The sequence below is a fragment of the Carcharodon carcharias genome, chromosome 28 (genome assembly GCF_017639515.1).
Source record: "Carcharodon carcharias isolate sCarCar2 chromosome 28, sCarCar2.pri, whole genome shotgun sequence".
Classification (NCBI taxonomy): domain Eukaryota; kingdom Metazoa; phylum Chordata; class Chondrichthyes; order Lamniformes; family Lamnidae; genus Carcharodon; species Carcharodon carcharias.
In genome coordinates, this window is record NC_054494.1 from 16,214,045 (window position 1) to 16,341,804 (window position 127,760).

Genomic DNA, 127,760 nt, shown 5'->3' on the forward strand with positions numbered 1-127,760 from the left:
AGAAAAGAGTTGACGTTTCGAGTCCTCATGACCCTTCAACAGAACTGGGTGAATCCAAGGAGAGGGGTGAAATATAAGTTAGTTTAAGGTGGGGGGATGGGGGGGTGGTGGTGTTGGGTTGGGGGAGAGAAGTGGAGGGGGGTGGTGTGGTTGTAGGGACAAGCAAGCAATGATAGGAGCAGATAATCCAAAGATGTCACAGACAAAAGAACACAGAGGTGTTGAAGTTGGTGATATTATCTAAACGAATGTGCTAATTAAGAATGGATGGTAGGGCACTCAAGGTACAGCTCTAGTGGGGGTGGGGTGGAAAGGCTAGCAGGGCATAAAAGATTTAAAAATAATGGAAATAGGTGGGAAAAGGAAAATCTATATAAATTATTAGAAAAAACAAAAGGAAAGGGGAAGAAACAGGGGATGGGGATGGAGAAGGGAGTTCAAGATCTAAAGTTGTTGAATTCAATATTCAGTCCAGAAGGCTGTAAAGTGCCTAGGTGGAAGTCACTGTTCCTCCAGTGACAGGGCCCTCAACCGTGTCCAGCCCATCTCCCACGCATCCGCCCTCACGCCTTCTCCTCCCTCCCAGAAACATGATAGGGTCCCCCTTGTCCTCACTTATCACCCCACCAGCCTCTGCATTCAAAGGATCATCCTCAGCCATTTCTGCCAACTCCAGCATGATGCCACCACCAAACACATCTTCCCTTCACCCCACTGGCGGCATTCCGTAGGGATTGTTCCCTCCGGGGCACCCTGGTCCACTCCTCCATTACCCCCTACTCCTCAACCCCCACCAATGGCACTTCCCCATGCCCACGCAAAAGATGCAACACCTGCCCCTTCACTTCCTCTCTCCTCACCGTCCAAGGGCCCAAACACTCCTTTCAAGTGAAGCAGCATTTCACTTGCATTTCCCCCAACTTAGTCTACTGCATTCGTTGCTCCCAATGAGGTCTCCTCTACATTGGAGAGACCAAACGTAAATTGGGCAATCACTTTGCAGAACACCTGCGGTCTGTCTGCAAGAATGACCCAAACCTCCCTGTCGTTTGCCATTTTAACACTCCACCCTGCTCCCTTGCCCACATGTCTGTCCTTGGCCGGCTGCATTGTTGCAGTGAAGCCCAACGCAAACTGGAGGAACAACACGTCATCTTCCAACTAGGCACTTTACAGCCTTCCGGACTGAATATTGAATTCAACAACTTTAGATCTTAAACTCCCTCCTCCATCCCCACCCCCTTTCTGTTTCTTCCTCCTTTTGTTTTTTACAATAATTTATATAGGTTTTTCTTTTCCCACCTATTTCCATCATTTTTGTCTTTTATGCCCTGCTAGCCTTTCCACCCCACCCCCACTAAAGCTGTACCTTGAGTGCCCTACCATCCATTCTTAATTAGCACATTCGTTCAGATAATGTCACCAACTTTAACACCTCTGTGTTCTTTTGTCTGTGACATCTTTTGATCATCTGCTCCTATCACTGCTTGCTTTCCCTACAACCACACCCCCCATCCACTTCTCTTCCCCCCCGCCCCCCCAACCACCTTAAATCAGCTTATATTTCACCCGTCTCCTTGGATTCACCCAGTTCTGTTGAAGGGTCATGAGGACTCGAAACGTCAACTCTTTTCTTCTCTGCCGATGCTGCCAGACCTGCTGAGTTTTTCCAGGTAATTCTGTTATTGTTTTGGATTTCCAGCATCCGCAGTTTTTTGTTTTTATCATCCCATTTGACATTGTATAACATTTTTTAAAGAGACACATACTCTGAATGCTCTAAGTTTGTATTTTTAAAATGCCTTCTGGCTTATCAGTGCTCGACATTCCCTAACCCAAGGAGCCAGACTTTCCTTAGTGGTCTCTGCTGCCTTAGCCCTGAACTCTCATCCCTCTTTTAGATTCTATCCCATCTCCTTCCTGCCTTGCTCTCTCTCTCAGCTCATCTTGTCCATGAGATACACTTTCTCTCCCTTCGATTCAATTCTATTGTAATCAAACGTTTGCCTATCCAGCTTCCCTTTCTGGGCCCCATGTTAACCGTTTCCTCTCCTCACTTAGTGTACCCCTCCCTTTCAAACCTGCCATTGCTACCCCTCTGAAAAACCCACCCTTGATCCATCTGTCTTTGCAAGCTACTGCTTTATTTCCCATCTTCCTTTCCACTTCAAACTTGAACATATTGTCACTTCCCAAATTTGTGTCCGTTTTTATTACAATTTAATGTTTAAATCCCTCAATCCAAGTTTCCAGCCCTGCTACAGCAATGAAACCACCCACATCAAAGCCACAAATTATATTCTTTGTGACTGTGAGCATGATAAACTATACCTCCTCATTCTTCTCGACCTATCTGCAGCTTTTGCCACAGTTGACCACACCATCTTCCTCTAGCATCTCTCCTCTGTTGGCCAGCTGAGTGGAACTATCTATTTGGTTCCATTCTTACTTATTGAATCACAGAGAAGCACCTGCAGTCTGGAATCCCTCTGGAGGATCTATCTTTGGCTCTCTTCTGTTTCTCATCTACATGCTGCCCATTGGCAATATCCAAAAATAGATTAGGTGCACTCAGCTTTATCTCACCACCATCTCTCGGGACCCATCCACTGTCTCTAATTTGTTGTACTGCTCCATAGGGATGAGAACAAATTTCCTCCAGCTGAAGATTGGGAAGATTGAGGTCATTGTCTTTGGTCCCTACCACAAGATCTGTTCACTGGTTACAGTTTCTATCCCTGTCAATTGCTTAAACTGAGCCAGACTCGTTTGCAACCTTGATGGTGTGTTTGACCTTGAGATGAATGTCTAATCGTATATCCATTCTATCACAAAGAATGCCCACTTCCACCTCACTAAGGTCGCCCAACTCTGCCTCAAATCATTTACTCCTGCAAGTCCTCATCTGTGCCATTATTACCCACAGACTCGACTGTTTCAATGCTGTACTGGCTGACTTCCTGTCTTCCACCCTTCATAAACTTGTGCTCATCCTAAACTCTGCTGCTCACACCTTGACTTGCAGAAAGTCTCTTTCACCCTTTGCCCCAAAGCTTGCTGACTTACTGGCTCCCAGTCCAATAAAACCTCAATTTTAAAATCGTTATTCTTACTTTCAAATCACTCCATGGTCTTGCGCCTCCCTATCTGTGTAACCTCCTTCAGCCCTACAATCCATTAAGATATCTGCACCTCCAATTCTGGCCTCTTGCACATTTATAATTTTAATCATTTGGTCATTTGCCCAAATATTTACTTGTGTGGCTGTTTTCTATTGATAGCATTCTGCTTAAGCACATTGGGAAGGGTACCTCAGGATTTTGATTGCTTCATACCTGAAATAAGATGTACAAACCCATCCATTTCACTGCAAAAACAGATAAAATGTGGTAACAGCATCTATTTTTAATGTTCTTTCAAATGTCTATTGTCCATGTTAATTTCAAAATGATTTAGAAACGATATTGTACATACATATTTATATTTACGTATATATAAAAACAAAAAAACTGCGGATGCTGGAAATCCAAAACAAAAACAAAAACAGAATTACCTGGAAAATCTCAGCAGGTCTGGCAGCATCGGCGGAGAAGAAAAGAGTTGACGTTTCGAGTCCTCATTACCCTTCGACAGAACTTGAGTTCGAGTCCAAGAAAGAGTTGAAATATAAGCTGGTTTAAGGTGTGTGTGTGGGGGGCGGAGAGAGAGAGAGAGAGAGAGGTGGAGTGGGGGTGTGGTTGTAGGGACAAACAAGCAGTGATAGAAGCAGATCATCAAAAGATGTCAACAACAATAGTACAAAAGAACACATAGGTGTTAAAGTTAAAGTTGGTGATATTATCTAAACAAATGTGCTAATTAAGAATGGATGGTAGGGCACTCAAGTTATAGCTCTAGTGGGGGTGGGGAGAGCATAAAAGATGTAAAAAAAAAATAAATATATTTTTTTCTTTTTCTCTATAGGTGGGAAAAGGAAAATCTCTATAATTTATTCCTTTTTCTTCCTTTTTTTCCCAATAAATTATATAGATTTTCCTTTTCCCACCTATTTCCATTATAAAAAGAGAAAAAGAAAAAAAATTATTTATTTATTTATTTTTTTACATCTTTTATGCTCTCCCCACCCCCACTAGAGCTATAACTTGAGTGCCCTACCATCCATTCTTAATTAGCACATTCGTTTAGATAATATCACCAACTTTAACTTTAACACCTATGTGTTCATTTGTACTATTGTTGTTGACATCTTTTGATGATCTGCTTCTATCACTGCTTGTTTGTCCCTACAACCACACCCCCACTCCACCTCTCTCTCTCTCTCTCCACCCCCCCACACACACACCTTAAACCAGCTTATATTTCAACTCTTTCTTGGACTCGAACTCAAGTTCTGTCGAAGGGTCATGAGGACTCGAAACGTCAACTCTTTTCTTCTCTGCCGATGCTGCCAGACCTGCTGAGTTTTTCCAGGTAATTCTGTTTTTGTTTTTGTGTTGTTTATATTTACGTAGTCAGAGTGCTACATCACTCACTACTGCACTCGTGTACCAAAGCAACAATGTATTGTTCTGCAGTGTCCTGGGGGTTACCTTTGACCAGAAACTGAACTGGACTAGCCATATAAATACTGTGGTTACAAGAGCAGGTCAGAGGCTAGGAATCCTGTGGTGAGTAACTCACTTGACTCCCTACCAAAGCCTATCCACCATCTATTAGACACAAGTCAGGAGTGTGATGGAATGCTCTCCACTTGCCTGGATGAGTGCAGCTCCAATAACAGTCAAGAAGCTTGACACCATCCAGGACAAAGCTCGCTTGATTGGCACCCCATCCACAAACATTCATTCCTTCCACCACCGACGCACAGTGGCAGCAGTGGGTACCATTTACAAGATGCACTGCAGGAACTCACCAAGGCTTCTTAGACAGCACCTACCAAACCCATGGCCACTACCATCTAGAAGGACAAGGGCAGCAGATACATGGGAACACCACCACCTGGAAGTTCCCCTCCAAACCACTCATCATTCTGATTTTGAAATATATCACCATTCCTTCATTGTCACTAGGTCAAAATTTTGGAACTCCCTCCCTAAAGCACTGTGCATGTACCTACCTACACCACTAGGACTGCAGCGGTTCAAGAAGGCAGCTCACCAGCACCTCCTCAAGGGCAATTAGGAGTGGGCAATAAATGGTGGCCTAGCCAGTGACACCCACACCACATGGTGAGATGTGAAAAATACATTCGATGAAAGTTCTGTGTAAAATAATGTGATGATTTCAAACTTCTGGGAAAGTCAACATTGTTAGTGCCGACAGATGCATTTGCCCACTAAATATTTGGTGACATTTTTTTCATATATTTTTTCAATCTCCTATTATTAAGCCAGTCCCCTTTAGGAGAGGGGACAATTGGAGGATTAGAAACCCATTAAGACTTTGACCATTCTCAAGGAGAATATGATGTAAGGTTGCCAACGGTGACTAAATGTTTCATCACATGACTTGTCCCCACACTCCAGCTTTTAGTTGGCTGACATCGATCCATGAGGATCCTACACCAACTGGAAAGCCAGAGGTCTCATTAACCCAACTGAATGACGCTTGACTGTCAGTGAACAGCCTTTTATTCCCCAATTTTCAACATGTTTATATCATGGAAAATGTGAGAAAACACAACATAATTTTTCTCAATACCCTGATGATTTTTTTCTCCAGGGCTGCACACAGCAGTGTCCTGGAGATTGATCTTCAACTCCTGGGGACTCCCAGGAGCAACTCTTCGAGGGTTGGCAACTCTAGGACAGCGGCAGAAAGCAAGCACACGGTTTGGTGAAAAGGACTTTTAAGACTTGAACGAGAGACAACAGACAGAGAGACAGAGAGGGAGAGAACACGCCATCGGTGTGCGCCTCAAATGGGTGGAGCAGCTGCTCTGACGTGGGCTCTTCCGCACGCAGAGAATGTTGTGACAGAAAGTTACAAGACGTCGCGCAGCAACAGCGGTGACAAAGGAGTGTGAACGTTCGAAAGGAAACAGAATGTGCGGTAAGGATCAGCTGGGGAAGGGGGAAAGCACCGCGGCTCCCTCTCAAAGGAGCCTCGGCTTCTGCTTGTAGGACAAGCTGCTGTCTGGGAGAGCGCAGACAAAGCCTGCCCTCTCCAAGGGCATGTTCCTTAATAAAACTGCCTCCTTCGGTTCAGTCTTTTCGTGGCTGCTTGCTTTCGCTGTCTGTTCGTGTTGGAGTTAGTGCAAATGGCTGTGAAGTTGTTTTTAATTCAAGCCCCGACTTATATATTAATATATATATATATATAATATATATAATATATATATTTTATATATATATATTATATATGTATATATATTATATATATATATATATGTTTTTGCCCTCTCCTCCCGGCCTGTTTTAAATTCCATAAGTGGTCGAGTCGGATTTTGCTTTTCCACTTTTTTATTGAGGCGGTACAGAATTTGTAACCCCCCCCCCCCCCCCCCACTAAGAGACGGAGGTGGGTGATGTAAAAACACAGCGTACCAGAAATGCAGGGTTTTTTTTTAAATTGAGAACTTTTGGTCACTGGATGCTCGGATGTTCCATATGGGCAACGACAGATCTGAATAGATTTTAGAGCGGATCGAGTGACTTCAATGGAAGTCAACATTGGCAAAGTTTGGACAAGGGAATTAAGCAGAAATGGGCGATGATAGAGGGGCCCTCAAACTGGCATCCAGAAATCAGGCGTAAGATTGTTCCAAAACAAAAACAGAATTACCTGGAAAAACTCAGCAGGTCTGGCAGCATCTGATGCTGCCAGACCTGCTGAGTTTTTCCAGGTAATTCTGTTTTTGTTTTGGATTTCCAGCATCCGCAGTTTTTTTTTCTTTTTATCTCTGTAAGATTGTTCCATTTGGAATAGAGAAGGCTGATGGGGAGATTTAATTGAGGTTTATAAAATGATGTGGGGCCTACTATAGGTACAATGGATAGGAAGGACCTATTTCTGCTGGCAGAGGGGAGGGGGGCTTATAAATTAATTAAAGATGAAAAGTAATTGGTAGGGGTTGGGAGTTAAGTTTTTTTTTGCTCAGGTTGGTGGGGTCTGGAGCTCACTGCCTGAAAAGGTGATAGAGACAGAAACCCTCATCATTTAAAAAAAAACTCTATGCATCTGAGGCCTAGAAGCTTACTAGGGCTACTGACCAAAGGCTAGAAGGTAGGATAGGCTGGATAGCTCTTTCAGGGCCCGCACAGACACAAGGACCGAGTGGGCCTCCTCCTGTGCCATAAATCTTTCGATGCAACCAGGGTGCAAATCAAATACGCAGGCTAAGATAACAGAATTTTGGACGAGTACAATATACCCAAAACTCAACCTTTTATGACTGTGTATCAATCCCTGTGCCTAAATGCGTAGCCATCCATAAAATGGCCCTGGCCCTGAGCTAGTGGCTAATATACGAGGTTCCTGCATTTGCTCTTGTTCAGAGGCTCACTGAATAATGCCCAGATTTTCTGGAAATGTTTCTGCTGTTTAATTGAATGTATTTTTAAAATTTGTCCTCATTGAGATGTGCTCTTTATTTTCTGTTTCTTTTGAATGCATTATGGCATTGATATAAGGAACTTTTGAAAATTGTAAAGTTTCCACCCTTGCTGATTTTTAAACACATTGTGCCTAATGTACTTGAATAATGGATCGCTTGAAACTTTAATTTTCATCCTTAGGGCTGGAATGAATGCTATGATTAATGAGATCATGGCAGATCTGTACCTCAACTCATTTATCCCCCTGAGCTCCATATCCATTGGTACTCTTGTCTAACAAAAGTATCACTCCATTCTATAATCAATGCTACAAATCGTCAGTGGCTGTCTGTAGTTAGATTTTGCTGTTAACATGTATAAGGCTGCAGCTATGTAGCAGCAACAACAACTTGCATTTATATAGCGTCTTTAATGTGGCAAAATATCCTACAGCACTTTGCTGGAGTGTTACATTGAGCCACATCAGGGAAGATGGCCAAAAGCTTGAGTAGTTTTAATGAGTACCTTAAAGGAGGAAAGAGAGGCTTAAGAAGAAAATTCCAGAGGTTAGGCCCTTGGCAGCTGAAGGCATGGCCACCAATGGTGGAGTGATTTAAAATCGGGCTAGAATTAGAGGAAGGCAGATATCTCGGAGGGTTGTGGGCTTGGAGGAGATTACGGAGAAGGGGAGGGGCCAGGCCATGAAGGAATTTGGAAACAGGGCTGAGAATTTATAAACCTATATTAGAGATAGTCTGGGAAAACTCTGGAGTACAAGTGATGATCAGTGGGGGAGAGATGAGGCCTTTAGAAATACCTTGGACTGTTGCTGGTATAGAGGGTCATCAATCCTAGAAATTAGAAACTTACAGCATGGAAGGAGGTCATTCAGCCCATTGCACAGTGGGCTGACAAGGAACCATCCAATCTACTCCCACTTTCTAGCTTCTGATGTGCAGCTATACGCCTTACAAAGTAGGGTTGATGTTGAGGGAAATGGAATAGATATTGCCTACCTGGACTTTAAGAAAACCTTTGATAAGGTACCTCACACTAGTTACTTCACACGCTAGAATCTTGTAGTAACAGAGGGAATTTGATGCCGTGGATTTGGAAATTAGTTTCAATCCCCTAGGCAGATGCTTGTTGTTAATAGGTGAGGATCGGCCTAGGGGCACGTTACTGATCCCCCAGGAATCGGCCCTAGGCCCACTACCGTTCACTCATTTTTAGTAATTACCTGGACAATGTTGCCAAGAGTATGTTTAATAAATTTTCAGATGATGCTGAAATCTGAGAGAGTTGAGAGGGTAGAAGAGTGGAATCAAATGCAAGGAGATTTAGATCTGCCAGGACAGTGGGCCGCACAATGGCAAGTGGCATTTACTTTAGATAAGTGTAGTGTTGCCCGTGTTGGCAGGACTAACACAAAGTACACATTGTTTCCTGGGAAGGATGTGGAAAGAGATTGAGAAAGCTGTTATTGTGCACCGGTCATGACACGCTCATAGCCAATGTCAAAAAAACCAGGTCAAAGCTAACAGGGTATTGGGTTGTATTAACAGGTGTTGGGGTGATGTCACTGGACCAGTCCCCAGAGCATTAACCTGAGCCTCTGAGTTACATGGGTTCAAATCCCACCACGGCAGCTTGTGGAATTTGAATTCAATTACTTTTTTAAAAATCAGCAATTAGGCTTACAGAAATGTCCCAGACATCACCATCCTTGTGTATGTCCTGTCCCACCGGCAGGACAGACCCAGCAGAGGCGTGGCACGGTGGTATATAGTCAGGAGGGAGTTGCTCTGGGAGTCCCCAACATTGGCCCTGAATCCTATGAAGTCTCATGACATCAGGTCAAACATGGACAAGGAAGCCTCTTGCTGACTATCACCACCCATTCCCCCCTTCCCATGTTAAACATCAGTTGGAAGAAGCACTGAGGGTAGCAAGGGCACAGAATGTACTCTGGGTGGGGGAATTCAAGCCACACTTGATGATGGACATTGGTAGTACCACTGCCAAACAGCTGGCTGAGTCCTAAAGGACATAGCTGCTACACTGGGTCTGCAGCAGGTGGTGAGGGAAAAACATATTTGACCTCATCCTCACCAACCTACCTGCTGCAGATGGATCTGTCCATGACACTATTGGTAGGAGTGTTCACTGCACAGTCCTTGTGGAGATGAAGTTCCCTCTTAACATTTGAGGATACCCTCCATCATGTTGTGAGGCATTACCGTGCTAAATGGGATAGATTTGGTACAGATCTAGCAACTCAAAATGGTACCATGAAGTGCTGTGGGCCAATAGCAAAGCAAAATTGTACTCAACCACAATCTGTAACCTCATGGCCCAGCATGTCCCCTTCTCTATATTACCACTAACTCAGGAGATCAGCCCTGGGGTCAATGAAGAGTGCAGGAGGGCATGCCAGGAGCAGCACCAGGAATACCTAAAAATAAGGTGTCAACTTAGTGAGGCTACAACACAGGACTACTTGTATGCTAAACAGCAAAAGCACCATGCAATAGACAGAGCTAAGCGACCCCACAACCAATAGATCAGATCTAAGCTCTGCAGTCCTGTCACATCCAGTCGTGAATGGTGGTGGACAATTAACCAACTCACTGGAGGAAGCTCCACAAATATCCCCATCCTCTATGATGGAGCCCAGCACGTCAGTGCAAAAGACAGGGATGAAGCATTTGCGACAACCTTCAGCCAGAAGTGCCGAGTGGGCGATTCATCTCGGCCTCCTCCAAAGGACCCCAGCATCACAGATGCCAGTTTTCAGCCAATTTGATTCACTCCACGTGATATCAAGAAATGGATGAAGGCACTGGATACTGCAAAGGCTAAGGGTCCTGACAACATTCCGGCAATTGTACTGAAGACATGTGCTCCAGAACTAGCTGTTCCAGTACAGCTACAACACTGGCACCTAACTGGCAATGTGGAAAATTGCCCGGGTATGTCCTGTCCACAAAAAGCAGGACAAATCCAACCCGACCAATTACCACCCCATCAGTCTACTGTCGACCATCAGTAAAGTGATGGAAGGAGTCATCAGCAGTGCTATCAAGTGGCCCTTATTCAGGAATAACCTGCTCACTGATGCCCAGTTTGGGTTCTGACAGGGCCACTCAACTCCTGATCTTATTACAGCCTTGGTTCAAACATGGACAAAAGAGCTGAACTCCTGAGGTAAGGTGAGAGTGACTGCCCTTGACATCAAGGCAGCATTTGACCGAGTGTGGCATCAAGGAGCCCTAGCAAAACAGGGGTCAATGGGAATCAGGGGGAAAACTCTCTGCCAGTTGGAATCATACCTAGCACAAAGGAAGATGGTTGTGGTTTTTGGAGATGTCATCTCAGCTCCAGGACATCACTGCAGGAGTTCCTCAGAGCAGCGTCCTTGGCCCAACCATCTTCAGCTTCTGCATACGTGACCTTCCTTCCATAATAAGGTCAGAAGTGGGGATGTTCGCTGATAATTGCACAATGTTCACCATTCAAAACTCCTCTAATACTAAAGCAGTCCGTGCCCAAATGCAGCAAGACCTGGACAATATTCATGCCTGGGCTTTTAAGTGGCTTTTAAGTGCCAGGCAAAGACCATCTGCAGCAAGTGAGAATCTAACCATCTCCCCTTGCTATTCACTGGCATTACCATCACTGATTCCCCAATGATCAACATCCTGGAGGATTAACCAGAATCTGAACTGGACTAGCCATATAAATACTGAAGATACGAGAGCAGGTCAGAGACCGGGTTTTCTGTGGCAAATAACTCTCCTCCTGACTCCCTAAAGCCTGTTCACCATCTACAAGGCAGATGCAGGAGTGTGATGGAATACTCTCCTTGCCTGAATGAGTGCAGCTCCAACAACAGTAAAGCAGCTTGACACCATCCAGGACAAAGCAGCCTGCTTGATCGGAACCCCATTCAACGCTGACGAACAGTGGCAGCAGTGTGTACCATTTACAAAGATGCACAACAGCAGCTCACTAAGCCTCCTTAGACAGCACCCTCCAAACCTGGAACAGCTACCAGCTAGAAGGGCAAAGGCAGCAGACACATGGTGAACACCACCGCCTGCGGGTCCCCTCCAAGCCACACACAATCCTGACTAGGAACTATATCGCTGTACTTTCACTGTCGCTGGGTCAAAATCCTGGGACTCCCTCCCTAACAGCACTGTGGTGACCCGTGGACTGTAGCAGTTCAAGAAGGCAGCTCACCACCACCTTGAGGGCAATAAATGCTGGGCTAGCCAGTGAAGCCCACACTTGGTGGAAGAATGGATTTTTAAAAAAATGTATTCAGTATGATCCAAAGGTTACCATTCTGTCAATATAAAGGATGCTGGTGCTGTGCCCAATTTTGGTCCCTCTCGCGTGGCGAGGATTTAGCATCCTTGGCATTAAGGTTTGAGGAGAACGTTGAGAGTGATTGTTAGCTTAAAGAAGCATTAGCCAGGTCAGCCTATGGAGCCAGATCTATTTCCTTTAGAACAGTATAGACCCGATAGGAATCTATAAAATAAGTGAACGTCTGGATAGCATCCCTATTGATAGATTGTGGAGGACCAGGGCACATGAATTTAAATGATATAAGAGTAGGGAGAGGATTGATTTGGACAGTTCTTTTCCCAGAGAGTAGAGAGCCTTCAGAATACTTTGTTAGCTTGTTTGTTGAGTGTTGGTTCTGTGTTTTCAAGAGGCTGCTGAATCAGTTATTGGCTGGGCAGAGATCACAACATGTTGAAGTAATTAGTTTTATAGAATATTTGATCCATGCGCTCATCTGGACTAGTTTTGATTGCCTGAGGGGGCACAAAACATAAGAGATTGGAGCTGAGGTAGACCATACTGCCCACTGAGCCGGCCCTGCCTCTCGATACCCATTATGCCTGACCTTGGGCTTCAACTCCACTTTCCCGCACACTCCCCATAACTTCATACCCTGAGAGACCAAACATCTGTCTATCACGGAAAGGAATTTCCTGGGGTATGTTTTCTCACCTATTGGCCCTGGATTGAACTCTGTTTTTGTTTCACCCAGAAGAATACATGGCTTTAGGGGGGATAAGCAGTTAGTCATGACTCTCCTAGTCATTGTGAATGTGGGGTAGGCTTGATAGACCAAGTAACCTTCTCCTGTCAGTATCATACGTCTGTAATGGGTGGAGTTACGTTGTTGGGTCGCATGTTCCACCCTCTCCGTCCTGTGCTCACCAGCTGATCATTGTTGGCCTCGGGAGAGAGCGCATTGGATGACTTTGCTGCTGCTTCTCTGACAGAAATCATTTTTAAAAAATGCATACTTTCATGGGATCGGGGAGTCGCTGGCAAGGCCAGCACTTGTTGCCCATCCCCATTTGCCCTTGAGTACCTTGTTAGGCCACTTCAGAGGGCAGTTAAGAGTCAACCACATTGCTGTGGGTCTGGAGTCACATGTAGGCCAGACCAGGTAAGAATGGTGGATTTCCTTTCGTAAAGGACATTAGTGAACCAGTTGGGTTTTTACAATGATCGATGATATCTTCATGGTCACCATTAGATCACTGACCTCTTATTGATTCATCTGTCCCCTGCAATGGCTGGGGGGAATGAACTAAGGAACACTCCGGAAAGTTCATAACTGAGATTAGCTTTACATTCTGTTTTTTAATTGAATTTAAATACCGCCAACTCTCATGTTGGGATTTGAACCCACATCCCCAGCGCATTACCCTGGGCCTCTGGTTTACTGGTCCAATGATATCACTATGCCACAACCTGCCTGAATCATTTAGCTCAGTACCATTCCAAGGGAGTGACCGTCAGATTTTTGTGATCCATACTCTTCAGCTACCTACTGCTTAAACCTACTAAGCTTCCAGGGATGACTGCAAATTGCATTAACATTACTCCAAAAAATATAATTAATAATAACCAGGAGAAGCTAAAAAAGCATATAAGGGGAAAAAGGGAATCGAGAGTTCTGATAGATTAACATCGGAGGGGCTGAATGGCCTACTGCTCCTAATTCGTATGTTCATAGGTGAGGAAAGATGCTGATGCACAAATTAAGTTATTTGTGGGAAAACTTGGTGGTGCGGTAACACTGAAAGGTTGTTATACTGGCTGGGGAACCTAGAATGTGGGTGCATAGTCTCATGATGAGAAATTTCTTCACAAAAAATTAAGTCTTTGGAATTTTCTACCCCAGAGGGTTATGGGTGCTCCGTTGTTGGCTGTATTTTAAGGCTGGGATAGGCAGATGTTTTGCTCTCTCAGAATCGCGGGATATGAGGAGTGGGTGGGTAAGTGGAGTTGAAGCTCGAGATCAGCCACGATTGTATTGAATGGCGGAGCAGGCTCAATAGGCCGCATGGTCTATTCCTGCCTCTATTTATTGTACTCTTGTGAAATAATGGGAAAAGGATAGTGTGGTAGGGTCGGAATGCTCCCTGTTTCCAGTAAATAGGGTTTGTGGGATTAACTGTGATGAGAGAGAAAAAGAGCTTGCAATCATATAGCTCCTTATCCAGTCTTTTTTTGCAGCAGTGCTTTGGAATGTCCGACATGGTTGTATGGGGCAGGTATTTTGCACAGCCAGACCCCACAAATAGCAATGAGATAATGACAGTTAGGCCCGTTTATTCTTCACACACCTACAAGACTTGCCCAGAGTAAGACACAAACGATCGATGGGCATTTGATGGATTGTAGACTCTATTGGGGTTGACCACTGTAGAAATGCATCACACTTCGGTGAGCAGAATAATTCTTGGTGTTTTATTAGTAATGCTGCTTGGTGTCATTTCTACAGCACAGAATTTTTGTTACATAACTGCACAATGTTATTTGAGTCCGCTTGGAAAATTTGCCTTCCATTTTGTGTGTGTGTGTGTAAAATATAACGTGTACTCAGCGGGTATCCTGCAGCATTGCTTGTGGTTGAGCCAATAGAAAGCCTATTAGTATGAAAAAATAAAGTGCATAAATACAGCGTTACAAGGTAAATTTGACTTGCAGGCAATGTCCACAATGTTGGACAATGCTATTATAACTTCGAGATGTATCTGTCAAGACCTTTGAACAAAATTATTCCTAAAATTTACATGTCGGTCACCCTTTTTCTATTTTCCAGGAATTTTTGCCTACCTCAACTACCATGTTCCCCAGACTAGAAGAGAAATTATTGAAACCTTGTTCAAGGGACTGCAAAGACTTGAATACAGAGGTTACGATTCTGCAGGTAAGTTGGTTTTGTCTAATATCCTTGCTTTTTAAAAATTCTTTCTTGGGATGTGGCTGTCACCGATGATGCCAACATTTTGTTGCCCATCCCTAATTGCCCTTGAACTGAGTGGCTTAGGCTTACAGAGGGCAGTTAAGAGTCAACCACATTGCTGTGGGTCTGGAGTCACATGTAGGCCAGAGTGGGTAAGGATGACAGATTTCCTACCCTAGAGGACATTAGGGAGCAGATGGGGGTTTTATCATAGTTTTCATGGTCGCTGTTACTGAAACTATGGATGGAATTTTATGGCCCCCATCGCAACAGGACCATGAAATGCGGTGAGCCCTTCAAAACTCCAGTGACTTCAGCAGGGAAGGATATTCCCACCTGCGGGAGGGGCCATAAAATTCCGCCCTAGCTCTCAATTCTAGATTTTTTTTTTTGACTAAGTGAATTCAAATTGCGCCAGCTGCCTTGGGATTTGAACCCGTGTGTCTCCATAGCATTTGCCTGGGCTCCTGGATTACTAGGCCAGAGACATTACCACTGTGCCACCATCGCCCCGTAACAGTTGAAAGGAAGAACATACTTGCGTTTATGTAGCACCTTTCACGCCTGCAGGTTACCCTAGAAAGCTTAACGGTGGAGTCAGTGTTGTAGTGTAGGGAATTGCAGCTGCCTATTTGAGCAATTCAAGCTGCAGTGAGGATAATGTGTTTTCGTGGTGATCGAGGAATAAGCGTTGACCAGGGCAATCTCCTCTTCAATAATAGAAAACAGAAAATGGTGGAAATACGCAGCAGGTTTGGCAGCACCTGTGGAACGAGAAACAGGTTAACGTTGCAAGTTGATGACCTTTCATCAAGAGGTTTTGGGTGAAGGATCATTGACATGAAACAGATGTGTCAGACCTGGGTATTTCCAGCATTTGTTTTTTAAAATTTTATTTCAGGTTTCTAGCATCGGTGGCATTTAGCTTCTGTGTCAGCCTCTTCTGCTAAGTAGTGCCCTGAGATCTTTTACCTCTACCTGACTCGGCCTTTTTGTTTAAAAGTTACATCTGAATGACAGCACCTCCATCAGTGCAGCAATCCCTCAGTGCTGCAGCTTGGATTTTTGTGTTCAAATCTCTGGTGTGGGACTTGAGCCCATAACCTGGGAGCAATAATGCTGCTTCAGAGGCACTACTGACCACAGGCACTGGACCCCTTATCAGGCGCCCCAAAATCCAGAGGGACCCGCAAACCAGCCATGGTTGAAGCTGGTGCCCGGGGTAGCAATTTGAATAAAACCCTTTTTATATTTTATTTTTCATACTTTATTTTATTTATTGTAAGTACATACTCAGCCTTGAACGTAAAACCCCCCAATCCGGCACTTGCCCAGTCCTGCGTTTCCCAAATATGGAGTCCGGTACTTGTGTTGCATGTCTTGGCCTTTGTAAAGCTGTTATCTGTTATGCAGTCTGCTGCAAGTATTCTCTCGAGGACGATTTCCGAGCTGGGGAGTTAGGACTGAGTATCTCGTAAAGGGGCACTTCATTTATGTGGAAGTGTTTGCCAAACTTCTTCAATTGGGGACGAAGAGGAGCTGTTGCCCAGCGTGTGGTCTGGTATAAATACTTGATTTGAAAAGAGGGCAGTGCCTTCAGTCCAGCACAGCGTAGAAAAGAAGTATTAACAAATATATTGCTGCATTGAAAACCACCTCCTTATGACCCGTGGGCCAGTTAAACCGGGTGGCTAGAGTGTGGTGCAGAATAACACCGACAGTGCAGGTTCAATCCTGGCAGTGGCTGAGATAGTTCTTGGGGCCTGCCCTCTCGTGCTACCCCATAGGGATATCATGGCATAAACCATGATTAGCAACCCTTGGACAATGATGATGCTACTTAGAGAGAGAGAGAGAGAGAGAACGACCAGTGCCTTTGACTTATTGAATGTCCAGTTAGATATCACCTTTCTATTTTTGTCACAGTCTTGAAGCACAGTGAGATTTCTCTGTCTGGATCTGAAACCTATCATTATGTTGATTACTATGTGTCCTAGAGCATTATAAATACTCTATACTGGCGATTAGATATTGTTACCAAATGGCAAGTCTTTTCTGCTTGCCAGTATAAACTCTGCATACCCTGCTCCAGATTTTTCCCTCTCATCAGTTATGTCCATCTCTTGGGAAAGTTTCCATTGTTGTGAACAAATATGGAGACAGCACAGTCCAAATATTTAACTTGTAACTTCCCTGACTCTTTGATTTCCATCTTATGCCAGCACTTACCTGAGATCCCTTTTTAACAATGTAAAGGGAAAGATTTGTATTTATATAGCGAGCCTCAAGATCTCAGAACGTCCCAAAGCGCTCTTACAGCCAAGGAAAGATTTTTGAAGTGTTGTAGGAAACACAACAGCAAATTTGCACACAGCAGGATCCCGTGGACAGCAACGTGACAATGACCAGCCAAGTGTACCAGCGGAATGTGGAACTTGAAACACAAACAGACCAACCATGATCTTATTGAATGGCAGAGCAGGCTCGAGGGGCTGAATGGCCTACTTCGCTCCTATTTTGTATGTCTGTGTGAACAGATTTATTCCAGGTGGAATTGCCTTTTAAGTCTGCAGGCAAGCTTCTGTTAACATGAAACATAAGCTCCTATGAAACTGCGTGTTCTGGGGGCTGGTGCCATAGCAGATTTATGGCTGTACTGTAATCTAATATGCTCGTAACATGGCTGGAACTTGATAGTCCTCCTCTGGACTGCTTGGAGTTGGCCTTGTAATTGTTTTTTTGATGCTTTAGCCAAAGCATAGCCTCGGCCCGCCCACTGTTTGCCCACTGATCCCAGTGACAACACTTCCAAATCCAAAGTAGTTCATTGGCTGTGATGCATTTTGGTAAGCTGTGATGTGGTGAAAGTCGGTGGTTTGGAAATTCCACTTGTAATGACGGTGAAATTTGTCAGCACCTGACGTGTGTAAAACTGACAGCAGCTTCTGGGTTTGCACATGTGCAGTTAAACCCGGAAATCCAGAGGTTGTTGTCATTGATTCCTTGCTCCTTCATAGAGTGCAATGTTGTAGTCTTTACAAATGGAATCATTAGAAATCACTGATTTGATGTGAAATTTAACTATTTACTAAGTGCACTCATTGTAAAAAAAAAAATTGAAAATATTAAGTCTTATTCAATCAGGAGTAGCCAAGTTTTTACTGGCATAGTAAAGCATAATTAATATTGAATAACCTCTGGCACTGAAAATCTACTTCTACAAGTGTGGAGTCCCATTCCTTCAGAAGAACATTTCAAACTTGCTAATTTTTAATACAATAGAATATTTTTTTTTTTAAAGTTCTGATATTTATGCTTCTCCTTTAGCCCCATCTGCATGTCCAAATCTGGGCAATGATTTAAAATGTGACTAATATTCTCTGCTTTGCTGTCTGTGAGAATTCTACAAATCCGATGCCTGCTGCCTGACCTGCGGCTGGAAGCCACAGAACCCCTGTAGATGGTCCAAATTGGAAAGGAGGAAATCTACGTGCGGGATCCCACTGAATCTTTCTGGACAGCATTCTATTTTTTAGGTCAGTGGTGAGCATCGCTCTATCACTGCTGACTACAAAATTCAGGCCAGTTCATCAATTCAAGCTCTAAGTTAACTGGCCTCTTATACCAGCAAACTTTCCCGAGTGATTGAGAAATGGTCCTTTTTTTGGTTTTTAATCAGCTTGTGTTTGAATGGACCCGGGGCTCCTTCACAATATAACTAGACTCTGCCCCGCTTGTCGTCTTATACGTTTCCGATGCTGTTATCACACTGAGAGTGAGACTCGTGGGGTTGATGTGTGTGCGTGTGCGTATGTGTGTGTGTGTGTGTGTATGTATGTGTGTGTGTGTGTGTCTTTCTTTACACACACTGGGCTATTGATTGAAATAACTGTCGAAAGGAGAGCAGACTTTTGAGCGACTTAGCCTGCAGGAAGTGTGTCGGCTGTGGGGTGAGCACAGAACAGTGCTGGCATTGACCGATATCGGAGAGCCAGCTTGCTCATGCTCTGGGAGTTGGAAGCAAGCTTGAAAATAAGTGACTTTGTAGAGTAAATGAAATTTGAGCACACAGAAGTGATGATATCTCTATGGGGGAGTGGGTGTACTGTATCATTCATACTGGCAGCAGACGGATCAAAGATTCAGGGTCGTCGTTATTTCATCCTTTTTTTTTTAAAGAATTTAACTTCTTATTCAGTCCAGGTTTCACAATAGAAGTCAATACTGCAAGTACCAGACCCATATCAGTTGTAGCTGAAAACACTGTTAGCTTATGGCATTCTCCTCTACCTCAAACACATCAAGTCACATGAGCTGGTTTGATGGTAATCTTAAACCTTAGTTTTTTTTTCATGAGGCTTTTTGTTTGACTAAATTTCCCTTTTCATCTGGTCTGGTGCACACAGTAGAAAGCTTAGTGTGGGTTAAGGACTCCGTCAACTAGGGTTGCCAACCCTCCCAGGATTGGGCTGGAGACTCCAGGAATTGAAGGTCAATCTCCAGGACAGTGCTGGTGAAAAAGCACTGGGACATTAGACATATTTTTCTGTCATTTTCTTTGAGCATTTCTCTTTACTAGATGTAAAAATATTGAAAACGGGGAGAAGAAAGGCTGTTTGGCTGACAGTCAACATATGAACATGCATCCGAACTAGGAGCAGGAGTAGGCCACTCGACCCTTCAAGCCTGCTCCGCCATTCAATAAGATCATGGCTGATATGATTGTAACCTCCCACCTACTCCCGATAACCTTTCACCCCCTTGCTCAGCCTTAAAAATATTCAAAGACTCTGCTTCCACCGCCTTTTGAGGAAGAGAGTTCCAAAGACTCACGACCCTCTGACAGAAACATTTCTCCACATCTCTGTCTTAAATGAACGACCCCTTATTTTTAAACAGTGACCCCTTGTTCTATATTCTCCCACAAGAGGAAACATCCCCTCCACATCCACTCTGTCAAGACCCCTCAGGATCTTAAAGGTTTTGATCAAGTCACCTCTTACTCTTAACTCCAGTGGACACAAGCCTAGCTTGTCCAATCTTTCCTCACAGGACAACCCACCCATTCCTGGTAGTAGCCTAGTAAACTTTCTCTGAACTGTCGCTAATGTATTTACATCTTTCCTTAAATAAGGAGACTAATGCTGTACATAGTACTCCAAGTGTGGACTCACCCTGTATAAATGGAACACAACCTCCCTACTCCCAAGCATCATCCAATTGTGTAATGAGTCTTTTTGCTTTCCAATTGGCGTAGGAAGGCAGTGCGTCCTAAGATCGACGGGTTGGCCCACTAGAACGTGGGGACAGGTCACGTGATGAAACCTCCAGATATATCTTTAAACACAGTTGGCAACCCTACTGTCAATAGCCTCTGTAACAGACTGCTGAGAGCGTGTATGGATTGTTGAGGCCTTGCTGCCTCCACTGACTTTGCCCTCTAGCTGTTGGTAAAAGGGCACTGCTTCTATACTGCACCTCCTTGTTCAATGCAACTCATATTAGAAGCGGAGCTGGATTCAAAACAGCTTCTACTCTGTGGTATTTCACCTGGTTTGCTCCTGAGCATTGGTGAAATTTGGCCAAGTATCTTATGAAAGAACATTTTTTTTAATAAAAATTGCTTCGATCCCTTCCAAAATCTGAAATGAAATGTGTTTTGAATTTTACAGTGCCAGCCTTGTCTCAGTGGCCACACTCTTAGCTTCTGAGTCAGAGGGTTGTGGGTTCAAGTTCCGCGCCAGAGACTTGAGCACCTAATCCAGGCCGACACTTTAATGCAGTCCTGAGGAAATGCTGCACTGTTGGTGGTGCCTTTCTTTTGGATGCAATGTTAAACCGAGACCCCGTTTGCCCTTTCAGGCCTTCACAAAGGATCCCTCGGCACTATTGGAAGAAGAGCACATGGGTTTCTCCAGTGACCAAGCCAATATTTATCTCTCGACTAACTTCACTAAAACAGATTTATTCATTTAAATGTATTTTGGGGGACTTTTTGTTGCATAAATTATCTGCGGCTTGACTACACTTCAACAAGTATTTCATTAACTATACACTTTGGGATGTCCCGGGGTCAGTAAAGCTGTTGCATTCATGCAAATCTTTCTTACTTTAAATGATACACCTGCTAGTTTTTGCATAACTCCCGTCATACCTCCTGTGGTAAGTGCACTGTGCCACATAAAGATAAATCTGGCCGTCTGCAGAGGCCCCAGTTTGATCTCTGACCTGTATCGAGTTAGCACCAGAAGTCCTATAGTGACTTTCAGGATCTTAAGCACGGAGGCCCATTCTTGATGACATTCTGCTGCTTCCTACTGGAGAGTGCATGTGTGTGTGGACATGAGGTAAATAGAGAGGGGTAGGGGGCATGAGTTAAAGAATCAGTTGCGGGGGGTGGGGATGGGGGTCACTACAATGTCACCCACGCTTCAACCGCTGATGACCTTCATTGTCTGAATTCATTCTTTCATGGTCTTGGTCCTGTTCTGTGTAACTTCTCCCATCTCCCCAACCCCTTTATTTTGGTACATGGCTCAATGCCTCTCAGGGCCTCCTCTAACTCTTTTTGGCTTTGTGACTTTTCCCAACTCCCCTAATATAGCTTGTCAATCCCGTGTCAAGCGTCTCAGAGTGGGAACGGTGGAGTTGGACCATTCGGCCCCTGGAGCCTCATCTGTCCAATCAATCAGCTCAAGGCCGATGGGATGTTTTGTAATATTAGGATGCTGTCTGAATGTAAATTGTTGTTGAATGTGAACACCTCTGAATTTCTTACCAGGCATTGGGATTGATGGAGGAAATAATAAAGAACGTGAAGACCAAGGGAAGCAAATCTGTATCATTAAAAGGAATGGGAAAATAAAGACATTGGAAGAAGAAGTGAACAGTAAGTCCAGTGTGAAGGTTAAACTGTGGGATCCCTGATATACTGGGGAATGTTTTCCCTCTATAATAATAGGTCTGTCTTGCCTGTTTTTCAAAAAGCCACATTAAAGATATTGAGATCATGTAATTTAAGAAATAAATACATTTCATGGAATTTCACAGCTATTTGGCCCAACTACTCCATTCTGGTGTTTATGCTCCACACTAATGTCCTCCCAATTTACTTCATCTCATCAACATATTGTTCCATTTGATGAATTTAATGATGTTGATGTGGTCTACATGGACTTCCAAAAGGCATTTGACACAGTGCCACGTGTGAACAAAGTTAGAACTTGTGGAGTAGAAGGAATAGCAGCAACATGGACACGAAATTGGCTGAGTGACAGGAAATGAATAGAGTTTGGTGAATAGTTGTCTTTCGGACTGGGGGAGGTGGAGTTCCCCAGGGGCTGGCGTTAGGGCCGTCACTTTTCCTGATACCTGCTGACGACCTGGACCTTGGAGCTCAGAGGGCGCAATTTCCAAATTTGCGGATGATACGAAACTTGCAAGTGTTGTGAACCATGAGGAGGACAGTATAGAAATTCAAAAAGACATAGGCAGGTTGGTGGAATGAGTGGGTGGACAATTGGCAGGTGGAATGTGAAGTGATTCATTTTGGTAGGAAGAATGCAGAGAGACAAAATATAAAATAAAGGGCACAATTCTGAAAGGAGTGCAGGAGTAGAAGGACATGTATATGTACGTAAATCGTTGAAGGTGGTAGGACAGGCTGAGCGAGTGGTTAATATGGCACCCTGGGCTTAATCAATACAGGCATAGAGTGCAAAAGCAAGGAAGTTACGTTAAACCTGTATAAAACACCGGTTCAGCCTCAACTGGAATATTGCATCTCATCCTGGACACCACACTTTAGGAAGGCTGTTAAGGCATTAGAGAGAGTGCAGAATAGATTCACAAGAATGATTCCAGGAGTGAGGAACTTAGGTTAGGTAGATAAATTGGAGAACTTGGGACTGTTTTCCTTGAGGAAGAAATAACTGAGAGGAAATTTGAAAGAGGGATTCAAAATCATGAGGGGGCTGGACAGAGCAGATAGGGAGAAACTGTTCCCATTGGTGGAAGGATTGAGAACCGGGGGCACACACTTCAAGCAATTGGCAAAAGAGACAATGGCGAAAGAAACTTGCTCACACAGCGAGTGGTTAGGATCTGGGATGCACTGCTTTAGTGTGTTGTGGAGGCAGGGTTAATTGAGGCTTTCAAAAGGGAATTACATCATTATCTAAAAAGGAAAAAAATTGCAGGGCTACAGGGAAAAGGCCGGGGTGTGGCTCCTTCAAAGGGCCAGCACAGAAATGATAGGCTGAATGGCCTGATTCTGTACTGTAACCATGCTATGGTTCTTTAATTCCATTCTCCATTTGGGAATTAAGTTTGTTGCTCCTTCCAGTAATTTCCAGAAGCTATTTTTGCATTTTATATTGAAAAGAAAACTTAACTTGGAGAACAAAGCAGCCCAAGGGAATACTTCGGCTGAACGGAAACCTGTGTTTAATTAAAGCGATGGTAATGGCACAGAGGAAACTTGGTCACTTTGCAGAACAAGGAAAAAATAACTGCAAGCAAAAATTCTTACTTTCTTTTGGGTTTCCAAGAAAAGGTTTCTCGCTAGCGGCCGACTTTTTCCAATTTCGCCGGTTAAATTGAGGACCTTCAGCGTTCAACAGATCCGTTGTAGTAAGCAGTGCAAAGCGTGGAAATTAGCTACTGCTGGGACCTTCAGCACGTACTTGGTCAGAAATTGGACTTGTACAACTGAGGGTTTTGCATGTCTGTGAAAACAAATCATGCACATGAGGAATTTTCTGCATTGCCAGGGTTAATAGCATCATTCACCCTTTAACAGCGTCTCTCACATCGGTACCTTGGGTGACATCGAAGCTTTATGTCAATGGCACGGAGTGTGCGGGCTTTAAACATTCCTGCAGTTGTCTGTATAAATAATTTGTCTTCCGTGCAGTGTGTTCTGGGGATAATTAGTGTCTGCACATGTGTTAAATATTGTTCCAATTTTCTTCTAGAACAAGAAGATGTGGACTTTGATATTGAATTTGAAACTCATTTTGGTATTGCACATACCCGTTGGGCCACACATGGTGTTCCAAATTTTGTCAATAGCCATCCTCAGCGATCAGATAAGGACAGTGGTAAGTCTAATCTGTGAGGTGATTATGTTGCAACAAATGAAACCATTCAGTTGTGCTTCAGAGATAAAAAGGTTTGGTTAATCTAAGGAGTCTATGACACGGTTTTCATGTTTAAAGGCATTACCAAAGTAACGTATTGTAACCCTTTGAGTGCTCAGTTCTGAAGGGTGTTGAAACCTTTTGGTCAATATTTTTGTGCTTTCTGTGCTGCCGTGTGATTCACTTTAATTACTGATTTTGATCTTCATTTCAGCACATGATCATACCAGATACTGATTATATGGAGTACACTTTGTTCAATTTCCATGATAAAGGGCAATGCCTCCCAAACTTGAGGATTGACTACTTCCATGACCCCAGGCTGTGGGGGTGAGAGCTGTAACAAGTGGCATGACGGAGAGCTGTGAGAGTTTAAACCGCAGGGTTTTTAAATAAAAAACACTCAGCTTTTCACTGGCTTATTTTTAAGCATAGGACATAGGAACATTGGAGCCATTCGGCCCCTTGAGCCTGCTGCACCATTCACCTAGATCGTGACTGATCGGCTGGCTACCTCAACGCCATCTTCCCACATTATCCCTGTATCCCTTGATGTCATTGGTATCTAGAAATTTATCGACCTCTGCTTTGAACATACCTAATGATGCTCCACAGCCCCTTGGGGTCGAGAATTCCAAAGGTTCACCACCCCCTGAGTGAACAAATTCCTCCCCAATTCAGTCCTGAATGGCCTACCTCTTAATCTGACACCCTCCCCTGGCGCTAGATCCTCCAATTAGTGGAAACATCCTCCCTGCATCTATCCTGTTGAGCCTTGTAAGAATTTTGTACGCTTCAATGAGATCGCCTCTCATTCTTCTAAATTCTAGAGAATACAGGCTCAATCTCATAGGAAAATCTCACCATCCCAGGGATTAGTCTAGTGAACCTTCATTGCACTCCCTGTATGGCCAGTATATCCTTCCTTGGGTAAGGAGACCAAAATTGCACACACTACTCCAGGTGTGGTCTCACCAAGGCTCTATACAACTGCAGCAAGACATCCTTACTCCTTTATTCAAATCCCCTTCCAATAAAGGCTAACACAGCATGTGCCTTCCTAATTGCTTGTTGCATCTGCATGTTAACTTTCAGTGACTTATGAACAAAGACACCCAGGGTTCCTTTGGATATCAACACTTCCCAATCTCTCCAGTTAAATATTTCTCTATTTTCGACCAAAGTGGATAACTTTCACATTATATTCCATCTGCCATGTTCTTGCCCACTCACTCAGCCTGTCTAAATCCCCTTGAAGCCTCTTTGTATCCTCCTCACAACTCACATTCCCACCAAGATTCGTCATCAGCAAACTTGGAAATATTACATTTGGTCCCCACATCCACATCATCGATATGGGGCTGGGACCTGAGCACTAATCCTTGCGTTAAGCCATGGCAATGCAAAAAAATGAGAATTTAAAGGGGCCTCGAGCTGTTAATACTCAGTTGGAGCTAGCAATCCCAAAATTGCATCTTGCTACCTCATTGGGGGTCACCATTCACAGTTTGGGGAGCCCTGATGTAGGCTGATGCATGTAAACCTCACGCGTCCTTTGAAGATGAGCCTGGGGGTCAGGCGATCAGAATTGGGTAATTGTGGAGGCCATTTTAAGATGGAACAACATGGGGAGCAGCAACAGGAATACTCCGATGTGAGTGGTCAGCAGGGTTGGGGGCATGCTTATACAGAGAATGGACCCCACTAGTCACAGCCTTCCAACCTGGGAATGATCCATTTATCTCTACACTCTGTTTTCTGTCCATTAACCAATCCTCAACCCATGCCAATATTTTACCCCTAATCCCATAGTGTTCTAACTTTCCTTACTAACCTCTTGTGTGGGACCTTATTGAAAGCCTTCTGAAAATCCAAATACACCACATCCACTGGTTCCCCCTTATCTGTCCTGCTAGGAATATCCTCAAAAAAAAAACTCCAGCAGGTTTGGCAAACATGATTTCCCTTTCATAAATCCATGTTGACTTTGCCCAGTCCTACCATCATTTACTAGGTGCCCAGTTATCACATCCTTTAGGATGTGGGGGTAGTGAGGTGCCAAGATAGTTTAAATGACAGCAGGTCCAGGAAAAATCAGAGCATTGCAGCTGTCTGTGGGTATTTTACCGTTTGATGGAGCTCGTTGCAGTAGTCAACTTGCAGGAGGGAAGCAGGGATGTTCCTGCTTCAAATACTGTCTCGATTCGGCAGTTTTACACTGACTGTCAGGGCTGCTTTACATTTCAGTTTTCGTAACTAAAGAATGTACAATTTTTTTTGCCCCCTTCCAGAACTTTACGTTAAAAAAAAAAGTCGCCTTCCAATTTTCTCTGCGCCCTGTCGACCATTTGTTGCAGACTCCTTGGGCTGGTTGGAGCTTCACACAAATTGCTCCTCCTCCATGTGTGAGCCGGCACCTGGCATGTTGGAAAATACATGGAGGGAAGCGGGGAGGTGTCATGACAGAAACTGATCTCCTCACCTAACTGATCTGTTTAAAATAATCTTTGCAGTGAGCGAATGGTCAGTCTCCCTGGGGAGACGGGGAAGCAGGTTGAATGGACTCATTCAGATGCCAACCCGATAGCTTTCTTTCTGAAAATAACGTTTTATCATCCATTGTGTGCTTAATTTGAGGTGTGATGTGTGTGGGAAGTGTAACAATACTTGGGAGGAACAGATGAGGTTTGAACTGTGATAAAAACAAAAAAACTGCAGATGCTGGAAATCCAAAACAAAAACAGAATTACCTGGAAAAACTCAGCAGGTCTGGCAGCATCGACGGAGAAGAAAAGAGTTGACGTTTCGAGTCCTTATGACCTTTCGACAGAAGTTCTGCCAGACCTGCTGAGTTTTTCCAGGTAATTCTGTTTTTGTTGAGGTTTGAACTGTGTTTCCCAAAGCTCCCTACCACAGGGCGTTCCCTCAACTCCTGCCTGTGTCTGTTGTAGATTATTTGACAGAGATTGATCACTGTAATCAGTCAACGACTCTATCCAGCTCTAATTGTCCCACCCTCCCCTTAAACCAGTTTATATTTCACCTCTCTTCTATTTTTACTTAGTTCTGTTGGAGAGTCATTCGGACTCGAAACATTAACTGTGTACCTCTCCGCAGATGCTGCCAGACCTGCTGAGTTTTTCCAGGTATTTTTGTTTATTGTTTTGGATTTCCAGCATCCGCAGTTTTTTGCTTTTTACTCTATTACAATTGTTCATCTGAAAACCAAAGTGGCAGAAGGAGAATTAGATGGTCCTTTTGTTTAATCCTGCAGTTCTTATCTTTGCACATTGAATTTTCAGTCCACATTTCAGGACAGGTACGAGGAGCCTTATTAATTTTTTTTTCATTCGGTCCTTTAAGAGCAATAAGGGCCGTCAGATCCAACCACCACCCCATCCCCATCCAACCACCACCCCTTCCCCATCCAACCACCACCCCATCCCCATCCAACCACCACCCCACCCCCATCCAACCACCACCCCCCACCCACCAATACACATCTCTCTGCCGCAACTGAGATGAATTGATTTCTCTCAGGCCAAAGACTGAGCATGGGATCTTCCTGCTCAGTTCCAGGCTTATGACCGACTGAATCACTTGTTTTTTTTTAAAAAAGTCCAATGAATAAAAATGCTCAAGGTTAAATAAAAACAAATTGAATGAGTTGGTGGCTGAAGAATAGTTGTAAATTGGTTTGAAGTAGAGAGTCTCTAATTTAGCTTGATTCTAATGAAAGGGGTTGTTCTAGCACAGTTCAGTCAGTCAGGCTCAGACTGAATCTATTGCCACTTTGTATAGATGGCTTGTTTACTCTCCAAGGGCCAAGAGCACTTCGTGTCATCACTTAGGAGTAGCACTTGCAGCTTACAGAAACAAGATAGTGTTAGAGAATCTTCAATCAATATAATCCATGCAACTCCTCCATTTTGCCAGAGTGCTCGACGTTGCAGGTTCTGGTAGGACTGATGCACAATTAGTAACTGGAGAGTGGGGATGGCAAAGTGGATAGGGGCCAAGTTTTTCAATCTCCGCGTTTGCCAATCTGAATTTTTTCTGTTCCTTTAGAGCTATTGGTTGTGTTTTTTTTTGGGGGGGGGGGGCGTTGGTGGGGGAGGGGGGGGCAGGGAGGGGGGGTGGGATGGGGGGGAGCAGGGAGGGGGGGGGTGTTGGTGGGTGAGGGGGGGGCAGGGAGGGGGGGGTGGGGGGGGTTGGTGGGGGAGAGGGGGGCAGGGAGGGGGGGTGGGGGGGGTGGAGGGGGTGGGGAGGAGGGGGTTGGTGGGGGAGGGGGGAGCAGGGAGGGGGGGTGGGGGGGTGGAGGGGGTGGGGAGGGGGGGGGTTGGGGGGTGGGGGGGTTTGGTGGGGGAGGGGGGGTGGAGGGAGTGGGGAGGGGGGGTGGGGTGGGGGGAGGGGGGCGGGGAGGTGGGGGTGGGTGGGGTGGGGGTGGGGGGGAGGGGGAGCGGGGGGTGGGGGGAGTGAGGGGGGTTGGTGGGGGAGTGGGGGGGTTGGTGGGGGCGTGGGAGTGGGGGTGGTGGGGGGGGAGTGGGGGTGGTGGGGGGGGTGGCGAGGGGCAGTGGGGGTGGTGGGGGGGGGGTGGCGAAGGGGGGTGGGGGGAAGTTCCATGCTAATGAGGGATTTTAGCTACAGGATTAGGTTGGAGAAGCTGGGATTGTTCTCCTTAAACAGCTGGCACGTACTCGATGGACAGAATGACTTCCTTCTGTGCCCTAATAATGACTCTATGGCTGCTGAACGCGAAAGCAAAAAAACTATTGGGCAGAATTTTACAGCCCCGTTTGGGTGGGGGTGGAGCTGTGAAGTGCGGCGAGACATTCTAAACCCCATTGACTCCAATGCCAGAACCTTCACTGAGGATTGTAATATAGGGTAGACGATGGCATAACGATATTGTCGCTGGACTGGTAATCTACAGTCCTAGGGTAATCCTCTGGAGACCTGGGTTTGAATCTCGCTGCATCAGATGGGGGAATTTGAATTCGATTTAAAAAAAAAACAGAATTAAAAGTCTAATGACCATGAAACCATTGTCGATTGTTGTAAAAACCCATCTGGTTCACTGATGTCCTTTAGGGAAGGAAATCTGCTGTCCTTACCTGGTTGACATGTGACTCCAGACCTACAACAATGTGGTTGACTCTTAAATGCCCTCTGAACAAGGGCAATTAGGGAGGGGCAAAAAATGCTGGCCTAGCCAGTGACGCCCACATCCCATGAATCAATTTTTAAAAAATGGTGTCAGGGCTGGAAGATGTAATGCTGCTGGATTATCCTGTGTACCACGTGACGTTTATATTGGTCGGGGGATGATTGAATCAAGGCCTTTAAGCTGATAAAGGGATTTGATAAAGATTTGGAGAAACTATTACCTTTGCCAGGGAAATCCAGGGAAATAGTGTTTAACCAATTTATTGGAGTTTTTTGAAAGAGTAACATGTGCTGTGGATAATGGGGAACCGGTGGATGTACTGTACTTGGATTTCCAGAAGGCATTTGATAAGGTGGCACATCAAAGGCTATTGTGGAAAATAAAAGCTCATGGTGTAGGGGGCATGGATAGAAGATTGGCTGGCTGGTTGGCAGCAAACAGTTTGCATAAATGGGTCCTTTTCAGATTGGCAGGATATGACGAGTGGAGTGCCACAGGGGACTGTGCTGGGGCCTCAGATGTTTGCAATGTACATCAATGACTTAGATGAGGGGAGCTAAATTTGTAGATGACGCAAAGATAGGTAGGAAAGGATATTGTGAAGAGGTCATAAGGTTGCAGATGGATATAGAAATGTTGAGTGAGTGGGCAAGGACCTGGACAATGGAGTTTAATGTGGGAAAATGTCACTTTGGCAGGAAGAATAAAAAGAACAGAGTATTACTTAAGCGGAGAACAACTGAAAAATTCTGAGGTGCAGAGGGATCTAGGTGTTCTAGTGCATGAGTCACAAAAAGTTAGTATGCACTACAAGTAATTAAGAAAGCTAATGGAATGCTATCCTTTATTACGAGAGGAATTGAATATAAAAGTTAGGATGTTTTGCTTCAGTTATACAGGGCTTTAGTGAGACCGCATCTTGAAAACTGTGCGCAGTTTTGGTCTCCCAGTTTAAGGAAGGATGTAAATGTGTTGGTGGCAGTTCAGAGGAGGTTTATTAGATGGATGCCTGGAATGTTGTCGAATGAGGAAAGGTCAGACAGACTGGGCTTGTTTCCACTGGAGTTTAGAAGAGTGAGGGGTGATTTGATTGAAGTATATAAGGTCCTGAGGGGTCTTGATAAGGTGCATGCGGAATGGATGTTTCCTCTTGTGGTTGAGTCCAGAACTAGTCGTGGCCGGGGGTGGGGGCACTGTTATAAACCAAGAGTTGTCCCTTTAGGACAGAGATGAGGAGACTTTTTTTTTGCGGGTTGTGTGATTTTAGAACTCTCCACCTCTGGAGGCGCAGTCATTAAATATTTTTAAGGCGTGGGTTATCGGGGGTAGATGGGAATATGGACTTCGAAACACAAGCAGATCAGCCATGATCTTATTGAATGGTGGAGCAGGCTTGAAGGGCTGAATGGCCTACTCCTGCTCCTATTTCTTCTGTTCTTGTGTTTACTCAGAACAAGGGGGCACAATATTAGAATTGGAGCCAGGCCATTTAGGTGTGAAATCAGGAAGCACTTTTCTTTTACACAGGGCAGTGGAAATCTGGAACTGGATCTACCAAATGGCTACGGATGTTGGATCAATTGGAATTTGTAAGGGTGAAATCAATGGAATTTTCTTGGGTGGGGGTATTGAGGATTTTGGAGGAAAGGTGAGTAAATGAGTTGAGGTACAGATTGGTCTGATCTAATTAAATGGCAGAATAGACTTGAGGGGCTGAATGTCCTCCTTTTGTTTCTTTGTCAAGGAAACTTAAGTGATTGAGAGTCATTCTGGCACAGAAGGAGGCCATTCAGCCCTTTAAGTCCATGCCAGCTGCCTGTAGAACACTCCAGTCAGACCCATTCCCCAGCTCTATTCCTGTCGCCTGCAAATTTTTTTCCCTCCAAGTGCCTATCCAATTTCCTTCTGAAATCATTGGTCTCTACTTCCACCATCCTTCCAGGTAGTGAGGCTCAAAGTGATCCAAATCTCTGTGAAGTATTATTTTGCCTTGTGATGCACTCTTCCTCTCAGATCGTCAGGCTGCTTGCCAGCATGTTGCACAAACATGAATAGATGGGCCTTACACAGGCCCAAAATACCTGATAGCGGGGTGTCTCAGCTATTGTGAAATGTCAGCATACCTCAGGCTGTGAAGCTACTGTTCAGAGGTAGGATTAACTGGACAGGAAGGCATCAGCCTGCTTTTCTTTGTCGCAAGGGCATGAATTGGATTCTCCTGAACTCCTCCTAAGGGACACCCCTTCTTAAAGCCCAATGAGAACTCCTGCTGTTGAACAAGGCTAGTTGGGATTTTTAGTTATCTGTCTTCATGTCATGACAAATTGGTATTAATCGGTGTCAGTTGTGCTTCTATGCCTACAGGCTGTACTGGATAGGCTATAGGGCCATTTCCCTCATTGGCTTCATCTTTCGATTCACTTATACGTCCTTTTCAAGTGCCTTGCCCTTGCCTGTGTTGGCTGTTTCGGATTAGCTTCCTTAGAGAAAGTCATATTTTAGTGGTTGTTATGAGCATCGGGGGAACTGATGTGGCCCATTTGCAAATGAATTGTACGTTCTCCTTCTTAGGCAATTCCTCAGGATCGAGGCTGACTTGTTTCCACTCCAGTTCGGTGGGTTCTGAGGTGGCCGATAAGTCCATTGTGCGATCTGCAGACTCCGCCACATGTGGGGCAGGTGGTGCTTGAAGGGTTGGGTAGACGGGTTGTTTGAAGGTTTGTGCGCCCTCTCCAACATCTTGACTTTGCCTCTGCACTTTTTCAGTGGAGTCTCTGGATGTATTTGGTGCCTTCCCGAATGAGCCTTCTCCATTTTGGTTGGTCATAAGCCAGGGTCTCCCATGAGTCAGTGGGGAGGTTTGATCTCTTCAGGGATGCTTTGAGGGCATCCCTAAAGCATTTCCGCTGTCCTTCTGGGAGTCTCCTGCCGTGACTGATTTCCAAGTAGAACGGTTGCTGTGGGAGTCTGGTGTTAGGCATCCAAACGACATGTCCTGCCCAGCAGAGTTGGTTTTGAGTGATTGGCGCCTCGATGCTGGGCATGTTGGCTTGGGAGAGGACAATGCTATTGAACCGCCTTTCTTACCACTGGATTTGGAAGATGATGTGAAGGCACTGCCAGTGGTAATTTTCCAGTGCTTTGAGGGGACTGCTGTAGGTGTCCAAGTCTGTGAAGCACATGGGGATCACTGCTGTCCAGTAATCTATGATCTTAGTCTTGGGTTTGAGAACCAGGCCCTGGTTCACCTAAAATGCCCTAGTTTTATTGCCATGTCGTTTTTCTCTTTGGAGATTGCCCGCAAGGGAGGAGCCTAAGGGCTTTCAGTGAAAAAATGCAATCTGGAGCAGCAAGAGGTCCATGGATTGACTTCCCTTCAGCCGTTTGGGAGAACAGGGGAGATTACAGATCTCTGGGCTGGTCTTTAAATTTAACTGGGGCATCAGATTTCAGCCTCTGTACCAGCTCACCCCAGTGGCCTTAAAGATGTAGGCTACATAAAACAAATCCAAAGGTAGCCTCAGCAAAGGATAGCACCTAGATGTCAGCGTTGGTTCAGCACTATCACTTCTGGGTCAGAGGTCATGGAAACATAGAAACAGGAGTAGGCCATACAGCTCCTCAAGCCTGTTCAGCCCTTCAGTCAGATCATAGTTGATCTGTATCGTAGTTCCATAACCCTAAATACCTTTGCCCAACAAAAATTTATCATTCTCAGTTTTAAAAGTTTTAACTGACCCAGACTTAGCAGCTTTGCGTTCAAGCCTCACTAAAGACATAATCTAGGCTGACACTTTAATGCAGTGCTGAGGGAGTGCAGCATTGTCGGACAGGTCATCTTCCAGATGATGCATTAAGTCATCACCCTGTGTCTGACCTCTCGGCTGGAATTAAAAGATCCTATGGCTCTCCTTAAAAAATAAATGGGGGGCTTTCCTCAGTATGCTGGCCAACATTTATCCCTCAACCAACATCACTAAAGTCTGGTTATCAGGCCACATATTGGGTTGGATTTTTGTGGGACTTTGCTATGTGCAATTTGGCTGCGACATTAGCAACGACACTAGAATAGTGATTACACTTCGAAACAGCTTAGTTGGTTGTGAAGCGCTTTGCGATGTACTAAGATTGTGAAAGGTGCTTTATTAATGCAAGTTCTCTCTTTGGGGTGACTGTGATTAAAACACAGCGAGTTGTCGTGACCTGGAATGCACTAGGGTGGAGGAAGCAGATTCCCTTGTCATTTTTGAAAAGGAATTGGAGAAATACTTGAAAAGAAAACAAGTGGAGGGGCCACGAGGAAAGGGCAGGAATGGGAATAATTGGATGGCTCAACGAGCCGGCCCGGGCACACTGTCCTCCATCTGTAGGGTATGATTCTGAGACAAGGCAACATATGTATTTGGACAGATGTTGCTGCTGTAATCCATTATATCAATAAACCAAGGGACCTCGTGCTCCTGCTCACTGCCCCCACACAGGGCAACTGGCACATCATTGTCTTACCCTGGCAGGAGTCTCAGTGCCATAGACGGACAACGGGGACACAAAATTTCTCAGTCACCTTGCAACCCATCTGCACAAATAGGTTCAGGATATTCAAGGTTGGCCAGAGAGGGGGCGGGGGACATACCCACATTTCCAGACAGCCATTGACTTCCTCCATCTGCTCCAGGACTGGGATGTTGGACGCCTTCTATCCCTGGGCACAGAAATCCCTGTAATCAATTTTGTTTTATTTGACCCAGGTTTGGATCTCCTTTAATAGATTGTGCGTTACTACTGGGTTGGTTTTTCACTTTTTTTTTTAATTGCAGAGTTTATCGTCATTCACAATGGCATCATTACAAACCACAAGAATCTGCGGAAGTTCCTGGTAAGCACTCAATAGCCCTCAGCGTTTAAAGCAGTCTTACTTTGTGAAATATAATTCTGTCTGTTTTAATTTCTCTCTTGGCTGTTCCTTGATATTTACAAAAATTGTAAAAGTTAATGGCCAAATATGTGAAGAAGTTACATTTCATGTGGTTTCTTTTTTTTTTTAAAAAATTCATTTATGGGATGTGGGCATCACTGGCTAGGCTGACATTTATTGTCCAACCCTAATTGCCCTTGAGAAGGCGGTGGTGAGCTGCCACCTTGAACTGCTGCAGTCCCTGTGGTGTAGGTACACCCACAGTGCTGTTAGGGAGGGAGTTCCAGGATTTTGACCCAGCGACAGCGAAGGAACGGCGATATATTTCCGAGTCAGGATGGTATGTTCCCAAAGATCAGCTGCCCTTGTCCTTCTAGGTGGTAGAGATCATGGGTTTGGAAGGTGCAGGTGAAGGAGCCTTGTTGCTGCAGTGTGTCCTGTAGATGGTACACACTGCTACTACTGTGGGTCACTGGTAAAGGTGGTGAATGGGGTGCCAGTCACACAGGCAGTTCTATCCCAGATGGTGTCCAGCTTCATGTGTGTTGTTGGAGCTGCACTCATCCAGGCAAATAGAAGTTCCAGCTGTTTCTGTTGTCATATTTAACTATTTCATGTGTTTTAACTTCTAGGAAAGCAAAGGGTATGAGTTTGAGTCTGAAACGGATACAGAGTCTATTGCAAAACTGGTCAAATACGTATACGATAACAGCGAGAATGAGAACATCAGCTTTGCCACCGTAGTAGAGAGAGTCATCCAGCAGCTGGTAAGTGGTGGTCTGTCAGTTGGATAGAGATTCTGGTTGTTTGAGGCTAAACGTGGATTCATTGTGGGGTAGGGTCACGTTCTCTGCTTCAAAAAAGGAAGCTACGTTGAGGAGCAGGCACTTAACACTGTGCCCTCAAGGACAAATTTTGCAGTGACCGGTACCACCAGGGAATGAGCCAACAAGGGCGAAGGAGCAAGGCAGAGATGTGCTTTGCCAGGTCCCCCGGGTGCTCTGGGGAGTATCTGATGGCCTGGCTGGCCTCAAATGCTGTTGAAGCAAAAAGGAGACAACAGTGCAACCAGTGGCAATGCATCATGTGCTCAGCTCACACTATTTAAGGTGGCGATTGAGGATCATGATTGTTCTGGGCACAAATGACTGCTGGATGGGGAGGACCAGCTACTTCTTTCATATCATTTCTGAAAGTGGTTTCCCGAGAACTGGATTTTGGATGTATTGACATGTCCTTTTTTGCAATTTTTTCTCTCTCCCTCTGGAATTTTTCCAGCTTTGACTTGTCCGTTCGAGGCCTGAAATTGGAATTCCTTTGGGTTCTCCCTCCCTCTCTCTCTCTCGCTCGCCCTCCCACCCGTCCACCTACCTGAGAATTTTGGTGAAGGAAGCTGCTGTTACACACCCTAATTCACCAGAGAAATGGCGTCGGGGGCTGACTGTGGAATCGGAACTGTGGACACCGCCTGCCAGAGGAACGCCGCTTCCTCTGGCAATCGAGACCACCATAGCCCTGAACCTGTATGACCCACATTCGATCCAAGCTACTGCAGGGAACATAGTCAGTCAGAGCTGCATTGATGCAGCAGCCTGAGCTGTTGGTCGATGGTGACATGGGAGTAGGATACTTCACCCTCTTGGATGAGCTGCCCTGCACATTAAAATCCAGTGGAAAAATAAGTTTTAGGAAGTAAAACTTTGAAAGAAAGCTCAATGACTTTCATCAGTGAATATTAATGAGAACTATTGTTTAATAAACCTGACATACTTACTTAGACTTTGCTTGCAAATACATTTTAATATATACTGCTAAATATGTTGGTTTAATTTCTTTTGTTAAAGGAAGGAGCATTTGCCTTAGTTTTCAAGAGTATTCACTTCCCCGGGCAAGCTGTCTGCACCAGGTAAATACTGTGACTCTACTTTAGAGACAAATTTCATATCTTTATACAACTTGTTGAATGGCAGCCGACCTGGTTTTATAAAATGAAACAAGAACAGAAGATGCTGGAAATACTCAGCAGGTTGGGTAGAATCTATCCAGGGAGGAAAATGAGAATGAATGTTTTTAAGGCGAATGATCTCTCGTCAGCTCTCATCATCCTGGGGTCAATATTGATGTTCCATGCTTCTAATCAATATGAGTAACAGTGTAATTTGGCCAAACTTCAATATGATGAACCAGGTGGAGGACGTAACGAAACAGCAGAGGACTGAGATAAAATGCAGTACAGAATATTGCAAAGAGTTAAATTTTAAACAATAACAATTTGTATTTGTATAGCGCCTTTAATGTAATGCCACACACTCCAAGGTCCTTCACAGGATTGTTATAAAGCAAAATATGACACCGAGCCACATAAGGCAATATTAGGTCAAATAGCCAAAAACTTGGTCAAAGAGGAGCATTTTAAGAAGCATCTTACGGGAGGAGAGAGAGAGAGAGAGAGAGGCGGAGAGGTTTTTTCGGCAGGAATTCCAGACCTTAGGTCCTCGGCAGCTGAAGGCACGGCTGCCGTTGGTAGGTTAAAATTGGGGGTGTGCAAGAGGCTGGAATTAGAGGAGTGCAAATATTTTGGAGATAGGGAGGGGTGAGGCCATGGAGAGATTTGAAAGCAGGGATGATAGTTTTAAAATGGAGGCATTGCTTAACTGGACGCCAAGTAGATCAACAAACACAGGTTACAGGATTTGTATGGTGGAATAGAAAGCATTAATCCAGAGTAATATTTCAAACTGAACCATGAGCGGCAGACAAGGGGATAAATTTTTTTAAAATTATTCATGGGATGTGGGTTTCGCTGGCTGGGCCAGCATTTATTGCCCATCCCTAGTTGCCCTTGAGAAGGTGGTGGTGAGCTGCCTTCTTGCCACAAACTAGTAAAAGCAAATTTGGGTGGGTCGCGTCTTCATACGATGAGTAACTATTAAACTGGATAAGTGGGGGCACAGATTCTGGAATCATTCAAGATGTGGCGGTAGTATTTCTGTAGATCTCGAGGGAAGGTGCAGCTACATCATCAGCGAATGGCCTCCCTCTGTTGTTTGTGCTCCCTCTGTGGCCCTTATTGAATGCAAGGGGCAAAGGCCGCAAGTAATTTATTTGCAAATGGCCCTGAAGAGTGTGCCTGGGATATCAGCCTGTTCATCGTGCACTTTCAGACTTCAGGACATGTTGACGACCAGCCCACCCTTGAAAATCTGTTTGGCAGCATTTTACTAAATGATGGCCATTCTTGCCAATATGTACGCATGCATGTATGTATGTATCTGTTGGCAAATCCACAGGAATTTTAGCAGAGTCTCCACCTTGTGTATCCCCACATAACCAGTCACTCTTTGTTTACCCTTGTGGCCGATGTGTATGTTTTTGCTGTGTAGGTATGAGTAAGATAAACTGATCTCCAGAAACCAACTGAAGCCTGCAAGGCTTGCTCAATGGAGCCTAAGAGTAACAGGAATATTCTCAGGAAGCAGTTGAATGTTTTAAAGTTATTTTTGTAATGTTCAACCTTCAATGCAAATCTTTTAGAAATCTGAGGTTCACTGTCCCTACAGTCTGGGATTTATTACATTTTAAAATAAAAAAAATCTTTGTGCAGCAAGAGTCGCTTCTCTTCTTAGCTTGGAGCTTCCTAAGATTTTGTTTATTCCCTTCCAATTTTTGTTACTTGTGAAATTATTTGCCTTTACACCAGTGTAAGGTATAATTTTATTGTTTCGGGCATTTTGGGGAAGTTCTAACTCATTCCTTGAGTGTGGGCATTGCTATGAGGTCAATACTAATTGCTTATCACTAATTGCCCTGGAGAAGGTGGTGGTGAGCTGCTGCTTTGACCCGCTGCAGTCCGTCTGGTGTAGGTACAGCCACAGTGCTGTTAGGAAGAGAGTTCGAGGATTTTGACCCAACAATGATGGAGGGGTTAGGGAGTGGGGCCTACTGATCAGGCATCCTGTGGCCCACAGAGGACTGTCCCCTCCCCGCAGCATCAAGGGCTGCCTCCTCGGAAAGCACCACCCCCACCCCACCACTTCTCTTGAAGAGTCCCCCCTTCCCTCACCTACCCACCCACCCTCTCCACAGCCTTCCTGGCAGGCCCTGACACACTAGCCTCCATTCTGGTGCCTCCTCCAATGTTGCTGGTCCTGACCAGTTGCAGCTCCAGCAACGGCCATTACTCCCAGTGGTCCTGCCAGATTGGAGGAGGATTCACTTCCCTTAATGGGACAAAAGCCCCAAGGGCAGGCAGTCAGTTGCCTGATGGACAGGCAATTGTGCCGGGGCTCCCAAAAACGGCTACCGTGGGGTTGCCACTGGCTTTCTGGCTGGCGGACATTGTCACCGCCATGGCTATTAAACTCAACCCAGTGTGTGCCAAGGTCCCTTCATCTCTCTGGCAGATATGATAGGTTCCTGAAACTTGCCTCCATGTCTCAGCTTACATCCTGCCTCCTCCAGTGTGCTTTATGCAGCAAATTTAATAACATCAGCTTTATACTCTTGCTTCATGGGTGTTCCCTATCTTTCTTCCCCCCTCCCTCCATTCCTCTCTTTCTTTCTCCCTCCATTCCCTCCCTTCCTTCCTGCCTCTCTTTGGCCTTTATCTTAGCTACAATGTCTTACCCAATGAAATGATGGTGTATTCGACTTAGCCTCTTTGTGTCTTCAGAAAGTGCCCCGCTAAAAGAGGAGAGATTTGTGTTTATGTAGCACCTTTAATGAACCCAGGATGTCCAAAAGTGCTTTATATTCAAGTTTTGAAGTTACTATTGTGCACAGCAAGCTCCCATAGTCAGTCAGCAATCTGGTTTAGTCTTATTAGTTGAGTGATGATACTGGTCAGGGCACAAGGGAGAACACCCCTCTTGTCTTTTATGCCCACTCAAGGGGGCAGACTTAGCTCAGTTTAGCATCCCATCCGAACGAGGGCACCTCCGACCGTGCGACACTCCCTCAGTATTGCACTGGAGTGTCAGTCTAGATTTTGTTCGCGAGCCACAGCAACGGGACTTGAAGAGGCTCAGAGGTGAGGATGCTACAGACTGAACCATGGCTGACGCTGTAACTGCCTGAGTTTCTCCTTCTTATTTGAAGGACGACCCACTGGGCCACGCTGCTGTACTGAAGTTGGTAGATCTGAGCGTTAGGAGCCTATCATTCCATGCGAGATAAATGCCATTAACGGCAACAGATTTTCATACGTTCCCAAGTGAACCCTTTTGTCCGTCTGCCTGGTAATGGGATCACTGGAGAACTGGCCGACTGGAATTGATGTGGCCTTTCCAAGTGTCTGGAATGACAGCCTTGACATTGGATTTGTAATCTTGACTCTCCAGTTCTCTTCTGAAAGGGACTATACCCCCACCACAAGGCATTGACTCACCAAACTCCAAATGTAGGGGCTATGATAGCAGATGTGTTTAGAATTTAAAATCACTTAATTTTCAGGTCAATCTGTAAAAAATTGGATCCAGAAAGCGTTCTACCTTCCGTCAAGCCTGAAATTTTTAGCATTTAGATTTTTAGCTTTGGTTTGTCCCAAGTGGACATGAGTAGTTTCCTTTGACTAGCTAGAATTTACAAATGACTTGTTGAATGTCCTGTTTGGGAGCCAAGTGCAACAACATGCTTGTCTCTGATTGAGAAGTTTGCAGCTTCAAGTCCAGATACTGTATACATAATTTAGGCCAATTCTCCATTGCAGCACTGAGGGACTGCTTGCACTGTTGAAGACACAGTCTTCTGTATAAGATGTTAAGCCAACGTCCTGTCTACCCACTTTGGTGGACATGGAAGATCTCATATTATTTTGAAGAATAATTGGGAGTTCCCCTGGTGTCTTGGTCCATATCTATCTCTCAACGAACACCATCAAAAGCAGTGGTATCTGGTCAGTTTCTCATTGCTTGGGATTTGACTGTGGCACTTGTTTCCTTACACTGCAACAGTTATTACATCTCAACATACTTCATTAGCTGTGAAGTACTTTGGGGTGTCCTGAGGTCAGGAGACATTGTACATTAAATGCAAGTTTTTCCTTGCAGCTTACAAAAATGTTGACATTTGTGTTTGTCTCATTTGTCGACACCACAAATGGAATGTTTAACACTGTTTACTTTTGTTTTATTTAGACGGGGAAGTCCTCTGATGATTGGCGTGAGAAGTAATCACAAACTCTCTACAGATCACATACCAATTCTGTATCGTACATGTAAGTAACGTCGGAGCTAAGTGTAAAAGTGTTCATTCCTTACATGTTCCATCTGAGGCTATTGGTCATTGAATATCTAAAGCATTTCTATTGCACTTTGTAATGTTGTGTTGACATACGCAGTTATGATCTGGTCAAAACCTGCTGGGCCAGAAAAGTCACTGGATTCAGGGCGCATCCTAACAAATTTCAATGGATTTAGAATTGCCGGGAGGAATGGAATGGCTTGTAATGGTGAAATCCTGAGACACCCTGCACTGAACCTATTTTCAATGCACATCAGAGATGCAATAAATGCACGTGAAGAAACTAATAAAATAATCGAAGCAAAGCTTAAGTGATTTTTGTTTTCAAATGCCTGTTTGAGATCCATCTTGGACTGCAAACCCAGTGGCACCAAAGTGGTGAAGCAGAGATGCTATAAGGGAATCATTTTTTAAGGGATTCATCAACCCAGCTCATAATGGCTATGCTTTCATTACAAAATGCATGAAGCTGGTTAGTAAATAGAAATTTTATGTCCTTATCCACTCGTGACCCTTCACCTGTTAATATTCTTATTAAAATGCCCTTCTGGTTTCTGTTGATCTTTTCGTGGGCTGGCGGAGGTGAAGGTGAAAGGGTTCCATTATCTTTACCGACAAACACCACCCCCCCCCCACCCCGTCCCGGCAAGGTAAATTTATTAAGTCAAATTTGTTGTTAGCTTAACTCCTCAACTGAAAGTAATTTTAAATCATAAGAGCTTAAATCAGCTATGCTTGCTATTGATATGGTCTTAAAATAAAATATCCCCTCTTCCAGGAGTATTTAGACTAATCAAAGATATCTCAGAATAAACCATACATCATTCATTATAGCAGAATTATCTATCCTATTAGAGAGTAATCTCTCTAGAACTTACTCTTCTAGAATTCTTAATTATAAGATTGTTAGGATCCATGAGGTTTACAGACTGAGACTACAACCTTTTTATAACAGTTACTTTATCATGAGCTTAAATCTTGGATTACATTTTGGTAATATTTTGAAGATTACAAAGTGTAAATGCCAGATAAACTAATTCATCTAAATATAGCAAATGCAAGCTTCAAATCCACTTAGAGAATAAGAGTACTAGTAACAAACTAGTTTTATACTTACAATTAAAAGTATAAAGTGTAGTTAATACCTTTCAACTATGAGGAAAACTGTCTCAGGTCTCAACTCCATGATGTTCCCACAAAATCTGACTGACTTGTTTACCTTAGTTTGTAATATTAAAGAAGATCTATTGTATTTGAATAACATGGCAAAGGTCTGTTTTACTGTTAGTCTCTTTTGAGTAATTTTTCAGAAGCAAAATGTTGCACCTGCTTTTTAGAAAAACATATCGGCTTGTTTTCTGCCTGGAGAAGCCTGTTCTCAAGCCTTTGAGTCTGTGTTTGTGTGAAAGTAATGAGTCTGAGTTTCTCAAAGGATTCTTTTAGCTGTATTTTATTTGTGTAAAATGTTTAACCCTTTTTAACGATGGAGTCAAATCCTTAACAAGGGAAGGGCAAGCAGGGAACCCTCCTCTCATGAGTTTTGATGTTAAATATCTGAATGGTTTTACCAGGTAAAGAAGTGAAGACAAACTGTCTAGTCCCTCGCACCGATGGTACCTCTTTATATCCGGTTGGGGAAGAGAAGGCAGTGGAGTACTACTTTGCTTCGGATGTCAGGTGAACCTCTTGTTCTTCTGAGATTTAGTACCTTGGTTTAAATTGGATGTGAATAGTTGGAGAATTGTGGGCAAGGCATGTTTCCAAGATAACCGACTGATAAGTGGGGTGCAATAACTTGTACTTGTAAGATTTCCCCTTTATACTCAAGTGTAGCATGGAGCCTAGTTGTGATATTTAACTAGGAAGATGGGGCTTGTTAGACTTGGATTGAGCCTTTAGGCTCACCACTCAAGTACTCCCTCTGGAAAAGTGGTTTAAATCAGAAAGTTACAAAATTGAAGTTACTGGCAAATTTCTGGCTCCAGGTCAGCAGAATCAAGGGAAGCAGTGGCATAGTGGTATTGTCACTGGACAAATAATCCAGAAGCCCAGACTAATGCCCTGGAGACATGCGTTCAAATCCGACCATGGCAGTTGGTGGAATTTAAATTCAATTAATAAACCTGGAATTAAGAAGCTAGTCTAACGATGACCATGAAGCCATTGTCGTAAAAACTCTTCTGGTTCACTAATGTCCTTTAGCGAAGGAAATCATCTGCCCTTACCTGGTCTGGCCTACATGTGACTCCAGACCCACAGCGATGTGGTTGATTGTTAAATGCCCTCTGAAATGGCCTTGCAAACCACTCGGTTATACCAAACTGTTGTGAAGTCTAAAAGGGATGAAACCAGACGGACCACGCAGCATCGAGCTCGGAACCGGAAACAGCAACAACACACCGTCCCACAGAGCTGTCCCACAGACTAGTCAAGCAACAGCCTGACATTGTCACACTCACGGAATCATATGTTACAGATAATATCCCAGACACCACCATCCCAGGCAGACCCAGCAGAGGTGGCAGCACAGCAGGAACGGAGTTTCCCTAGGAGTCCTCAACATCGACTCTGATGAAGTCTCATGGCATCAGGTCAAACATGGGCAAGGAAAGCTCCCTGCTGGTTAACAACTACCGCTACCTCCACCCAAGCTAATCAATCAACACTCCACCAGGCTGAACATCACTTAGAGGAAGCACTGAGGATGGTAAAGGCACCAACATTGACATACCTTCAACGTCCAACACCAAGAATGGCTCAGTAGCACCACTACTGACCAAGCTGGCTGAGCCTTAAATGACAGAGCTGCTAGACTAGGTCTGCAGAGGTGGTACATACAAAACGGATAAACACACTTGACCTCATCCTCACCAATCTGCTTGTTGCAGATGCATCTGTTCATGACAGCGTTGATAGCAGTGACCACTGCACAGTCCTTGTAGAGACGAAGTCCCGTTTTCCCATTGAGGACATCCCCTTTGTGTTGCTTGGCACAACCACTGTGCTAAATGGGATAGATTCCAAACAGAACCTAGCAACTCAAAACTGGGCATCCATGCGGTGCTGTGGGCCAGCAGCAGCAATAGAATTGTATTCAGTTACAATCCGTAACCTCATGGCCTGTCATACCCCCACTCTACCATTACCATCAAGCCAGGGGATCAACCCTGGTTCAATGAAGAGTGCAGGAGGGCATGCCAGGAGCAGCACCAGGCATACCTAAAAATAAGGGGTCAACCTGGTGAAGCAACAATACAAGATTAATTGCAAGTCAAGCAGCATGCGATAGGCAGAGCTAAGCGATCCCACAACCAAAGGATCGGATAGTGGAATCGGACAGTCACGAATAGTGGTGGACAATTAAAAACAACGTTCTGGAAGAGGAGACTCCACAAATATCCCCATTCTCAATGATGGGGGAGCCCAGCACATCAGTGCAAAAGATAAGGCTGAAGCATTTGCAGCCATCTTCAGCCAGAAGTGCCAGGTGGATGATCCATATCAGCCTCCTCCAGAGGTCCCCAGATGTCAGTCTTCAGCCAATTCAGTTCACTCCGTGTGATATCAACCAATAAGAACATAACGGCTGAAGGCATCGGATACTGCAAAGGCCACGGGTCATTACAACGTTCTGGCAATAGTACTGAAGATTTGTACTCTAGAATTAGTTGTTCCAGTACAGCTACAACACTGGTATCTACCCAGCAATGCGGAAAATTGCCTAGGTATGCCCTGTCCACAATAAACAGGGCAAATCCAACTTGGCCAATTTAGACTATTCTCAGCAATTGCCTGCTCACCGATGCGCAGTTTGGGTTCTGCCAGGGCCACTCGGCTCCTGACATTATACAGCTTTAGTCCAAACATGGGCAAAAGAGCTGAACTCCGAGGTGAGGTAAGAGTGACATCAAGGCAGCATTTGACCAGGTGTGACATCAGGCAGCCCTAGCAAAACTGGAGTTAGTGGAAATCGGGAAAACTCTGCTGGTTGGAGTCACACCTAGCACAAAGTTATGGTTGTTGAAGGTCAGTCATCTCAGCTCCAGCACATCACTGCAGGAGTTCCTCAGGGTAGTATCCTAGGCCCAACCATCTTCAGCTGCTTCATCAATGACCTTCCATCATAAGTGGGGATGTTTGCTGCTGATTGTGTGATGTTCACCATTGTGACCCTTCAGATACTGAAGCAGTCCATGTCCATTTGCAGCAAACAACGATTAACATTCATGCCACACAAGTGCCAGACAACGACATATCCAACAAGAGAGAATTTAATCATCGCCCCTTGATATTCAATGGCATTATCATTGCTGAAACACCTGTATCAACACCCTGGAGGTTACCATTAGCCAGAAACTGAACTGGACCAGCCATATAAATACTGTGGCCATAAAAGCAAGTCAGAGGCTAGGAATCCTGTGGCGAGTAAATCACCACCTGACTCCCCAAAGCCTCTCCACCGTCTACAAGTCAGGAGTGTGATGGAATACTTTCCATTTGCCTGGATGAGTGCAGCTCCCACAACACTCAAGAAGCTTGATACTGTCCAAGTCAAAGCAGCCCGCTTGATTGGCACACTATCTGTCACAATAAACATTCACTCCCTCCCCCACCGACGCATAGTGGCAGCAGTGTGTACCATCTACAAGATGTACTACAGCAACTCACTAAGACTCCTTTAACAGCGCCTTCCAAACCTGCAAAATCTCTCCACCATCTAGAAAGACAAGAGCAGCAGAGACATGGGAACACTATTACCTGGAAGTTCCCCAGTCTCTCCCCCCACCCCCCAAGCCACACACTGTCTTGACTTGGAAATATATCGCTGTTACTTCACTGTTGCTGGGTCAAAATCCTGGAACTCCTTCCCTAACAGCACTGTGGATGTACCTACACCACATCGACTGCAGTGGTTCAAGAAGGCAGCTCACCACCACCTCAAGGGCAATTAGGAATGGGCAATAAATGCTTGTCAGCGACACACACATTGCATGAATGAATATATCAAAAACGATCCTGACTGGCACCTATTGTTTAAGATTATTTTACATATAAGAGTGCCCTCTGGAGCGTGACTGACTCATAGCATCGAGAAACAAAAAATACTTTACTCATGAGTCTGTCTCCTGTGCCTTTGCTGTAGGAAAATTAGACTATGTGCTGTTTAAAAAGGACGAGGGCATAATAACTGTTCATACATGCTGTAGTGACCTGTAATGCCCTGTCCAAGTTGCAAAGTCAAATTGTTAAGTAAACACTTGATGAGGTCAGCTGGAGTTCAATTGCTGTTCAGTGAGGCCCATTTGTGAAATGGATATTTTGACCAAATTTTAGGATGAAATGCTTGACTTTCTCTTTAATTGTGACTGCGAAGGACAGTGAGAAGGTGCAGACATTCTGACAGCCATGTCCATGAGGTATATTCAATTGTTGGGGTTTCATACAATTGACTTCCTTTTTGAGATAGCCAGGGGTACTCAAAAGGTAACCACTCCCACCTACTTTGGGAGTCTGTTTGGTGTATTCACAAACTATTGAAACGGACAGCAAGGAACCTAAGTAAAAACAAAAAAACTGCGGATGCTGGAAATCCAAAACAAAAACAGAATTACCTGGAAAAACTCAGCAGGTCTGGCAGCATCGGCGGAGAAGAAAAGAGTTGACGTTTCGAGTCCTCATGACCCTTTGACAGTTCTGTTGAACGGTCATGAGGACTCGAAACATCAACTCTTTGCTTCTCCGCCGATGCTGCCAGACCTGCTGAGTTTTTCCAGCAAGGAACCTAGCTGGCTTGGGATCAGTTGACCAGAAATTGATTGATACCAACTGAGCTTTGCGACTGTGTGTAAAAGAGCTACCAATAGCATGCCTGGTGGCCATCCGCAAAGACAGAGGAATACGCAATGTCACTGGACTAATAATCGAAAGGCCCAGGCTGCTACTGTGGGGACAAGGCAGTTGATGGAATTTAGACTCAATTAATAAAGAAAAAATTACTAATCAACATTTTAAGTCACAAAATGAGTTCGTTTTTTTTAAAGCAGTTTTAAGCCCTAGAAACTAGTGATCCTCAACATTGGGAAGATCAACGAGGGGAATGGATGAAATTTTTTGAAAAAATAAACCTACGTAGAAGATGGAATTGAGAGACTTCATGGGCTGAAAGGCAGAAATTACTTTCTTTTCAGCTCATTTGCGAGAACGCCTGATGGTTTGTGGTGAGAGAATGGGATTTCCTCAGGTTCTATGTATTTTTTTTTAAAAAAAAGTTCCTTTTGCAAGTGTTCTTTGTTCGTGGATGGACATCAGTGTGTCCAGGAGCGGGCAGTTTGTCACCACGATGTTTGATTTTTTTTTTTCCAGCGCTGTCATTGAGCACACGAACCAGGTGATTTTCCTGGAAGATGACGATGTGGCAGCGGTAGTCGCGGGCTGTCTTTCGATTCACAGGGTCGAGCGCACGGCAAGTGACTGCCCAGCGCGTGGGATCCAGACACTGCAAGTGGAGCTGCAGCAGATGATGAAAGGTAGAGGAGGGGCAGAATTTGCTGCTGCTGGCTGAGACGGGAAGCGGCAAGACTGGTGATTGGCGTCATCCATTAGCTGGTTAGGCACCCCACCATTGTGTCCTGGCCTCTGTTCAAATGAGCATCCTGTAAGACAATGCTGTGAATGTTTCCCTTTCCCCGCACCAGCTGCTCTGTGGATTCCCGGAGTGATTTGTACCAAAGAATCAGCCTCAATATTTTCCCACTTAACTTGGGAAGGATTAAGAGCAGGAGTAGGCCATTCAGCCCCTCGAGCCTGCTCCGCCATTCAATAAAATCATGGCTGATCCGATTGTGGCCTCAACTGCACTTTCCTTCCTACCATCTTTGACTCCCTCATTAATCAAGAATCTAATCATATAAGCATATGAATTAAGAAACTAATAGATGGGTAGAAATGTTTATAAGGAAGTTCATCAACAGGTTGAGGTGTACTGCAGTTTGAAAGTCTTTCACCTTCATTGTTACAGGACAACAGAATCTTACAGCATTGCGTGAGGACATTTGGCCATCGTGTCTGTGTTCACTTTCTGAAGAAGTAATCCAATTGGTCCCATTCCCTTTCTCCCCATAGCCCTGCAAATTTTGCCCTTTCAAGTTTCTATCTAACTCCTGATTGAATGTTACTATTGATTCTGATTCCACCACTCTCTCCGGAAGCGCGTTCTAGATCATTGTAACTCTCAAGGTTTAAGCATTCTCCTCGACTCCCCTATTCAACTCACTTCCAGGAGCTGGAATGTAAATTAAGGAGAATAGAAATGAAAGGGGAAATGATTGAATTAGGAAAGTCTATCAATATGCAATAAATCAGGAGTAAAAGTGAGGGAGAGAAGAATTAAAAATGGGCGACTATCAACTCTAACGTCAAATATTTTATATAAAATATTTGCTAAACACACCGAGTTGGTCTGAGACCTTGTTGGAAATTTAAAGGTGAATACACATTGCTGAATGTTTAGTTTGTTGCCTGATGTTTGACTGCAGTTGGAGCAGGATGAGAAAAGGTCGTCCACCCCCTCAAGCTCACCATTCATCTCCTACTCTCACTCCCACTGATTTCTTGCACTTCTTCTGCTGGAAGTCTTCACTTGAGTCATCATTCTCATGACAATTATCCTATATAAATTTTTAAAAATATAATATAAATACAAAAATTGCTGGAAATACTGGATCAGGCAGCATCTTTAGAGAGAAAGAGTTAACGTCTCAAGTCGATGACCTTTCATCAGAGCTGGAGGAAGTTAGAAATAGTGACTTGGTTGTACAGAATTTGAGTATTACTGAAAAAAGAGACATGCTGTCAAAGCTTTTCATCTTGCACTCCTCAGGACAGCTCATTAGATAAACCAACAGTGAAGGGAGCAACAATTTGTACTGCATGAGAAGAGGGTGCTGATTGGTTGGCAAGTGGACTCTGGTGGAGGTGTTGCCATGGAGAATGCAGCAGACAACAGTTAACTGCCAAGCTTTTGTTCAAATTCAAACCAGGTAGGCTGACGCTGGTCAAGGCATTGCCATGGATGAACCTGGTTCATTTTCCATGGCAAAGCCTTGACCAATCAGAGTCGATCTGCCAGGCTTTAATTTGAACAAAATTTAGAAATGTCATTATGCAGCAGCCAAAGAGAGAGGTAATGGGAATAGTAAAGAAACAAAGGTTGTGTCCGGATGAGGTGTGACTGGCTACATAACAACTATCAGAATGCAACATGAAGGGATAAAGAGAAACAAGCCAGCAAAAAAAGGAACAAGATGATGGCAGAGGTTATGATCTAAAGTTGTTGAACTCGATATTGAGCCCAGAAGGCTGCAGAGTGCCAAGATGAAAGTTGAAGTGCTGCTCCTCGAGCTTGATAGGACTTCACTGGAACGCTGGAGCAGGCCAAGGACAGACAGGTCAGAGTGGGAGTAAGGTGGAGAATAGAAATGACAAGTGATGGGAAGCTTGGGGTTGTGCTTGTAGACTGAATGGCGGTGTTCCACAAAGCGGTCATCCACTCTACTTTCAGCACCCCCCATGGCAGAGGAGACCACATGGTGAGCATCAAGTACAGTAGACTAAATTGAAAGAAGCACATGTAAATTGCTGTTTCACATGGGAGGAGTGTTTGCAGCTTTGGATGGTGAGAAGCGAGGCCTTTACTATCCCCATTGCCACTCTCTTTGGCTGTTGCATCATGAAATGTTTTGCTATTGAATCTCTCCTGCCCTGTCACAAACCTCCCCTTTTGTTCCTCCCACACCCTCCCCACTTCGACTGGCTTAAAACCTTTTACATTTCTTCTTCCAGATGAAGGGTCATGGAGGAGACTCGATAGTGAGGGATGCAGATAGGTGTTTCTGTGGCCGTTGGCGTGACTCCAGGATGGTGTGTTGCCTCCCTGGTGCCAGGGTCAAGGATGTCACAAAATGGCTGCAGCGCATTCTGAAAGGGGAGGGCGAACGGTCAAAGGTCGTGGTTCACATTGGTACCAACGGCATAGGTAGAAAGAGGGATGAGGTTCTGCGACAAGAATTTAGGAGCTAGGTAGCCGATTAAAAAGCAGAATCTCAAAAGTTGTAAGTTCTGGATTACTGTGCCACGTGCTAGTGAGTATAGGAATAGGAGGATAGAGACGAGGAATGTGTGGCTGAAGAGATGGTGCAGGAAGGAGGGCTTTAGTTTCCTGGATCACTGGGTCTGATTCTGGTGAAGGTGGGGCCTGTACAAGTCGGATGGTTTGCACCTGAACTGGAACAGGACCAACATCCTTGCAGGGAGGTTTGCTATTGCTGCTGGGGTAGGTGAGTGCTGGGGGGGTTGGGGTTAAACCTAAACTAATTTGGCAGGGGGATGGGATACAGTGTGGTGGCACAATAGGGGGTGATGCACAGCCAAATATAGAAGAGAAGCTAAGTCAGTCTGGGAGGCAGACCACTTAAGGCACAAGGGAATAGTGCAAGGCTGGACTGCATCTATTTTAATGCAAGGAGTCTTACAAGTAAGGCAGATGAATTGAGGGTGTTGATTTAACACATAAGAATATGATATTGTTGCTATCACAGAGACATGGTTGAGGGAATGGCAGGACTGGCAGCTGAATATTCCAAGGTATGGAATCTTCAGGCATGACTGGGGAGCGGGGGGTGTAAAAGAGGAGGTGGCATTGCACTATGAATCAAGGAGTCAATTACACAGTAAGGAGGATTGGTATCTTAGGTTCCTCAAATTAGGCCATATGGGTAGAACTTTAAAACAAAAAGGGGGCAATCACTTTGCTGGGAGTGTACCATACGCTCCAAACAGTCGGGGAAATAGAGGGGCAGATATGTAGGCAAATCTCAGAGAAGTGTTAAAATAATTGGGGCTTTCAACTTTCCCAATATTAGCTGGGAAAGTCTTACTGTGAAAGGCTTAGAGAGGGCAGAATTCTTAAAGTGCATCCAGGAGAGCTTTTTGAGCCAGGACGTGGAAAGTCCTGCAACAGAAGGAGCAGCACTGGACCTAACCTTAAGGAATGAAGCCAGGCAAGTAATAGAAGTGTCAGTGGGGGAGCATTTTAGGGATAGTGACCATAACTCTAAGATTATGGAAAAGGACAAAGTCGGACCGGAAAATAAGGTCCTGAATTGGGAGAAGGCTGATTTCAATATGATAAGACAGGATCAGGCCAAAATTGCCTGGGAGCAGCTACTTGTCGGAAAGTCTACATCAGACCAGCGGGAGTCATTCAAAAAGGAAGTAGTGAGAGTTCAGGGCCAACATATTCTTGTGAAGGGTAGAACCAACAAGTCTAGGGAACCCTGTATGCCCAGGAATATAGAGGATTGGATAAAGGGGAGAAAAAGGAGGCTTATGGCAGATAAAGGACTGAAAACACTGGAAGCCCTAGAGGAGTATAGAAAGTGTAGGGGGTACTTAAAGTAATTAGGAGAGCGAACACGGGGCATTGAAAAACACTGGAAAGAAAACAAGATAAAGGAAAATCCAAAGGCATTTTATAAGTATATTAAGGGCAAGAGGATAACCAGGGAAAGAGTAGGGTCCATTAGGGATCAAAGCGGCAATCTGTGCCTGGAGACGGACGATGTAGGTGAAGTTTTAAATGATTACTTTTCATCTGTGTTCACTATGGGGAAGGATGATGTAAGTGTAGAAATCAGGGAGGGGGACTGATATACATGAACAAGTTAACATTGAAAGGGAGGATGTATTAGTGGGCTTAAAAGTGGAAAAACCCTAAGGCCTGGATGATATGTATCCCAGGCTGCTATGTGAGGCAAAGGAGGAGATTACAGGGACTCTGACACTAATTTTCAAACCCTCTCTGGCCACAGGAGAGGTGCCAGAGGATTGGAGGATGGTGAATGTGGTACCATTATTCAAGAAGGGTAGTAGGGATAAACCAGGTAGTTACAGGCCAGTGAGTCTAACATCAGTGGTAGGGAAACTATTGGAAAAAATTCTGAGGGGCAGGATTAATCTCCACTTGGAGAGGCAGGGATTAATCAGGGATAGTCAGCATGGCTTTGTCAGGGGGAGGTCATGTCTAACAAATTTGATTGAATTTTTCAAGGAGGCGACGAGTTCTGTAGTTGAGGGTAGTACAGTTGATGTAATCTACATGGACTTCAGTAAGGCTCTTGACAAGGTCCCGCATGGGAGACTGGTCAAGAAAGTAAGAGCCCATGGGATCCAGGGCAATTTGGCAAATTGGATCCATAATTGGCTTAGTGGCAGGAGGCAGAGGGTGATGGTTGAAGGTTGTTTTTGTGTTTGGAAGCCTGTGATGAGTGTTGCTGGGACCCTTGCTGTTTGCAGTATACGTTAATGATTTAGACGTGAATATAGGATGTATGATCAGTAAATTCGCACATGACACAGAAGTTGGTGGCGTCATAAATAGTGAGGAGGAAAACCTTAAATTACAGGGTGATATAGATGGGCTGGTAAGATGGGCAGAGCAGTGGCAAATGGAATTTAATCGTGAGAAGTGTGAGGTGATGCATTTTGGGAGGACTAACACGGCAAGGGAATACACAATGAATGGTAGGACCCTAGAAGGTACAGAGGATCAGAGGGACCTTGGTGTACATGTCCATAGATGCGGGATTTACCGGTGCCGCAGAAGTCAATGTTGGCTTGCCACACCTGCCGTGGGGGAACTTGCTGTGACAGGCCTGGAAAATCCCACCCGTTAACTCTGTTTCTCTCCACAGATGCTGCCTGGCCTGAGTACTCCCAGCATTTTTTGCTTTTGTTTCGGATTTCCAGCATGCACAGTATTTTGCTCCTGTATTAGGTTTTTTTTTTAAAAAAAAAAATTCGTTCTTGGGAGATGAGTGGAGATGAGGCCAGCATTTATTTGCTATCCCTAACTGCCCTTGAGAACATGGTGGTAAACTCATTTCTCGCTGCAGTCTGCGGTGGTGTAGGAGGTCGGTAGCGCACTTTCTTTCCGGGCCATTTCAGAGGGCAGTTGAGAGTCCACCACATTTCATTGTGTGGATCCAGAGTCACAGGTAGGCCAGACTGGCTAAGGACAACAGCTTTTCTCCCTGAATTACATTAGTGAACCAGATGGGTTTTTAGCGACAATCCAGTAGTTTCCTGATCATTATTAATGAGCTTTTTATTTCGGATTAATTAATTTATTAATAAATTGCAGCCATGGCAGGGTTTGAGATCATGTCTCCAGATTGTTAGTTTGGACCTGTGGGTTACTAGTCCAGTAACATTATCACTATGCTACCGTCCCACAGCTTCACATCTGATCTGTTTACTGGTTTTGCCCCAGTACAATTTTTAAACCATTGTAGCTCAATCTCAGCAGACAGGGTTTAACATTTTCCTCCAATAGTGCAACGCTCCTTCAGCGCTGGAGTGTCAGCCTTGATTTGGTGCTCAAGTCTCTGGAATGGAATTTGAACCCATAACCTTCTGACCTTGCGGCTGCCTTATCAGTATCTCGCTCACCCCAAGAAGGAATGGAGCAGAGCAAGGATGCAGGCTGCCCTTTTTAAAAAAAAAATGTATTTATTAATTTATGGGATGTGGGCATCGCTGGCTGGCCCAGCATTTATTGCCCATTCCTAATGGCCCTTGAGAAGGTGGTGGTGAGCTACCTTCTTGAACCGCTGCAGTCCATGTGGTGTAGGTACACCCACAGTGCTGTTAGGGAGGGAGTTCCAGGATTCTGACCCAGCGACAGTGAAGGAACGGCCGATTATATTTCCATGTCAGAATGGTGAGTGGCTTGGAGGGGAACTTGGTGTTCCCATGTGTCTGCTGCCCTTGTCTTTCTAGATGATAATGGTCGTGGGTTTGTAAGGTGTTATCTAAAGAGGTTTGGTGAGTTTTTTATACCTGGAGTGTTGAGCTGAATAAAGGCTGGAATATGGTTTTAGGCTCTCTTATTGTGAGTGTAATTCCTTGATTTTTCTCTCTGAGTTGAATAAGAGCTGGAAAGTGGTCTGCCCTTGAATATATAAAGTATGGTATAATTGTGAAAATTCCTGGGAAGTCTGGAGACTAATCAAGAGATCTGGCCCTGCACTTATATTGCATAAAGATGCCACAATTCAGCCCAACACTGCAATCATAGCATAAAGGCAGGTCCATTTTTGCCCTACTTCATTTCCTCTTTGGATGTGTGTGACATTGGGAAGGCAGCTTCTGACTCAGAGCATTGTGGTTTAACTCGAGACTTGAGTATAACAATCTCAGCTGATGCTCCAGTGCAGTACTGATGGAGTTGCCAACCTTTGGATAGGACGAGACCCTGTCTGCTCTCTCAGGTGGATGTAGAAGATCCCATGGCACTATCGCAAAGAGGAGCAGGGGAGTTCTTCCCCGCTGACCTGGCCAATATTTATCCCTCAATCAACATCACAAAAGCAGGTTACCTAGCTGTTGTCACATTGCTGTTGGTGGGAGCTTGCTGTGCCTAAATCAGTTGCTGTATTTTTGACAGTACAGTGGTGACCATACTTCAAAAAGTGCCTCAATGGCTGTGAAGCCCTTTCAGGACATCCTAAGGTCATGAGAGACGCTATATAAATGCAAGCCTCTCTTTTTATATTGCCCATCGCTGGCTGCCTGTTAGTAGTTAGCGTGGAATTGGAGGTCAGACTGAGTCAGGATGACAGAGTTCTTTCCTGAAGGACATTGGTGAGCCAGTTGGGTGTTGATGAGCCCAGCAGCTTTCTCAGTCCACATTGCTGTACGCTGGCTCACAAGCTATCCGATTTATTCGTATCTCCCCACTGCGGAATTTGAGTTTGTGATCTCCCAGTTGTGGGTTCTCTACCAGAATCAGTAGGCTACCATATCCATAGCTGCTTTACATTGAAGCTAAACCTGTTGTAAATACACCTTAAAATGAGGGGGTGTCGAGTCTTAAAATGCACATATTTAGATTGATTTTGACAGCGGGGATTCTCGCAGAATTACAAATACTAAACATGGGCCTGACGTAGGATCTTGATAACTTATTACAAACATTAGCCTTAAGCCTTTATATTCCTCCTACACAACATCCGCTGACCTTTTCCATTAAACACATTTTCATGTGATTATTCTGCCTGACCTTTTTTGCAGGAAGCTACAGTTCCTTTATGCAGAAAGAAATCTTTGAGCAGCCAGAATCAGTGGTGAACACCATGAGGGGAAGAGTCAACTTTGAAAATAACACAGGTAAGGGCCGCAACTTCAACTTAAAAGCTTACTGAGTGCAAACTCAGCATTCGACTTCTTTGGAGCTACAGCATTGACTGAAAACACACAAGTGCAGATTGTGAGGGAATTTCCTGGCAACCAATGTGAGGGAAGAATGTTGAGGGAGAGTGAATTGAATAAGATGCCTGTCCCTTTAAGAAATGTTTGAACTGGGGCCATAGATAGATTGGGGAAGTTGGGACTGTTTCCCTCGGAGAAGAGAAGGTCGAGAGAAGATTTGATCTAGGTATTCAAAATCATGAGGAGCCTGGACAGAGTAGATAGAGAGAAACTGTTCCCATGGGTGGAAGAATTGAGAATGCGAGGTCACAGATTTAAGGTAATTGGCAAAGGAAGCAATGGAGAAACTCATTACGCAGCGAGAAGTTGGGATCTGGGATATGCTGCCTGGGAGTATGGTGGAGGCAGATTCAATCGAAGCTTTCAAGAGGGAATTGGATTATTATCTGAAAAGGAAGAATGTTCAGAGTTATGGGGAGAAGGCTGGGGAGTAGCACTCGGTAAATTACTCCAGTGGAGAGCCAGCACTGAGGTGAGGGGCCGAATGGTGACCTCCTGTGCTGTAACAAATCTGATTCTGACCACTTCCTGCAATACATGTCATTTGGGAACAATCTTCAGAGTGCAGAAATCATGAGATATTCTGTTTAAAAATACAGATTTTACAATTTGCTCCTTGAAAGTAATGGACGTTTTCAAGGCGGATTATGGTCCATCTTAGATTTCCCTGGGGGAAACTTGTGACTCCAGGTGGACTTAGTGTGGCCGACTTGATTCATTGAAGTGTGCTGTTGAATCACTTGGGCATCAGTACAGCAATGACCCAGATTGGTGTAGAGACTCCCAGTGGTGTATTAACTGTTGCCGTTCTTAGCCAGATGACGAGTATGTTTCGGTCCAAATAGCGGGGAATCTCTGGGCCAATCATTTTCTTGATGCACCAACTGGTTCCAAATGAGCAATTTTTAAGAAAGCAGTTGCCTCGGGCATAATCTATACAGATGGCAGTTGGATTAACCTTTTATTGATGACAATGCATAGGGGCAGTGCAACCTTGGGTTTCAAGGGGAGATAAATACAGTGATTTCTTTCTTATGACACCACACAATGTTAGCCAGTATGTTTGGTTTAGCCTTAATTTGGTTAACTTTTCTCTCTCTCTCATCTCTTAGTGATCCTTGGTGGATTAAAGGATTCAATTAAGGAAATCAGAAGATGCAGGCGCTTACTAATTATTGCTTGCGGAACAAGTTACCATACAGGACTGGCGGTATGTTTCCATTATTGTCTTTGGAATCTTGTGTGTCCGATGCGCCTGGTGGATGTTCAGAGAGCGGCCAACAGACTCTCTAACATGGGTTCAATTGGCAGTCCTGCCAAGGAGGAGGTGCCCAGGCAGGGATGCTCTCCAAGCTCTGCATGATGCCCTGTGCCAAGGCAGAGCCAGGCTCCTAGCCAGTGACTGAGGGACACCTGACAGGCCTGCCAATGCCCCAGTGTATGCGCAGCAGCGTTTTCCTATAGTCCATGTGGACATAGGTATGAACTAGGAGCAGGAGTAGGCCATTTGGCCCCTCAAGCCTGCTCCGCCATTTGATAGGATCATGGCTGACCTGATTGAGGCCTCAACTCCATTTTCCTGCCTAACCCCGATACCCTTTGACTGCCTTGTTCATCAAGAATCTCCCTATTCCTACCTTAGGAATTATTCAGTGACCCTGCCTCCATGGTTCTCTGGGCAAGAGAGTTCCACAGACCCGCCAAGCACTGAGAGAAGAAAAGAGGAGGCCCCAGTGACATCCTCACCTGAGTCCCCTGCAGCAGAATTGAGGTGTGACCTCGACCTGACCTGACTGCCGCCCAAACATAGCTAGTGACTCACTGGATCTCAACTATAAACCAGCCCCTAACAATCAGTACAGTGCCAGTACCTGAGCTGGTGTCTGTGCCGTGTGATCGAGGGATGGTGCGTCTTCCTCAGAACGTTCATCCCCTCCACTCGCCCAACCACGCGGGGGTTGTCCTTGGACTATCAGGAAGTCCGAAAGGAAGGCCAGGATAAGGAAAGAGAGGTGGGGAGGAATGGGCAGTTTCCAGTTCAGGGTGAGGAGTTAATGGAGAAGGGACATAAAGCCGCAGCATACTGTCATCCAGGTAGCCTTCGTAGCATTGGGTGTCACTGGCTCCATTGCACTGGTGCCCATGATCTTTGGGGCCATTTATTCGAGGGCCCTGAGGAGATGGATCTTTGATGGTCGTCAACCCTTCAGCTGCCTTTCCCGCCAGTCTTGGCAGACCCTCCTGCAAGAGAGGAGGGTGCAGAATGTCAGTGATTGTGTGTCATTGCAATTTGCTACCCATGGCTGAATAACTGAAGTGTGTGGAGGCAGAGAGAGATGTGCTCGTGGCTGGCATGAGTTGGAAGGTGTGTTTGGACAAGGTGTAGTGTCACGTTGTTAGGGGTGAGCTTGGAGTGTCGGGGAGTGCTGGTTGGTGATGGGGAGTGTGGTGCATTGAGGTGTGTGGTGTGGTGTGGCTGGTGTGGCTGGTGTGCAGATACCTCCACCCCTATGAGATCATTAAGCGTTTTTTGGCACTGATGCCATGTTTGTGGTGCCACTTGCCTCACTCTCTGCGCAGACTTGGTCTAGGGGGCTTCCTGCCTGTTCCCTCCCCCCTGCCCCTAACCTCCACCCCCGCTGGAAACACTGCCTCCTTTACGGCTTCAACCTCTCGACAGAGTGAGTCCAAAACCTGGGAGCGCTCTCCTTCGCTTGATGTGTCATTACCTCTCTCTGAATGGCAAAAAAAAAACCCAATTACCCAGCAGCCTACAGTGTATTGCTGCAAATTCCCTTTTAGAGGGACTGCGTCTTTAAAAAGCGAAGGCTGCTTGCAGCTCATACCAATGCAACTCAAATCCCTGGAGTGTGTAGAGGGCGCCTGCGCTGAAATGGAGACCAGAGCTGAGCAGCTTGTTACAATTGTGGTACTCAGGTGGGTAGATGGATCTCTCCTGTCTTAGCCACCAGTGAGTGTGGGCACCTTGCAAACCATGGCTCCGCCCCCCCCCCCCCCCCCCCCCCCGCACCCAAAAACCGGGTCTCTTTAGTTATGAGCCATATATGTTTCCCGCAATCCTTTGCGGAATGGACTCGATGGGCAGAATGGCCTACTCCTGATCCGACCTTCCGATAAGTCCGACAAAATCCCAGCATTTGCAGCCAGGAATTGAGCGCAAGGCGGGAAGGCGATGTTTATCTTCGGGTCCGTTCAGTATTCAGGCAGCCCCTGCGTGGTGTTTGAATGCGTGTGGGACATGTTCACACGTTAATGACTAATTTATTACAGCTCTGTATCTGGAGCCTACCTCCTCACAGCTGGCATCGCCTGTTGTCTAATCGCAACAAATTGTCTCCTGTTTGAAAAGAGCTGGGTGAAGAGCGGGCCTCACTGAACTGTATTGTGCGTTGACAGGCCAGCATGCCTCATTAATCCTGCTCAATTATAATGAGACAATTAGCTCTCCAGAAATTGAATTCATATGTAAATCAGGGTGCAGTCAACCCCACAATGTGACTGCTAACCTCCCCCCACCCCCCCACCACCCTCTCCCTACACACACACACACACACACCACCCCCCGCCCTCTGAAACCAAGTCACTGTCACCAGGCTGAACAGAGGTGAAATAATTAATAGTTTGCTGCTTCTGTTTAATCATGCTTCTGTGCTACTTGGCAGCCAGTGTTTTGATGTTAGCAGGTCCTCAGCTTTTCTATACCGTGGGCCATACTTGAGGTTGGCCAGATTTTTTTTCCTTTTGAGTCCTGTCTGTACACAGAAGCTTCCTTGGAACGTGTGTCGTGCGTAGGCGGTTTGACTTGGCTAGAACGATGGGGAATGTTAGTGCAGGTTTTTCATCTTCATAGACTCCAATCCAGTCTTTCACCCAGCGTTTCGCTGAAGGTTTTTCCCCCCACCCACCACCTTGTCCCGACCAATCCCTTTACTCAGCGAGCCGCCTTGGGAAGGGATGTAATGCACCGATTCCTGCAGGATGAGGAGAAACCACCAGGGAGCCAGTCCCCCGAGGGCTCACTACCTCCAAAGCAGCGAGTCACTGAAGCAAGCTGCTCCAAAATTGACACAGTGCCGCCAGAAGATGCTGGAAATACTCTGGCAGCACCCACGGAGCGGGAAGCAGAGTTAACGTTTCGGGCCTATTGTCGAACCTGGGAGACGCTGGAGGCTAAGGGCCAGAGGTTGACCTCCTGAGTGGCTACCGAGATATTGCGGCGTGTTGCTGGGGCTCACTGCGCTGCGAGCCACTTGTAACAGGGGGCCGAGCGGTACCTACGCCAGCGTCCCCAGTGTGCGAAATTACGCTATCCTGACATTAAGCAGCCCAACCAGCTGATGTGACACCAGGATGCCAAACCTGGGCCGGCCAGATCGAGTGACTAATTTGTCATTCTCTCGGCAAACAGCTGGAGTGCTGATGGACCCTGCACTGGCATTTCCTTTTAAAGGGCCAGGCACCCAAATTGCAGGTGAGGTTATTTGTAAGAACTTCTGCTGTTGCAAAGCGTGCGCAAGTCAGCCTGGGGTATTTCTGGGGGTGTTGTGGTGAGTTCCTGGATTTGACAGCCTGATTGGAGGAGTCCGCACTCCGGCTGCGAGAGGTATGAGGGCAGCAGTGGTAGGGCCTCAGGGTCTGCAGCACGGCTGCGGAGAGGGCAAGCTCTGCCTGATGCCCTCTGCCACCTTGGAGCCAGACTCTTCCATTCTCCTTGACAGTGACAGGAAGTTGTCGGGCAGGCTAGCCAGTGTATCCAGCATATTGCTGTTATCCTGCATTTTGCCCCATTAAGGTTCTCATCAGAGGACTTGCCTCTGATCTCGCTTTCTGGCGAACAAACTATTCTGTGTCCCCCCGCCCCCCTGGGCCTGTCTGCAGCTCCTCATGCCCAGATGACTCATCACCTGTTGACCCTACCCTCCAGGGTACGGGCAGTGCCAGTATCTGAGCTGGTGGCACCGAGTGTCAGATGGAGTGCTGTCGTGTTGCTCTCTCTCCCTTTTCCTCTGGGGCTATGGTGGCCGGCCAGGCAGCAGCTCTTGTGTACCCAAGGGTAGGAGTTCAGAGTGGGAAGGCTGGGGAAAGGGGGAGTGTGGGGGTGGGAAGTGAGAGGTCCATGGTCACACCATCAGCAGCTTTCTCAGTGTTCCAGGGAGCAGGATGAAGAGGCGCTGGGCTTGAGAAGAGGCGTAGGGATGGCACATGCTATTGCCCTCAGTGCTATTGGCGATGCCATGGACTCCGACACAGCTGGTCCCATGATGCCGAGAGCCATCTCCTCTGCTGGGTTCAGGAGATGCAGGCAGCCTTGTCCCCCCCACTGCCCAATTGCCCCCACCCCCACCCCTCCTTGCAATTGTGTGCCACGTTGCCCTGCAAGAGAGAAAAAAATGCCAGTGATTGTGTAGCGCTGTGCTTGGGTGATGTGCCTGCCATAGCTGAATAGCTGGAGGTATATGGAGGCAGACAGAGGGTGTGTGGCTGGCAGAATTGGTCGGTGTGTGATGAGGTGGGGTATATCTGGATGTTGGACATCAGTCATGAGGGGAGTGTGTGCACTGGGCAGGGTCTGCTCTTGAGTGAGTAATGGGGGTGTGCTGCATTGAGTGTTGGAGCAGATGTCATATGGATCACTTACTGACCTTAATGAAGCCATTAGACTTCTTGTGGCGCTGTGCCAGGTCCTTGGGGCCAGCTTCTGGGAGTTGACCTTCCTTGCCACCTGCTTCTCCCACACTCTGAGGGCCATGTGCCTCTCTTTTTTTCCCACCTACACCACTAACGCCTGCAATGCCACATCCATGACCCTGAAATCAACTCTGCCCTGGTGTTCCATTTTCCAAATTTTAACAGCCAATAGTATCATTCAGATCAGTTTCCCTTTAAGAAGGACAGGCTGCCTTTAAGAGGGACAGAGGATGGACCACTTTAAGAAGGGCAGGCAGTTTTCACTCTGTGCCTTCTGTACAATGCTGATTGACTCCCTACTGAGTGCAGAGGAAGCCAGAGGCGATGAACCCGCACAGCCACACACTGCAATCGTGGTAATGAGGTGGGGGCACTAAGCTTGTTTGCTGCCCACCTCCAAGACATCCAGCGCAGGCAAGAATTGCAGCCCAAAATATAGCTTAAAAAACATTTAACCATAATAGTTCATAAGCAGGAAGAGGGTGGGGGGTGGGGGGGGCGGAGTTTGGTGGAGAAAAGAACAGACGGGAAGGTTTTTGATAGGGTACAGGGCAGGAGTGATTAAATGAGCAAAGGGATAATGGTACATGGCAAAAAGGGTTGGCAATCCTTCCTCATTTATAAACTGAATTCTCTCAGCTTCTCCTCTCATTTGTCCCAGAAACAAATGTCATTTCCTTACCCCTGAAAGGTGCGAGGAACACTCTGGTACAAAATTTCAACACTTGGAGTCCAGGTGCAATACTCAAGTGGTTCCTTTATTATGCATGCTGGGAGCAAACGCTGGGCAATCCAGGCGCTTCTCCACCGAGGTTCAAATGAGCAGAGTTTATATATTTTTTTACTATCAGTTACAACTTAATGGTATTAATTAGACAAAGGCCACAGCAGAATGAGCCCCCTGGGTGGGCTGATAATTGTGTTCCTGTACAGTAATTGCAGTGCAGAGACTAAGCATTGTCCTTTTGAAGATGGCTATCAGATGGTGCGAAATGGCCTTCCCCATTTCTTGTGTGTGTGTGTGTGTGTGTGTGTGTGTGTGTGTGTGTGTGTGTGTGTGTGTGTGTGTGTGTGTGTGTGTGTGTGTGTGTGTGTGTGTGTGTGTGTGTGTGTGTGTGTGTGTGTGTGTGTGTGTGTGTGTGTGTGTGTCTCCTATTTCTTAATAGCAAATTTACAGCTGAGCCTTTTGTACAAGATTTTAGCTTTGTAAGGCTGCCCTAGCTGCTGGTCCTGTCTAGCACTTTAAAATAAATCCAAATTTTCTGCGTCTTCGCTCCCATCGTTTGTAGCTAGACAGAAAACCAAGAGCTTGGCTTCTGACTTCCTCCCAGCTCTCCTTATCTGGGGATTGGCCAGGTGTGCTGCCAATCAAACCAACTGCCAGCCTCTTGGAAATGAACCCCTCGGCTCAAATAAGACTCTTCCAATGCCCAGTGGGTGTGGATGTTGCAGTCTACTAAACAACTTGTTACTGTCTCGAATTGGAGTGTGGTAAGTATCCCTGGCTCATCGAGATCTAGTCTGTAGACTGAATTTGCCTGCTCTGTGGAGTTAAACCCTGCCAAACTGAACTTAATAGCAACTTTTCAACATAAATAATACCACATTTCTTGGCAGCCCAAGTGGTTAAGTGTCCCAAAGCGAGACACATTAAAAAGAAACAACGAACTTGGATTTGTACAGCATCTTTCACGACTTTAGGATGCTCGAAAACACTTTACAGCCAATGAAGTCATTTCAAACTGTATTCTCTGTTGTAGTGTAGGAAAGGAGGCAGTCAACAAGCACACAGAAAACCCTCACCAGCAACGTGATGCTGATCAGATAATCTGTCCTATCTGATGTTGATTGAGGGGTTAAATATTGACCAGGACACCAGGTCCTCCCCACCCTGTTCTTTGTAAAAGATCCCAGGGCAGTATTTCTATGTGCATCTGAGAGGCAGACTCGGCCTCAATTTATTGTCTAGTCTGAAAGATAATACCTCTGATGTAAAGGGTTATGGAGGCCACATTGAGGTAGAGGATGGACCATGATTTAGTTCAGAGAATTGTTATGGTGTAGAAGGAGGCCATTCGGCCCTTTGTCTATATCGGCTCTTTAAGCGTTTTAACTTAGTGCCAATCTGCTGCCTTTTCACCGTGACCCTGCACATTGTTTCTATTTAGATAATCATCCAGTGCCATCTTGAAAGCCTCAGTTAAATCTGCCTCCACCTCCCTTCCAGACAGTGTATCCCAAACCCTAATTACTCACTGTGTGAAAAAGCCTTTTCTCACCTCACATTTGCTTCTTTTGCCAAACACTTTAAAACTGTGCCCTCTGGTTCTCAATTTGTTTACAAGTGGGAGCAGTTTCTCCCTATCTACCCTGTCCAGACCCTTCATGATTTTTTGAAAACTTCTATTAAGTCTCCTCTTGGCCTTCTCCTCTCCAAGGAAAACAGTCCCAACTTTTCCAATCTTACCTTATAACTGAAGTGTCACACCCCGGAAACATTCTTGTAAACCTCCTCTTCTGCACTCTCTCCAGTGTGTTTACATCCTATAGTGTGGCGCCCAGAGCTGTGTACACTACTTCAGCTGAGGTCTAACCAGTGTCTTATATAAGTTTATCATAACCTCCCTGCTCATGTACTCTATGCCCCTATTAATGAAGCCTAGAATACTGTATGCTTTAGAAACAGCTCTCTTTACTTGTCCTGTCACCTTTAATGACTTATGTACATGTACATCCAGGTTTTCCTGCTCCTGCACACCCTTTAGAATAGTATCCTTTACTTTATACTACCTTCCCATGTTCTTTGTACTAAAGTGTATCACCTCACACTTCTCCGCACTGAACTTCATCTGCCATCTATGTCCCCACTCCACAATGTGTCAGAGTCCTTTTGAAGTTCTATACTGTCTTCCTCACAGTTTACAATTCTTCCAAGTTTTGTATCGTCCGCAAACTTTTTGAAATTGTCCCCTGCACACCAAGATCTAGATCATTTGTGGAGAAATCAGGAAAAGCAAGGGTCCTAAAATCGACCCCTGGGGAACTCCACTACAAACCACTTCCAACCCAAAGAATACTCATTAACCATTACTCTCTGTTTCCTGTCCTTCAGCCAATTTTGTATCCATGTTGCTAATGCCCCTTTTATACCATGACCTATAACTTTATGATAGAGCAGGCTCAAGGGGACTGAATGGCCTACACTCCCAAATCTCCTACATTCCAGAAGGAGAAGCGTTGGGTTTTTTTTTGAGGTAAAAATTCAAGATGTGTTTCCTGCACGGAACCCGATAGGTTTGACCTAATGTTTACCAGTGCCTTGGTTCCTCTCTCAGACGCGGCAAATCCTGGAGGAGCTGACGGAGCTGCCAGTCACGGTGGAACTTTCTAGCGATTTCCTGGACCGCAGTACGCCCGTCTTCCGGGATGACGTGTGCTTTTTCCTCAGCCAATCAGGTACTGCACAGCATTTTGTGGCGCAGATTTCGGGCGTCGAATCGTTTTCAGCTCGAGGGCCGGGATCTTCCGGCCCCTTCACGGGAAGGACCTGCCGGGGGCAAGGCGGTGCCCCAGCCAGAAGTCCATTGACTTGCGGTAGAACAGGAAGATCCCGGCGGCCGGCGGAAGCGGAAAATCCCTCCCAATTAATCCGCCATTGTGAAGACTATCCTGCGTTGGACTGCCCCTAAACATTTGTTTTATATATTTTTTGAGGGATTTGGGCAATAATACCCAAATAAAACTTTCCGCCCCTCTTAAAGGTGGTCTGTCCTCTGTCCCTATTAAAGGAAAACTGAACTGAATGATATGGTTGGCTGTTAAACTTTGGAAAATGGAGCATCAGGGCAGAGAGTCGATTTCAGGGTGATGGATGCGGCAGGATAATTCTTTCAGCGAGGTCAGAGGCGTGAAGGGCTGAATGGCCTTCTCTAATCCTACAACACTGTACGATACTGTGCTGACACCATTATTCCCGGAGGCATGACATTGCACTACTAGCTGAAGCCGTTGAGTGGATTATTAACCTTGACATCAAACCATAACTGCCAAAGCTGGCATTTATTTCCCATCCTCAGTTGCTCTGAGAAAGTGGCGGTGGGCCTGCTTGAGTTGCTGCTGCCTGTTCCTCCTTGCGGCTCGATAAAACTGAGCGGCCTTTAAGTGCTTCGGAGGGCAGCCAAGAGTCGAACATGTTGGTTGCGAGACTGTGTATCGGCTGGCCTAGGTAAGCACAGCAACCTCCATCCCGGGAGAGATGCATTACTGAGCCAAGTTGGGTTGTTTTGGCTTTGTTGTCACTTTTGCGGGCATCCAGTTTTATTTCCAGATTTTATTTAAACCGAGTTCAACGCCTCTCACGGCTGTTGTGGGCTTAAAACTCGCCTTACCTGCTTCATATTCGAGGCCTCTGGATTCCTAGCACAGCAGCAAGATGATCAATCTTCGCATGGAGTTTTAGTAAAGCCTCCAAACAGCCCTGTGGCCTTTATTGAGGATCATACAGTATTTATTATTCATATGGCTGGGGAAGCAGTTATAGTTTGATGTCGAGGTTAACAATCCATTCAATGGCTTCAGCTAGCGCAGCGTGAACGGTTGTGATGCCACCGGAAATGACGGTGTCGGCACAGTATCGTACAGTGTTATAGAGCTAGAGAAGGCCATTCAGCCCCTCATGCCTGTGAGCTCACTGAAAGAATTATCCTGCTGCTCACATCACCCTGAAATTGACTCCTTTTCCTGGTGCTCCATTTTCCAAATTTTAACATCCAATGATATCATTCAGTTCAGTTTTCCTTTAAGAGGGACAGAGGACAGACCACCTTTAAGAGGGGCGGACTGTCTTTGAGATACACATAGACCCATTCCCCTGATCTTTTTCCCACTCCCATGCCTTTTTCATGAACTTATACATAAAGATCCAACCATTGTTTTTGGGGGAACAATTTATTTCCTAAGAACCTCTTCATCATCACCAACATGTTGTGTACTCTGCCTGAAGGCAGGTTCTTGGCTCATAGTAGCCCTTGATCCTGTGACAGTCTCTTCACTTCCCAATAACTTCCTTCAATTTTCAAGCCATCCAACATTGATATGCTCTTCCACCCTCAGGCTCTTTCTCCTTGAAACCTTCGCTCCACAACATCTCCCGGCAGTCCGCTTCCTCTTAAGATGTGCCCGAAGAATCGATCACATTTTTAAACACTCCCGATCACTTTTGGCAGCGATATTAAATGAACACGCCCTCAAAATAGTGATTTATCAATCCAGTATGTTTGCTGGACTATAAAGTGCATTTTTTTTGCTCTGGAAAAGGTTTGCCTAAAATTGCCATGCGCCTTATGGTCTAAATATTTCCTTCTAAAATCCTGGTGTGGCGCATAGTCCTGAAAATACGGTAGCACCTTATCAAATTACTTTATAATTTTAAGACTCCTATTGGATCTCTCTTTAACCTAACCTGTTCTAGTCTCTCCTCTCAAATACCTCTCGTCTGGATATTATCTTCAATCAGGGTATAAATATGCATGTGCGTGCATGTGTATAGATAAGAGATTGGTGATTTGCAAATAAATCTCATTGAGCAGGCCAGTGTAGCCTGTCTATACATGCGGGCTGAGAGAGCTGTGGAAAAGATCTCTATAAACTACCGGTCCCTGATTTGGATGCAGATAACAAACTACTTTTGAAGAAAGATGTTCGAGAAGTGGCTGCTGTGCTATTCCAGCGTTGAGAACATTTCTTGATCGTTTAAAGGTCACTGCTGCAGCATAATGCCAAAATTCAGGCTTATTTTATCATGCCTTTGGGCTGCAGTAACTTAACCCAACTGTTAACAAGGTTAACTGACGGACTGCTGAGTGAACAGCACCTCCATTTGTGGTCGTTTTAAGCCTCCCGTAATATAAACTTTATTATTAAGTCATTCTGCTGCCTGGACTATTAGAAACCAAATTAGATGAAGATTAGGAATTTGTCAAAAGAACTCTTTGACCTGTGCTCCCAGCATGATGACCATGGAAACCGATGTCAATTGTCGTCAAAACTCATCTGGTTCAGCAATGCCCTTTAGGGAAGGCAATCTGCCACCTTTACTTGGCCTGGCCTATATGTGACTCCAGGCCCACAGCAATGTGGTTGACTCTTAAATGGTCTGTGAAATGGCCTAGCAAGCCACTCTGCTCTCGAGGGCAATTGGGGATGGCCAATACATGCTAGCCTAGCCAGCAAAGCCCCCATCCCATGAACAAATTAAGTGAGAATGTTTTTTTTCCTTCAGTATTGCATCTTTTTTCCACATTTTTCCTTCCCAACATTTTGGTTGGAGTGTCATCTTGTGATTCAGTTGATAGCTCTGCAGGACTTGAGCACAAAGATCAAAGCTGACACCCCAGTGCAGTACAGTGGGAGTGCTGCACTGTCGGAGGCACTGTCTTTCAGACGAGATGTTAAATTGAGGCCCTGACTGCCCTTTCGGGTAGGTGTAAAAGATCCCCGGCACCATTTCAAAAGGAGCAGGAGAATTTTCTCTGGTGACTTGGCCAATGTAAGCACCTCAATTAACATCACAAAAACAGATGATGTGGTCAATACTGTTTGTATGGGGTGGCTGAGGATAACTTGGTTGTTACATTTCCTACATTACAACGTGACTACACTTCAGAAAGAACCTCATTGGCTATAAAGTGCTTTTGGATGTCCAGAGGTTGTGAAAAGCGCTATATCAATGCAAGTAGTTTCCTTTCATCATTTTTTTTTCATTTTGACCTGCTATTTACATGCATGCAATTCTGTAAAGAATTCACTCTGATGAATTCCATTTGCCATTTGTCAATTCTGCTGCTAAGGCTCAGAGATTGTGTAAATGGCTGTTTCTGGGCACAGTCCAGATCAAGATATGTTGTTGGTTTTGACTTCTGTTGGTGTGTGGCTGATCGTCTGAAAATGGGAACTGCATGCCAGCACAAGTCGAGAGAGAGAGAGAGAGACTTGGTGAGAACAGTCAGGAGGAGAAAGCTGTGCTCCCAAACATACATTGGTTCTTAGTCCAGTAACACCTGAAACGCCTCCATTGTGTCGCCCCTCCCCGTCTCTGTATCTAACTTCCTCCAGCTGTATCGCCCTTTGGGAAATCCACATTCCTCCAACTCTGGCTTCCTGCATACCCCAAATTTTCTTTGCCCTTCATCAGTTGCTGTGTCTTTAGCTGTCTTTGCTTCCAGCTATAGAATTCCGAACCTCTCCATCTCTCCCCTTTTAAGACACTCCTTAAAAGCTACTTCTTTGACCAAGCTTTTGATCACCCTAATAGCTGCTTACGTGGCTCAGTGTCATATTTTCTTAATTATGTTCTTACAACGAAGCCTTGTGACATCTTGCTGCATCCAAAGTGCTGTATAAATGCAGGTTGCTGTTGCTACGGCAGAATCCCCTTCCATCCCAGGGTTTTGCGGGAGAGTGAGAATGCTTTTGGCTGTGGCTCGGGAATGTTGTGAAGCTTTCCAGCTTCTTGCATTTTGACCTCCTTTAAAACCCTTGAGTGTAATAACGTTTTGTAACTGACTCCCAACATCTGTCTTCTATGTAATAACAAAGCTCCCCGTATACTGCGTATTAAATTTTACTGGCCAGAACGCAAAGGTGTAGCATGACATCTGAACCCAACCATGAGAACCAATAGCAACAGAGGCCAGTCTTGCCCTTGACTAATGTCTAACCTACACAGGTCAAAGCAAGCATTGTCGATGTCTTCCATGACCTTGTGATCACCATAGTCACTGTAAGCTTTCTTTCCTTGAATAAGAAACATTAAGATTTTGAATTTTGTAAATGACAATAATTTAGGTTTTATAACTCTCTTGCGTTCAAGATCCCCGGGGACAAAATAAATGTCTCTCCTGTAAGATAATTCGATAGAAATTGGAAACCCGGTTTGAATTTGTGTAAGGATGATCTGTTCACCTACGCAAAATATTGTCCAAAAAATTTACATATTGTAGCTTGCTTTTCCTTTAATTATGCTACTCACACCTGAGTCAAGAAATTTTGAGTCTCTTGCAACGTGCAGTTTATGATATTATTGCAAAGTTGCTTAATTCAGTTTAACTAATATTTCAGCTTTTTTTTTAGTGCTAAATTTCCATTCTGCTTTGTTTTAACGTTGTTAAATTCAAATTGCCAGGCGTCGATTGTATAAGTATTCAGTAATCAGCTTCTAAGCTCTTCACAATCTCAACGCTCCTCCAATTCTGGCATCTTGTGCATCCTTGATTTCTTTTGCTTCATCAGTGGTGACTGACCCTTTAGCTCACCAGGCCCTAATTCCCTTCTTGTCTCTCTGCCATTCTTCCTTTAAGAGGCTACTTAAAACTGGCCTTACCTTTTTATTCATTCACAGGATGTGGGCTTCGCTGGCTGGGCCAGCATTTATTGCCCATCCCTAACTGTTCTTGAGAAGGTGGTGGCGAACTGCCTTCTTGAACCGCTGCAGTCCATGTGGTGTAGGTACACCCACAGTGCTGTTAAGGAGGGAGTTCCAGGATTTTGACCCGGTGACAGTGAAGGAACGGCTGATATATTTCCAAGTCAGGATGTTGAGTGACTTGGAGGGCAACTTCCAGATGGTAGTGTTCCCATCTATCTGCTGCTCTTGTCCTTCTAGATGGTAGTGGTCGTGGGTTTAGAAGGTGCTGTCAAAGGAGCCTTGGTGAATTCCAATTCTTTGACCAAGGATGTGACTGCCTACGTTTTGCCCTCTGTAAACTTGATGTCATCCAAAACTATCATTCGCCTATCACCCTGGTGTGGTCACTGACCTATGCTGGTTCCTGTGCAACACCCTGATTTTAAAATTCTCATTCTTGTTTCATGTCCCTGTGGCCTCATTGCCCCCTATCTCTGTAATTTCCTCCAGCCCCTCGACCCTCCGAGATATTTGTGCTCATCTAGTTCTGGCCTCAAGGGGCATGGCCGATTTTAATGTCTCCACTATTGGTGACCATGCCTTCAGCTGCCAAATTCCCCCCATAAACCTCTCTTTAAGATGCCCCTTAAAATTTATCTCTTTTACCAGGGCTTTGATCATCTGTCCTAATACCTTGTGTGTCAAATCTTGCTTTATAAAGCTCCTATGAAACTCCTTGGGACATTTTATCATGTTAAAGGCACTATGTGAATACAAGTTGTTGTTGCTTTGGTCTCCTATCCTAAGATTTCTGTATCTCGGTGTCAGATTTCATTTGATAACTCTCTTCTGAGATGTTTCACCCAAATGTTTTCATGAGGCGAGTGGTTAGGGTTTGAAATGGGAGTGTGGTGAAGGCAGGTTCAATTGAGGCATTCAAAAGGGAATCAGACTGTGACCTGAGAAGGGAAAATGTACAGGGTTATGGGGAGAAGAAGGGGATGGGCTCAAAGATAATGGCTCGCTCAGAGAGCTGGTGTAGACATGATGGGCCGAATGGCCTCCTTATGCACTGTAACAATTCTGTGACTCTGTGCCCATGGCACCTTTATGTATACAAGTTGGTAGGGGAGACAAACATGAAGTTCTGTATGAGTTTGCTATTTGCTTCATATCCTGAACAGCTGCCAAATGTATTGCAAAGTCTCTTTATGAACGCAATCCTGGAATGGATAGGATACCGCTCTGGGGGACATTGAGCTTTCAGCCCAGCGTCAGGGTAACTCGCTCTCCATTGTTCCCCCAGGTGAAACTGCAGACACTTTAATGGCCTTGAGATACTGCAAAGGAAGACGAGCCCTGACTGTCGGCATCACCAACACGGTGGGCAGCTCCATCTCCCGAGAGACAGACTGCGGCGTCCACATCAATGCCGGACCAGAAATCGGCGTGGCAAGTACAAAGGTATGGTGTTGAGCTGACCGGATGACGTGTGGCATTTTATAACCCAAAACATTCTATTGTCAGGCAGAATCACCGGTCATATGGGATCTCTTCAAACCCAGCGACCTTGAGACAATGAAGAGTTGTTGGAGTCTGCCTTTGGATCCAGTTATTTTGTCCAGATCATGGAATGCAATCCTACAGCACAGAAGGAGGCCCTTCACTCCATTGTGCCTGTGCCAGCCCTTTGAAAGGCTAGGCTTGTATCCACTGGCGTTTAGAAGAGCAAGAGGTGACTTGGTCAAAACCTTTTAAGGTCCTGAGGGGTCTTGACAGGGTGGATGTGGGCAGGATGTTTCCTCTTGTGGGAGAATCCAGAACCAGGGGCCATGGTTTAAAAATAAGGGGTCACTCCACTTAAGCCAGAGATGAGGAGAGAATTTTTTTCTGAGGGTTGTGTGAATCTTTGGAACTCTCTTGCTCAAAAGGCAGTGGAAGCAGAGAGACCTTGACTATTTTTCAGGCAGAACTAGATAGATTCTGGATTAACAAGGGGGTGAAAGGTTATCAGAGGTAGGTGGGAGGCTACAATCTTATTGAATGGTGGAGCAGGCTCGAGTGGCCTACTCCTGCTCCATGTTCGTATGTTCTGTCCAATTCATCCCAATTCTCTGCTCTTTCCCCATAGCCCTACAAATTTTCCTTTATGAAGTAAATATCCAATTCCTTTTCGAAAGTTAATATTGAATTTGCTTTCACTGCCCTTAACAGGCAGTGCACTCCAGATCATAACTTGCTGTGCTTAAAAATAAACTAATCTAGTTCTTTTGCCAATTATCTTCACAGAATCACAGAATTGTTTTGGTGCAGGAGGTGGCCATTCAGCCCATCGTGTCTGCATCGGTATATAATCACCCAATGCCCTCTTGAATGCCTCAGTTGAACCTGTCTCCACCACCCTTCCAGGCCGTGCATTCCAAATCCTGACTACTCACTGTGTGAAAAAGCTTTTTCTCACCTCGCGTTTGCTTCTTTTTTCAAACACTTTAAAACTGTGCCCTCTGGTTCTCAATCCGGTTACAACTGGCAACAGTTTCTCCCTAATTACTCTGTCCAGACCCCTCATGATTTTTGAAAACTTCTATCAAGCCTCCTGTTAGCCTTCTCCTCTCCAAGGAAAACAGTCCCAACTTCTCCAATCTTTCCTCATAGCTGAAGTGTCTCATCCCTGGAACCATTCTTGTAAACCTCTTCTGCACTCTCTCCAATATGTTTGTATCCTTCCTATAGTGTGGCCCCCAAAACTGTGCACAATACTCCAGCTGAGGTCTAACTAGTTTCTTGTATGAGTTCATCATAACCTCCCTGCTCATGCATTCTATGCCCCTATTAAAGAAGCCTAGAATACTGTATGCTTTAGAAACAGCTCTCTCTACCCGTCCTGTCACCTCTAATGACACATGTACTTATACACCTGGGTCTCTCTGCTCTTGCACACCCTTTAGAATAGTATCCTTTATTTTACACTGTCTCTCCATGTTCTTTGTAGCAATGTGTATCACCTCACACTTCTCCACACTGAACTTCATCTGCCACCTATCTGCCCACTCCACAGTGCGTCAGTGTCCTTTTGAAGTTCCTCACAGTTTACAATTCCCCCAAGCTTTGTGTCATCCGCAAACATTGAAATTGTCCCCTACACACCAAGATCTAAATCATTATATAACTCAGGAAAAACAAGGATCCCGATACAGACCCCTGGGGAACTCCACTACAAATCTTCTTCCAGCCCAGAAAATACCCATTATCCATTACCCTCTTTCCTATCCCTCAGCCAATTTTGTATCCACGTTGCTATTGTCCCTTTTATCTCATTACTTATAACTTTCCTCAAGTCTGATGCATGGCACTGTATTGAACGCATTTTGGAAGTCCATATACACCACATCAACGTCCTTGCCCTCATCAACCATCTCTCTTACCTCTTCAAAGCAAGTCAGTTAGACATGATTTTCCTTTAAGAAACCCATGCTGACTCTTCCAAATCAATCCACATTTTTCCAAGTGACTATTAATTCTTTCCTGAACACTGGTTTCTAGAAGTTTCCTAAAATGCGAACACTTAACTCCGGTGGATACAAGCCTAACCTTTCAAAGGGCTGGCACAGGCACAATGGAGTGAAGGGTCTCCTTCTCCTCCTGCTGTAAGATTGTATTGCATGATCTGAACAAAATAACTGGATCCAAAGGAAGATGCCAACATTTCTTCATTGCCTGTAGGTCACTGGGCCTTGAACTCCTTCCTAAAATGTGGTGCCCAGAATTGGGCACAGTACACAGCTGAGGCCTAACCAACAATTTATGAAGGTCTACCACAACTCCCTTGTTTTTGTACCCTGTGTCTCTTTAAATGAAGCCAAGGATCCTGCTTGTTTTCTTTTTTAAGCCGCAGGGTTGAAATAAATGTCTGGATTTTCAGTCCATCTGCTTTTCACAGTTCACTCTTCCTGCCCATCATTATTATTTTACTAATAGCACTGGAAACATCAGCTACTGTTTCTTTGTATCCTCCAGAACTCTGCTGTTTGCTGGGAATGTGTGGGGTGGGATTGAAAAGGAAAACCTAATCATAAAGTTTCCTGTATCAGTCCTTGTAGGATTGGCAATTTCACCATGTATCTTTGTACACGGTTCTTTTTCTTAATAAAGGGTTTCCTGCTCATCTAGGTGAGGGGTGTTGGTGCTGGGAAGTGTGACACATTCCCATTCCCATTATTCAGTGTTAGCACAAAAGTTGCAGGAGAATTAGGGACTGATTAAAGTTGCCTTCGCTCTGGGGGAAAAACAATAAACCGCAGTGTTTTTTTAAAAATTCTTTCACAGAATGTGGGCGTTACTGGCAAGATCAGTACTTTTGTCCCTCATTCCCTAATTGCCCTTGAGAAGGTGGTGGTGAGCTGCCTTCTTGAACCACTGCAGTCCATGTGGTGTAAGTACACCCACAGTGCTGGTAGGGAGGCAGTTCCAGGATTTTGACTCAGCGACGATGAAGGAACGGCGATATGTTTCCAAATCAGGATGGTGAGTGGCTTGGAGGGGAAATTGCAGGTTGTGGTGTTCCCATGTATCTGCTGCCCTTGTCCTTCTAGATGGTAGCAGTCGTGGGGGTTTGGAAGGTGCTGCTTAAGGAGCCTTGGCGTGTTGCTACACTGCGTCGTGTAGATAGCGCACCCTGCTGCCACTGTGCATCGGTTATGGAGGGAATGAATGTTTTAGGTAGCGGATGGGGTGCCAAGCTCTGTACTGTGGATCAGGCAGGCTGCTTTGTCCTGCATGGAGTTGAGTTTTTTTCAATGTTATTAGAGCTGCACCCATCCTGGCAAGTGGACAGTATTCCTGACTCCTGATTTGGTGGACAGGCTTTGGGGAATTGGGAGGTGAGTTATTCACCACACAATTCCCAGCCTTTGATGTGTTCTTGGTACCAGAGTAGTACCATATGGTTCTGAAGAAGAGTCATATGGACTCAAAACATTAACTGTTTTTTTTTCTCTCCACAGATGCTTTCAAGCCTGCTGAGTTTTTCCAGCATTTTCTGTTTTTGTTTCAGATTTCCAGCATCCGTGGTATTCTGCTTTTATCTTTTATTATGTTTATATGGCTATATGGTCTAGTTGAGTTTCTGGTAACTTGTAACCCCTCAGGATGCTGATGGTGTCAGCATCAGGAGCCCTCTCTCCAGCTTTGTTTTTCCCCAAAAGTCACCCTCTGGCTCTCACTCAGAGAGACCAGTATAAGGCTGGATTCACAGCTACTCTGCACTACGAGCTTGTGTTACCCAGGAGCTGTGTGGAGATGATGATAATTTCCCATGCAGCTAATGGACAGAGGCGATCTTAACCTTATGAATTCAGGCTGGGTCGAAACTTAAGCCCTGAGGCGAGAGTCTGTTGAACTAATTCAGGCCTTCACACGGTTATCCCAGAGTTACTTCACAGGTTGGGAGCTCCTCTGTTTGACTATCTCATCCTGATATGCGGAATTCTGGCATGCTGGAAGACGGTGTTCGTAAGGTAGAACCAAAGTTATTTGCAACAAAGGAGGAGGCCATGTGCCCCATCCTGTCTCTGTTGGCTTTTTGCTCAAGCGATCCAGTCCCACTGGCCTGTGCGCTCCCTCTAGCCCTGCATCTTCCTCCGCTTCAAAATTTATCCAATTTTCCTTCAAAACGCTTTCTGCATCAGTAGCTCTGGCTGGGATTGTCTGGCCCCACCCCTTAAGGGACCGGAAATTCCCGCCCAAAGTCACATTTTCCAGCCGCAGGCAAGACTGGAAAATCCAGGCCTCTGTGCTGAAGCTCTCCGTGTTTCGTTAACCCTCTGCAAAGAGATTTGCCCTGACCCCATATTCTTAGTCATAACTTTAAGTGGATAACCCTTTTGAGAAAATATTTTTCCCCTATTCACTGTCACTCTTTATAACTTTTTAAAAATCAATGTTCAGCGCCCTCCCAGACATCAGAAATCATTCCAGCATCCCAAAGGTCTTCCTGTATTCCTACTTTCCATTCCCTGGCTTCATCCTGGTGAATCTGCACTCTTTATGTCTTTTAATGCCCATTTTATACTCTTAGTACAGTTTGTGTGAGCACATTTTTATCTTTTTTAAAAACTGGAGATCAAGACTCCATTTCTCCATCGCCAGTTTTCAGTCATAATAGCCAAGCAACCACAGACTTACCTGCTGCCAGAACTCAACTGATCAGTTTTGTGTTTAGGATACAGGGACTGCTGGGAAGAGGTGTGTGTGTGCAGGTCAAAAATGGGCTAATGGTCTCTGTTGAGAATTGAGCATAGTCAAACAGTTTGAATAACAATTCCCTGAATTAGTACCTATGACTATTGATTGATTTTCAGTTTCCAATATTGTTTCACCCATCACTGCCTTTTTCCCTTGCGTTTTTTTGGGAAATTCCTGACTGACGTTAAACAGAGATCACTTCTTCATGTCAGTTTCTGCTGGAGACTGTGATTAGTTGATGCCTTGTTGATCACAGGAGCATTTCAGTGTTTATTTATTGGCCCTGTCCATCTTGAGGGAGTCACCGTTCTATATCCACGAAATACATCGATCAGCAACAAAAGGTTTCAGTGCACAATCTTCACCCCGCTGTCTGTTAGGAAAGATGGTTTGTGCCATAAGTTCAGATGGTGTAGCCCATCATGTGACCAGAGTGTTTGTGTGGGAGCCACTGATATTGTACGGCGTTTGTGCATATATCACTAAAACTACACACTTGTTGGTGTGTGTACTGGTGTCACTATAGACTGCCTGTGTGGACCAATATTTTTTGCCTTGGTTTTTCAACTCCATGTTTCTTCAGCTGGTGATTTTTTTAAAAAAAAATCACGAGGGGTTGTCAGCCAGTTTGAGAGCCCTAAAACAGTAAGGATTCTCCACTTAATCACATTCTTGTGCCTGTTTCTATTAGTGGAGCACTTTCCATTTCATGTGGATGGATATCGCAATATTAAATATATAGCAATCCCATATAATATGGAAGGGGCAAGGAGATTAAAAAATATTACGTTATGAAGCAATGCTGAGCAGGTTGGGCCTACACCCATTAGTATAGAAGAATGAGAGGTGATCTTATTAAAACATATAAGATCGTGAGGGGATTTGATAGGGTGGATACCAGGAGGATGTTTCCAGTTGTGGGAGAGACTAAAACCAGGGGAAGTGGTTTAAGAGTAAGAGGTCTACCGTTTAAGAAGGAGGTAAGGGGAATTTTTTCCGAGGGTTGTTAGATTGTGGAATTCTCCTTCCCCAGAAAGCAGTGGAGGCTGGGTTATTGCATTTATTGAAGGCCGAGTTAGACAGATTTTTGATGGACAAAGAAGTCGAGGGATATGGGGGACAGACAGCAAAGTGGAGTTGAGACCACAAGCAGATCAGCCTACTCCTGCTCCTAAGCCCTGTGTTCCTATAAAATGAAACTAAACCGATTATCTCATTCAAAAACTGGTGCAGATGTGATGAGTTGAATGAATTTCTCAAACTGTGTAAGATTCTACGGTTCCAAAATAACCTTCACAGCAACTATTGGATTTCATGATAGTCTCCTGACAAGCCAATATGATGTGGCCAACATAAACTCTGGCTGCACTCTGTTCTCCATGCATCTGGAATCAAATGTTCACCTGTTCGTGGCTTTCCAAACCTGCTGCTGGGAGTATGACCAGCCCAGTCAGCACTTGGTGACCGCACTGAGTCAGCCCGCACACATTCTGACCTGGCCAAGCCTCAGTCCCTCACTGGGTGTGCAGAGTGTGAGATATCTCACCGGGTCAACCAGTGAGTAGCAAGCATGGGAGTGGAGGGCCGGCGGGGAGGTGCAGTGGATCCTCGGAATACAGAGACTAGAACTAATTCTTCAAGCGGAGAAAGTCACACGCAAGCTCCCCGTCCTGAAATCTGAACGGTGGCGAAAGCTAACGGCCCCGAATAAAGTTTTTAGACAATTGAGCCTTTCGCTCCCCAGGAGGTCTGAAAGTGCTGCTCAACCAATTACTTCTGCGAATGTAGTCACCGTTATATTTGTGAACAAGGCAGCCATTTTGCACAAGCACGATTGTCATATGGCCGCACAGAACTTGAGCCTAGCTGAGAAAAAGAGACATGCTGTCAAAGTTTCTCATCTTGCACTCATCAGGACAGAATTGCAAGAATACCAAATCTTGAAGGAAACAACATCAGTATAAACTGAGATTTGATTTCTTGTGAATCTATCCTGATGTGTGCAAGACAAAAATCTTCAACAGCATGTCTCTTTTTTTTTTGCAGTGATACACAAGCAAGATTCTTCCAATCTGATTTTTGACGGTGGTCAAGGGATGAATGTTGGTCAGAATTCTACAGTCAAGTTCAACTGAGCAGGCAGACGGTTCATCGTCTTGTCCGAGTGGCAGCACCTCTGACAGTCCGGACAATATTCGGGAAATGTTACACAGTCAGCCTCGATTATGTGCTAAGACCTGGAGGCTTGAACCCACAACCTCCTGACTCAGAAAAAAGACAGCCAAGCCAAAGTTTCTGCAAGATCAGTTTCTGGGCAATTCTCTAATGTGGTTGCAACATTCACATTGTCATCATGTTCCAGTGTAAATGTTTTTTTAATACTATCCCGCAAAATAAGAAAGCTTGGCTTTTTACTTGGTTTAGGTTCAGCTTTGCTTTAAGAGTGAAGCAAATGGAGAGAGAATTACTAAAAATAACATCAGTCAGTTTGAGTTTAGCATTGTGTAAAGGGTTACTAACTGCACACAAGATTAGAGTAAAGACCCAATTCAGCAAGTTTTGGCTTCCTGTGATTAATCTGAACTGGAGGCTGATTGGTGATTCTATTCCTGCGAGGGATCTGATTGTTTGGAGCACATCTGTTTGTAGTTAGGTGACCATTTATGGTAGCCTCCTGTATATTTACAGCTTTGTGTCTCTTTGTTGTGACCTGTAGTAGCCTTCCTCAACACTTCATCTGAGTTCTCGATTTAATTATTTCCTTTACCAAAGCAGAGCATGGATAGTTGGTAAACGCTGGGGAAAAATAACACCACAACATACAAACTCCGAAAGAAACCAGTTACCGGTTTTATTCTATAACTCCTACCCAGTAACTCACTTTGACCTTTGTGGCTAGCCTGCCTGGGAATTACTCAATGAGCAGGACCATCAGGAACACAGGAAAGATGATTTTCCCGGAAAATATGCACTGGAAGTCATATGTACGTTTTATGTGCTGAATGTTGGAAGCTCATTATTCCTGCTTTGATTCAAGGCAACTGCATTGTTTGCACAGGCAGTACCATGGCTGGAATTTTGCTTTGCATTCGGCCAAATTGCTGTGGATTTTCGATGAGCAGGTTGAATAGAGAAAATGCCACCCTGGAATTTTCTCAGCTTATTGGTGCATGTTCCAAAGGCTACAGTTCCTGAACACGGTTGAGACTTAGGAGTTTGTTAAATAAACGCACAATGCCACCCTGACCCAGTGCCTTGTTCTGCCATTAGTTGGCGCATAAAGGAGAACTGAAATGTCGCCACACATTTTGATACAACTGTAGCAAGGGATGGGCTGTAAAGAATAATTTCACAAACATTGTACTTTAATCTATCGCGCTGGCAGGGAATTTGAAACTAGCCGTAATCAAATTACAGTCTCCCCCCTCCAGAAGTGTTCAGCTTTTGGTTTTAATTGCACTCTTTATTTTGGGAAAGGAAAAATAGTGACACAAATTTTCGTCTTTTACATGACAAATGCCCTAACCAGAGGGAGTGTTTTATAGTTGTCACGAACGTGATGTGTTTTACTGCTGGGAATCGCAGCAGGTTCCTGATAAGTTCTGACATGGGCCTTTGCGTTGATTCAGTTTTTTGGTCTGTCTTGCATGGGATTCAAAACAAAATTAAGTGACTTTATTGTAGTAAACCTTTTTCCCCCCCTCCCTCTGTACAGGTTTACACCAGCCAGTTTGTAGCTCTGGTAATGTTTGCCCTCATGATGTCCGATGACCGAATCTCCATGCAAAAGAGGCGGCAAGAGATCATTCAGGGTCTCCAGACTCTGCCAGGTAACCTGAGCCAGCAAATACATCCAGCTCTTATCTAATCCAGCTTGAATTTCTCAGGAAAGGGTCGATTTTGCCACACTTTTTTTGTATCCTGTAGCGACATTGCAAAAACACAATTGAACTTCTTCGTCAAAAAACAGAGATTTCAGCAGTTTTGAAGTTTCCAGCTAAATCTTTGTTCTGATGTGTCCCCCAAAGTACTTTTACAGCCAATGAAATACTTTTGAAAAGTGGTCACTCTTGTAATGTAGGAAACCGTGCAGGTTTAAGAATTCCGTATTAGTCAAGTATACTCGAAAATCTTTGCCATACAAATCGTGCCTCTGTCACATAATTGAGGTAATTCCTCTAAGACTCCACCAGTGCCTCTCCTTTTCTTTACATTTTTATTCCTGTGGTCCAAAGCCCTCCACAACTTCACCTCTGCCTATCTCTGCATCCTCCAGCTCTCACAGAACTCTGCGTTCCTCCAGTCCTGACCTTTAATCGTTCCACCATTCACAGCCATGCCTTCAGCTGCCTGGGCCTTAATCTCTGGTATTATCCCCCTAAATTCCTCCAGCTCTTTTATCTCTCTCTCTCCTCCTTTAAGATGCTGCATAAATCTCGCTCTTTGACCAAGCTTTTGGCCATCCAGTCCTAATAACTTCTTTGGCTTGATGTCAATTTTTGTTTGATTTCATTCCTGTGAAGCATCTTGAGTTTTACCACATTAAGGGGCTATATAAATGCAATATGTCATGGTAATGTGTTTTGTGGCATTGTATTCACAGCAGTACACCATGGTAAATTGAAAGTTAATTAAAGCATGCATGTTGCCATTGGCAGTACCACCAGTGTGTTGCCACCTCTCAAGGTACAGAGAACCCTTTCTGCATCTTTCAGATGGTGCATTAACAATCAGCTGCTCATCGGCAGTAATGCTGATTTTCTGCTTTTTTTTTCCTCTCCCTTGTTGTTTTTGTAGACCAAATAAAGGAAGTTCTGAGCTCAGACGAGGAGATCCAGAGATTAGCGAGTGAGTTGTATCAGCAGAAGTCTGTGCTCATTATGGGCCGTGGTTATCATTATGCCACTTGCCTGGAGGGGGCGTTGGTGAGTAACACTCAGGTTTCAGACAGGACAGAGCAATTCTGATAAAGAACAAATTCCATTACAATTAAAACAAAAACAGAAACAGAAATACCTGGAAAAACTCAGCAGGTCTGGCAGCATCTGATGCTGCAGACCTGCTGAGTTTTTCCAGGTATTTCTGTTTCTGTTTTTGTTTTAGATTTCCAGCATCCGCAGTTTTTTGTTTTTATCCATTACAATTAGCACCTTCAATATTTGCGTTGAATTTTTAATATTTTAACAATCTCTGTACTGATGCTCTTGAATCAGAGGATTGGATGTAACCATGACCTCCCCTGCTCAAGCATTGTATGTAATCTAGATATTGGCTTAAAACCGTTTATAAAGATAATGCTAGTAATTGCCTAATTTATTAAATAATATCGTTTGATCACTGTTAGAAGTGTGAGGAATGCAATCTATAAAGGACCATGCGTTTTATAAATCATACTGTGACCACTATGGAAATGAGTGTTTGCCTCTTTCGAAATGTTTATTGCAGAAGATTAAGGAGATTACCTTCATGCACTCGGAGGGAATCTTGGCTGGAGAGTTGAAACATGGGCCCCTGGCACTAGTGGATCATCGGATGCCAGTCATCATGGTGATTATGAGGGACCCCACGTTTGTCAAATGTCAGAATGCGTTGCAGCAAGTGGTGGCACGTCAGGTAACTAACTAGTGGTTTTGAGGCTTGCGAGTCCATGATCTACAGAGTATTTAGTGGTGATGTGTTACGGTTCACGAAGGAAGTCCTTGTTTCTGTGGCAGCATGTGCACTTTTCACCTGCATGTTGTGGTCTGCAGCTATGGATAGTGATGGTAGAGCCTCTAATGTTCCTTCCATCGCATGACTGACCAGGAATCCCTCCCACTTTTACTGCCTGCCACTGATGTGTGTTGGAAGGGTTCTCAGGCTGATACTCAACCTGCTGGGCTCCGCTATGAACGCACTTTCCTTGGCCATCAAGTACTGAGGTGGGACTCGAGCCCGGAGTTTCTGGGCTCAGAGGCAGGGATGCTACCCATTGCACCACAAGAGTGCCTGCAAAATGTCGACAGTGCAGGATATGGACCAATCAGCCCAACAGGCCCAAGCCAGTGTTTCTGCTCCACAAAGATCTCCTCCCACTCAGCATCCATTAAAAATGAATGGGTGGAAAATCAGAAGTAGCTGGGATTTGCCAAGATCCTCCCTAAGATCATAGGTTCACCCCTAGCACTTTAAACATGCAACTTAGCAATTAATATTGGAGTGAGATTTTGAAATCTGTCCTTTTTCCCTTTCTCAATGAATGCGTTCTTGGCATACATCAGCCAACAGTGCACCCATAGGGTGCCAGAATCATTGGAAATTCTGTTCAAGGGTAGACATCAGAATGCTGGTGATCTGTGTAAAATTGCTTCCCAAATGGCAAAGATGTCTGAACTTAGTTTGTTCTGGCATTTATACAGTCCAGCCTGCCAAATTCAAGAAAGGAGGCTCTGAGATTGAGTTGCAGATTAGTGACTGCAGCTGTCCAGGAATTTGCAATGTTTGCGTTTAGATTTTTTAAAATGGGAGTTTGTGTGACTTTGTGTTTAACCAAAGGAAGTGGCTCGGAGAGAGAAAGTCCTAACAGTGTCCTTTGTCCCCTGTAAATTCCACAAATTTGGATTTTCCTCTGTGATGGGAGTATTTGGGAGTGGAATCCAATCCCTAATGGACTAACTTGTCATTTTCTTTCACCTCGAATTATCCATGATTTGAATTGGAACAACATGCCTCGGTCAGCATAAAGAGCCAATAAGGACAATGGACACCCGGCATCACCCCGTGAGAAGCTGGTGGCAGATGCAGAACAGCAGGCATTGCCTTCCATCTTCATGCTGGATTATTATATCTTTGAACTGATGTTAGAAATGTCAAAACCGAACCCACACGTGGGTAGCTGCATGTTCCGAAGACGTTCGGGCAGTAGATTGCAGGAAACGCCTTGAGGTTGCCCCTTAGCGACAGCTTCAGCATTGGAGGTGGCTGGTGGGGGGGGAGAGAGAGAGTTTGACACACAGGATAGAAAATTCTGGAAGAGAGACCCTGTGGAGAGACTCTGCATTGGGAGAAATGTAGTGGTGGTGGGGGAGTGGTTAGCATTTAGAGACTAAACCTTTGATTTGGCACCAAGGACTCGGATGGAAACAGTGTGGGTTCTGTGCACATTACAGCTTCAAGTAATCATCCTAACAATGTCTCGTCACTCTAACCTTATGGGCTGTACTTTGTGGTCAGTGGTAAAGCCAAGGGCACTCGCCACTGACCTCAAAGGAAGCTGCTCACAAATTCCTATCGATCCCTGTGGCTTGAATTTCCTCTTTCCCAGCAGCACTTTAAAGCTGGCACCAAGTTACGGGGCTCTCCAGGCATCTTTGAAAGATGATGTCAGCAAGAAGGCTAAGCAGTCAATCACATTGAAGTATTCTCACAGACAGCAAGTTGAAAGCGCTTCCTATTTTATTTGGTTTTCAGACAGTGCAGTGGTAGTTTAGCTTCTATCTTAAATCAATCCTAAACTTCAAAAGTGAGGAAATTATTTTAAACATGTGGAACTTTTTTTAATTATAAGGGAGGTATTTGACTTTCAATTAATATAAAGTTAGCTTTTAGGACCAGTGATCGTGAACTTAGAACACTGTTTAAAATCTCAGTTGTAGTTTGTTTAAAAGGGTGTAACATTTTCAAAGCTTTTGATATTCAGGCTAACAGTGCAGAAGTGGAAATTTTCATTAATTCGCTGATTGCTTAGGGATTGCAACCTGGGTGGATGCTTACAATGTCCCCTCTGGAGGAGCATGGAATTACTGACAGCAGCTTCTGGATTCCCGTGTTATTCTGCACATGTGCAGACTGCTGAAGTTGCTGTTGGTTCCAGAAGAGTATTAACGGCACATGACGGCAAGTCAGGAGTGTGATGGAATACCCTCCACTTGCCTGGATGAGTGCAGCTGCAACAACACACAAGGAGCTTGACACCATCCAGGACAAAGCAGCCCGCTTGATCAGCACCCCATCCACCACCTTAAACATTCACTCTCTCCCCGACTGATGCACAGTGGCAGCAGTGTGTGTACCATCTACAAGATGCACTGCAGCATCTCACCAAGGCTCCTTCGATAGCATCTTCCAAACCCGTGACCATGACCACCTAGAAGGACAAGGGCAGCAGACACATGGGAACACCACCAGCTGGAAGTTCCCCTCCAAGCCACTCACCATCCTGACTTGGAAACATATCGGCCGTTCCTTCACTGTCACTGGGTCAAAATCCTGGAACTCCCTCCCTAACAGCACTGTGGGTGTACCTACACCACATGGACTGCAGCAGTTCAAGAAGGCAGCTCACCACCACCATCTCAAGGGCAATTAGGGATGGGCAATAAATGCTGGCCTAGCCAGCGACACCCACATGCCGTGAACAAATTTTTAAAAAAAAATCCAGACCAAGGTCATCCCCCACTTCAATTCCACTTCTCTGATCAGCTATCATTCTGCTGAAATAGTCACTCGAGAATGTTGGAAGCTTTGTACACTGCTATGTTGGATGTGACTGCAATAAGTTATTTTACATTACCGTGATGTATTGGCCTTTTATCCAACTGGACAGGCTAGACGTACCCAGAAATGGAAGGTTGGTGTTCGAATTCCTTGATCCATCCCAGTAACCCATCACTTTATTTTCCCCAGTCATGTTTTCTTGTGATTATGAAGCATGAGCTATTCTCTTGCAGTCAGGATCAGGGTGCAGCCGGTACAAGGTGACGCTTGCTGGGCAGGTACCAGGTCAAGTTATGCGGCTGTTTGTTTCCTGCAGGGGCGGCCCATCCTGATCTGTGAGAAGAACGACGAGGAGACGGTGAAGAATGCCTACCGGGCAATCAAGGTTCCCCACACAGTGGATTGCCTGCAAGGGATCCTCAGTGTTATCCCTCTGCAGCTTCTAGCCTTCCACCTTGCTGTCCTTAGAGGCTATGATGTGAGTCGCTGCTTCATCCAAAATACAACGCACTATAAGCGCATGCCATATTTATTCTTTCATGGGATGTGGGCGCCAGTATTTGTTGTCCATCCCTAATTGCCCCTGAGTGGGGCCTGCTGGGCCATTGCAGAGGGCAGTTAAGAGTCAGCCACATTGCTGCGGGTCTGGAGTCACGTGTAGTCCAGACCGGGTAAGGGTAGCAGATTTCCTTCCTTTAACGGGCATTAGTGAACCAGGTGGGTTTTTATGACAAAAATGATGGTTATATTCTGAGACTAGCTTTCAATTCCAGACTTTTGTGAATTGAACTTAAATTCCACCAGCTGCCATATCCGCAGAACATTAGCTTGGGCCTCAGGATTACTGGTTCCAGTGACATTACCACTCTGCCACCAGCTCCCCCTCTGATGGGCAGACATTTGAGAGAATTTTTTTTAAATATGACGCTCAGATTTAAGTTGTGTTCTACAGATGGCATCTACATGGTTGGCCCTAAGTTACAAGAATTTTGTCATTTCTGCAGTGGCAAATTATATTCAAAACTTGTCCCACTTATTATTGAAGCATAGATATTAATTTTTAAAAGTGGTGATAATGAAAAGTACTTTGGTATAAATCCAGAATCTACTCCTGTTTTGACACTGGAACAAAGTTAATCTCAATGCACTTTGCCTAGGAATCCAAGCAAATGTTTTGTTATATAACTTTAACATGGCTGCAAAGTGAAGCTACAAGCTTCTAGTTTAGCCTGTATGGCTCCCTTGTCCAGGGCACTAGGAGATCTAGAACAGCTTTACTTGCTTTGCTTTTGTGAAGTTTGAAGTGCTGTGTTTCCCTCAAAAATGCTTTGAAGCTCTCTGCTATTTGTAGTGCAAACAAAGCCTCCCACACATTGTAAACGGACTTGCTCCCCCGCTGTTTGATGCAAGAATAGGCTAGAATGCTTCATTTAGAGGCTCAATTTGTGTTTTTTTAATCCTTTTACATGACTGATCTACACTGTTTTGTCTTCTCACGCACACATCTCTTCCAACTGGTGATGCCAACACTTTACCGACTCCAGGTGGATGACAACAAGCGACTGAGGAAGGTTGAAGCAGATTACGTGCCTATGTGAGTCGGGAATTTACGCTATAGCTGAAGACTGCGCCAACTATTTGGAAGCCTAGCTCTCCTAATGGAAGGAGGAGCAATGTACATGGACTGTGCACAAAGTTTACTCTTAATTTGGATTATTGGATAATGGGAATTCTTTTTTTTTGTCAAAGGTAAATAACAATTATCGGAAGTATACTGACTTGGACTCGTTTGGGACAATTCAGTACAGAATAATTTTCTAGTCAATTATTTCTTCATGCCTAGGACTTTTCCAAATGCTTTTTCATATTAAATTGTTTAGCCACAGACTGTTACAGTAGTAGAGACAGTGTTTTAAATACTTCTGTAAGGGGTTGGTAGTTTTATTTTGTAACAAACACAATGGGTAGTTGGAAAATGAAAGGGCATTATCTCAATTCCCTCAATTTAAATCGGTTGCTGGATTTTTTTTTTGCTGCATAAATTCCATTTTTTGCCAACTCTTACTTTTATCCTGATCCTTGGGGCATGGGAGATGATGTTAGAAAATACTTTTGGGAATGCTGAAACGAAAAGCTGTTGAATTTAGGGGATCACGGATGAAAATTGTGTCCTGGACTCTCCCTCCTGGAGTTCACATCAGGGATAGAGTGGGGGAAGGGGCATGTGCGCGCCATCCCTGTTTGGAATATTGTGGGCTGCACATGCCTGAATTCCTCTGATGTGCTCCCGGCTGCGAGGCTTCAGACCAGGAGAGCAGTTGCATGAGGTCACCCCTGCTTTACAAATGCTGGTGAAAGCTGTCGTTCTACAAAAAGCCCAGCCTAGCCTATGGGAATCATTGCATGTCTACTTGTCAAAGCAGTTCGCTGCTATTTACCAAGACTGCATGCTTTCCTGTGGTTTTAAAACTCTTTTTTTTTGCCCTGTATTTAAGCCAGTTCTAAGTCCCTGCTATTGACTTTCTGCACAGTGGAAGATGCAAAACATGTGCTGCATTATATAAAGCTTGCCCTTAGAAAAAGTATTCACATGTGGCTTTCAGTGGAAGTTCCTGTCACTGCTTAATGCAGCACACACTCAACTTTTAACTCCCTTTCTTCCCCCTCAATAGATTAATTGGATTTTATATAATTTCATTTATCTTTTGCACCAAAGTGGCAGTTTGGTGAGTGTTCCTACCTCTACTGCTATGACCTCCTTAATGGGATCAGAATAATTCTCACCTTGTCTGAATAATTGAGTTATTTCTAATTAACACATAATGCATTAACCTTGAAGTCATCTCTGTTGCAGCCTCTGAACAGGCCCTCATGCGTTGCTGTGTGTTTCAAAATACAATCTGTGGGGGACAGTGCCTTGAGAATGTTGGGCTGCAGCATTCTTATTTGCCTCGCTACCTGCCCACTCTCTTCCCCCCACGCCCTAGCTCCTTCCTTTCCTCTTCAGTTGGTGCTGAGGTCGATTCCCCAACTCCTGTGGTCACTCACAGAAGTGATCATTCTTCAGTTGGCTATCAACTGGGTTGTCTACTGTGACTCTGGTGTCATAGACGGCCATGTTTTTTGAGTCGGTCGTTAGGAAGGCAAATGCAATGTTGGCATTTATTTCGAGAGGACTAGAATATAAAAGCAGGGATGTGCTGCTGAGGCTTTATAAGGCTCTGGTCAGACCACATTTAGAATATTGTGAGCAATTTTGGGCCCCGTATCTCAGGAAGGATGTTCTGGTCCTGGAGAGGGTCCAGAGGAGGTTCACATGAACGATCCCAGGAATGAAAGGCTTAACATATGAGGAACGTTTGAGGACTCTGGGTCTATACTCGATGGAGTTTAGAAGGATGAGGGGGGATTTGATTGAAACTTACAGAATACTGAAAGGCCTGGATAGAGTGGACGAGGAGAAGATGTTTCCATTAGTAGGAGAGACTAGGACCCGAGGGCACAGCCTCAGAGTAAAGGGAAGACCTTTTAGAACAGAGATGAGGAGAAACTTCTTTAGCCAGAGAGTGGTGATTTTATGGAATTCATTGCCACAGAAGGCTGTGGAGGCCAGGTCATTGAGTGTATTTAAGACCAAGATAGACAGGTTCTTGATTGGTAAGGGGATCAAAGGTTACGGGGAGAAGGCGGGAGAATGGGGTTGAGAAACTTATCAGCCATGATTGAATGGCGGAGCAGACTCGATGGGCCGAATGGCCTAATTTCTGCTCCTATGTCTTATGGTCTTATAGTTTTCATCCAGTACCATGAGTGTGCATTTACTGCACGATAATCAGCAGCTAGAATCTTGGCTAATGATACCACCCCCACCCACCCATCCAATACCATTCATAGTATCCTGTACCATGTAACTGGAGTACAGTGACCTCTTTTCGTTAACTAATATTTACATTCGCCTGAATACACCTTGACACAATCCAGGTCAAAGCACTTCATCCACTTCTTAAACATTCACTCCCCCCACCACCGGTGTGCCGTGGCATACAAAATGCACTGCAGCAACTCGCCAAGCTGCTTTTGACAGCAGCTTCCAAGCCTCTGACCTCCTCCACTTAGTAGGTCACTTATCCACTTAGTAGCATGCGAACGCCATCACCCGCAAGCTGCCCTCCAAGTCACACAGCAGCCTGAATTGGACACAGCTCACCATTCCTCCCTTCACTGTCGCTGGGTCAAAATCCTGGAACCCCCTCCCTAACAGCACTGTGGGTGTACCTGCACCACACGGACTGCAGCGGCTCAAGAAGACAGCTCACCACCGCCTTCTCAAGGGCAAGTAGGGATGGGCAATAAATACCAGCCTTGCCAACGATGCCCAAACCCCAAGGATGCATACGTTTTTTTAAAAATAAGTGGGTCAGGTCTTTCGAGTTTTTTTTAATCATCTTTACCATTTCTTTCTGTCATCCTCTTCCTCGCTGCCTCCTCAGAAGATCCTCATCAGTCTTTTAACTCGTGCTGGCAAACCAAGGTCAAATTCTCCTAATCCAACTCCGCCTCCAGCGGTAATCCAATGTTACAGACTCAACTTTGTACTCGCAAATCCAATCACACCTTCACGGCACAATACTCTGGATTATGCTGTGACTGGGAAGGAATGTAAATAAATGGAATTCTGGGAAACCACTTAAGGGATGCATCGTCCCACATTCCAGCATGCTGGAGTTCTGTAGAGCTAGTTTAGATATTTAATTACGATAGCGAATATGTTAAACTATCTCCAATGTGCATTGAGGACTTGAACAGTACATGTAGCACGTTTTTACAGTAAGAAGGAAGTTGAGTGGGTTTTTTTTTTCCCCCCACGGATTGTAATGTCTTAGCTCAGGGAGCGGTGGAAGATTCTGCCTTTTCCACAGCCCATCACTCCTCCATACCCCTGACAGCTGAGGTGTACCTTTTTTTTTTAAAAAAAAAGTGTGGAACACGTCTTTTTTTGAGCTTTAAAACAGATGAAAGTAGCTGCCCTCCAATAACAGGAAAAAAACAAGTCTGAAATGCATAGCTTTATGTAGCGACTGCAAACAAATTCAGAGAGTAACATCAGGCTTAGAGTACGGGGTCTCTGGAAGTAGAGTGCTGCATGTTGAGGTATGTCACACAAGCTGCTGCTTCTCCCAGTAACACATCTGGCTCCTTTCCTTTTGTATTTTTTAATTAATCTTTAATAAGGGCTCGAAATCCATCAAAATAATCTCTGGGTTATAAAAAGGGCAGAGTCTTTCTTTGATTAGAACATTATTTGGCTCCTTTTGGCTGGGTTCGAACTTTATTTTATTCTAACCTCTTACGGAGGAGGTTAACCTCCTCTCACTTGAATTTAAAATCGCCTAGCTCCACGCTGTTGAGTGTGTGCGGTATCCAGGATGTCTGACAAGTAGCAAACCTCACCTCTGGGAGTGTTGCTTTTACAAACAGAGTGGACTGCACAGAAGGTAGGTATGTGCGTTTCTCTCAACTCTCTGGTTGACTTTGTAAACTCAATATAAATAAAAATTCTGAATCAACCCACTGAGTGTTCAGCTTTTCTATTGAAATGGTTGTGTATCATCTGAAGCTGGAAGACATCACAAGGAAACACTGAAGGCATTGCCAGTACCCTGGGCAGATGGCAGGGAAAGAAAGATCACATTATTGGCATAGGCAGAATGATTGAATTAATGATGTATAATAGGAATTTGATTCCCGGACCATGCGAGCGGTTTAGAGATTCTCAACAAATTCACTATAGAAACACATTTTGGCTGGAGTTTTTCATGATCTACAGGGCGCATACTGCAGTAACCTGCCAAGGATTCTTAGTTAGCACTTCCTAGACCTGTGATCTCTACAGCTGATAAAGTTAAGAGCAGCAGGTGCAGGGAAACACCGAGTCGCATATCTCCAGACTTGGACACAAGTTGTTATTCCTTCATTGTGGCTGGGTCAAAACCCAGAGACTTGGTGCCTAACAGCTCAATGGGTGACCCTTCACTACTACACTGACTGCAACAGCTCACAAAGAAGGCCCAGTTTTGTATTCTCGAGGGCAGCTCAGGATGAATGCTGGTCTTGTAAGCGTTGCACACATCCTGAGAATTAATATATTTTTTTTAAAATCCCCAATATATGTTCCTAATATCCAAAACTGCTCTCCCCCCACTAACTGCACACAAGCTTCCCTGTAGAGATCACTGGACAGCAATCAGTGGTGTGGAATGTGACTGATTTTATTCCACCTACCTTCATACAGTGCCCATGGTGTTGAGAACACTATTCATGACCTACCACTGATCTGGAGTTACATCAACACTGGATTGAAGAGAAATCATTTTTGCATGTCCCTTGTGTTCTGGTGAACGTTCTGGTTCAAAATGTATTGGGTTTCAAAAATTATTTATTCTCTTTGAATTTCAGTCAGTCAGACAGCTGCTGGAAGGAGGTAGTGTGACCTTTACGGAGTAGTTTGTCTATTTTGCTAGCGTTCTAATCCTATGGACTGTAGCCACTTATGACAAGAGCCATTGGAAAGTCACTGTTGCACCATTTTAGTCCCCCTGCCCACTGGAGCCAGGAATTATACTCATCACAATCACAGACCTGTTGCCCCAGAGTTCAGGTGGGCAACAGCTGGGATAGGTAAGGGAAATGTAGGAGCACAGGATGGCTGAATGGGCTTGAGGTGCTTTTCTCTAGAAGAGACTGGGAGGAAGATGACCTGATATCTTCAAAATTGTGAAGGGTTTCAATGGGGTCAATGCAATGATGTTTCCACTTGAGAAAGAGTCTAAAACCAGGTACAAAGTATATGATAGTCACTAATAAATCCAAATTGGAATTCGAGAAAAACGTCTCCAGTCGGGGAATGGTGAGAATGGCAATCAATACCGCAACGGTTCAAGAAGGCAGCTCACCACCACCTTCTCAAGGACAACTAGGGATAGGCAATAAATATGAATAAATAAAAGAAAGGGAGTGATTGTGGTGAATAATGGATGGATTTAAGGGAAAGCTAGACTAACACATAGGGGAGCAAAGGACTAGAAAGATACTTGATAGGGTACAATGAAGTAAGGTAGGAGGAGCCTCATGAGCATAAACACTAACATTGACCAGTTGTGTTGAATGGTTTGCTTCTGTGGTGCAAAATTCTGGGGTTTTTTTTTGTAAAATTCCATGTTTTCTATGTAGTGCTAAGTCTTATCACAGTCCAAAATGCCCCTCCTGTGAGAACTAGATAGCAGCACATTATATCAGATCAGGCATGTGGTATCCTGTAGTCAGAACAAGCTGACTAGGCGTGAGCTGACATCATGACACCACCATATCCCAGGAGGTGTGTAGAATGTTGTATACAGTAATTAGATGGAGAAAGTATTTGGTGGGAGAGACATTCTGATTAGTGGTTGTGGTCATTCAAAGTGGTTTCTATGTTTTCACATGGAATGAAAAGGTACAATCGGGGAGGGGGAGAAAAATGAGTGTGATCTGTAAAGGATGAACGGTTGTATTCATGCAACAGCTTGCCTTTATGTGGGATCTTTAATATCAAACCAAGATGCATTATAGAGATGTGGAGCTGGATTTTACATGCCCCCTGTTGGGTGTGTTTTTGGTGTGGGGGTGGGGTTTTCAGCCCACCACCTTCCCTCCAACCCCCGAGCTCATCCCCATAATACGCTAAGCGGGCAGATCCTGAAATTGGCAGCCCTCCAGCAATATGTAAATAATTAAATGCCTAGCAAGCCGATTGACCCGAATAATGCATTGCCCGTGCCACAATGTGACTGGGAATGAGCAGGATGTTTCTCGTGACCTTCATGAACAAAGGTGGGGGGGAAGAGGGAGGGGCACCTCATTTAGGTGGTCCCCCTGCGCCCCCCCCCCCCCCCCCCAACAAAGATGCCATCCCCTCTTCCTTCCACTGCCCCTGCCCGACAGAACCTGGCCTCCAAGTTCTCCTCCCGTCCCCCTAGGCTCTAGGAACCATCCCTGCCCTAAAACCCTGGGACTAATCTTCTCGAAGCAGCCATGTTCCTCTTTGGCTGCCTTTCTGGAGCCTCAGCAGCGCCCACTACTGGGGCCTCGGAGTTGCCAGGAGTGGTGGAGCAGCTGGCCAATCAGATTGACCGGCAGCCCCTGAGGTTGGGACTTCCTCCTGAGTGAGGGTCTGGAGGCTCTACTGTTAGCTAATTTAGCCTGCCTGCAGCGTCTTACAGGGCAGGGCAGGCTTGCATGGAGTGAGTCAACTTCTAGCCAACTTGCCTTCTGGGGGTGCAGGGGCCAGTGCAGGAAATTCAGCCTGTGGATTGGGGGCGGTGGAATGGTCGGAAACACTAGTTGTTAATTAAGGATGAGGGAGGTGTGGTACAAGAGGCCAGAGTCAGGGGTAACAAGATTCTTTTCATTGAATTATAGAACTTGCTGAACAAAAAGACACCATTTGGCCCATCATGCCTTTGCTGGCCCTTAGAGCAATTATGCTTAGTCCTACATCCCTGCTTTTTGCCTGTAACTCTGCAAGTTCCTCATCCTTAAGTACCTGTCCAATTCCCTTTTAATTATTCATAGCCTAAGCTTCCACCATCTTTTAAAGTAGAGCGTTTCAAATCCTGGCAATTCTTGAGTGAAAAAATTCTCATCTCACCTTTTAGACCTTTTGCCAACGATTTTCAATCCATGACCTCCTGGTTACTGACCCACTCATCAGAGAGGATGGTTTTCCTCCATCTGCTCTGTTTCAAAACCTCTTAGCATTTTCCAAACCTCTACTAGGCCACCTTTTGATCTCTGTTTCACGGAGAACACTCCTAACTTTTCGATCCACACCTTGTAAGTGAAATCCCTCTTTGAAGGACAATGTGGTGCTGGAGAAGGTTACAAAACTAGGGGAGAGTGCATTGGAATAATGGAAGATGCCAAAGACCTAGTTGAGGGTTTCTGTGGCTGATGGATTGAGGCTATGATGATAGGAAGCTAGAACTAGACAGTCTTTATGATGGCGAGGCTGTGGCATTAGAAACTCAGCAAACAGTCTGGTTCAGCAGGAGACAGTAGCCAAGCTGCAGAAAATTACTTTCCCCACAGAAAAGATGATAAAAGAAAAATCAAGCTCCCCCAGTGCTCAGATGATTACAAATTCCCCAAAGGGACTGGTTGGAAAAATATCTAGGAATGAAATCAGGTAGAGTACATAATTATGCACATGTTTGCCAAAAACAACCTTCCCAGCAATATTCACAACCATTGCCATGGCAACGTTATAATCAGATCAGTGGAAAGTGATATAGGTTTTTTTTAAGGAGGGAATTCTGCCTTTCTTTTGTCACTTGTCTACCCTCCTCGAACTTTTTCAGGCCTGTGCCCAAGTTTGCGATCTCTGCTCTTCTGAACATGAGCTTGTTTGTCGACCCCTCCCCCAGCTCCACGATCGGGGACAGAGCCTTCAACTCGCCCTGCTGGGACTCGCTCCCGGAGTCTGCTACATTTTTCTCCCGTCTTCAAGAAGCCTCCTTCAAAATCTACCCCTTCAACTCAATCCTTTGTTGACTCCACTCCTCACTGTCTGTTAAACCCCATTGTGAACACTGAACTCCAGTACATTAAAGTTATTGAAATGAGGGAAGTCAGAGGCAAACAGGAAACACTCAGACAGGAGAGAAAAAGAGGGACATGGGGTAGAAATCATAAATAGGAGAGAGAGAATTAGACAGTGGCAGAGTGAGCACTACAAGAGATCTTTTTAATGTGTCTACACAGGAATATCCTGGATGGTTGCTAAATGACCCTCCCCATCTTGTCTATTGCTAGCTCTCTAATAATGGCACTTTCTCTGTAGGATTTTCATTATCTATGGGTTGCTAATTATGGCTTATGCTATGATATCCCTATGGGGAAGATGATAGATCCCAGGAACTATCTCGACCACTATGGGGATTGAACTAATGCTGTTGGTGTTATTCTGGACCACACACCAGCCCATTAAGCTAACCAACCCCCTAATAATGCTGCTGGCTATTGAAAAGATTAAAAGTCTCTACATTGAAAGGAGGGAAATCACAATTTTACATAAAATCTCAATGTTAGCCTCCATTATTCCACCAGCATTGCTGCGGTTAAATTTTTAATACTCCCAAAGCAAAACTGACAGTATCGCAAAATAAAATCCAGGTTGTTGGAAATGATGCAGCTGATATTGTCCCGATGGTTACCCTCCATCACCCACCAGAGTTGTGCACACATGATGTCTTGCATCTCTGGTGGATTCAAATCCTGGCAATGGACTGCGATCCACCTCCCAGTTCAGGCTGAAATGGTGAACTACTTTTAAAAAGGATCTTGATAAATTTCTGGGAAAAAGGGCAGATAGTTGTTATAAATACCTAACTCATGGTTCATAGTAATATTTTAGAGGTAATTTTTAATTCTGAGAAGATTAAGGTTTAACTGTAGAAAATGAGATAAATGTAACCAAAGCAGCTTGAAGACTATTACACTTAAAAGGTTGGGGACCAGGTTGATCAAAGGGGCTAACAGCTAGAAAGGTAAGAACATAAAACAGTAGGTGGGCTCACAACTGAAGAATTGGAGATGAGGTGTCTGCACTGCTCGTAAAGAAATGCAGCCCAGAGTTGTTTTGTTTTGGGAGTTAGAGCTTCGGTTAGTTTGAAAACATTCAGTGAGTCCTGGAAGACCAAGTCATCATGGAGATGGGGTGGATCTTAAGAAAGTTCTAGGATTTCAATTTATCTGTGTTTGCTGGGGGAGTGAGTGTCCAGCAGCAGGCATAAGATGCTTCTGTTAGCAGGCTCCAGGCAGCATTAGTGTTGCTGTTAGCTGGCTCTGTATGGTTGGGGCTCAGGAGAAGTCCCAGGAGCTGTTTGCTAGCTCTGTGGAGTTAAGAGTCAGAGGTCCTGGGGAGCTGGGAAGGTGGCGGAAGGTCACTGGCTCCACGCTGGAAAGGTTTAGGGCTCAGAAGTAGTTCTGGGAGCCATTTATAGCTTAAGTGTAGCTGGGGAAGTTGGAACTTGAATTCCAGAGCAGTGCAAGCCCAATGAACTTAGCCAGCCATTAAAGAGCTGAAATTGTGCCAGTAAGTCTGTACTAGAGTACAGGCTCAGAGAACCAGGGGAACAGAATCTTGGGAGACGAGATTGAAACCCTGGGAGGTGTGCAGTTGTTGAGGCAGTCTGAGTTGGAGCGGCTTTGAAGGAATTCAGCAGCTTGACCTTTGAAAGAGAAAAGTTTGGTGTCCCTTGTGAGCGAGGAGGAGTTTCAACAAGGCAGGTTGACTGTGGTCATCGATGTTGAGGTGGGTACTGAGAAATCCATGGGATTTGCTTTGGTCGTATTTGCAATTTATTGTACAGTGTGGTGTGTTCATCCACATTTTGCCTGTTAATTCATTTGTACCTCATTAACCCTGAATGTTAGAGTATGAGATAGATATTGTAAACTGTTTTACTTTAGACCTTATTTATTTTTATTTGTTCAAAACCTGTGAATTTTGGGGCTTTATTCTCTTAGCTAATGTCTTGAATCACAAACTTTGTCTAGTTTAAACAAAACGTTACTGGGTCCCTAACTGAATCTTACCAAAAATTTGGGAGTCTGGTATAGGGTCATAACATAGACACAGAATAGGTCACCTAGGGAAAGGTGGTCACATACTTCATGGGGGAACTGAACATTTCTTGGTCTGCTGATGGTTGGCTATTATCTGGAGGCAGAAGAAGGCCAGGTTGAAGCTGGGTGAATGTTCTTCTACAGTTTTTCTGCTGGTCTTTGGGGACTCATCTACAGAACTTCCCCTCTGGCGTTTAGATGAGTGAGGTGGAATTGGTAGTTGTGCAGTTGTAGGAGGGCTGTGGATGGACAGAATTGCATTTTTGTTCCACGGTTTTACAACCTTGGGTTTTCAGCCCAATCTCCTGAAAACGCCATTTTGATTTTTGCCAAAAGATCTCACATTTATTTTCCTGGACTGTGACTTTAAACGTTTTGACATTACGGCAGGAAGCCACATATAAACCATCTCTGACTGTAATTGTTTTATCACAACTATGATCTGTCTAATGAAAAGGGTCAAAAATAATTCATTGAACAACAGTTATTCGCTGTTAGTTTAAAGAAAGTGCTTTACCATTTACTCCTCCTATAACTGCAATAGTACTTTCTCACGTTGTACCGCATTGTAATGCCCAGTTTTGCTAGTATTTTTCCATATCTTATCGCGTTCAGATTCCTATGCACTGGCAACTGATAGAAGTGAGTCCATGCTGCATGAACACTGTCTGTGGGTAGGAGTGGTGCTTGGGTGTAACCACACAAAAATCCAGTATACCATGATGCAGGAAATAGCTTGCCAATTAAGCCTTTGTGACATTACAAAAGACCATTAGGCAGTAAGTCAACTAGGAACAACATCAACTACTTAATATCAGAAAGTGAGGGATGGGCGGTTGGAGAAAAGAAGATTAGAAAAAGACTTTTAAAGCATTTAGGAAGTTGTCATGTGCACTAGTAGTGCTCACCTCTGTGTCTTCATGCATCAACCTAGGTTATGTTGACCCTTTGGTGCTTCACTCTGCTGTCCTGTCTTGGCCCAGGACTTGCCCCAAGGAGTTGTCTGTCCTTGTCCACTGTTAAACTGAAGCATCTGGATATTGAAGAGGAGCAAGGAACCCGGCTGAGTTTGCCCCTGGATGTTCGGGCGGTTGTACTTGCCCTGACTTAATTCTCGCAGACATCAGCTGGGACCTGCCCTGTCACTCAGCATCACCTTGGATGGTGCACATTCCCACCTCAGTTATCAGGGGCAACACTGTTCCACTGAGATCTCAACATATCTGGATTCCTACAGACACTATGCATTCATATTTAAGTTTTTTTTTACAATTCTTGATATCCTGCTAAAAGCTGCATCATATAAACAAGCAATTAATGTGGCAATAGTTTGATCTTTGCGGAACTGTTTATAAATAGCAAAGGAAGGCTGCAGTGATCTGGGTTTTGTTTCTGAACTGGGTTCGCTAATGTTGCAAATTGATGGTTCAGGTGAGGACTGGATTTGTGTTATAATTAGATGTTTCAGCAAATAGATTGACGTCTAGACAGTAAGGATCCAAACCTTCCGTTGTGGCACAGGGCTGTCTTTCTAAAGTGAACAAACTGACATAGGTTGGAGAGTCATCTTTAATTAAAAGTTGCAAAATGAAATATTTTTGATTAATTGGTCTCCTCTTGCTATTTTGACTCAGCTTGCAAGTTTGCAACTAAAACAAAATAGTTTCTGCCCTACCCCAGATATGGAAATTATTTAAATAATATTTTTAGCAAGTATCTGAAGATTAAATAGCCATTTTGTCATAGTAAAGGAAGTAACATTAGTTGAATCAGCATAGGAACATGAGCTTCAGCCTCTCAAGTGTGTTCCACTATCTTAGCTCCCACTACCTGGCTAGATTCCATAATCCTTACATAACAAACATCAATCAACTCAGTTTTGAAATTTTTGATTGACCTCAACATCTTTTTGAGGGAGTAAGTTCCAGGTTTTCATTATTCTATGTCTGAAGAAGTGTATCTTGACATCACCATTGCCCCGGCCACCCAATCTCTAATTTTAAGTTTATTAGCCCTTGCTTTTGGACTCCCCCTCCCCCCCACCCCACCAGAGGAAAGAGTTTCTCTCCATCTTCCTTATCAAATCCTTTAATTATCTTACGCACCTCAATTATATCACCCCTTAATCTTCTATGCTCAAGGGAATGCAAATCCAGTCTATGCAACCCTGTCTTGATAATTTAACCCTGTGTCTTTTTTTCTATTCATTCATGCGATGTGGGCATCGGCGGCTGGGCCAGCATTTTATTGCCCATCCCACATTGCTATTGGGAATGGAATGGCTTGCTAGGCTATTTAAGAGTCAGCCACATTGCTGTGGGTCCGGAGTCAGAGGCCTGATTTCCCAACTGCTTGTGAGGAATACAGCAGGCTTTTTGCAGTCCAGAGCCAGTCTACAGCTGGAAGTGAATATAAGCTGCTCCTAAGTTGCTTTACATGCTGGAATTGAGTACCCTCGAGTGTTCCTTCAACCTATCTGAAAAGAGTCATCGGTTATTTTATGGATCAGCACTGAGACACCTACCGTACAACCTGGACACCATTTCAAGGGCTCCACCACCTGTTCTTTTCCCTTTGAACCTTATACTTTGTCTCTTTGAGTTTAATCTTTGGCAGAATTCCTCTTTTTATTTATTTTTTGTGTGTATGTGTGTGTGTGAGAGAGATATAATTGGAGTATTTCGAAAGAGTAATTAGTATAGCTTCATATTTCATACTTTATGTTAAGCTTTACCTTTCTATTGGACAAGACTGGTTTTATAATAAACTAATAATTTTGTTGCTTATTGAAGAAACCTGATCATTGAGTGGTCATTCTGAGGTTAATAGGGAAAGCACATATTTGGCCATATAACTAACTGGAAACATCATTTAAATAGAAACAGTGTACTCGTCCCATGATATATATAAAACTGTGTGTTATGAATTCTAGATGGTGAGAATTATGAAGCATTAATTGTATACTAGTTGTGTTTAATTGAATGCAGGCAGTGGACATTTACTGAGCATTCACCTCAGTCCCCTATAAATAGGTTTGGATAAAACTGTGGTTGTTGGATTGTGCAGCGTAGGCTTGCAATGTGTAACTCTGCAAATATATAAAACAGTGAGTAAATATTGGCTCTAGATTCGGCACTGAAATCAAAATAATGATGTAAAGTTGTGGTATTCACCCACTAGTTTCCCATTAAATATGACAGAAAATGCTGGAGCTAGTGCATTCACCGTTAAGTCATTTTTAATGGTGTGGTCAGTCATAATTACGGCCAAACAGCCTCTCCTACTCTGAAGGTTCAATTTTAGAAGTGTGGAGTCTCATTCCTTCAGAATTCAATTTATTTTGGAGATTTAAAAAGATAATTAAAATTATTTGTTTTACTTCTTCTACCTGTCTCTTTTATCACTTTCTCTTAATCCTATCTTTCTTTCCCAATCTTTATTTTTGCTTTCTGTGCATGAATTTGATTCATACTTCGTGGTTTGGACTCTGTGTGCCTCAGTGAGGACTCTTTGATCAGAGTGGTTGATGAGACTGCATTGTTTGCCCTGCTCACACATGCCATGATTCCTGCAGAGGGTGCCGCGTTGGATACAACAATGATAGAGTTTGCTGAAGGTGGTTAAGAAGGCACACTGGGTATTTTCCTTTGTCAGCCAAGGCATAGATTATAAGAGCAGTGAGGTTATGCTAGAACTGTAATAATCAGTAGTTGGGCCACAGTCAGAGTACCCTTCTGGTCACTAGTGAGGGTGCAGTGGAGATTTATAAGGATGTTGCCAGGACTGATGAATTTTAGTTATGAGAAAATAAGGGATTGGGCTGGGGGTTGTTTACATTGGAAAAGAGGAAACTGATGAGAGATGTAATTGAGAAGTATAAAGTTATGAGGGCCTTGACAGAGTAGATTGGAAGGACTTATTCCTCTTAGTGGAGAGGTCAATAACCAGAAAGTATAGATTTAAAACAATTAGAAGGATTAGAGGAGAGTTAAGAAGGTTTTTTTTCACCCAGAACGTGCTGTGGGCCTGAAACACACTGCCTGGAAGGCTGGTCAAGGGTAACACTCATGATGGACGATGGCTTAGTCATGCTGCTGTGAGGTGATTTCCTGCATAACATTCCATCTAGTTCACCGCTTGCCCAAAATGTAGATTCACATGGACCAAGATTAAATATATTACAGAGCCTAATCACTATCTTAATAAAATAGGACTTTACTATTCAAATGTGATGAGGATTATAGTTAAAGTACTTGAATATGCATTTAAAATGCTGTAATCTACAGGACTAAAGATGACGAATTTGGAAGTGGGATTAGGCTGGATGACTCCTTTTCAGCCAACAAAAACATAGATGGTCTAGTTGGCTTCCAATGTGCTGTAAATTTTCTCTGATTCTTCTTATATTCCATGTTTCAAAAACCTGTGAAAACTCCATGGGCAGCTGACTGCATAGTGAACAGCAAACATTGCTCCTTCATCACTGACTGCAAACTCCAGTCCCATGGCTCGTTCCCAAATCACACACACACACAGTTTCACACTTTATTACAGCCGTCATTCTCATCTGACTGTGACCAATAGACATGTAAAATCACACTGATTTTAACACTTAAAATAGTGACCCAGTTCTGAGATGGGTTCCACTCACTTCATGAAAACTGAGGTGGTTGTTGAAATCTCTAATTTCTCTTGGCTAAAGAGTTAGTCTAGATAGACATCCTTCTTGATGAGGAGAGTGTTCTTAGAATGCTAAGAATTTGTGTGATGTCAACAGCTTAACAGATGGGCTAACTTTGCTGTAAATTTGGTCATTATATTCATAGTGAATTCCTATTTTATGAAGATAGTGATGTCATTCATTTCATTTGTTATTGTCATCTTCCCTGAAGTTTGACTGCCACGAATTTCCACCTCTCTGTCCTGTTCTACCCTTGCATATTCTGCATGTGTCAACTACATCCAGTACATTATCTCCATCATCAGTTTTCCCCTCTGCTTCTCTCTCCTACATTTCCAGTCAATCTCCCACTTGCATAACTGTCTCTGTCTACCGTCTGCTGTAATGATTTGATGGAAATGTTGCATCTTGCTCTCTTTTGATGTTATGCACAAATATCCTCTCTTCGGCCATTTTCAGCACATTAGCCTTCCTGTCTGTGTAGGATATGCCGAACGTGATCCTATTTGTCCATATCTTGAATGCATTAAGCTTATCAATCGTCTCTTTGTTTGTTGTCCGTGTCTCTGAGGCATATACTATAGAAGACAAAATGTAGCACCTCAGCATTCACTTCCTAAGATTCAGGTTCAGTTTCCTTGATGTTAACACATTCCTTGCTTTGACAAAGCCGCTCTTGGCTATCTCAATTCTCCTTCAGATTTCACAATCACATCTCCTATCGCCTGAGATAATCTGTGCGAGGTGTGCGAACTTTTTCACTTGCTCCAGGACTTGTCCATTTACTTCAATTTTCACTTCCGTAGTTAAGCCTCTGTTCATCACCATTGTTGTCAAATTCATTCTAAGACCATGTTCCTCACTCCTTGCTTTCACTTTGTTTGCAATTTCCTATAGTGCCTCTTCTGACTCTGCAATCCATGCAGCATCGTTTGCATATCTCAAGTTGTCAGTTGATAGTAAAGAAATTGAGTATTGAAGAAAGAGACTTTTGTTGAAGCTTTTCATCTTGCACTCATCAGGACAAGTGCAAGAATGTCAAGTTTCAAAGGAAGCAACACTTTATATGACATGAGAAAAAGGTGTTGATTTGTTGGCTAGTTGACTTTTCTCATGCCTTTGACATCTGGTATTCTTGCATCTGTCTTGATGAGTACCAGATGAAAAGCTTTGACAGCATGTCTCTTTTTCCAGCAATACTTGAATTGTTGAAGTTTAAGCACCCTCTACCCCCCACCCCACTCCACCCAGTGTCGCACCCTAGTAGATCTCCTATGTCCCTGAATATAGCTTCAGTGTACATGTTAGGGAGGTAACACACCCTTGGCACTCTCCTCTTTTTATTGGGAAGCTGATACAGTGATTAGGCCCTGTAACATACTTAACCTTATTGCGGGTGAATCTGCATTATAGGCACATGGTAAAGTAGAGACACTTATACAGGAAATCATATCAGGCCTGTGTTGCTATCAAAAACCATTGCCCATTAATGCCATGACTGTAACAATTCCATTTACCTGACTTCTTCAAAGAAGCAACACTAAAAAGCATCTTCATAAACCAGGAGAGTTAGTAATACCTGTTGATAGTGAGAATGGTGCAGCAGGTTATAGAAAATAGGTGTGTAAAGGTCTGGTCATAAGAAATGGTGAAGGTGCAGCAGAGTTGTTCTGCAATTGTTAGCTAGAATTCTGGTAGCATGTGCATCATTGTAAATCATCCTCAGTCTCGTTCTGCTTTAACAGCATTCTATAAAATGTTATAATCAGAGAGGCAGTGGCATAGTGGTATTTTCACTGGGCTAGAATTCCAGGGACCCAGGGTAATGCTCTGTGGACCCAGTTTCAAATCCCACCCAATTTGAATTCAATAAAAAAAAATCTGATGGCCACAAAACCATTGCCGGTTGTCATAAAAACCCATCTGGTTCACTAATGTCCTTCAGGGAAGGAAATCTGTCATCCTCACCCGGTCTGGCCTACGTGTGATTCGAGACGCACAGTTTGTGGTTGGCTCTTAAAAATGCCCTCTGAACAAGGGCAATTAGGGATGGGCGATAAATGCTGAGCGAGCTAATGACTCCTGCATCCCATGAATGAATGAAAAAATTCAGCGTTAATTCTAATCCAACTCCCTGAATTCCTATTCCATAAATAATTTATGATACTGGTCATTCATTTGTGGCTTTTGGGTCGGTGCCGTAACTGAAATCTAAAGCCTTATAACAGTGGAGTTATACTAAAGAACGGAATCATTTTTCCTTCTGGTTTCTCCTGAGCATCAACAGCTGAACCCCGAGGAGGAGTCAGGGGGTTGGGGGGGGTGGGGGGGGGGGGGGGGGGGGGGGGGGGTCGGTGAGTGGGCGACCTGACAGCGGAGGGGGAGTGGGTGTTGGCAGAGGGCGTGTGGGTGAGATCTGGCGCCAGTGATCTGGTGCTGGGCCCCCAAGACCATCAATTTTCTCCCCCTCTGCTTGGCTGCTCCTTAAAACTCCACAGCCCAGCATTTGGCTTAAATAATTGAACCCATTGTTTGCTGCTCAGACCTTGTATTTCCCCAAATCATCTACCCCTCTCGTTTTCAGTATTTGCACCAAACTGATGACACCAACTTGACACCATGACATTTGAATTAGCAACAAATTCGGAATATAGATTTATGAGTCTGTAGATTCCTTTCAGATGAGGATAATGTTAGGCAATTCACAACTGCATCCTCTGCTATATCTATCCAACAATGTTAACCTGACTGTAAACCACTCGAGCAATAATCACGCTTATGCAACTCAGTACAACCAACCTCTAAACACATGGGTGGCTGACTGTCAAAAATACATTGTGGTGAAAATTCAGTGTTTTGTACAGAATGATTGTGATAAATCCAAATGCTTTAACAAGAATGTTTATGCTAGTGAAGTTTTAGCTGAACAGTAAGGCCAAAATTGAAATAACTGTGCAAAGGAACAGCATTATGACTGAAAAATGACCGGTCTGTGTTGGGTTCATACTGCTTTATTGGCTTGCAAATACTTTTCTCATGAATACTGCAGTTAAAAATTCTGGCATACTTCAGAAGGGAAGAAAACAAGTGCCCAACTCTTAAACATGACTGCACCACAGACAAGGCGGGACACAGGCCATGCTGTGTTGCCTCATAGCCCCAAGTCTGCAATCCTCTGTAGCCATTAGTTGCATTAATGTCTTGTATGTTCTGATCAGCAAAGCACGAACCATTCAAAACACTGCCCCTAATGGCTCAGTGGGCAAATGTGCCCCTTGGTGTGGTGTTTAGTTATACAGCCCAGATTCAGTCCTCAAAGTTGAACTTCAGGGTCCATGTCCCATCCTTAGCTCTACCTGTCCAACATTTCCTGCTTCCTGCCTCACCCCCATGGCCCTGAAACTCTTCTGTACCCCCCATGATGTTCTTGCTAGTGTCTATCTCTGTAAAGCCCCATTCATTCAAACTAAGCTGCCCTCATCCTGTTCTGCCCACCCATCACTTATGCTGGCTCAACCTCACCCATTGTAATCAATGTAAAATCCATACTCTGGTTTTAACATTCTTCCAAAGCCCCACCTCTGCCTCCTCCAGACTTCTTTCCAATCCTGTCCCCCTCAGTCCTCCATTGACCTTTTTGGTTTCTGTCCCCTGCTTTTTGTCCCATCATTGGACACAGGGCTCAGTGCTGCCTTGCCCCTTCTCTTTGCAAAGTGCTCCTGGAATTTCTTCACCTCTCCACGTCTCCTTCCACCTTTTAATTGGAAAGAGGAGCATTGAAAAGATTTTAAACTTTCAGCCATCACCCCTAATCCCTGCACCAAGATTTGACTCCACTCTTAATTTCTTTTGTCTTTCTTTATTTCTTCCACCCTCCCCACCCTAACTCCATCCTCCCTCAGTGAAATGCCTTGAGATATGTTCTACGTTAAAAAGTGTTATATAAATGATTGTTGTTGTTAGCTGCTTCTAGCGAGGTTAACTGCAGGAGATGTACAATTGGATTCAGTGTGCCTGGCTTACAGAGAGGAAAAACTAGCAGGGTTCCTGTTTCTGAACATTATCCAATAACCCATATTGGATAGTGTGTGTGAAGACAGAATCGGGTTTGGTTATGCTGTGTTTTATGCCAGCATGCCTGATGGGCATTTGGTAAGTGAACTTTGGATTGTAATTGCCCATGCATACCCCCTCCCACCGCCCCCACACCCCAACACCTCTACACCCCCCTCCCCCCCCCCCCCCCCCCCCGCCATCCTCTCCCCCCCACCCAAATGAACCAGATCATCAGCCATGGGGACCAAAAGAGAAATAGCCCTTTACTTTCTGTCCTTTTTCTGTCATCAGCAATTTACTAAATTTTATCATGATATATTAAGGGATTCCAGTCTAAATATTCTAGGTAACAAGTGTCAGAGGAAAGCCAAGCCTCTGACAATACTGGTGCACTTTGCATTTGGCCTTTCCAGACCTCGAGTGTATTAAATGATAAAAATTTCTACATTGTTAAGAAAGGGAGGTCTTTGGAGTAGGGAATCAGGAGCTGGAACCTAACCGGTTCAAATCTGCTTTAGGAGCCACCTGGCGCCATCTCACTTTTGATGCTTCCCTTTATTATCTTTTTTGTTTTCTTGCAGGTTCCCCTCCAAGTCACTCACCATCCTGACTTGGAATATATTGGCTATTCCTTCGCTGTCACTGGGTCAAAATCCTGGAACTCCCTCTCTAACAGCACTGTGGGTGTACCTACATTGATGAGCCACATTGAAGTAAATAAATATGATCTGATAGCAATTACAGAGACATGGCTGCAGGACGACAAAGATTTGGTCCTTAATATTGAGGGGAACATGACATTCAAGAAGAATAGGAAGCTAGGTAAAGGTGGAGGGATAGCACTATTGATCAAAAAGGGCATCGGTACAATAGTTAGAGATGACCTTGGTCCAGGAGATCAGGACGTAGAATTGGTTTGGGTGGAGATTAGGGATAGTAGGAGGAAAAAGTCATTAGTAGGAGTGGTCTACAGACCCCCTAACAGTAGCCACAGTTTAGGACAAAGTATTTAAGAGAAAATATTGTGTGCTTGTGATAAAGGGAAGGCAATAATCATGGGTGATTTTAATCTACACACAAACTGGAAAAATCAGATTGACAGTCGTAGCCTGGATGAGGAGTTCTTAGAATGCTTTTGAGAGAGTTTCTTGGAGCAGCACATTCTGGAACCAACCAGAGAGCAGATTATATTAGACTTGGCAGTGTGTAACGTGACAGGATTGATTAATGACCTCACAGAAAAAGGCACTACTAGGTAGCAGCGACCACTATGATTGGATTTTACACCCAGTTTGAAAGGTAGAAGAGTGGGTCTAAGACTAGTATCTTAAACTTAAATAAGGGCAACTATGTGGGGGTGAAAGCTGAGCTAGTTGAATTGAGCTGGGAGACTAGGCTAGAGGATAGATCAATAAAGAAACAATGGCAGACATTTAAGGGGATATCTCAGAGTATTCAGAATAAGTACATTCCTACTATGAAGAAAAAATGCTAAGGGGAGCACCCACCATCCGTGGTTAACTAAAGAAGTTAAGGAAAGCATCAAACTTAAGGAAAAAGCATACAGCTTTGCAATGAGTGGCAGGACAGATGATTGGACAGAATATAAAGAATGGCAGAGAATAACTAAAAGGTTAATCAGGAGGAAGAAACTTGAGTATGGGATGAAGCTAGCTAGAAATATAAAAATGGATAGCAAGGGTTTCTAGAGGCACTTAAAAAGGAAAAGAGTAAGTAAAGTGAATGCTGGTCCTCTAGAAAGTGACAGTGGGGAGTTAGTAGTAGATAATAAGGAAATGACAGAAGAAATTAACAAATATTTTGCTTCTGTGTTCACTATAGAGGATACAAAAAAATTCCAATAATAGCTGCAAATCAACAGGTGAATGGGAGAAGGGAACTTGGTGAAATTGAAATCACTAGGGAAATGGTACTGAGCAAACTGATGGTCTGCAGGCTGAAAAGTCTCTGGGTCCCGATGGACTACACCCTAGGGTCTTAAAAGGGCTGGCTATTGAGGTAGTCGATGCGCTGGTGTTAATTTTCCAAAATTCGCTAGATTATGGAAAGGTTCCACCAGATAGGAAAGCAGCAAATATAAACCTCTCTATTCAAGAAGGGAGGGAGGCAGAAGACAGGAAACTATAGGCCAGTTAGCTTGACGTCTGTCGTGGGGAAGCTATTAGAATCGATCATTAAGGAGGTTATAGCTGGGCACTTAGAAGAGCTCAAGGCAATTGGGAAGAGTCAGCATACGTTTATGAAAGGAAAATCATGTTTAACCAAGTTATTAGAGTTCTTTGAAGGAGTAACATGTGCTGTGGATAAAGGGGAGCCTGCAGACATACAGTACTTGGATTTCCAGAAGGCATTTGATAAGTTGCCACATCAAAGATTATTACGGAAAATAAAAGCTCATGGTGTAGGGGGTAACCCATTAGCATGGATAGAAGATTGGCTGGCTGGTAGAAAGCAGAGAATATGCATAAATGGGTCTTTTTCTAATGAGTGGAGTCCCATAATGGTCTGTTCTGGGGCCTCAACTTTTTACAATTTACATCAATGACTTAGATGAGGGGAGTGAAGACATGGTAGCTAAACTTGCAGATGACACAAAGATAGGTAGGAAAGTATGTTGTGAAGAGGGCTTGAGGAGGTTGCAGATGGATATAGATAGGTTGAGTGAGTGGGCACCGATCTGGCAAATGGAGTTTAATGTGGGAAAATGTGAAGTTGTTCACTTTGGCAGGAACAACAAAAAAGCAGAGTATTACTTAAATGGAGAATGGCTGCGTAATTCTGAGGTGCAGAGGGATCTAGGTGTTCTAGTACATGAGTCACAAAAAGTTAGTATGCAGGTACAGCAAGTAGTTAAGAAGGCTAATGGAATGCTATCCTTTATTACAAGGGGGATTGAACATAAAAGTAAGGATGTTATACTTCAGTTCTACAGGGCATTGGTGAGACTGCATCTTGAATACTGTGTGCAGTTTTGGTCTCCTTATTTAAGGAAGGATATAAATGCATTGGAGGTGGTTCAAAGGAGGTTTACTAGATTGATACCTGGAATGAGTGGGTTGTCTTATGAGGAAAGGTTGGACAGACTGGGCTTGTTTCCACTGGAGTTTAGAAGAGTGAGGGGTGATTTGATTGAAGTATACAAGATCCTGAATGGTCTTGACAAGTTTGATGTCAAAAGGATGTTTCCTCTTGTGGGTGAGTCCAGAACTAGGGGGCACTGTTTTAAAATTAGAGGTAGCCCTTTTGGGACAGAGATGAAGAGAATGTTTTTCTCTGAGGGTTGTGTGATTTTGGAACACTCTGCCTCAGAAGGCAGTGGAGGCCGGGCCACTGAATATTTTTAAGGCAGAGGTAGATAGATTCTTGTTAGGCAAGAGGATCAAAGGTTATCGAGGTTAGATGGGGATGTGGAAATCGACACATAAGAAGATCAGCCATGATCTTATTGAATGGAGGAGCAGGCTCAAGGGGCTGAATGGTCTACTCCTGTTCCTTTTATGTTCTTATGTACACCACATGGACAATTAGGATTGGGCAATAAATGCTGACCTAGCCAGCGACAATCACGACCCCAGGAACAAATGAAAAACAAAGTTAAAGGTTAACTTAAAGGAGAACTCCTCCTTTTAGCTTTAGACACAGTCGAATGCTGCTGTTGGTAAACAAATTCAGTGATAAATCATAATGGAAATGAATTTACAGACAGACTTTCAAATAAATTGTTTTTCATACTGTGTGAAACATAAAGGTCCAGTGCATCATTTTTGTGCAAGTTAGTTAGTCCAGTTGTGAGTGCTTAGAGAGCTGAGATTACTCGTTATCACATGAAAAACACTTCTTACTTTACAGACACACAATTTGACATACTAAAAATAAAACCGTGCATGATATTTGGAGTTGGCATTCCTCACAAGATTCCAAAGCATTTTTGATCACAATTATTCATCAAGCGCCCAACAGGATGAATTTACTTAAGTTTCATCCTGCCGAATAAATAGAAGCTTTGTACCATTAGCAGTGAGGCTATGAGTGTGCTCTCAGTGGGTGCCATGTTGTTTTCTGAGATTTTAGTATAGTGTATGACATCATTACATTTAGTATATTCTCTTCGATTCTGGAGCCAAACTCGGCTGTATATTCCTTATAGAAACAGTTTGCCAGAAGATATTAGGAGTGACTGTAGCCCAAAGCTCTTCAGCATGGCTGTCAAGGTCACTGAGGAAGTGTTCCTTCTTTAAGCTGTGGATTTGGGGAAAGGAAACACTTGCTGAAGGAAGCATTATCGACAGTGTTTATATTACTGAATCGCTTGCACCGGAAGAGATTTGTTGCTTGTTTTTTCAGGCACTTTTTAGAGATCGGCAGCAACGCTGTGGCAGCCATTCACACCAGTAACTCTAAACTAACTTTACAATTCTAGGTGTGACATGATATTGGCCAGAAGAAGATGTGGCGTCTGTTTGTATATTCACGACCTGTGGCAGGTTGTCTCTCGAGGCAACAGTCGAAATATAAATAGGATATAAATCTAACCAGTTCGCTTTTTTTTGAACCCAGTACAGAAATGCTCTTACTCTCCTCCAAGGCTAATTGAGTCTTCTTTTGCAATGTCTTTGACTCTGAGCTGATTCATAATGATGCTGATGATTCACCAGCCTATGCAATTGTGTCTCATCTGCTGCTGGCTGTGTTGATGCTGAGCCAAGTCCTTGTCATCATTGGGAGGAGTTGATTGATCTAAGCTAAAGTGATACCCTTGAACTCCTAGGAAACCCATTAGCAAATAACAGTAAAAACACAGGCTTTGGGATAAAACATTGTGTGAAACTAAAGAATGGCCGTACTCAACATAGAATTGATAGCCAATGAAATCACCACACCATTAATTATAATAGTCACTTGATACTCTTTACTTAGGTTACTAAGGTACTGACAATGAATTTTGGGACCACACAGGCCACATGTAGAAATAAATAACTAGCAATATTTACAGGTAGTATTAAAAATCTTGCCCAAGTATTATTGTTAAATATATGCTAAGTTTTTTACAGATGTAATTTTCAGTCAAATTTTGATGCTAAGGCTCCTTCTTTCCTCCCTGTTTCCTCCATGTTTTGGCGCTATACTAAGCCAGACTTTCCTCATACTCGAACCTAGATGGTGATTTTTCAGTTGGTAATTCATTCAGTCATAAGGGATGTCTAGGCTGAGCCTGAACAGGACTAGGGACGATGAATCCTGGCAGAATTCTTCACCTTTCCCAGCCTTGTCATCCTGAGGGTAATTGCAACGTCTCTGCTACCTATCAGCACAGGTTCTGAATTGATGCTGGGAGATTTTGGCAGAGCCAAATATTTTAAGAATGCTTTCTCTGCAGTAGAAAACTGTCTCCTTGCAGAACTCCTTAAAGGAGATTATATGCAAAGCAACCATCATCAAATTGCAGCAACTGAGCACATATTTTTAGATAGATTTCTAGTTCTCTCATTAGTCGAACTATTTGGCATTTTGTCACACAAGTGTAAGTTTAACACTTTCTGAAGTATCTCTCAAATAAATATTCAGCATTAGTGAATATACATTTTTCAGCAAAAATAACCACCATGGACAAGGACCTATGACATGTCTAGACCAGACAGCAGGTGGATATTCTGTGCATAGGTCATGTTGTCTTTATCTCCTCAAGCGATGAACTGCTCAACTTGATGTTGGCTGTCATATCACGCCTTGATTATGTTGTGGAACCTGCTCATGCTGAACCAAGGACAGAGATGAAACTCAAAAAAATTGAAAGAGAGAAATGTCACATCTTTTGATAGCATTTGGATAGCGCCTCTCAGGAAATTGCCAAGTATTTTTAAAGCACTACTTTTTTTGAGGTGTAGTCACTGCTGTAATGTAAGAAACATGACAGCCAATTTCCAGGTAGCAAGCTCCCACAAGCAGCAATGAGATAATGACCAAATAATCTGGTGACATTGCTTAAGGGGCTGTTACGGATAGGAGAGAGACAGGCAAACTGTACTTAGTTCCCTCACCATCTGTCTGTAAGCAGAAGGTGTTTTGAATTTTTAAAGTGTGCAATAGCATGTTTTCTCAAGTCCTGAGTGATCCAATTAACTAATGGCCCACAGCAAACCTGGATTAACTCAGAAAGCTAGTTTATTTCACAGTCAAAATCTGGGGGAGGAGTGTGTGTGTGTATATATATATATATATATATATAAACACACACACACACACACACACACACACACATACAAGTCCTGAATGATCCAATTAATTAATGGCCCACAGCAAACCTGGATTAGCTCAGAAAGCTAGTTTATTTCACATTCAAAATCTGGGGAAGGAGTGTGTGTGTGTATATATATATATATATATATATATATATAAATAAACACACATACACACACACACACACATACACACACTCTCACAGTAAAGAGAAGAAAACAAGGGTTTACAACTCTGGATAGTAACAGTACATGAACCATAGAAATAAATATTAGTTCATGTGATTTCCAGAATCAGAGTCCCATTAGGAATTCTTTCACTTAGGAGTTCGTGTTCAGCTGGCTGACGACCTGAGTTATAGAGTTCACTTTACAAGTGGTACTGATACCACAAGATGAAGTAGATACACTGAGACTGGGTTGGTTCTGCAGGCGATGATAGGAAATCCTCCAACAGAGACAGGCTTCGAGGAGCAGGCTGTGATTCTATGTGGAGATCTGCTTCTTGGTGGTTCTCTGGTTGGATATTAAACAGCAGACTGCTTGTGAGGCTAAAGATGTAAAGTTAAAACTGTTCAAAAATACCAGAGACTTGTGTCATGTGACATATCACATTACTGGTTAATTACAGCTTAACAATCAGTTTCTGTGCTTTTGGCCAGAATACCATTGTTCCTCCTTAGGAAAGATATAGGTGGTTATTAGCATCTCTTCCAACATAATGAGTTTTGATCGCTCTCTTTTGTGATAGTTTTGGTTGGGGAGTCAGACTTTCCATAATGCCTCCAGTTGTGGATTATTTGCTGTATTTTCCCTGAAGTTGGTTGCATTTGTGTTGCCCAAAACTCATCAGATCAATGTTGAGTACATTTTCTACTTTGATGCCTATGCCATTGTTAGGAATCCATAACTCCATGAACCACATGCTTTTAAAAATATTGGAAGGAAAAAAATGGAAGGACATTGAATTATTTGAACACTCTCTCCTAAGTTTTAAAAAAAAGTTTACACGTTTACTTTGATCTGCGAGCAAGCTGCTTTTTCCAAGAAATCACATGACTTAAGCTAAATGACCTGCAAGACACCGAAGGAGAAAAGAGTTATTTTGTTTACTTGAGTTAAAATAAAAGCTGCTATTATCAGGCTGTGGGGCTCTGCTGATTGGCTGAAAAACACTTGGCCTGGGAGAAGTTCTGTCTGAACATGTTTTTTGAACTCAGTTTGTGTCTTGGGAGCAAACTGTAAAGGAAGATTGCTCCTGTCTCTCCCTGAATTGCCTGCAGTCCAGAATGGGTGTTCATCTTCAGCCAAATTCTCATCTCAGTATAATTCATTGGTATTTTGAAAACCTGTGAAGATGCGACAAGCAAGAGTTAACAATCGTGTTTCACCAAAGATCCTTTGGAAAGAACTTCCAGAGAACCACTGTGGCCCACGATCCATATCCACATGCTGGAATACCAAATCGACAGTGTCAGGATCTTTTCGAACTTTATCCTTTTTCATAAAGGAAGTAACCATTTGCTACCTGGTTTGTAACAGATGACAAAGTTGTATCCCTGTATTTTTATCAGAAGTCATTGTAGTCTGGGAGGTCCACTCATCAGTGGCTTGTGCCAAATAATTTCCAATGGTTTGTAATCAATTTCCACAGTGAATTATTTACCGAATAGATATTTATGGAATGTTGTGAAGCTGGATACCAGGATGAATGTCTCATACCCTTATTGTCCAGCCACAATGGCTTCATATTGTCTGCTACCTTCCAGCAGTGACCCAATACCGTGACCTTTCCTTTTCTCCAAAAGGCCTTTTTGGAGAGCTTCGATTGGCGTTGAAGCTACAACGAGCTCCATTATCCGCTCAGGCAACGTAGCTTCTGGAAAATCGCAGTCCCTGCTCTTATCACAGCACCTGCTGACGAAATGATCAATTAGCCCTGTGGCTCTTGTCTATAAACCATCTGCTCCGAGCAGTGAATCCTGAACTTTTACACAAAGCTGATCCATAGCTTAACAGGGACTTTCTGATCCTCCTCAGATGGGCCCAAAGCGTTGAGTCTATGCAACCCCTCATTTCCAATAGCTCTTTTTGTTTTCACTGCTGGTTTGTGCTGGATGTGTGACACATAATCCCATCTTTTGTTTGAAAAACCTAAATTGGGATAGGGCATCTGTGACCTTCCCATTCATACTGGGGGAATTTGCTCATCTGCCTGCAGTTCTGTGTCTTTTATGGATGCTCCCGATGTGGAGGGGATTTGTAGCCTCTCTACTCCAATGCAGCTGATGTGTTCTCTTTTATTTTAATTGTCTTCCTTCCTTTTTTGGCTGCAGATGAGGTTTTTTTTCCTGTTTTGCACACTTTGGTTTGACAACCCGAACACATCACGATGTCCCAGCAGCTTTTATTGCCCGTTTGAAAATCAACCACACATCACGACTCTGAATCGACGTGTTCCTCCCTTTAACCGCCACCTGACTATTCTACAAATCAAGTGTTCACTGTTCTGCAAAGCACTGTCTGTAGAAGGACTCTTGACTCCCAGGGTTTTCAATGCCTATACAGCCTCTGCTTTGCATCGAATCTTGCCTGTGGCTCCTCCTCTGCTCTTCACACTCCCATCACTGCCATTATGTTATGTTTCTCTGTCTGCCTTACACAAGCTCACCAGTCTCACACTGGTGAACTATATATTGGTTCAGTTTATTTGAAGACACATTACAGGGCTCAGCAGACAGATCTACTTACGGATTCAGCCACCAATACTCACAGGGACAGCACAGCTGCAATTTTTACACACACTACTAGCTGCTGGTCTCCTGCTGCTTTATGTCCTGGTTGCTTGCTCATTTGCATATTCCCTTAAATTGATCTCACAACAATTAAATGGCAAGAAAAATAAGTGACAGCAGCTTGCCAGGGGCATGCCATATTTTGACTGCTCTAGCCAACATGGTCTTTTAGCACAGGTGATAATATTTGGTTGACTTCTTGCCTGGGCTTGGAAGTGAACCATTTTAATACTCTTTATTGTAAACTGCTGAAGGGACATTAAAAATGAACATGTTCACAGTACTACCATGATTCACCACACTATCCCAACTCATCGTAACAAAGATACCACTTTCACACAACATAACCATGCACTAGTGGCTATATATTAGTAGCAGAGAGCTCTACTTAATGCCAGCAAGTGCCAGCTGCTGACAGCAAGTTGAGTTCTTAACACTCAAGCTGCCTGTCTTCCAGTGATAGTCACAAAAAAACCCAAGCTGACAGAGAGGAAACCTGCACCCCCCACCCCACCCCCCCCACCCCCCACCCCCAACAATAGCCATTGGCCAGAATTGGCTGTGGTGATGTCCGTCATTGCCATCGATCGCAACAAGGCATTCAGTTACACCCGGCTGATTGAGGCAAGAGTCAACATCTTCAGTCTTTTTGAGACACAGATGAATTGTGGCATCCCTGAGTTTCTCCCACTGGATAATATTGGCGCAGCGCCAGTCCCTCCAACTGAAGCTCCCTTCGCCTGAAGGCATTCGGTACGTCATCACGTCAAGAAGCAATGGCTCATAGATTTCAAACTGAGAGATGCTCATGAATGGTTCATCACACATGCTCCTCCCCCATGTAGGTGGTGGCAGTAATAAATAAGCTTCGTTTGAAAGCTTATTATCATGCTGAATTGTACGACCTTTCCACCTTCCTTATTAATGCGGCAAAACAACGTTGGTATTTCATATCTTATAATCTGCGTTGGGGTACCAATTATTTAAATAGTAGCTTGGAAACATCACCAAGCTGGAGCACCTCTCAGCTTTAATATGTTGATGTGGACCTTAGGGCTACAGGCTATTTTGGTTCTGTAAGCAAGTTTTACCATGTGCTAAATCTTTCTTTTAAACATAGTATCAGTCTGGCAGCATTTTAGTTACTTTAATGAAAGGAGGAAGTGGGTTTGACAGTAAATTGTTAGCAAGCTCATTTTAAAGCTAAAATGGAAATGTTTCTTTTTTGAATTCCTGTGTGGCTGCAAAAGAAAATGTTGGGAGCTCATTTTGGCTTTTGATTTTATTGAAACTTAGCTCCAGTGTTTTCAAACTTTTAACACATGACTTTGGCAATTTTTAATCTTAAACCATTTGCCTGAAGTAGCGTTAAATATCCCAGGGTGTGGACGGCGTGGAGGGTGCTGGTTGCTGCCCAATTGTCTCAAATCTCTCTTGGATTTTTACAGGCACTGGCAGTAACTTCAAAGACCCGGCAAGTCAGTGAAACAAAGCAACTCTGTTATGCAGGTGTGCTAAAGCTTTTGTGTGTTTTCTCTGTCTGACTGGGATAGAATACATTTAGAGTAATCAGCTATAGCAACTTCAATAACATGATACTGTCATAGTTAGAATTTGCTGCCTGAGTTTTCAGCTATACAATATCTACATGGTTTCAATGTGTTAATATTCTTTGAAAAGCCTGGGCAATAATTTGAAGTTTTTATAAATATACCGCACCCTCCCCAACCCCCCACCAAATCTCCAATAGTTCCAACAAGACTAACGAGGCTAATTAGCTGAAAAGTATGGCATAACCACATCAAAACATAATCTAGCGTTGAAATATCCAAGGCATTAAACTAAAACAGCGTTTAACTTACATTAAAAGGCTTTTGAAAAAAAATGTTCATGAAACACCTAATCTGCAGATTGCACATATTAAACCTGTAAAATGGGAATTGAGAAAAAACCCACAGCCAGTTAGAGAAACCAGAATATCAAGCATCAAGCATGGGCCTAATACACAAAGCATGGGACAGTTTGGCAATCTGAACACTAATCCTTTAGGCATAGACACAGTGGATTCCCCCACTCCTTCACTTTGTACACATACAGTGCTGGAATATTGTTTCCCGCACCATCATCTCCTGTATTTTACCATCAATTCAATAGACTTGAACAGCTGGTAGACACTTGAGCTGCAATGAAATCCATACAAGTAGCTCAGCCTTATATAAACTAACCTTGAACTAACATGACAACTGCTAATTTGAGAAAGCAGTTAAGAGAATTTCAGGCTTAAAATGGGATTTGCTCTTACAATTCTGCACAGCTGTATTTTTGTATAATCGACCAGTTACTTCATTTCGATTGCAGTTTAACATTCAGCCCTTTTTTATATACAGATATGCAATTACTGTCATAGGGACAGAACTGCGGCAATCCCAAATATCCCTTTCAACAAAGCAAAATGGCTAGCAGTCTTAGATGCCAAATGCAATATTTTGTTTCTTATCTCCATGGCTGTGACTCATTTAAATGCCCAGAGTTAAATTCATGCTTTGTCCATTCTCCCTGTAGCTAGACTGTCCGAGGGATAATGGCTAAGTCAGTAACTGCAGAATGATCAGCGTTGCTTTAAGCTAGTGAAACCGGCCTACTCAACTGAAACTAATGTTGGAATATGTTGTGGAACCTGATTTAGTTACAAGGACTCGTGCAGATGCACAATACTTTATGTAGATAAAGCAGGATACATTAGTCTTACCATAATTATATTTTGATAACAAAATGCATGCTGGAAACAATTTCTGCGCAGTAGGTTAAAACAGCAAACAGTCCCACTTTTTAAAATACGAATAATGCCTTCATTGTCACGGTTCCTTTTTTCATTATAATTATTCTTTGTGCTCTTTAAAATGAGGATTAAATTGCTTCATTCACATCTTTTTTTAATAGGTTGCCACCCATTTCTAAAGCTGCTTATCCTTAATTCAGATAAAACAAAATAAAAGTCAAGGTTGAGAAAAGACTATTGAACCCATTGAAGATCAAATCAACCATTACATTATGCCTACAGAACAGAGGCACCATATAACAAAATAATTCATTGGCTTGAAGCACTTTGAGACTTGGTGAGAATATGAAATATGTTATATAAAGACAATTTCTCTCTTTCATTATTCCAAAAATATGTAAAGAATTATTTTTTTTTAAATGTTTTTGTTTGTTTTAACTGTTCATTAATTTTATGTCCTGATCTAATTTATGTTGTATTATTTTCTGGTTTTACCTTAGCTGCACCATTTAATATATTGTGAGTCCAATTGGGATAAGTGAGCAGAGCAATGCAAGACTAATCAACAAAGGTTATTATGAGGCTTTATGACACATCAGTCAAACCATACTTAGTGTCCATTTGTGCTACAACTGTAGTAATGCTTTGCCTTTGCACTGACACTAGAGTTATAGTGAGAACGCAGCTTTAATACAGGGTCAGATCTCTATATACTTCAGTGAGATTCCTCTCCCAATTCTTCTTGGTACTCTCATAAATTTATTCAATCCTTTCTCATACCTAATCCTCTTTGTAGTTGATATGAATCTTCTGTTTCTCTCTACACTCTCTGTGTTGCATGTGTAAAGAAAGCCTTGAAATTATATAGTGGCTTTCGCAGCCTTCAGACATCCCAAATCGCTTCACAGTCAATTAACTACTTTTGAAGTGTAGTCAATGTGGTAAATGTAGAATGTAGAAAACGAACCAACCAATTTGCGCATAACGAGATACCATGAACAGCAATATTAAAATAACCAAACAATCTGTTTTTCTCCTCATGTTGGTTGAGGACTAAGTATTAGTCAGAACACCAGGGATAACTCTCCTGCCTTTCTTCAAAACAGTGCCGTGGCATCTTCTCCGTCCACCTGAGAGGGCAGACCTCTGTTTGACATCTCATCCAAGATGACATGTCCGAAAGAGTGGTGGCCATGCTGCTCACAGTGCTCTGTTCATTTACAATATGAATTCAACAAAGATACAAAGTGTTTTCAAATTCATACCAAGAATAAGCTTGTAGCATATAAATCTGAAGTTAATCCTTACTTCACTCTGGTTCATCATAGGTCAAGATCTGATTCTGGATTTAAGCTGCATTCACACTATAACTCCAGTGTCAGTTGCAGAGCCAAAGCAATTCTACAGTTGTAGTACAAATGTACACTAAGTATGGTTTGACTGATGTGTTATAAAGCCTCAGAATAACCTTTGTTGATTAGTTTTGCATTGCTCTGCTCACATATCCCAATTGGACCCCCAACCAAAAAGTCTCTGTTCAAACTGTTGGTGCAGCTCATCTTCCAAGTTGGCTTCTAATGTTTCTTGACTGGCTGAACTAGGCAGGATTTGAGAAGTTGTTAGGACTGCTGTTGTACAGCAACACCCATTTTAAATCATAGAACTGCAATGATGACTTATATGGAGGGATCAAAAGACTGACCTGTCTACTCCAGCACCGCTCAAGCTGGGAATTGTGACAAAAAGGCAACAGATAGGAGACTTAATGTGGTGGACTGTGAGAACAGAAGAACAAAACCTACATCACAAGAAATGTTGGTATGTATCCCTTTTAAACAAACTACTGGCCAATAATGATCATGTGAACATTCGAAGTTTAATGGAATTAAACAATATTTCTTACATTGTACTTTTATTTATGATTATTTCTAGTCATGTTATTGTCTGCAAATAATCAAACTAATTGGTTCACATTTGCTAACCAATTAGTTGTTGCAAATGAAGGTAAGAATGTGGATTGGATTTAACCGCACTCTATTGCCCCCTATTTTTACTAGCCATATAGTTATTTCCAGGATAACTGCTGCTTATTGTTTGAATACTGAGATAGGTCCATGTAAACAGCTCATCTGGCATTGGTTCATGATACTCACATGATCTTAACTTGGTGTTAAACTGACCCAGGTATTGTGGTGGTAATGACAAGGACACTGTCAGCTTTCGCTGTCATTACTCCACTCAAACTGACAGCAATATCTGGAGTCTATGCATGCATAGTTAAACACAGAAAACTAGAATTTACTGTTAATGGTCCCATACTTCCCCACAGGGGCACTGTTGAAGTCCCCACCCTCTCCCCCACTTCAATCAAGTAGAAATCACTGAACTAATGAGAAGTTGCCTTTTTTTGATATTAGTCTCACTGTAAAAACCCTTAAAGAAGTTAACCATTGTTCAATGAAGTGTAACTGAGTTCTTAATAGTGTACCAAGTTCATAATTATTGCTGAAAAACCTCTCTGACCCTGAAAAACTAATTTTATATTTGTAGAAAGTCAAATTTCTCCTTTATGATAGAAAAAAATGAACATATATTTTTAATGTTTGGTTGTGATAATGAACCTTAATCTCATCTGAACATCCAAATCACTCATTTAGTTCTCTGTAAAGTGTTAATTAAAAGTGACAAATTCAGTGCATTTTACTCCCTGGTTTGCTGTCTGTGTCAATACTTCAATGTGATTGGCTGCTAATTCTGCTTGACGACATTACTGTTGCTAGATGTCTACCGAGCCCATTGACATGGGGCAGGATATTGAGGTCAGTGAGCCGGGGTGGAGGGGGGGTCTGCTCACCGACACATAAAATGATGCGGGTTGACGTTGGGCCCGCGTCATTTCAATTTTCAGGTTGGTGGGGGCTCAGCCGAATCAGCTGTGTACCCGCCGACCTGTTAATAGCCTATTGAGGCCATTTAAAAAGTAATTAGACTAATTAATGGGCCTGCCTGTCCAACCTTAAGGTTGGTGGGCAGGCTGGGAGCCCTGGCAGGCTTCAGAAAAAGCATGAAACCTCATCCACATGGGGGATGAGGTTTCATGTAGGTTTTTAAAAATTTAATAAAACTTTACTTAAAAGTGATGGACATGTCCCAACTCATGTTTCAGTGTCACATGAGCGGACTTGTCAGGGAAATTTCATTTCTCCATAGGTACCATTTTAAAATTTGGTGCTGATCTCCCTGAAGCTGCACTTAGCCTCAGGGAGATGAGAGCACTCTTTCACATGCATGCACGAAAGAGCACACTCCCGGCTTAGAGAATCACCCCCTTGCCCGCACAGGGAGCACATAGCGTTTCCTGGCAGATGTCACACTGAGCCAGCCTTAATTGGCCCACCTACGTCAAATGGCGGCGCCCCCCCCACCCCCAATCGGAGGTGCGCCCGCACATGCCCGCTTCTGAACGTACCTCCCGTGATGTCAGATGAAAAATAACACCAGGAAAGGGGAAATCTTCAACAGAAATTGCTGGACTTTTGTGGACAGCTTTAGTCGAGGACACAGTAGTGAGTGCTCTCACTTCGTGGATGAGGGCAAAATGCTGATCATTGTAAAGGTGCCGTGAGATCAAGGAGCAGTTCCTGCTGGTTTATCGTGGGTTAAAAACAAGTTACTAACTAGGTCTTTAAAAATTGTCATGAAGATGATGTCAGTTTTCAAAAATCAGAAAGCTGGGAACAAACAATATTTCCCAGGCAAGTGAAGAATTGCCTTTTAATTGTGATTACCCCCTTCCATAATCGGCACAATTTTATTTGTAAACATAGAACAGAGTCCTGAGAAATAGATAGCAGTTGTTAGTGATATAAAAACTACTCAGCTTTAACCGCAGCTTGAATGAGTTCTGCTTAATCTCACCTTCTGCTGAAGTAGCTGGCTTGAGAACATGTCCCTGCATGGCAAATAGCTGGCTATAAAATTCCAGTTAACTTCATAGAGAAGCAATAGCTGCATGCAATTCCTGGCTGATATAGGAACCCCAGCAAATTATAGGCCCTAGGTACGTTCAACCAGATCATGTTTGTGATGGTTCTTGTAGGACATGGGCAGCATTTCTTTCTTTTGCTCAATAATACAGAAAGATGCTTTGACTGCTCACGTGGGAATAGTTCGATTTCTGTTCTCCCTTCATGACGGATAAATGTAATTTAGTTCCAAATCTGCTTTAGGATCCGAACATAGGATTTGGAAGGAGAGGAAAAGTGGCAAAAATAAAGGAGCCGGATAAAGGATCCTTCTGCTTTTGAAAGGAACTAAGGGTGATCCCTGGTGAAGCACCTGGGAATAATGTGCAGCCGAGCTGATAAATACTAGGAAACTAGGAATGTGTATTTAGAATCACCAGTTTCTTTGGGACAAAGCCAAAAGACCCGTAAAGTGGATCCATAACGGTTCATAAAACCAAATCAAGGTGCATTGTGCAACCAATCTGCCTGGAGGTTGCTTATTCAGTGTAATTAATTGATTGACGGAATACAAAAGCCATAGAGAATGCCTTTTTTTCTCTCGTGGCTTCCCAAATGTTTATATTACCACACAAAGCAGAAAAAGGAAGTTCCTTACGTTCCTCTTCATTAGAATTGGACTTTAAAGAAAAATCCAGTTGATCCAACTTCCCCCCAACTAAATTAGACATCTTATCTGTGCAATTCTTGTAGGAGGCTCTCAATTTTTATTTAACATAAAACATAAGAAAAATGAGCAGGAGTAGGCCATTCTGTCCCTTGAGCCTGCTCCACCATTTAATAGTGTCATGGCTGAGCTGATTGTGGTCTCAACTCTACTTTCCTGCCTGTACCCCATAACCTTTGACTCTCTTGTAATCAAAAACCTATCTAACTCAGCCTTGAACATATTCAATGACTCAGCCTCCACTGCTCTCTGGGATAGAAAATTCCAAAGATTTTTTTTCATATTCGTTTTAAATGGGAGACCCCTTATTTTTAATCTGTGATCCCAACAATTAGATTCCCCCACTAGGGGTAACGTCCTCTCAGCATTTACCTTGTCAAGCCCCCTCAGAATCTTTTATGTTTCAATAAAATCACCTCTCATTCTTCTAAACTCCAATGAGTATTCCCCCAACCTGCTGAACCTTTCCTCAATAGACAACCCCTTTATCCCAGGAATCAGCCATGTGAATCTTCCCTGAACTGCTTCCAATGCAAGTATATCCCTTCTCAAATAAGGAGGCCAAAACTGTACGCAGTCCTCTAGGTGAGCTCTCACCAATGTGCACTGTACAGTTGTAGCAAGACTTCCCTACTTTTCCCATACACCATTCCCTTTGCAATAAAGGCAAACATTTCATTTTGCCTTTCTAATTAATGGCTGCACCTGCATACTCACTTTTGTGATTCATCTACGAGGACGTCCAGATCCCTCTGTACTGTGGCATTCTCCAGTCTCTCCCCATTCTGCTTTTCTGTTGTTCCTGCACATTTTCCCACATTATACTCCATTAAATGAATTGACCTCCCAACAACTGCTCATCCACCAGGTGCTGCACTACAGCCTGCCCAGGACTGGACTAGCTGCCTTAGCTACTGAACTTGAAGTTTTATAATGGGAAATAAACCAAATCTGACTTCCCTCAAGATGAAGGTAGAAGCAGATGCATAAAGCACATGGTACAGAGGAACCACTATACATAGCAGAACTGTGTCAACATTTTTGAGAGCTTCTTGTTCTTTCTTGAGACCATTAAGAAGATTACTTGTTAATTCAGCTGATACGTTGTCTAAAGGGAAAAAAAATTATTTGCAGTGACATTTCACTTCAGCAACATCCTATCAACTAAACCTACCTAATTTGGATGTTAGATACATAATTATAAGTTATAGACTTATCCAGTTAAGACTAGCTTGATGCAAAGTGCCAGGCCTTTGGGTGATGGAAGCCACTAGTTGGCTGGTGATTTTGGAAAACAAGAAAAAATTGACCATCTAAAGCAACTCAGTGGTTGTCAATTCACTGCAGGTTCAGGAAAATCATGCTGCACCAGTTGTTCTGTAGGGATCAGATGATATCATGGTCTGCAATGCTGCTATTGATGGTGACATTGCAAGGGGCAAAGGTATTCCTTTGATCCAGTTGTTTCTGGCTCTGTGCTAGTCCAGAATGGAAGCTGGGGGTGGATCTCACCCTTGTAATATATGGAAGAAAAGGTCCAGTGACAAACAAGGTATTGATATAGCCTGGCTACACCTCAGGGACAGACCATGAAGGGCAATCATCAGTCTTAGTTCCTATTCTAGCTGCCAAGATTTAGGTCAAATATAAGGCAACTGAGGACCATCTGATAATTTCTTCCCCACCTTTAATACCCTCGGAAGGTGAGTAGTGTGAGATTCCTCCACAGTCCCCCTAGTATATTTGTATAACCTGTTTATTTCTGGGACACTGATGACCTGATGTAAAGAGAGCTGATGAAGAAACCATAGCATAGTATTCAATGCTGAGCATACACTTGGAGATACTCCCTGTGACGAAATAGAAATGAATCACGTTTAAAGTGTAGGCATACTAACAATGGAAGCAAACACAGCAGCCAATTTACAGACAGTAAGCTCACAGAAACTCAAAATGAATAAGGAAGGAATGTTGACCATGACAGCTTGAAAAACCTATTTTTCTTCAAATAGTACTGCATGATTTAAAAAAAACTTACTTACACCTAAGCAGGCAGAAATCTCATCTGCAAGATGTCACTTCCAACAGTGTAGCACTCCCTCAATACTACACTAAAGTAGCTGCCTACTTTACATGCTCAAATCCTGGAGCAGTGCTTGAACCCAGAGCTGAGAATGCTACCATCTGAGTTGAACTGACACTTAGATATACATTTTTCATCCCATGATCCCTTTCATGTTTTATTAAGATTTACGTTACTTTATGAGGTAATTTTTCAGTCTTCAGTTCTCTCTTCCTCCTGAAGGTGCTGTCATCCTGACCTCTGTTTCAAAGGTGTCAGCAGCCCTCTGGTATCTCACCTTAGTGGCCATTCTTCAGGTGAGCCCCTTGACACTTGATTGCCTCCATGCTATTGAACTCTGAGGCTTATCAAGGCTGAGCTTGACCCTGTCTTCAGCTGACATCCACGGACACACTTGACATTAAAAGGATGGATCCTGATCAAATTAGGAACCCTGACTGATTTTCCTCTGGCTAGCCCTGGGGTCACTAAGGCCAGTTGTACCAACTCGTACTGTCACCCTGACTGAGTCTCACTAACATCGCAGGTTGAGGATCAAGCCTACTCTGACTCTGTTTCACTTTTATCCATAAAGCAATTTTAAATTGGTCTTGAACAGATCCTTAAGGGTAAATTTATTTTTGTACAATGTCATTAGTGGCTTGTGGCAGGGGTCTCAGATGCAGTGGGTGTGGGTTGAGAGCTTTGTCCATTAAGACCATTTTTTGTCAATTCTGCTGATAGATTATCCAAATGGAAAAGATAATCTCAGTGACATATCATCTGGATAACGCCCTGTTGAATAAGACAGCATAATTTGAGTGAAAGAGAAATTATGGTCATACTCAGGCTGTCCATTTAAGGTCACCTTGATGAATGGGGGCAATGTGGATGTTGGAAAACTTATGCGCGTGATCTCGAGTACCCAAACAACTGGATGCTCAAACATACAATGGCTTATTTTGGGCTGAAATGATCACACTGTGTATGCCTTTTAGGGTTGCCAACTATGACTAAATGTATTCCTGGAGGTTTCATCACATGACTTGACCCCATGCTCCAGCCAACACATCCATCCTTGTGACGCACTACATTCCTACGCCAATTGGAAAGCAAAGTAACTCATTCCTCAAATTGATGATACTTGACTGTCAGCCAAACAGCTTTTTATTTAAACCCCATTTGGAATATTTTTATATCTGGTAAAGAGAAATGTTCAAAGAATTTTTTTTTTAAAAACAATCTTTTTTAATGTCCTGATGATTTTTCACCAGGGTTGCACATAGCAGTGGCCTGGAGGTTGATCTTCAATTCCTGGAGACTCCAGGCCAATCCTGGAGGGTTGGCAACCCTGGTATAAATGTCTAGGCATATATTTTAGACTAAGCTGTGCTTGTAGGGGAAATGGGTGCAAAAGAGCGATGGGATTTACTTGCTAAACTAGGCCTCTTAAAAGAGAAATGTAATTTTTAAAGATTCACATTCTGAATGCATAATTCATGCAAGGAATGAGAGTTTGGAAGGATTAACAAATGCAGGGATAAGTGACTCCTTTGGCCTCTCCTGTCAGTATCCAAGCAGCTGTGTTTGGACATGCCTGCATCCCAAGAGTCTGAGCCAGATAGATTCTGGTACAGTAAGGGAAACCAGCAATGGGCTATACTAAACTGGACAATAAATTTGAATGGGAGATAGGTACACACATGAGTGAGAAAGGAATGGAAGGATATGTTGATAGGGTGAGATGAAGTAAGATTGGAGGAGGCTTATGTGAAGCTTAAATACTGACATAGAGCCGTTGGGCAGTGTGGGCTGCTGTGTGCTGTAAAATTCTATGTCAGAAGAGATCAGGAGGCGTTGACTCAGCTTCACAAAACAGTAGTGCCAATGATCTGCACGCAACATCTGAATTATGTAAGGCTCTTCCTGTATAAGTCATTATCACAGCGTGAAGCCTTTGTACTGCTGGATCCTTCCAAGCCACCAAGAGACAGCTGCTATATCAAGGAGTCTACACTAAGCATACACACCAGTATGTGCCAACCACTAAGTTTGCAATGGGTACCTCTTTTGCCTTGTTTCATATTGGATGAAGCCACAGAGGCTTTCAAAAGGTGGAAAGTTTCCTTGAGTGGATAGGCAGGATATCACTACAAAACCTTCATGAAGAGAAGGGGGTTATCCTCAATTAAGGTTCAGGCGGTTTGTAGCCTCAGAAACATCAACATGCAGATCAATGGCCTTTATCCAGGAAGCAGCTATGAACTCTTCATTCTGTGGCATGTCATGGAGCCTGCATCCTTTAAGTAGATGAAACACTGTTTGGATGGTTCTTATGAGAACAGCACTATCCACTGTATCCACTGCTGCTGACCATACAAAGAAAGACCTCATAGATGATGAGCACTTTGGTCTGGACATCCTTAGCATCTATTTGCCATTTTCATGTATTATTTTCCCCTTAAAAACAGGGTCCCATGCAAAGATAGGGAAAATGGATTTGCATGAGTCAAAGGACAATGATCATATATAATGGAAGCGCAGTGAGGTCATGTTTGCAAGGCTGGGATGAAGAAGACAACCTCTCCAACCAACCATGTGTGGATGGAAGTGGCCAAGGAAGTGACCAGGGGGTGTGTAGTCCCTCGAATCTAGAAACCGTGCACCACAGGTTCAAGTAACTCAGGAGAGCAGTTAAGATGAGTGGCATAACACTTTCAAGTGACAAGCCCCAGACTCTGACTTTCCCAGCATTCTCCTATTCAGCACACCTTTGGACTACACACCTTACAGCTCCACTCATTCTCTCTGCAGGAACCTCCTCACATCCTCCTTTAAATAGCCCACACTCAAACCCTCAACCTTGTGTCATCTCACACCCATGCCTCCCAGTCAACCTCCACAAATATTACCCTTTCCTCCTTTCCATACAGCCTATCTTTTGCTTTTGCAACTCTCTGCTTTCTCGCCTTAGAGAAGAGAGTGCAGAACTGCAGGGAAAGGCAGGGAACTGGGACCTCCAGTAAGAGACAACTTGACCTCCACTGGCAAGGCATGGTCCACTGGGAAGGAGTTCGTGTTCGAGCAAGCTGCACATCAGCAAAATCATGCTGTGAAAGCCTGAGCCTCTTGAGGATCCTGTGCTCATGCATGCCGAGATGATCCTTTGAAATAAGTAACATTTATGTGTTGACAATGCATGCCCGGCCAAGATAATAATATATGTCAAGAAAAGAAAATAATGGTTATAATGTTATTGGAAATTATTTTAAAATAGAGTTCTAGTGGTGTCTGTTTCTATGTCTGTGTGTCTTAATTGGATTAAAGTAAACTGGTCTAGAGGCTTTGATGTATAGAAGAGAAGTAGGTTTGAAACATTAATTAGGTAAACATAGGGAAGTCAGAAGGTGAAGTGTAAAGGGGACAATTTGCATTTTTAAATAAACCATTCAAAAGAATGGATGAAATATTACACCTAGCCAGAAGAAGCCAAACAATGCGTTATTTTTTCCAAGCTTACTAATAAAATTGGTGCTGTGAAAGGCTTTTATTTTTAGAATAGGTAAAGTTAAAAAAAAACCCAGTGATATAATTAGAATTTGCATTCAAAGAGGAAAATATGTATAATGATAGAGGCGGCCATTGGTAAAAAAGAGGGGTCCTAAGATCTAAAGCCTCCAGCCTGTAAGCCTTGAGCTGCTGTCTACAAGGATCCAGAGCTGAAAGAAACTAATTTTGAATTTGATTGTCTAGGGTGTGCTTTGCCAAAGATAAAAACAAAAAAACTGCGGATGCTGGCTTTGCCAGGGGTCTGTTCAAATTTTATGGAGGTGTAACTGGAGTCAGATTAATTAGGGAATTTTTACAAGTTATTATATTAGTAATTTGTAGACATATGTATGTGCTTACAATCTTTTAATTGATAAATATTTAATTTAGTTTTATAAAAAACACCCTTGAGACTTGGTAGTCTTATTATAACTGAACTCAAAGCCTGCATCTTGAAACATACAAATTGTAAAAATTGGTTATGACAGTTGTTTCAAGTTTCCCTCCACGATTTGAACGGCTCAGCATTTACAATCAGCTGTGTCACAATATATAGAAAATTACAGTTTGCAATACTTCTAGACAACCTTTATTGAATATATGTACCATAAGTTTCGGTGTGGTGTATAAGTTGATTTTTGAAGCCTCCAAAAATCCTGCCAAAAATGGTGGTCAACAGAGTTTAAAAGTCGGTTTGATGCGGGAGGGCGCCATTTTGAACTGTGCAATAAAACCTAACACTGGTAATTAATATTAATGTGGCACAGTTTATTGAATGAATTAATTGTACAAAGATATCTTTAACCAAATTCAAAGCATGTTAAATCCATCATAATCATTGCCTTCAGCATCCGATGCAAAGAGTTCATCAAATTTAGTCAGAGTCACTTTGGCTATGACATCATCGTAAGGATCAGATTTAGTGCTTTCACCTACAGAATCATCCTTCCATAACAAATCATCTTCTCTCCATCCATTGAATTGGATATTCCACATTTTTTGAATGACCTCATGACACTGCGCACCAACAGCACCCCATGATTTGACAACGAAACCATACAAAATATCAAGCAGGTCAGGGCACATATTTCAACTCGTTGTGAAATTTTTTCTCCATCAACCATCTACCCATTCCATTGGGCTTGCATATGGTCCTTTAATGGCTTGTTGAGGCATGTATCCATAGGTTGAACTACAGATGTTAAACCCCCGGTATGACTGCAATGTGGGTGCCATTTCTTCACAGGCATCCTGTGATCTCATTGGATGTATAGGTTCTGAACATGTCCTGCACAAATAAGCTGAGTTCTTTCTATAGGCCACTGGGACACCTGTTCCACAGATTATTGATCCATAACTTCACTCCATCCTACCATTGTCATGGACATGCACAAAAACTCCTGAAGTGAACTTGATGTTCGGCATGGTTTTATGTTTGAAAATTACCACATGCTTTAATTTTGTTCCTTTGGCCATGCAGGCTAGTACCAGAGGGAACCTTCTCTTTTCTGAGTTCTCTTGAAGAGTCATACGGATTCGAAACCTTAACTGTATCCTCACATCCTCTCTGTCAGACCTGCTGAGTTTTTCCAGGTATTTTTGTTTTTGTTCTTCTCTTTTCATGTCCTGTTATTTTCACTAAAACTGTTTTTGAACCTTTCCATTTCACAGTTTTGCTGCCGGACATATCAAAATTCATGGGCGCTTCATCCATGTTGCCGATGTGACTTAATGGGCGCTTGTTTTTGCCATTATCTGATGATGAATCGTTGGAAACTGTTAAC

The 127,760-nt window shown here is 43.8% G+C and overlaps 1 protein-coding gene across 1 annotated transcript; it reads left to right on the top strand.

Annotated features, from left to right (window-relative positions):
* The first annotated feature begins 5,943 nt into the window (after positions 1-5,943).
* Positions 5,944-85,328, top strand: LOC121270866 (glutamine--fructose-6-phosphate aminotransferase [isomerizing] 1-like). The gene is made up of 19 exons (XM_041176410.1): positions 5,944-6,051; positions 14,677-14,784; positions 21,602-21,709; positions 23,796-23,921; positions 33,945-34,003; positions 34,675-34,809; positions 35,887-35,948; positions 40,177-40,256; positions 41,854-41,959; positions 46,646-46,809; positions 54,413-54,508; positions 55,723-55,820; positions 63,655-63,775; positions 70,030-70,187; positions 78,682-78,796; positions 79,764-79,891; positions 80,412-80,579; positions 83,758-83,919; positions 84,986-85,328. The coding sequence occupies exons 1-19, from the start codon at positions 6,045-6,047 to the stop codon at positions 85,037-85,039; spliced, it is 2,055 nt and encodes a 684-aa protein (XP_041032344.1). The 5' UTR covers positions 5,944-6,044; the 3' UTR covers positions 85,040-85,328.
* Positions 85,329-127,760: the final 42,432 nt, after the last annotated feature.

What these genes read in the sequence shown, in the direction of transcription:
- LOC121270866 (XM_041176410.1), top strand. An exon ending in TACTTTGCTTCGGATGTCAG is followed by an intron (nt 41,960 to 46,645) that starts GTGAACCTCTTG and finishes TTTTTTTTCCAG; the next exon opens with CGCTGTCATTGAGCACACGA. An exon ending in GCTGCAGCAGATGATGAAAG is followed by an intron (nt 46,810 to 54,412) that starts GTAGAGGAGGGG and finishes CCTTTTTTGCAG; the next exon opens with GAAGCTACAGTTCCTTTATG.